This window comes from Hemitrygon akajei, chromosome 25 (assembly GCF_048418815.1).
Source record: "Hemitrygon akajei chromosome 25, sHemAka1.3, whole genome shotgun sequence".
In the NCBI taxonomy this organism is placed as follows: domain Eukaryota; kingdom Metazoa; phylum Chordata; class Chondrichthyes; order Myliobatiformes; family Dasyatidae; genus Hemitrygon; species Hemitrygon akajei.
The window spans coordinates 31,836,133-31,945,946 of NC_133148.1; the positions used below are offsets into that span (position 1 = coordinate 31,836,133).

Genomic DNA, 109,814 nt, shown 5'->3' on the forward strand with positions numbered 1-109,814 from the left:
AGCCTCTCATGATAGCACATACCCTCTCAAACAGGCAGCATCCTGGCAAATCTCTTCTGCACCCTCAGCACAGGTGCCCCTCAGGGCTGTGTCCTAAGCCCCCTCTGTACACCCATGACTCTGTTGCCAATCTGCTAATTAAATTTGCTGTTGACACTACACCGATTGGCCTAATCTCAAATAATAATGAGGCAGCCTACAGAGAGGAAGTCATCACCCTGACACAGTGGTGTCAAGAAAACAACCTCTCCCTCAATGTTGCAAAACCAAAGGAGCTGGTTGTGGATTACGAGAGGAATGGCGACAGGATCACCCCTATTGACGTCAGTGGATCTGGGGTTGAGAGGGTGAACAGCTTTAAGTTCCTCAGCATCCACATCACCGAGGATCTCACGTGGTCTGTACACACCGGCTGTGTGGTGAAAAAGGCACAACAGCACCTCTTTCACCTCAGATGGTTGAGGAAGTTTGGCATGAGGTCCAAAATCCTAAGAACTTTCTACAGGGACACAATTGAGAGCATCCTGACTGGCTGCATCACTGCCTGGTATGGGAACTGTAGCTCCCTCAATCACAGGACTCTGCAGAGGGTGGTGCGGTCAGCCCAGCGCATCTGTAGATGTGAACTTCCCACGATTCAGGAAATTTACAGTGACAAGTGTGTAAAAAGGGCCCGAAGGATCATTGGGGACCCGAGTCACCCCAACCACAAACTGTTCCAGCTGCCACCATCCGGGAAACGGTACCGCAGCATAAAAGCCAGGACCAACAGGCTCCGGGACAGCTTCTTCCACCAGGCCGTCAGACTGATTAATTCATGCTGATACGATTGAATTTCTACGTTATATTGATTGTCCTGTCGTACAGACTACTTATTATAAATTACTATAAATTGCACATTGCACATTTACATAGAGATGTAACGTGAAGATTTTTACTCTTCATGTACGTGAAGGATGTAAGAAATAAAGTCAATTCAATTCAATTGCAAAGTCTCAACATCCTTCCCGTAGTGGGACAATCAGAACTGTGTGCAATACCCCATCGTGGCCTAACCAGAGGATTATAAAGTTGCATCATAATTTCAAACGAGAAAATCTGCAGATGCTGGAACTCCAAGCAACACACATGAAATGCTGGAGGGACTCAGCAGGCCGGGCAGCATAATCTTGCAACGTAATCTCTTGGCTTTTGACTTAATGCTTCGACTAATTAAAGCAGTAAGACCCCACTCACCAATCAATCCCCTTTCCTACTACTGACTGCAACTTGCAGCCTGCATCTCCCCGTATTGGTGGTCCGCTTTCCGTCCTTCAACTGCACTCCCCATTTCTCTGAATCCACCTCCCCACCCTGATTTATAACAATATAACCATATAACAATTACAGCACGGAAACAGGCCATCGCAACCCTTCTAGTCCGTGCCAAACGCTTACTCTCACCTAGTCCCACCGACCTGCACTCAGCCCATAACCCTCCATTCCTTTCCTGTCCATATACCTATCCAATTTTACTTTAAATGACAATACCGAACCTGCCTCTACCACTTCTACTGGAAGCTCGTTCCACACAGCTACCATTCTCTCAGTAAAGAAGTTCCCCCTCATGTTACCCCTAAACTTTTTCCCCCTAACTCTCAACTCATGTCCTCTTGTTTGAATCTCCCCTCCTGATTTACCACTCACAAGCGTCTGACTTTGGCTTCCCTTCCAAAAGGATGTGCATTTGCCTCTTAATTGTAGATAGAGTTAATTGCAAAAGGCTTCAGGTTAGAGTTCGGCATCTAAAACTTTGTATAAATTTACAAACAAAAGATCCCTTTAACGTTCAAATGAGTCGACACTGAACATGTCAATTTAAAGCCTGGGCGCGCCTCCTAGTGTTCAAAGGGGGGTGCTGCAGGATCTGGACAACAGCATTTTATCTGAAGTTTTGCTTCCTCCTCAGAATTGTTTTTGTTTATGATTGACTACTTGAAGCTGGACACAAATATAACTTCAGACTACTTATATCACGTAGGAATTTGTAAAAACAAGAAATTAACTTGTATTGAATATAACGTGTTAATTGCATAATGGTGCTTCCGCTTTGCAATAATTCAACTAAGCTAAAAATGTTTTGTTGATGCTTTGCATTTGTAGTCTGTGTCTGAGCTCTCTTGTTTAAGTGTCCAACAACAATCAGCCGGCACTGATGGATTCCAGTTGCCCTGACACCTTTCCTCCGTGACCGCAGTGTCCTGGTGAAACCTTTCACCGTGCTCGTCACTGACAGCGCCAAGGTTTGCAGGGAAGAAGTTTAAACAGAAATGCAAGAAAATGAATCTTTAGAAAAACAGAGGGCTACGCGTTGGGGTAAATCTAGGCAGTTTGTAGAGCAGGTTACATGGTCAGCACAACATTGTGGGCCGAAGGGCCTGTATTGGGCCTGTATGCTCTATATTGGGCACAGGGCGGAGCAGATTTCTGTCTGTGTGCACTTACCCTTCTGTAAATAGACTTAGAGCCCATTTGCAATAGACCGGGGGATCTTAACCTGGGACCCACAGACCACCTCGAGGGCTGGTGAGTAGATCCCAAGGAGTCCTTGAACTTGGATGGGAAAAAAATCACATCTTCATTTTCACTAACCTTGAACTGAGATTTAGTGTTTCCTTCAATGATGAATGTAGGCGACAAACCACAGTAGTATTAGCAGTTTCATGTTCTTATTCCAGCTAAGCAACAACACTGATATGACTTTAAAAAAAATAAAATTTAATGTTAACTTTATATTTTAAACGTGAGACAATGACTATACTTCAGTAGGGGTTTGAAGAGATTTAGTATGTCGACAAAAACACTCAAAAACTTCTCTAGATGTACCGTGGAGAGCATTCTGACAGGCTGCATCACTGTCTGGTACGGAGGGGCTACTGCACAGGGCCAAAAAAAGTTGCAGAAGGTTGTAAATCTAGTCGGCTCCATCTTGGGCACAAGCCTACAAAGTACCCAGGACATCTTCAGGGAGTGGTGTCTCAGAAAGGCAGCGTCCATTATTAAGGACCTCCAGCGCCCAGGGCGTGCCCTTTTCTCACTGTTACCATCAGGTCGGAGATACAGAAACCTGAAGGCACACACTCAGCGATTCAGGAACAGCTTCTTCCCCTCTGCCATCTGATTCCCTAAATGGACATTGAACCCTTGGACACTACCTCACTTTTTAAATATATATTATTTGTTTTTGCATGATTTAAATTTATTCAATATACACACACTGGAATTGATAAATCATTTTTGTTTATTCTATATTATCTATTGCATCAGACTGCTGCTGCTGAGTTAACAAATTTCACAACACATGCTGGTGATAATAAACCTGATTCTGATTCTGGTTCTTGTTATTTAATGCGTTAATAAAGGAGCACACTATTACTATATCACAACTTTGGGACGGCACGGTAGCACAACGCTTTGCGGTACTGGAAAGCTTCGTTCAATACCCGTCGCTGTCTGTAAGGTATCTGTACTTTCTCCCCCCTGAGTTTCTTCCGAGTGCTCCGGTTTCCTCCCACAGCCCAAAGACGTACCGGTTGATTGGTTAAGTGGCCATTGTAAATTGTCCTGTGATTAGGCTAGGATTAGATAGATAGATAGATAGATAGATAGATAGATAGATAGATAGATAGATAGATAGATAGATAGATAGATAGATTCGATAGATAGATAGATAGATAGATAGATAGATAGATTCGATAGATAGGGAACTGGAGATGCAGCTCGATGACCTTTGTCTGATCAGGGAAAGCGAGGAGGTGATAGAAAGGTGTTAGAGGCAGGTGGTCACACCGGGGCCACAGGAGAAGACAAGTGGGTAACAGTCAGGAGAGGGAAAGGGGAAGAGTCAGGTACTAGAGAGTACCCCTGTGGCTGTACCCCTTGACAATAAGTACTCCTGTTTGAGTACTGTTGGGGAGGATGGCCTACCTGGGGGAAGCAGCAGTGGACATGCCTCTGGCACAGAGTCTGGCCCTGTGGCTCAGAAGGGTAGGGAAGGGAAGAGGAAGGCAGTCATGATAGGGGACTCGATAGTCAGGGGGTCAGACAGGCGATTCTGTGGATGCAGGAAAGAAACTCAGATGGAAGTTTGCCTCCCAGGTGCCAGGGTCCGAGATGTTTCAGATCACATCCAAGATATCCTGCAGTGGAGAGCCAGAAGGGGCCATGAGAAGGCCTTGGCGGGCAGGATTAAGGAAAGCCCCAGGGCATTCTACAAGTATGTAAAGAGCAAGAGGAAAAGATGTGGAAGAATAGGACCAATCAAGTGTGACAGTGGGAAAGTGTGTACGGAACGGGAGGAAATAGCAGAGGTACTTAATTAATGAATACGTACTTTACTTCAGTATTCACTATGGAAAAGGATCTTGGTGATTGTAGCGATGGCTTGCAGCAGACTGAAAAGCTTGAGCATGTAGATATTAAGGAAGAGGATGTGCTGGAGCTTTTGGAAAGCATCAAGTTGGATAAGTCACCAGGACCAGATGAGATGTACCCCAGGCTCCTGTGGGAGGTGAGGGAGGAGATTGCTGAGCCTCTGGCGATGATCTTTGCATCATCAATGGGGACGGGAGAGGTTCCGGAGGATTGGAGGGTTGTGGATGTTGTTCCTTTATTCAGGAAAGGGAGTAGAGATAGCCCAGGAAATTATAGACCAGTGAGTCTCACCTCCGTGATTAGTAAGTTCATGGAGAAAATCCTGAGAGGCAGGATTTATGAACATTTGGAGAGGTACAATATGATTAAGAATAGTCAGCGTGGCTTTGTCAAAGGCAGGTCGTGCCTTACAAGCCTGATTGAATTTTCTGAGGATGTGACTAAACACACTGATGAAGGAAGAGCAGTAGATGTAGTGTATATGGATTTCAGCAAGGCTGTCAAGGGGGGCCGGATGGACCCAAACGCAGGACGCAGACACTGAAGTACTAGGGGGGAGGACAGGATAGGGATGCCATGGCACTTAAGGGTAGCTGGGGTTCAAGCAGATAGAGTTCAGGCAGGCGGAGCGGAGCGGCTCCCGGGGTTCAGGTAGGTGGTGATAGGCTAGCAGAGAGCCCTCCCTAGGCAGGCCACATGTATCCCGGGTAGGGGCGCCTCCCAGGCAGAAACACCGGAGGCCTGGGCACGACGCGAACCCCTAGGCGGGTGTGGGCACTATCCCAGAGTTCGGGCGGAAGAGAAGGAGGGGGCAGAACCCCTGCCGGGCCACGGCCCATCGGCCGGAACCGCCCGACGGAGGCAAGGGATAGGAACGGGCAGAACCCCCGCCGGGCCACGGCCCATCGGCCGGAACCGCCCGACGGAGGCAAGGGATAGGAACGGGCAGAACCCCCACCGGGCCACGGCCCATCGGCTGGAGCCGCCCGACAGGGGCAAGGGGTAGGAACGGGCATAGGTCCAGGTCGACCAACACAACAACCATGACAACGGGAAATTCGGAAACGGCCGGCAGACAGCGCGACCACGCGAAAACAAAACCCAGCGGAATAGCGGGACCAGCGCATGGGAAGAAAGGTGGGGGAGCGGACCAACCTGGCAGTACTGGTACGGGGCAGAGAAGCATGATGAAGAATAGGTCTGAGCCCGGGCGGGATAACAGAATGCAGAGACGAGTTCGGAGCTGGCGGAGAAACAGGAAACAGAACAAAACGACCACCATCTGGGAAGCCCCTTATAAACACCTGCAGCTCAATGAGTTACAGGTGTGTCTCCTTGAACCAGGTGGGTCCTAACAAGATCACGGGTGACGGGAGGGACAACTGCAGGACCTGGAGTCCGGAGGCCCCGGACTGGCTCAAAACCCGGAACACGGTTCCAGATCGGACCCTGACAAAGGCATTTGATAAGGTACCCCATGCAAGGCTTATTGAGAAAGTAAGGATGCATGGGATCTAAGGGGACATTGCTTTGTGGATCCAGAACTGGATTGCCCACAGAAGGCAAAGAGTTGTTGTAGACAGGTCATATTCTGCATGGAGGTCGGTCACCAGTGGTGTGCCTCAGGGATCTGTTCTGGGGCCCTTACTCTTCGTGATTTTTATAAATGACTTAGATGAGGAAGAGGAGGGAGGGGTTAGTAAGTTTGCTGATGACACAAAGGTTGGAGGTGTTGTGGATAGTGTGGAGGGCTGTCAAAGGTTACAGCGAGACATTGATAGGATGCAAAACTGGGCTGAGAAGTGGCAGATGGAGTTCAACCAAGATAAGTGTGAGCTGGTTCATTTTGGTAGGTCAAATATGATGGCAGAATATAGTATTAATGGTAAGACTCTTGGCAGTGTGGAGGATCAGGAGGATCTTGGGGTCTGAGTCCATAGGACGCTCAAAGCAGCTGTGCATGTTGACTCTGTGGTTAAGAAGGCATATGGTTTATTGGCCTTCATTAATCGTGGAATTGAATTTAGGAGCCAAGAGATAATGTTGCAGCTGTATAGGACCCTGGTCAGACCCCACTTGGAGCACTGTGCTCAGTTCTGGTCACCTCACTACAGGAAGGATGTGGAAGCCATAGAAAGGGTGCAGAGGAGATTTACAAGGATGTTGCCTGGATTGAGGAGCATGTCTGATGAAAACAGGGTGAATGAACTCGGCCTTTTCTCCTTGGAGCGATGGAGGATGAGAGGTGACCTGATAGAGGTGTATAAGATGATGAGAGGCATTGATCGTGTGGATAGTCAGAGGCTTTTTCCCAGGGCTGAAATGGTTGCCACAAGAGGACACAGGTTTAAGGTGCTGGGGAGTAGGTACAGAGCAGATGTCAGGGGTAAGTTTTTTACGCAGAGAGTGGTCAGAGCGTGGAATGGGCTGCCGGCAACGATGGTGGAGGCAGATATGATAGGGTCTTTTAAGAGACTTTTGAATAGGTACATGGAGCTTAGAAAAATAGAGGGCTATAGGGAAGTCTAGTAATTTCTAAGGTAGGGACATGTTCAGCACAACTTTGTGGGCCAAAGGGTCTGTATTGTGCTGTAGGTTTTCTATGTTTCTGTGTTTCTATATATTTGATAAGATAGATAGATAGATAGATAGATAGATAGACAGATAGATAAATAGATAGATAGATAAATAGACAGATAGATAGATTAGTAGATAGAGAAATAGACAGATATATAGATAGATAGATATCTTTTTGGTAGTCTCCAACCTGATGGCATGAACATTGATTTATTAAACTTCTAGTGATGGACACCCCACCTCTACTTCACCATTCCTCGTTCTTATCTCCCTCTCACACCTTATCTCCTTACCCACCCATCACCTCCCTCTGATGCTCCTCCCCCCTTCCCTTTCTTCCGTGGTCTTGTCCTCTCCTATCAGATTCCCCCTTCTCCAGCCCTTTACCTCTTTCACCAATCAACTTCGCAGCTCTTGACCAACACAAGAAAATCTGCAGATGCTGGAAGTCCAAGCAACAGACACAATTTGCCTGATGAAGCCACCTGACGAAGGGTCTCGGCCCAAAGCATCGACAGTTTACTCTTTTCCGTAGATGCCACCTGGTCTGTTGGGTTCCTCCAGCATTTTGAAGCTGTCCCCGGCTCTTTACTCCACCCCTTCCTCCTGTCCCGGTTTCACCTGTCACCTGCCACCTTGGACTTCTTCCTCCCCTCCCCCCACCTTCTCACTCTGAATTCTCTTTCTCTCCAGTCCTGATGAAAGGGTCTCGGCCCAAAATGCTGACCGCACTTTTTTCCAGAGATGCTGCCCGGCCGGCTGAGCTCCTCCGGCATTTTGTGTGTGTTGCTCGGATTTCCAGCGTCTGCAGATCTTCTCTTGTTTATAGACCAAGGACTTCTTGTCTTTCCATCCAGACTTTGTGTGTAGAAACAGAGCCCCTTGTTTAAGAAAGGATGTTCTGATACTGGAGAGGGTTCGAAGGAGGTTCACTGATGCACCATCAATAACTCATGCTGAGACTTAGGAAGTGAGATATCGGCTTTTATTGACTGGAAGAATAAACAGCACTACATCCTGGGGAAAATGAGGGAGAGCAGCAGCCCACAGTCGCCTTTATACAGGGGTCTGTGGGAGGAGCCACAGGAGCAGTCAGACAGGTATATCTAGTTCACCACATTCACAAAAACAATTCCAGGATTGAAAGGCTTGCCATATGAGGAGTGCTTGACGGCTCTGGGGCAGAACTCTCCGGAATTTAGACGAATAAGGCGGGATCTCATTGTAGAAGTAGTAGAGGCCAGTTCAGTTGTGTCATTTAAGGTAAAACTGGATAGGTATATGGACAGGAAAGGAGTGGAGGGTTATGGGCTGAGTGCGGGTAGGTGGGACTAGGTGAGATTAAGAGTTCGGCACGGACTAGGAGGGCCGGAATGGCCTGTTTCCATGCTGTGATTGTTATATGGTTATATTGAAAGAACTGGATAGAGTGGATGTGGAGAGGATGTTTCCTACAGTGGGGGAGTTTAAGACCAGAGGACCCCGCCTCAGAATAGAGGAACATCCACTTAGAGATGAGGAGGGATTCCTTTAGCCAGATGGTGGTGAATCTGTGGAATTCATTGCCACAGACAGCTGTGGAGGCCAAGTCATTGGATATATATTTTGATGGTCAGGGTGTAAAAGGTTATGGAGGAGAAAGCAGGAGAACGGGGTTGAAAGGGATAATAAGTCAGCCATGATGGCATGGCAGAGCAGACTCAATGGGCCGAATGGCCTAATTCTGCTCCTATGTCTTATGTTCTTATGTCTAAAAAAAAAATCAATCTGATAGAGGGTCTCAGCAGCAACGGTGGAAGGAGATGGACAGCTGACATTTCAGATCGTGACCTTTCATCTGGACTTGCCGTCAGCCTGTGTGCTTCTTCTGAAAGCAAGACCAATCTTCTGCACCTCAGATACTTCATTACTGTTCGGATTCAGGTTTATTTATCGTACGTACATCGAAGCAAACCGCGAAACACATAACTTGGTGTCGACGACCAACACGCCCATCCTCAGCCCTATCCCTCCAGCTCGCATCCCCCCCCCCCACTCCACCCCACCCCACCAAATTAGTTTAAAACCACCTCAACAGTTTTAGCAAACCTGCCCACAATAATACTGGTCCCCCTCCGGTTCAGGTGCAACCCATCCTTTTTGTGCAGGTCATACCTTCCCCAGAGGAGGTCCCAATCAGCCAGAAATCTGAAACCCTGCCCCCTGCACCAATTCTTCAACCACACATCCATCTGCCAAACCATCCTATTCTTGCCCTCAGTGGCACTTGGCACAGGCAGCAAACCAGAGGTTTCTACCCTGGAGGTCCTATTTGTCAGCTTTCTCCCCATCTCCCTCTTTAGGGCCTCCTCCCTTTTCCTGCCTATATCATTGGTACCAATATGTACCACGACTTCTGACTGTTCGCACTCTCCCTTTAGAAATTCTGTAGACCTGATCCAAGACACCCCTGACCCTGGCACCTAGAAAGCAACCTACCATCTGGGTGTCTCTTTCCCGTCCACAGAATCTGCTTTCTGCTCCTCTAATTATGGAATCCCCTTCACCACTAACCCCCTCCCTTCCGAGCCACAGAGACAGCCTCAGTGCAAGAGATGAGGTCGCTGTGGTTTCAACCTGGTAGGTTGTCCCCCCCACAACGGTGTCCAACCCGGTACATTTGTTATTGAGGGGAATGGCCACAGGAGTACTCTGAACTGGCTGCCTATTCCCCTTCCCTCTCCTGCCGGGTACCTGCCTCCTGCAACTTAGAAGGAGCTCCCTGTAGCTCCCTTCTGTTGCCTCTCATTTCCCCATACGAGCTGGAAGTCATCGAGCTGCCGCTTCAGTTCCTTAAGCTGGTCTCTAAGGAGCTGCAGCTCGATTCACTCCATGCAGATATAGGTACCTGGGAGACTGAAGGTCTTCGGAAGTTCCTACAAGGAACTTGCCAATAATTCTGGACCCATTCTCAGTCCACTAGCTACGTAGTAACAAAAAAAAATTACTAAGAGCGTAGTTAGAACCTCCGCCTGTGCGTGCCCAGGCCAGTTCTCGCCTAAGACTGGCCACTCTGACACTGCCCACTCCTACAATAGCCGCGACGTATACACCTCACTTTTTTTTTCACTGGCCCCTGCTGAGACCCTAATAGATCGTAATGTTTGCAGCCCGCAGGAAAGTCCCAGGTGTACCTGAGCTTTTTATTTTAACCTCGTGCCACGTCACTGGAGTGCTCCAAGATTCCAATATCCGCAGTTCCTTGTGCTCCCGTCTCGGATATGATGCTTACAGAAGAGCCCAGTGTAGGTGAAGCAGAACTGCACTGGCAGAAGTGCCGCTTTTCAGGTAAGCTAAACCAAGACTGCATTTGTTTGTACATTTGCAAACGATTTCTCACAGCAGCAGTTTGGCAGCTCCTCAAACATAGTAGCCAAAACATCACCCATCAAACCTCTGCTTTCAACATTTTCTTCAAAAAATAGTGCACTGAACGACAGGTATATGACAGATGGATTGTGTGGAGATATTTTAAATAATCCACTGGCAGATAAAATAGGCAGTATTTTTTTTTTTAATAGCAAGAGATTGGCTTTCCAAGGGTAAGAACAAGGTATTGGACCAAAAGGTTAACTTTGTTTTGCTATCCTTAGACACTGCCACGCCTGTTGTTTCCCTTTTTTTGTGTTTTTATTGTGAATTTCACCCAGTGACTCCAGGTTATATTAGTGATGATGTCTCCCAGCACATTATAAGATGTATCTCAGCATCTAGTATCACCCTTTTTCTATGAAATTTTCATATTGATGTTCGGAAAGCTCTGAGTAACCTTTCTTCACAGATTACTGAAAGAAAAGATATGCAGATTCAGCAAGCAATTAGGAATGCCCATGGCAAGTTGCCCTTGACAGCAAAAAAGGTCTTGAGTGCAAAGTAATCTTGAACGTTTCTCTTGTGATTGCAAGACCCAGTTGGACATTGACTGCCGTGGGCCTGTTTCCCTTGTTTGGTGGTGAGATAGGAGGCGAGGCAGCAACGTAGCCTCGGTTGTAACAAGGACTAGGCCTCAAGCCGCGGGCTTGGCTGCTGCTGCAGTCCAGGTGAGGAGACGCCGGAGGCCGGTGTAGTGTGCCTTCTGTTGGGAGCGGCCTCTCCAGTCAGTGCTGCCCTCCAGTGTTCGATTAGTGGAATGACAGGCTGGATTGCTGGAAACCATCAATTTGCAGGACTTGCCATTGGGATTAAATATATATGTTTTCTTAAGTGACAATGCTTTTTTTTTTCTTTCTCTCTATTTTGAGTGAGTGAGTTCCTTGGAGTGCGCATCACAGATGATCTCTCTCACCTGGTCCCTCAACACCGCTTCTTTAAGTCAAGGAAGCACAGGAGCGCCTCCACCTCCTGAAGCGACTGAGGCAAGCGAGGCTCCCCAGCCCCCAACTCCCCAAGAATGTCCTGACCCAGCTGTATGGCAGTGCGGTCTGGCAATTCTGGGAATCGCACGGCATTGCTGGCTGCAAGGTGCTGAGGACTGTTGAGAGAATCATCAGGATCTCTCTCCTTACCCCACCACCATTCCGGACAGCGACCAGGGACACTGTGTTCACAGAACCTTCAGCAAGGAACCCTCCCATCTGCCCCACAATCTGTTTGACATCTTACTGTCGGAATATAAGAACGAGGGCTGTTGGGCTGGATAACAGCTTCATCCCCCCAGGCTGTGAGACTTCTGAATACCTGGCTACCAGCCAGTACACATCACCAGTGGCATAACACAGTTCTATATATAATTATATATTGTATATGCACTGTCAATTTGTACACCTACTGAATATTATTACGATATGTTAATACTATTGTATTAATATTTTATGCGTCGCGATGCGTACTGCTTTTGCACCCTGGTCCCAGAGGAAAGTTATTTCATTTAGCTCCGTGATTCGCAACAGGGGCGGTCACGCGTCCTAAAGTGGAATAGAAGCTATCGGGAGCTGAGGGGGGAATCGTGGCCGAGATTCTTGGGGGTGGGGGCAGTAAGAGGCGCTTGAGACACGGGACCTGACCGACGGTTAGGTACAGCAGGCACTTCCATAAAAAAAGAAGAACCAGGCGGTGAGCACGCATCGTCACATCCGACCTTACCAACCAAACATTATTGGGGATTATTGGGGATGCATAAATCAGCAACCAGGATGCCCCACAGAGCCCCTTGGCTCGCGACACGGGACAAATTAATGCAATTTAACAGTTGATAAGTCAAGTACACCTTCTCTACGGAAAACAGGTTGTGCAACGATACAGCGCTGGCCGGAACGGATTGGTGAAATGGAGCCAATCAGTGAACCTGCCAACCCCGCAGATTCCTCCTGAGCTGTTCAAAGCGACCTCGGCTTCCTGTGTGGTCAAGGGCCATCTTTGGGGATTATGAGACCTTACGTGACTGGTCAGTCTCGCTAACTGGAATAGTAGCTTGCCGAACACCAGACTAACATTCAGATTCCAGTATGAATCCTCGTCAACGGAATTTTCACTGTTGTGATCGTTTTCATCTTCGCCTCGCCGTTCCTTTGCGTCCATCTACCACCGTTCCATCTGTGTCAACTTCCAGCTGTCTTCAACATCCAACAGGCATTCCCAGTTTGTGTGGTAATTTATTTTAATCTCGCCCTTCTGAAGATCATAAATACATACGGCGCGATCCCTGAGTCTGAACGTGGTGAAGCCTTGAATTCTAATCCTGACTAAAATCTGAAACTACAGAAAGTACAAACCTGAAGTATGGTTTTATTCCGTTCCCATCAGGTCAGCAATGCCTCATGTGTCTTATCTGTAGTACTGTACTGTCTAATGAAGCCACGATCGCAGGAACACTTCCATAAAAAACACATTGAAAAGACCATAAGACAAAGGAGCAGAAGTCGGCCATTCAGCCCATCGAGTCTGCTCCGCCATTTCATCATGAGCTGATCCAATCTCCCCTTTAGTCCCATTCTCCCCGCCTTCTCACCATAACCTTTGATGACCTGACTACTCAGGTACTCATCAATCTCTGCCTGAAATACACCCAATGACTTGGCCTCCACTGCTGCCCGTGGCAACAAATTCCACAGATTCACCACCCTCTGGCTAAAAAAATGTTTTCACATCTCCGTTCTGAATGGGCGCCCTGCAATCCTCAAGTCATGCCCCCTCATACTAGACTCCCCCACCATGGGAAACAACTTTGCCACATCCACTCTGCCCATGCCTTTCAACATTCGAAATGTTTATATGAGGTCCCCCCTCATTCTTCTAAACTCCAAGGAGTACAATCCAAGAGCGGTTAAATGTTCCTCATATGTTAATCCTCTCATTCCCGGAATCATTCTAGTGAATCTTCTCTGAACCCTCTCCAATGTCAGCACATCCTTTCTTAAATAAGGAGCCCAAAACTGCATACAGTATTCCAAGTGAGGTCTTACCAGAGCCTTATAGAGCCTCAACATCACATCCCTGCTCCTATACTCTATTCCTCGAGAAATGAATGCCAACATTGCATTCGCCTTCTTCACCACTGACTCAACCTGGAGGTTAACCTTAAGGGTATCCTGCACGAGGACTCCCAAGTCCCGTTGCATCTCAGAACTTTGAATTCTCTCCCCATTTAAATAATAGTCTGCCCGTTTACTTCTTCTACCAAAGTGCATGACCGTACACTTTCCGACATTGTAATTCATTTGCCACTTCTTTGCCCATTCCCCCAATCTATCCAAGTCTCTCTGCAGATTCTCTGTTTCCTCAGCACTACTGGCCCCTCCACCTATCTTTGTATCATCAGCAAACTTAGCCATAAAGCCATCTATTCCATAATCCAAATCGTTGATATACAATGTAAAAAGAAGCGACCCCAACACAAACACCACTGGTAACCGGCAGCCAACCAGAATGGGATCCCTTTATTCCCACTCTCTGTTTCCTGCCAATCAACCAACGCTCTATCCAGTATGTAACTTTACAGTTACAGGAGTATGTAACTTTGCTGTAATTCCATGGGCTCTTACCTTGCTTAGCAGCCTCACGTGCGGCACCTTGTCAAAAGCCTTCTGAAAATCCAAATACACAACATCCACTACATCTCCCTTGTTTAGCCTACTTGTAATTTCCTCAAAAAATTGCACTAGGTTTGTCAGGCAGGATTTTCCTTTAAGGAAACCATGCTGAGTTCTGCCTATCTGGTCATATGCCTCCAGGTACTCCGTAACCTCTTGACAATCAACTCCAACAACTTCCCAAACACCGATGTCAAGCTAACAGGTCTATAATTTCCTTTTTGCTTCCTTGCCCCCTTCTTAAATAGCAGAGTGACATTTGCAATCTTCCAGTCTTCCAGAACCAGGCCAGAATCTATTGACTTTTGAAAGATCATTGCTAATGCCTCCGCAATCTCCACTGCTACTTCCTTCAGAACACGAGGGTGCATTCCATCTGGTCCAGGAGATTTATCTACCCTTAGACTATTCAGCTTCCTGAGTACTTTCTCTGTTGTAATTGTGACTGCTCACACTTCTCTTCCCTGACACCCTTGAATGTCCGGTATATTGCTGATGTCTTCCTCAGTGAAGACTGATGCAAAATACTCATTCAGTTCCTCCGCCCTCTCCTTATCTCTCATTACAATTTCTCCAGCATCATTTTCTATCGGTCCTATATCTACTCTCATCTGTCTTTTACTCTTTATATACTTGAAAAAGCTTTTAGTATCCTCTTTGATATTATTTGCTAGCTTCCTTTCATGGTTCATCTTTTCCCTCTTAATGACCTTCTTAGTTTCCTTTTGTAAGCTTTTAAAAACTTCCCAGTCCTCTGTCTTCCCACTAAGTTTTGCTTCCTTGTATGCCCTCTGCTTTGCTTTTACTTTGGCTTTGACTTCTCTTGTCAGCCACGGTTGCATCCTTTTTCCATTCGAAAATTTCTTCTTCTTTGGAATATATCTGTCTTGCACCTTCCTCACTTCTCGCATAAACTCCAGCCACTGCTGTTCTGCCATCCTTCCTGCTAGTGTCCCTTTCCAGTCAACCTTGGCCAGTTCCTCTCTCATACCACTGTAATTTCCTTTACTCCACTGAAATACCGACACATCGGATTTCGGCTTCTCTTTCTCAAATTTCAGTGAACTCAATCATGTGATCACTGCCTCCTAAGGGTTCCTTCACTTCCCTCTCTCTAATTACCTCTGGTTCATTACACAATACCCAATCCAGTACAGACAATCCCCTAGTGGGCTCAACAACAAGCTGTTCTAAAAAGCCATCTCGTAGACATTCTATAAATTCTCTCTTGAGATCCAGTGCCGACCTGATTTTCCCAATCCACTCGCATGTTAAAATCCCCTACAATTATCATAACACTGCCCTTCTGGCAAGCCTTTTCTATTTCCTGTTGTAATTTGTAGTCCACATCACTGCAGCTATTTGGAGGCCTGTAGATAACTGCCATCAGGGTCCTTTTACCCCTGCGATTGCTTAGCTCAACCCATAAAGATTCTGTACCTTCCGATCCTATGTCAGCTCTTTCTAATGATTTAATATCATTTCTTACCACTAAAGCCACGCCACCCCCTCTACCTAACTGCCTATCCTTCCGATACACCGTGTATCCTTGGACGTTCAGCTCCCAGAGACATGCATCCTTTAGCCACGTCTTGGTGATGGCCACAATATCATACCTGCCAATCTGTAACTGTACAACAAGATCATTCACCTTATTCCTTATGCTGTGTGCATTCAAGTATAACACCTCAAGTCCAGTATTTGGTACATTTTGCATTGATTGCACTGCAACTTTATTGCACTGCAACTCATCCCAATGGCTGCAAATTTGCTCCATCACCTGCCTGTACTTCCTGACATCCTTACTGCTATCTTAGATCTATTTCTGTTTTCCCTCTCTACCGCTCCATCATTCCTGCTACTTATGGTTTTCCAGAAAACTGAAAGAAGCATTTGAAAGGCGTTGCATTCTGGAGTTATTTGCAAAGAAGGCTAAAAATGACCTTGATAGTGGTCTCATTTCTTTTTATAACATTTCCAAAATGATAGCAAAGTGTGGAAAATCTCATACAATTGGTGAAAGATTAATAACGCCCGCTAAATCAGAAGTGCTCACCACTGTTACCAAAATGGATACTAGTATTTTAAGATCAATTTCGCTGAGCAATAACCCTGCAGCTCGTCTTATTGATGGAAAGACCGAAGACATGGAGTATCAACTATACACCGAGCAACAAAAAAAAACAATTTGGGATAAAATTGGATGAGTCAATTGTGCGAGACAACAAGACATTGCTAATGGCAAATGCACACTTATCAAACATTGAGAAGTTTATTAAGAGATTCTCTTTTGTAAAAAGTTAAAAACAAATATCAACAGAGAATCAATCTATGCCGAGCTCAGAATGTATATTGAGGATAAAAGTATTCCAATTAGGAACATGATTTCTTGTGCAACAGATGGAGCACCACATATGACTGGTTGCCATTCATGGGGGCATTTATGGGGAATTTATGGTGGCATTTATGGGGAAAAAAATCCAAGTCCGTTTGCACAATCCATTGTGTAATTCATTGTCAATATCTCACAGCCAAAAACTTCAGCCAGTGACTATTTTTCAAGCATGGCTCTTGTAATACCTACAATCAATAAAGCTCACCCATTAAATAGCAGAATATTTCATCAGCTATGTCAAGGCAACGATTAAGAGATTGAATGCTTATCTCTTCGCACTGAAGTGCTGTGGCTGTAAAAAGGATGCTGCTTAAAATGTGTGTTTGATCTTTCTGGCACTGGTTGAATTTTGGCTCAAAGTCGACAAGAGCTTGGGAAATAAGATTGAACTTTGATGTGGAGATGTGGCATACCAACCGATCTTTATGACAAAATTAACATTCTAAATATGCAACTGCAGGGTGAGAATCTCAACTTAGTCCAGGAAAAGGTGCAGTGTCCACTTTTATCAGAAAATCGGAAATATACAAGCAAAACATTGGGAAAAGAATATTCTCACAGTTTCCCTGCATGAAAAGTACAGCACTGTCTTTCACGGATGGTGATTTGCAAGAGTACTGCTTACACTTGCAGTCACTGAAGGAGGATTTTCAGAATCGATTCAAGGACTTGATTGATTAGAAACTCTGGACTGGGTAATTAATCCATTTCTTTGTAAGGTAGAAGAACAGGAAGAGAGCTTGCAAGAAGAAATAATTGAAATTCAGAATGAAGAACAAAAATGCTTTTCAAAAATGTCAGCTTTTGCGGTATGACGCTACACTGTCATATAAAGTTTCCTGGTCTTTGGAGAAGAGCCAAAATGCTCTTCATTGCATTTCCATTCTCCAACCTTGTTGAAAGAGGCTTCAGTGCAGTGAACCATATACTGACAAAAAAAACCCAGAAACTGTTTGGACATTGTTATACATGGGAATTTAAGGCTTTTGTTGCCACAACTTGAACCAGATATTTCAACACTTGCTAAAAACCATCAAGCTCAAGGGTTGCACTACCAAGTATGAAAGTGCTTTAGACCATAACACCATATGGTTATGGCTAATTGAGCAGAATTAGACCAATTGGCCCATCGAGTCTGCTTTGCCATTTCATCACTACTGATCTAATTTTCCTCTCAGCCCCAATCTCCTGCCTTCTTCCTTTATCCCTTCATGCCCTGACCAATCAAGAATCTATCAACCTCTGCCTTAAATATACATATACCACTCTCTGGATAAAGAAATTCCTCCTCACCTCCATAGTAAAAAAAGGACACCCATTCTGAGGCTATATCTCCTGATCTTATACTCTCCCACCACAGGAAACATCCTCTCCACAACCACTCTATTGAGGCCTTTCACCATTCAATAGATTTCACTGAGGTTACCTCTCATTCTTCTGAATTCTAGCGAACACAGGCCCAGAGCCATCAAATGCTCTTCGTATGACAAGCCGTTCAATCTTGGAATCATTTTCATGAACTTTCTTTGAACCCTCTCCAGTTTCAGCACATGGTTTCTAAAATAAGCGGCCCAAACCTGCTCACAATACTTCTGCCGAAAGGTCTCAGCCCAAAATGTCAACTGTACTTTTTTCAATAGATGTTGCCTGGCCTGCTGAGTTCCTCCAGCATTTTTGTGATTTTCTTTTGTTTACAAGACTCCAAGCAAGAGCTCATCAGTGCTTTATAAAGTCTTAACATTACATCCCCTTCTTTTATATTCTAGCCCTCAAAATGAGTGCTAACATTCCATTTGCCTTCCTCACCACAGACTCAACCTGCAAATTAACCTTTAGGGAATCCTGCACAAGGACTCTCAGATCCCTTTGCACCTTTTTTATATTTTCTCTCCATTTAGAAAATGGTCTACCCTTTCATTTCTTCCACCGAAGTGCATGACCAAACACTTCCCGACACATTTCATCTGCCATTTCTTTGCCCATTCAAGTCCTTCTGTAGCCTCTCGACTTCTTCAGAACTATCTTCCCCTATCTTCATATCATCTGCAAACTTTGCAACAAAGGCATCAACTGACTCAACATGTAACATAAAGAATCAGTCCCAACACAGTATCCTGTGGATCACCACAGGTCACTGGCAGCTAGCCAGAAAAGGTTCCCTTTATTCCTATGCTTTCCCTCCTGCCAATCAGCCACTACTTTTTATCTATGCTAGAATATTTTGTGTAATACCTTGGGCTTGTAGTTTGTTAAGCTGCCTCATGTGTGGTATCTTGTCAAAAGCCATCTGAAAATCCAAGTATGCATCAATCAATTCTTCTTTATTTATCCTGCTTGTTATTCCTGCAAAGAATTCCAACAGTTTTGTCAGGCAAGATTTTCCTTTGAGGAAAATATGCTCACTACAACCTCAAGCACCGAGACCTCATCCTTAGTCATCGGCTCCAACATCTTCCCAACCATTGAGGTCAGACTAACTGGCTTATAGTTTCCTTTCCTCTGACTCTCCCTTCTTGAAGATTGAAGTGATATTTACAATTCTCCAGTCTTCCAAAACTATTCCAGAATCTAGTGGTTCTTGGAAAATCATTACTCATGCTTCCACAATCTATTCAGCTCCTCTTTCAGAAATCTGGGGTGTACACCATCAGTCAAGGCAACTATCTCCTCCAGACCTTTCAGGTTCCCAAGAACCTTCTCTCTATTTATGCTAACTTCACACACTTCATGACCCCCGACACCTGCAACTTCCACCATACTGATAGTGTCTTCCACAGTGAAGACTGATGCAAAATACATATACAATTCATCCACCTTTTCCTTGTCCCTCATTACTACCTCTCCAGTATTGTTTTCCAGTGGTCCAATATTCACTCTCACCTCTTTTACACTTAACGTATCTGAAGAAACTTTTGGTATCCTCTTTAATGTTATTGGCTAGACTACTTTTGTATTCCATCTTTACCTTCTTAATGACTTTTTAATTGCCCTTTGTTGGTTTTTAAAAGCTTCCCAATCTTCTCACTTCCCACAAATTTTTGTTCTATTATATGCCTTCTCTTTGACTTTTATGTTGGCTTTGACTTCTCTTGTTAGCCAAGATTGTGTCATACTTCTTCCTCTAGGATTCCAAATTGCGTCAGAAATTCCAGCCATTGCTACTCATCCCTGCCAGTGTTCTTTTCCAATCAATTCTGGCCAACTCCTCTCTCATGCCTCTGCAATTATGGGGGCATTGGACTAATAAAGGATGGCACACACTGAATTAGCTGTATACACATGAATTGTTGAATGACAAAAAACTTGAACTTGAATTGCTTTGCCTGACTGTGGTGTCTGGAACCAGCAATGGGTTCCCTAGTGAAGATGCTGCCACCAATTGAAATACGTGAAACCTCTTCACTGAGAATTCAGTGAACTTTTGGAGTTCTATCCCAAACAGTTGCTGAGTATATTCAGGTAGTTTGATTCCTTTAATACACAAAAATCTAAGAATACACAGTCAGCACTAGCAAGTTGCATGACAGCAAAAAAAAGTTAATGACTTTAGCAAATAATGAAACAGGGATAGAGTCAAATGGCCCACTCCTGCTTCTATGCCCTTATATGCATTTTAACTATTTCCTTTGTGGGACCCTAAAAATGTAAGTAGTGCTGTGTGAATGCAAGTAAGGGCTGTGATATATTTCACACCTTAAAGGCAGGAACAGTCACACTGCTCTCATAAGTAACCAAAAATGGGACAAATCAGTGTCAAGGAACTAATTGGGAAATGTGCTGGCTTTGTGTCTCTGCATTATGAACATTCAGGTTTCCACTGTTTGCCCGTCAGATTATGAGACAAGTGCCCCAGCAGCACAAATATAGAGACATTTTCCGGGTTTAATATACTGTACATTTAAAAAACTTCACAGGAGTCCCCTCTTACCTTACCCCAGCTGCCCCACCCCCCTTTCTCCTACGGTCCACTCACTTCTATCAGATTCCTCCTTCTGCCCCTTTACCTTCTCCACCCATCACCTCCCAGCTTACTTTATTCCCCCCTCCCCACTTCTATCACCTTCTGGCTTGGGCTCCCAATGCCACCACCCCAACCTTCTTTACCCTTTCTTTCCAGTCCTCCTGATGAAGGGTCTTGGCCCAAAATGTCAACATTATGCATTACAAAGACGATTTTCACTTTTACGAAAATTTTTCTCATATAAATTAATGGTTCTTTGCTTTACACCATTTCCGCTTAAGAAAGATTTCATAGGAACGCTCTACTACCTTTGTAAAGGAGGGGGAGAAGACACCTGTATAATATACAACCTGAAATTCTTATTGTCTGCATATTTCCACGAAACTGGAAAACCCCAAAGAATAAATGATAGAGAAAACATTAAGAACCCCAACAACCCCCTCACACACAAGCAGCAGCATAAGCATCAACCTTCCCCTCCTCTTCCCCCACCTATTCCAGCAGGGCATCAGCCCCACCATCCACCATGCAAGCACAGCAAAGCTCTCTAAAGAGACCATGAGCTAGAGGTCAACAAAAACTAGTGCCCATCCCAACACTTCAAGATCTCAATAGGCCCTCCCTCTCACTAGGAGAGAGTGGGGCGGGAGGGGGAAGAGGGGATCACTTCTGCCACAGATGGCTCCTGACCTGCCAAAATCCTCCAGCACTTACTCTGAACACAGGAATATGATGCTTAAGCTCCAACAGCCAGCTAAGCAAACTAGTCTCCACTAAACACACAAAGCATTTTCAATGCTCCACATGAGGATATTTGATTTGGAGGGTGACAGGGGGTTGGGGTGGAAATCAGCTGTAAAACACTAATTGCAAACAATATATGCTGAGTTTAAAAAATGTACTTTTTAATGATTATTTCTGCTGAGACATTGTTTAGTTTTAGGCAGTGTAACAAAACACCAACATAATCACAGAGCAACAACTTCAGCATTTAATCAAACGTAAAGTTAAACGGCAGGCGTGAGCAAGAAAGCAAACATTCTGACTATCAAGCATTCCAGTCCATGTCAACAGCCTGACAGTACATAAGCATTTTCATGACTGTTATTCATTGATCATATAACATGCGCACTAAAAAACCACTGGGATAAAACTCTTGGCAATAACTAGTCTTTTCAGAGATTTATCATCCATTTTGATACACAGCGACTAATGGAAAACAAAATTCAGTTCCTTTGTTTACAATGTAGCACAATGAACAATGTTTATACTCATTTTAAAATCAAATTTAATGCCACCCAGAGCGGCAGACCACTTTGTGTACCGAGCATAAATCTCTCCCACTAGATCCCTTGCTTTAAGCTCCTCATGACTCATCTCCTTCCAACTACACGCATACACTCAATGGCCACTTTATTAGGTACACCTGTCCGTCACTGCAACATCTATTTGGCCAATCGTGTGGCAGCAGCTCAATGCATAAAAGTAAGCAGAGATTATGAAGAGTTGTTGTTCAGGCCAAACATCAGAATGGGTAAGAACTGTGTCTTTGACAGTGGAATGATTGCTGGTGGCAGACAGGGTGGCTTGAGTATCTCAGAAATTGCTGATTGGCTGAGATTTTCACAGACAACTATCTCTACAGTTTAGAGAGAATGGTGTGAGAAACAAAAATATCCTGCGAGTGGCTACGCTGTGGGGAAAAATGCCTTGTTAATGATGTCAGAGGAGGATGGCCAGACGAGTTCAAACTGACAGGAAGGCGAAAGTAACTCAGATAGCCACACATTGCAACAGTGGTGTGCAGAAGAGCATCTCTGACACAACACATCGAACCTTGAAGTGGATGGGCTACAGCAGCAGAAGGGCACACCGGGTTCCACTCCTGAAGTTAATAAAGTGGCCAGTGAGTGACAGATGACTAACATAGCATCAATAGGTACCAAAAATCCAGCCTTTTTCCACCTACGCTTTTTTTTTATAAACAACCTCCCAAAGCCATAGTGGTTCCTAGAACTCTCATTTACTTACCTTTGAGACCCCAACTTGACATTGAACCTTAAATTCAAACTGAGAAATCTAATTGCAGAGTGTCTACCTAACCAGGCACTGATCTGAATCAAAGTTGGAAATAACCCTGGGCTGTGCTGTTCAGCAGGTTATTCAGAGACTGCTTCTACACCATCTCGGGAAAGCCAAGCAGTTACTTGCTCTCTGGGATAACCCCGACACTCAAGGAGTGGCTGTAATTTGATGTAACCAAAGATTCCATCGACAAGGCATCTTAAGTGGAAACAGTACATCAACTTTCCATTTCAAAAACAATCCGACATAGAAGGAAGCCCTTTTGCCCATTCCATGTTTCATACAAGGAGAGAGAGTAACAGTTTGTGCACTAGGATTGGAATTCGGAGACAAACACAACAATCGTGCTGAGGAACACATTATACTTTCCAGAATTTAGGTTCTTTGTTTTGCATAACTACAATGAAATCGAGGCAAAAGGATGGAGTTACAGGCTCTGCCACATGCACAACTCCACAGAAGACAATGAGCCAAGTCAACCATCCATTTGCCTCTCTAGGACTGAGTGATACCTCTCAAACATCTATTCCAAAACAGAGGTTTACATAGAGCAAGTGAGGTTTAAAAAACACCCAAAACTGAGAGATAGGCAGATTTGTTTTATTAACAGAATGTTTTGTCAACTTTGAGAGATGGAAGACAATCGTTTCAGTTTATTGGTGAAACTGAAGGTGATAGAAAGCAAACTGCCTGAGAGATATTGTGAAGTGTTTTTGTTTGTACATAATATGGAGTGTTTGTTAAGTGATGTGACTTCCTGTCTTAGTATTGTACAAATTCTGGAGCTGCTGCAGTTTTAGAAATAGTTCTGAACATTCCTTGTCACTTCATGTCACTACAATACTAAAAACGATCCAAATAATTTGTTGGGCCCTTAATTACATACCACGCAAAACAAAATTTGGTAAGACATAATTGAGAGCAATAACACCAAAAGCTTTGTAAGGTTGTTAACTCTTAACTTTATCCCAGATACAAAAGCAGTTTCAAACAGACTGAACAGAAAAGCACAAGCAGACATGAACCTTATACATTATATAAAAAAGTTAACATGTTCAAAGTGTCACCCAATTGTTTTTGAAGTTTTGTCATTAGTTATCTTGACAAAATAGCTTACTGACAGTAAAAAGTTACATAAAAATCTAAAAAGACGTCATTACATTAAACATCTCAGAATCTTAAATTTTTGATTCTTTTGCATCTTTTCTTTAATTTTACAATTACTACTACTATATGACACAAAATGCCAGAAAATTGAGGTGTGTCACACACCCAAACAGAGCTTTTAAAACCTTTTTACAACTGACTGCTCATAGAATTATTCTGTGTTTAATCTTTTAAAAAATGGTTTGGATAATAGCTTCAGCATTGGTTCTACTGCGTGCCGGAGCTCTGCGATCCTCCTGAGTAATTCCCGTAGTTGTAGTTCCCATAGTATTGATTCCACTGATTCTGACTCTGGTAATACTGGCTCCACTGCTGAGCGTACTGCAGAACAAACAAAGTTACATTCATACTCCTGGGTTGCATTCGCAGACCTTGGGAGACATTTCAAAAGCATCTCTAAAACATTATTTAAAGCGAGCATTCGGTTGGCTGAGGACAATGCTTCTAGGACAGCACTCCCCGAACCTTTTTATGCCATGGTCCCCTACCATTAATCGTGGACACCGGTCGGGAACTCCTGTTCTAGGAGACTGGGCATGATAGACCATCAAACAGTACAGCACAGGAACAGACCCTTCAGCCCATGATACTGCACTAAACTAAGTAAAACAAGTAAATATCTAACATAGCTAATTTATTCTGCCTACACATTGTCCATATCCCTCCATTCTCTGCATATTGATGCACCTACCTAAGAGAGACTCTTAAAATTTACATCATTATTTGTCTCCACTACCATCTGTGGTGGCACATTCCAGGCACTGAGTTAAAACAAAACTTGCCCTGCACATCTGCTTTGTAAAAGCACAGTGGTTAACACAATGCTTTACAGTATCAGTGACCCAGGTTCAACTCCCACCGGCCTCTATAAGGAGTTTGTATGTTCTCCCCGTGACCACGTGGGTTTCCTCTGGGTGCTCCAGTTTCTTCTCAGTCCAAAGACGTACCGGTTGGTAGGCTAATCGGTCACTGTAAATTGTCCCATGATTAGGCTAGGGTTAAATCAGGGGTTACTGGGCGGCATGGCTCAAAGGGCTGGAAGAGCCTAAATTTATCCCCCTTACCTTAAATACATGCCCTCTAGTATTATATGTTTCAACCCAGTGTACTGTACCTATGCCTCTCATAACCTTATAAAGTTCTGGTCTCCTCTCAGCCTTTACCTCAGCAGAGAAAACCATCCCAATTCGTCTAACCCAGGAGTTCCCAACCTGGGATCCAGGAACCCCTTGATTAATGGTACTGGTCCATAGCATAAACCCCTGGTCTAACCTTTCCCTTCACACATGCTCTGTAATCTAGGAAGCATCCTGCAAACCTCTTCTGCACCTTCTCCAAAGCCTCCGTATCCTTACCACAAAGGGGCGATCAAGAATTGAATTCGGTCTAACCAGAGTTTTATAAAGGTGCAACACAGTTTCCTGACTCTTGAACTCAATGCCACAACTTATAAAAGGCAAAAATCACAAGAGATTTTAGAGATCTGGAAATCCAGGGCTGAAGGAACTCAGCAGGTCAGAAAGCATCTATTAAGAAAAATAAAGAGTTGACGTTTCAGGCAAAGATCCTTCATAAGTTCTGGTCGCCCAACTATAGGAAGGATGTTAAGGCTTCAGAAAGGGGGACAGAAGAGGTTTACCAGGATACTGCCTGGTTTAGAGGGCACGTGCTATCACGAGAAGCTGGATAAACTTTTTTTTTAAAAAGAGTAGCAGAGGCTGAGGGGAGGGCTTGAGGTTTATAAGATTGAGAGGAACAGATAAGAGTAAACAGGGAATCATCTTTTTCTCAGAACAGAAATGAGTAATACCAGAGGGCGTGCACTGAAGCAGAGAAAGGTAGGTTCAAAAGAGATGTGAGGGGTAAGTATTTTACTCGGAGAGTGGTGGATGCCTGGAATGAGCTGCCTGGTACGGTGACAGTGGCAAATGTTGTCATTGTTGAGAGCCATCGAGTCTCTGTTGACTCATGACGACCCTATGGATAGTATAGCTGTCCAGAGAGTTTTCATGGCGAGGTACAGAAGTAGATTGCCAGGCCATTCCTCCGCAAAGATTTAGCCGCTGCCCAGGTTAAGACCTGGTCAAATTCAAACTCAGGACCATCGCTTTGAAGTCCAATGCCAATGCCACTACCCCACTAGCAGGCAAATACATTACAGGCATTAGAGACGGTGAGGAACATGGAGAGATATGGACACTGTATAGGTAGAAGGGATTTGTTTTTTGAATTTTTAGCTGGTTCAGCACAACACTGTGGGCTGAAGGGCCTGTTCTTGTGCCGTACTCTTTTATGTTCTATGGCAAGAAGCCATGCCCTTCTTTACCACGCTTTCAACATAAACAGCCAATGCCCAACAGGCACCGAGATGCATTTGAACACGATCTATCCCAAGCACAGAGCACCTCCAAAACAGAGCCTACACAACGCCTCATCAAGAATCTTAGCAGGCCATTTCTGGCCTGTTTATACTCTGACTTTAATTTCATATTAAATGTGACAACAATCAGAAAATGCCTTCAGTATGTGGCTGGAGGAACTCACCTGCTGGTACTGGTTTGGATACTGCTGACTGTAAGTTGGTGTGGCAGTTTGGGGTTGAGTATAGCCTTGGGTGTAGCTCCCATAGCTGCCGTAGGTGCCATAGTTGTAACTAGGATTGTATGCTTGACTGTAGCCCTGGCCGTAGGTCTGCCCGTACGTTACCGGTGCTGGCGCTGGCGCTGGCGGTGCAGGAACCGGTGCTGGTGGTGGTGGAGGTGGCGCAGGAGCCGGTGTCGTTGTCGGCGCGACTGGCGTTGGCTGAAGTGGGTATGAAACATGGTTAAGTTCTGCTGCAGGGTTAGTTGTTTCAGTTTTATGCTATTTGGTACTATAGACACACTGATGTTCTAAACCTGGGCAAATACCCCTTTAGTACAGCTGGATGGAGGATCTTTCTTGGAGTCCTAATGGGCCAAATGGCTGCCAGAGGCCAATTCAAAAGTCAAATAACACTCTTCTAGTTCCATGAAGCTTACCTAGTTCAAGCCCCACGCTATATATGGCATGGTAGTAAATACTGTGAAGTTCTGAGCCCCATATGTGAGAAAGGATAGGGCCAGAGGAGGTTTACAAGAATGTACCTGGGAATGAAAGGGTTAACAAGTGCCGAGCATTTTATGACTGTAGGCCTGTCCTCACAAGACGAGTGAGGGGGGAGACTCCATTGAAAGGACTAGACCGAGTAGATGTAGAGGGAATATTTCCAATAGTAGAAGAGTCTAGGATCAGAGGGCACAGCCTCAGAATAGGACGTCCATTTAGAACAGAGATGAGGAGGAATTTCTTTAACCAGAGGGTGGTGAATCTGAGGAATTCACTGCCACGGGTGGCTGTGATATCACCGGGTATATTTAAAGCAGAGACTGATAGGCTCTTGATTAGAAGGCAGGAGAATGGGGTTGAGTGGAGAAAAATAAATCTTCTATGATGGTATATTATATGATGGTGTCTCAGAGCTGGACGTGTCTGTACCCATGCCACTCCCCGCCCCCAGCACTCCTTCTCTGCCACCTGTCTCACACCCCTCCCACGGCACTCTACCCTCACCAGTCCCAACATCCTTTCCTTCTGCCAGATATACAAATTCGCTCTCCTCTAACATGGTGACAAAAACAGTACTGTGCAAAAGTCTTAGGCACCCTAGTTATATATGTGCCTAAGTTTTGCACAGGGTGATACATAGCATGGTCTTATGGACAAAGCCTGTCACTTCTGTGAAATGATGATGAAAAGCTGCATTGGTGAACACGATGTTGATGGCTGCTGAGCATGCACCAGGTGATGTGCCTCCGTTAAACACTACAGGGAAAAAAATAATCTGCTTCAGTTGAGAAAAACTGGTTACTAGGTGGTCCTCCAAGAACAGTGAAAACACCAAAAGTCAACCAATGGAACTTAGCAGCTTGAAATTCCCTTGAAAAAAAGCTCTGCATAAATTCCCTTGAAAAAAAGCTCTGCATAAATATTCAGAAAAGTAAAACCTTTCTGCAAATTAAGAAGTGAAGATGTTGGGAATACTCAGCAGGTCAGGCAGCATGTGGGAAGAAAAACAAGCAGCAGCTGACCTGAAACACTATTTCTCTTACCACACTTTTCTATATTATGTATAAACATGAGCTCTCTTCACGTTCTCAGATACTAATGTCGATGACAGAACTCCTGCAGGCAGGCTGCTGACTCCACTTCAGTAAGAGTTGGGAAGAACCTCTATTCCAGCTCATTTACTTATTCAGAATCAGGTTTAATGTCACTGGCATATGTCGTGAAATGTGTTAACTTTGTGGCAGCAGTACAATACAATAATAGAAAAGCCATGAATTACAGAAATATATATTATTAAATAGTTAAATAAGTAGTGCAAAAATAGAAATATAAAGTAGTCAGGTTGTGTTAAATGTCCATTCAGAAATCTGATGGCAGAGGGGAAGTGGTGAATCTCTGAGTGTATGCCTTCAGGCTTCTGTAGCTTGTTCCTGATTGTAGCAATGAGAAGAGGGCATGACATGGGTGATGGGGGTCCCTAATGATGGAGCCCACCTTCTTGTGGAAAATGTCCTGGATATTACAGAGCTTGTGCCCGTGATGAGTTTACAATTCTCTGCAGCTTATTTCACTTTTCTGCAGTAGCCCCCTCCCTCAGTACCAGTAGCCCATTCTATCATTTGACAGTGATTACCATGCTCTGATTGTAGGTGGTCTTGCTGTAGGTTGGTGCTCGCACTAAGTTGTAGCTGTGGGTCCGACTGTAGGTGCCACGGTTGTTGTTACTGTTGCTGGGCCAGCGGTTCGGTGGGTTACTTCCACGGTTGTAACCTGCGTATTTAAAAAAAGACAGGCGGGTCATATTCATGGTGAGCAAGTACTCTTTACAAAAGGTAAGGACTACCTAGCAAAAGTTAAACAGGATTGTGTCATTCAGTTCCATGAGCCAATTCTGGCATCTAATGACACCTAGAACCTGCTTCCAGCCTACTGCTTTGTTCTCAGTAAACACACTTACACACGTGTATTCACTCAGACACAAACACTGCCTTGCCATTCTGCAGTCATTGCAGTGAGTGTAAGCACTTCAATGTCTTCCCTGGAATATTCTCATAATTAACGCACTGGGTTCCCCTGCACTGCTACGTATATTCAGAGTCAGACAGCCAGTTTAGTTTAATTTTATTCTTCATTTGTACTAACAGTAAGTGTGTGATTGTGCTGAACGTTCCAGTGTTTCACATTGTCGTTTCCCAGCAGTCACGTGGCATCTACTGGCTCCTGAATCAAGTTGGCTTTATGGTGTCTTTTCCGCCATACACGGTGGGTAATGGGGGATGTGTAAATGTGCATATATTGTTCGTATACTGTATTTAAGGTGGTTACTTCTGCTTATTTTATAATATGATTGCAACTACATTATGTGATGCATCATTTTCTAATTCATGTATAGTCTTAAGTTAACTTTGTTGGTAAATTAAGATGGTATGTCCTAGTGCCTAAAAGAACACTTTTTACCCTCAGTAAGAGAGGGATAGGAGCTGCCGGGAGTTCACACTGGACAAGAATAAGTATGGAGATACTATAAAAAACACAAAATGCTGGCAGAACTCAGCAGGCCAGACAGCATCTATGGGAGGAGGTAGTGACGACATTTCGGGCCGAAACCCTTCATCAGGAATTACTATTGTGTTTTCTTGAAGATATCATTTTGTGAATATTGGTATTCATCTTTTCGCTATTTTTACTAATTTCTGTAAGTTTGATTTTTGACACACCTAATAAAGCCAGCTGGTGGCGTAGTGGCATCAGCGCTGGACTTCGGGGTGAGCAGTGCTGAGTTCGGATCTGGCCGGCTCCCCTGCACGCTCACCATCTGTGCCTGGGTTGAATATCGAGCTAGCAACTCAACCTCATTTTTAAAAAAACCTGCAGAGGAATGGGCTTTTAGATGCCCAATCACACCGTATGATGAGCAATCACCAAAAAGGTTGGTGCAAAAAGCTTGTTATGACGGCACCCCGACGATTCCACCAGGAGCGCACACACATACACACACACCCCTACCTAATAAACACCCTAAGCGATTCCAACCATACTTTCTTTGTTCATAACCCACGTACCTAACACAGCGATCCCAGTTTTGGCTGTATTTTTGGAGGAAAATGAGTGAGGATTTTATGCCTGCATGTGAAAGTACTTTAAACCTGAAGAATCTGGTTCTAAGTTTGATAGGCATCAGTCATTGAGAGATGGAACACAGCAACAAGTTTATGCTGCCCAAGAAGCATCTACTTTCACACTGATGCTACCCTAACTCACTTCATTCTCTCCACATTTCATCAGCTCCCTGTTTGATTCCTCCTCTTGGGTACATATTAGAGGGGCAATTACCCTACCAATCTGCACTTTTTGGTGCAAGGGAGATCATGTAAACTGCACACAGTCAGCATCAGAATAGAGCTTGGAAACAAACTCCTCAGCTCCACTCGCCCACACTGACCACAGTCCCCAACAAGCTGATCCCACTTGCCAGAGGTCAGGATTAAATCAAGGTCACTGGAGTTGTGAAACACAAGTCACTGTAGTACCCAGATAGAACATTACAGCAGAGTGCAAGCCATTCTGCCCACAATGCTGTGCTGACCCCTTAACCCTACTCTAAGATGCATCTAGCACTTCACTCTCCCATAGCTCTTCATTTTTGTATCATCCATGTGCCTATCTAAGAATTTCTTAAATGCCCCAAATGCCTCTACCACCACCTTGAGAGGGTGTTCCAAGCACCCATCATTCTATGTGTAAAAAAACTGATCTCTGACAGAGTCATAGAGAAGTACAGCACAGAAAAAACCCTTCAGCCCATTTAGTCCATGCCAAAACCTTCAACTGCTTACTCCCATCGATCTGCACCAGGACCATAACCCTCCATACCTCTACATATCTAAACTTCTCTTAAAAGTTGAAATCAAGCTCACATACACCACTTGTACTGGCAGCTCGTCCCACACTCTCACTACCCTCTGAGCAAAGAAGTTTCCCCTCAAATTCCACTTTTCACCTTTCACCCTTAACCCATGACCTCTGGTTGTAGTCCCATGCAGCCTCAATGGAAAAAACCTGCTTGCATTTACCCTATTTATACCCCTCATAACTTTGTATACCTCTGTCAAGTCCCCTCTGAATCTTCTATGTTCTAAGGAATAAAATGCTACCCAACTTTATCTTTCCTTATATGTCATGTCCTCCAGATGGCACATCCATCTAAATCTTCTCTGTACTCATTTCAACTTCATTTACATCTACCCTTGTAGGTAGGTGACCAAAACTGCACACAACAGTCCAAATTAGGCTTTGCCAAGATCCTATACAACTTCAACATATACTTCCCTGCAATCACTTTAAAATTTTGCCCCCTTGTATAAGCCACTTCCACACCAGGAAAAGGTCTCTGGCTGTCCACATGACCTATGCCTCTTACAGGGTCAAAGTAAAATTAATTCTCCTTTCAAAATCATGAAGTGCTCAATAGAGTGGTGAACAAATTACCAGAGGGATTTCCAAAGGAGTTCGGCATAAATTGGAGTTGTCATGGGCTATAATTACTAACCTCCACGGAATCCACCACGGTTGAAGCCACGAGATCCCTGCCCTCCACGATTGTCAAATCGGTTGAAGTTTCCTCGGCCACGGAAGCCAGAAGACCGGTTGTCAAAGCGTTTCTCGGGGGGAGGGATGGCCCGTTTTCCTTCCTCGTTGTACTCGCTCACCAGCTTCTCGGACTCCTCCTTCTGAAGCTCGACGTAAGTCACGTCTTCTAGGAAATCATCTATGACTGGCAGGGTGAAGTTCGCTACGTGCCATAGAGAGAGGGAAGAGAGAGAAAACAAGACATAGCGAGGAGAGAAGTTAATGGCATCACCCAGAATTGGTAATATTAAAAAGTGAGCTGGCGCAGGAGGGCCCTTGGCGCCAGTGATCCAACACCACTTGTCACTGGGAGGAAGCGGTGTTCAAAGAAAACAAAAAGGTGATTCGGCCTCCAGGAAACTGCTCCTTAATTTCCAAGCAGATTTGTTTGGCATAAATGTGGAAACTGGTTATCATCAAAACGCAGTTATGGACATCCCATAATTTAGAAATTCTGGCGATGCCCATAACAATCTCAGTGTACTGACCTCAGGTCTACAGGGCATACGTCTGATAGACGGAAAAGATGGTGAAATGGGTTTGATGCGGAATAAGTAATAAAGAATGAGAGGGAAGAGAGCTCCCTGACTTAGCACTTTTTTTTCCTTCCAACTGTTTTTTTAATATATAAAAAAACAGGATTTGCATTTCTAGATTCCTACCTTTCATTTCTAAAACTGCATGATCAGGCACATCCTTTCCTTCCTCATCAGTGCGTTTTATTGTCCGTTCTTTTAAATCGGCATCCGTAGGACAAATTACAATAGCCTTGCGTTGAAACCCTTCAAAAGGACGCATTTTTCGTCTCTGTGCTGATCCATAAACATTTGTCTAGCAATGTGACAAAGAAGAGGCAAAATTGTTTATTATTTGTTGCTTGGCTTGCAGACAACGAGGCCTGTAAATTACGAAATAAACACTTTCACCCCTCATAGCTCAAAAGCTTTCAGGCAGGGTGGGTACCTCTGCCCCTTTCCTCTCAAAAAGAAAACTTACCGATCTGTTTGGAATCTCCGTACTGAACTTTTTTTAAAGTGATTACATAAATCCGATGTGGGCTTGTTTGCAAGACTGAATATCAGGTTTGAGAAGGTTCCTTGCTGCTCCATAATTTATGTCAACCAATACTTTAATGTTAAACTTCTTGCCTTTTATTGGCCAGCTTAACTGGGAACCAGTCCACAGTTGCTGTCTGATATGTCAATCATTTATAACAACCGCCACACCTCCATTTTATAACGCATCTGATCTTTCAAATAAAATCACATCACAATCAGATGTAGTATCACCAGCTTATGTTATGAAATTTGCCATCTCCGGCAGCAGTACCACGCAATATGTAAAAAACCTGAATTACGGTATCTATCATATACGCTGATTGACAATGTTAATCTCCTATCCCAGCACCTGTCAAAGGACTCTATTGATACTTCCAATCCAATAGCAGTAAGTAACAAACTGCTACAAAATAAGCCCAACTACTAATACGCAAAGTGCACAACGCTACAAGCTTCCCTTCCTCAAAGCTATCTAATTTTGACCAAACAAAATATAGCATACAGCTAAGCTCAGTTTAAATGCTAAATATAAATTACAATTAATTAAAAAAAGCACGTTCAATTAAACTTCAAGTTTGTTAAGATAGCTCACTCATTACCCACCCCAACCTTCCTCTATTCCCCACTCTGACATTTTACCTCTTCTCCCCTGCCCTGCCTATTACTTCACCCTGGGTTCCCTCCTTCCTCCCCTTCTCCTGTTGTCCACTCCCCTTCTTCTCCAGTCTTTGACCTTTATCACTGACCTGGCTTCACCTATCACCTTCTAGCTAACCTCCATCCCTTCCCGGCACCTTTCCCCTTCTTTCTCAGTCCTGGGGAGGGGTCTTGGCCCAAAACATTGACTGTTTATTCATGTCCATAGATGTTGCCTGACCTGCTGAGTTACTCCAGCATTTTGTGTGTGTTGCTCTGAATTTCCAGCATCTGCAGACTGTCTCTAGTTTTTGATTGTCACTCATTACGTGTTCCTCCTGCATCATTCCCTCAGAGCATCGACCGGCTAATAACATACACAAGTTTGACAAATGTATATGAAAATGGCCCGAGTATGTTTCAGAAATATCAGTTTGGGCACTTTTTTTGTTTTTGCTGGCGATCAGGTAGCTCGCCTGTCAATAGTGCCAGAACGTGATGGTTTGATTTCTTTTATGCACAGAATTTGTATTGTGTAACTACCCTCCACACTGCAATTTGCTGGAAAACTAATCCCAGTTTTATCAGGGCACTCTTTTGTACGGTCAGTCATGAGTAACATTTAAGTAGACAATGCCGGGTAGAGAAACAAGTGAACTCTTTGTTATTGCCTGCTCTGCTTACAGTTCAGGGGCTGATACAATGCAGTTAATGCTCTGGGTTTTTAAGACTGGCTTGTTCACAAAAATCTCCATAACTGTTTCAGATCTGCAACCCCACTGACAATGTGTAAATTCATCCATCAGCAACTGTTTCCAGGTGCCACTTGACTACAAATAACAGTAATTCCTAGTTGCACATTTCAGTCTTCTGTGCAACACCCTCTCCAACTCTCTCTACAGAACAGACCATCACTCACAATTCCTTCTTTCACACCATCACCCACACACTTTAAATAACAGATCTTAATGTTTCTGCTGATGTCCCATTTTATTCTATTCTGTGGAAAATCTCAGATTCATTACTATCTGCTTAACTTCTGAGGATTGTGTTTTGTTGGAACCACTTACAGTTTTGAAGTAACAAAAATAATCGTTCAGTCCACAGATGTACTTAACACTTTCTGAAGACTTTTATTGAACTTGTTTTTATCTAAGCGTTCATTAAAACCCTTTGAAACACAAATTTTAGAAAGCTGTACCCAAGTTTAAAACTAATCTGAAACGGAAGTAGTACTTTCACAATCCAAGGGCAAGGCGTTTCAGCCAAACCACTTGAATAGCTGACATTTTGGCATGAATAGACTTCATTGAGACCGTAATAAGATACAGGAGCAGAATCGGGCCATTTCATCATTCATCACCCTTCCCCTCTCAGCCCCAATCTCCTGCCTTCTCCCTGTATCCCTTCATGCCCTGGCTAATCAAGAATCTATCAACCTCTGCCTTAAATATACCAAATGACTTGGCCTCCACTGCTGCCTGTGGCAAAAAATTCCACAGATTAACCTCCAGCAGTTAACACCTTTTTACTTAAAATTTTAAGAATACTAAGCTAGAGATCATAAGTTCTTTCATATTTGCAAGTGTATGTTTATAGTGTAGAACAAACATGAGATCTTTTCAACAGGCACAGAGATGCCCAATTCCTTTTCCTTATACTATTGGCAACATACACTCAGCTGCCATTTTAATAAATACAGGAGTGCAACCTGGTGTGGTCTTCTGTGGCTGTAGGCCATCCACTTCAAGGTTCAACATGTTGTACATTCAGAGATACTCTTCTGCGCATCACTGTTGTAACACCTAGTTATCTGAGTTACTGTCACCTTCCTACCAGTCTGAACATTCTCCTCTGACCTCTCCCATTAACAAGGCATTTTCACCCAAAGAACTGCCACTCATTGGATGTTTTTTTTTTTGTTTCTCTCACCATTCTCTGTAAACTCTAGGCACAGTTGTGTGTGAAAATCCCATGAGATTTCTATTCTATTTCTGGTGTTCCCACAACCGATGATCTCACATTAAGGACTCTTTATCTTGTTATTTCATGCTTTCATTATTTATTGCTATCTGTTTACATTTGCATTTGCACAGTTATTCATTAATCCTGTTTACATTTACTGTTCTATAGATATGTTACATTTACTCGCAGAAAAACTAATCAAGGGTTGTACGTGGTAACGTGTATGCATTCTGATAATAATTTTTATTTTGAACTTTGAGATCAGTAGTTTCTGATGTACTCAAACCAACTTGCCTGGCACCATCAATCATTCCACATTCAAAGACACTTGGATCACATTTCTTTCCCACTCTAATGTTTGGTCTGAACAACAACTAAACCTTTTGACTGTGTCTGCATGTTTTTATACACTGAGTTGCTGCCAAATGATTGGCTGATTAGATATTTGTGTGTATATATAAGAAACTACACAATAATTAAGAGCTCATTGATCAGAAGTAAAACAAATAACCAACTTCCTTTACTCAAGCATTTTTACTAATATATGTAATCTTCACTGGAAGTTCTCACTATCAATTTGAGCCAGCATAAAATTGGCTTGATTTGCATTTAGAATTCAAGGTACTATCACATCTGGTTTGCAGAAATTAAGGAGCAGAAAGAATCAAAAACCTTTGCAGTAATCAACTGCAACAATCTCACCAAGCGTACACATGAAATTTACATGTTCTAAGTGCATTCTAAGATGAATTATTTGGAATTTCTTCAGGGTACAAGGAAGATCTCAGCTACCTAATTGATTTTTCATGTAAGAGTGCTGGAGAAATACAGCTAATTCCTTTAAATATATATATTTTTTTAAAACCAACCCAAACTGGATGAGCTAATAGAGGAATCGACAGCAATTTGTACGTTCTCCCCGTGACCACGTGGGTTTCCTCCAGGTGCACCAGTTTCTTCCCACAGTCGTCCCGTTATCAGGCGAGGGTTAAACCAGAGGTCGATAGGTGGCACACCTCCAAGGGCCTACTCTGCACTGTACCTCAAAAAATAAATGGCTGACTAAGTCTCCAAGCTTGATTTTCATTGAAAATATAACGTGGATCCCATTTGTTGCACTTAAGTGGTCACCTAGCTCCTGAAGGACTACCCAGATATAAGTTCTACTCTGTTGACCTTTACTACATCCCCACATACTCACCTATACTCACCAATTCTTCAATAGAGCATCTGTCCCAGACAAAACAACATTTAAGTACTTACCAGGGATACTTACACTTATCCTGTCCCAAAGACTACTCTTTAGACCAGTACTTACCTTGCCCATCTTGCAGGTTCTGGAAAGCCAATGTTCATTAGTATTAAAACTTACCTGCGCAGCAATTATTTAACAACCAACAAAGTTCCAATCACTATTTTTATATTTTTTTTAATCATTTTCTTTTAAAACTTATTAACAATGGAGATCACTTACTCACCATAGATCTTTTATTTTCTAAGCAGCACAACATTAAATCTTGTTTTTACTTTTGTTCTTTACTTGGTGTGAAGATTTTCATGTGATCCCCAAGCAATGAAATAAAATCGTTTTAAGTTTTACAACATTTTCATTAAATATTACAAGAGATTTAGTTTACTGATGAGGTATAATTATTTTAATTCCATATGCAGACTAATTTAGGTATCTCATCTAGTGTGTCAGTGATTCATGGAAGCACAACAGTACCTGGTCAAGAATATAGTTGCGTTTCTTGCGAGCGGCAATCTGGATAAGACGGTTCAAGCACTGGGTAGCTTGCTGAATTAGGACGTCCCAACGGCCGGCATAATTGCGTTGACGTCGAAGCCCCATCACCTGTGAAAATGGCAGAGACGCCTGCAGTTGAAAGGACTGGATTCTTTCACTCCCAGTGAGGACTCATTGACTTGGAACCAGCGCAAAAGACCTGTGATTAGGCTTCTCAATCTTTAAGAAACCAATTAGATGAGACAGTCTTCTGCAGTCACTGACCAAACTTATTTTTTTACAATCCCAGTTTCTGACACCATAGAAAGAAAACAATTCGCAATTCATGCAGAAGTGTCACTTTTTGCATTAAAGGAAACCACAGATCAAATAACATTTTAAGTTCAGCCTACCCGCATTGATTATTCAACATTTGAGATTATACCTGTATTATGATTTTCTGTAGCAGAATCAAAAATTAAAAACATCACTGCACTTATTGCAAACTGACCTTTGACTCTCTTGCAGCAACACTACTGGAAAAGGTTAATCATGGATTTGCATTTCTACGCAATTCCTCCATGCAGACATTATGAAAAATCCAACCAGCATCGCTAATGGATGCTACAAAAGAAAGTTTTCACTTAAGCATCATTTTTATTTAAGCTTTGCACACGGAACCCAGGTTTAAAACACTATTGTGGAAAGCTGAACTCATCAAGCTCAATGACGTATAATTCAGGGACACAGATTAAGAAAACAGGTACCTCTACACACCATGTACCTACCTTCATCTTCTCCATGATGGCATTTGTACCAAGGATGTTGTACTTCTTCCGTGGGTTGCTGGCTGCGTGCATTGCAGCCCATGTTGTTTTCCCTGCTGCAGGGAGTCCAACCATCATCAGGATCTTTAAAAAGAAAGACAACTTTGGAACTGAGATTCATTAAGGCGCAGCTCTTCCCATTCTCTCCAATTTCCAGTTATCCCCAGCTTTTCCCCTTCAATAAATGACGACCTACCCAACTTACATATGCATGGCACCTCTAATGTGGTGAAACCCATTCAGTAATAAGACAATGTTATCACACAAAATCTGACACAACAGACAAATCAATCTGGTAGGTAGCCGAAGAAACAGCTGCCCAGAGTGGAGTAACAAAATGATCAAGAATGGAAATCTACATTTTTTAAAAATCAGGTCTTTCATGATTCTACTGTGGGTAAATCAGTAGACTGCAAAGACAAGTGAGAAGTCAAAGTGGGGTTAAAAATGCTGCTTCAGTCATAAACCTATTTCTTGTACATCTGTCTATATAGTCTCAAACACAAATGGGAAAGATGCAACTATACTTCATTCTGCTTAATTTCATTCCACAGTCAGTACCTAATAATGTATATAAAATGTCTAACGTATATAAAAAAATTGGAAAAAAACAAACTTATATTATATATAAGTATGTATATAAGAAAAATGGAGGGTTATGGGGTAGTGTGGGTTTAGTACTTTTGTTTAAGGATTATATGGGTCGGCACAACATGGAGGGCTGAAGGGCCTGTACTGTGCTGTAGTGTTCTATGGTTCTATTAGGCACACATATATAACCAGGGCACCAAGACTTTTGCACAGTACTGTATTTGTCAACGTGGAGCAGACAGCAAGTCTGGTGGGAGCAAAGGATGCTGGGAATGACGAGGGTGAAGCATCGTGGGATGGGTGTGGAACAGCTGAAAAGGACTGCCAGGGCAGGGGTGCAGAAACACCCTGAGACACTAGGCAAGGTCATTCTATTCCTCTCCCTGGCCTCCCCCCCCACCCCCCCACCCCCACTCACAGCGCACAACAAAGATCCATAACAGAATTAGGTTTATCATCACTCACGTGTGTCATGAAATTTGTTTTATTTTGTTCTTTTACTACACTACAATGCAAAACTCCTGAGACTGTATTTGTACATTTAGATCCTTTCTTAGCTTTAGTTTGTATTCAAATGTACTTATCAGAAATCTTACATCTGAACTCAAACCTTTACATGAAAGCAATAAGAATAAACACATATGGGCCTAGATTAAGCAACAACAAAGCTATTGAATGGTCTGTGCCTTTGCGCAGCAGCTATCTTCAAAAACCACATATGAAATATCCTTATTCTCTAAAGGAAGGAGGAAGGAGCAAAACAGAACAGCAAAGTAGCTGACAATAACACGATTCAATATTTTAAAAAAACACTGAACACAATATTAAGGAATTTATTGCAGGACATTAAGAAAACTACCATACGGTTAAGCAGAGCAATAATGATTTTAGGGAGAACAAATTCAGGGTCAGGAAATTCAATAGATTTTTTTTAAGAATACACTGAGCAGAATTGATAAAGGAAATCAATAGATTTAGTGTTTAGATTATCAAACTACATGCTGCATAAAAAGGATACTGCATAGGACCAAACATTTTGTGGTAACATTAACAGACAGAAGACTGGTAGGAAGAAAAGGATAAATGGCTCATTTCCATGTTGGTACGCAGAGCTAGAATCACAAGGAATGATTGCTGGGCCATCATCTGTTTCCAATCTATATTAATGACCAAGTGTAATGTAACCAAATTTGCTAACAATACAAAAATCCATGAGACCCAAGCTATGAAAAGGGCACGGGAAGTCTACAGGGAGAAAAACAAGGTTGTGTACTGTGAAAAATACAGCACACCATATATAATACAAGGATTTTCACTGAAAAACAGAGTAACGTGCAAATAGGAAATGACAGGCTGTTGCCAAACAGAGATGCCCTTGTACATAAATATTAGAATGCAGAAACAGCAAGGAATTAGAGAAATAAATAGAGTGCTGGTTTGTATTACAAGGATATGAGAGAATAAACAGACGGAAATCTTGCTCTAACTATGAAGAAGTTTGATAAGACCCCACCTGAAATAGTGTACACAACCTACAGACTCATTATTAGAAGGATATACTTACACTGGAGGTACTTCAGAAGACATTCACTAGGCTGATTTCAGAGATGAGGTTGTCTAATGGGGAATGACTGACAATATTAGATCTATAAACTGGAGTTCAGAAGAGAGGTGACTTGTTAAAACATGATTCTGAAGGGGTTTGTCAAGGTATTGGTTGAGAGGATTGCTTTCCTGTGTGGAGGAATATAAAACTTAGGGAGGATGGCCTACCCTGGCTGTTATTTCTAAAGCAATCAACAATACTGTGGGAGTTCCTATTAGCAGTAGCCAAAGACAGCACATTGGGTCAAACAGGAAAGGATAATAAAGGACTCTGTCATGAAATGTTAACCATTTTCTCTTTCTGCAGATGCTGCCTGACCTGTTGAGGTTTCTAGCATCCCTATTTGTTTAAATTTTCAATAGGTAATAAATACAGAGATCCCCACCACCCAGGTCATGCGCTCTTCTTGCTGCTGTGATCAGGTAGAAGGTACAGGACTCGCACCACCAGATTCAAGAACAGTTACTACCCCTCAACCATCAGGCTCTTGAATAGAAGGGGATAACTACACTCACTTGCCCCGTCATTGAAATGTTCCTACAACTCATGATCTCACGTTAAAGGACTCTTTATCTCATGTTCTCGTTATTTATTGTTATTTATTTATATCTGCATTTGCACAGTTTGTTGTCTTCTTCACTCCTGTTGATCTTTCATTGATCCCGTTATAGTTACTATACTATAGATGGAGTAAGTGGGTGAGGAGGAGGGCGTGTTGATGTTTTGCAGCTGCTTGTGTGTGGAACGGGGGAGAGCTTTGGGGATCTAACATTGTCATTCTTTCTCTAGGGGTTTTTATTCTGTGTCATGGATGTTTGTGGAGAAGAAAGTTTCAGGTTGTAAACTATATACATTCTCTGATAATAAATGGAACCACTGATTTGCTGAGTATGAATCTTAGATAAATGAATCTAAGAAGTTGTATATGGGACTTCGATAATAAAATTTACTCTGAACTTTGGCAGCAACATCCACAACAACACAGTATTGAATAAAAAGCAAATTAGCAGAAAGTCTTAGCTTGGAAATTAGCTTGAACAAGGAAATGACTTTATTTTGTCCCCCCCCCAAAAAAAGACTACTAGATATTAGGTTCCAAGCAACCCTTTGAACCATATCAGTATACTTACTTCACACTCTGCCTTTGTTTTTGGTCCTGCTGTCCCTGGCATCCGTTGATCTAAGGGCACATGCTGAATGTATGTGAACCCGTCAGGAATTCTGCACCAGGGATCCTTCTGGCCAAAGTTGAACTCAACAGCGCAATTTTTTGACAACACGTGTGGGAACAATGAACGTCCAGCAAGAGCTGATTTCTTGACCCTGAACGCAACACCAAGCCACCTTCCGTTCTTGGTATAGGACATCTCCACGTCTTCACCAACTTCGAAGTTCTAAAGATGCAATGGAGAGTAAATGTCCAGCAATGAAAAATTTCAGAACTTGTTGAAGCAGCTAACAGTAAAGTTGCCTTCACACCAGTTTGCTAGATCCTGCTTAGGGAAGAATTATCAGCCAACGAACAGAGGCCCAAGAGTTTTTTCTGACCATCAAGCCAAGATCCGGAAGACTCAATTTAACAAAGTATTTGAGCTACAGAACTAGCACAGAAGCAGGCTCTTCAGTCCATCTAGTCCTGCCAAACCCTTTAAACTGCCTACCTCTCATCGACCTGGACCAGAGCCCTTCACCTCTGCCATCCATGTACCTATCCAAACTTCTCTTAAGTGTTGAAATCAAGCTTGCATGCACCACTTGCACTGGCAGATCATTCCACAACCCTTGGAGTGAAGAAGTTTCCCTTCCTGTTCCCTTGAAACTTTTCACCTATCACTCTTAACCTATGACCTCTAGCTATAGAGGTCCTGTTCACCCTGTACACATCAGACTTCCAATATAACTCAGAGTCCTGCCATGTGCAGAAGTTCGCTGATGACACGGCCATAGTGGGGTGTGTCAGGAATGGACAGGAGGAGGAGTATAGGAAACTGATACAGGACTTTGTGATATGGTGCAACTCAAACTACCTGCGTCTCAATATCACCAAGACCAAGGAGATGGTGGTGGACTTTAGGAGATCTAGGCCTCATATGGAGCCAGTGATCATTAATGGAGAATGTGTGGAGCAGGTTAAGACCTACAAGTATCTGGGAGTACAGTTAGACGAGAAGCTAGACTGGACTGCCAACACAGATGCCTTGTGCAGGAGGGCACAGAGGCGACTGTACTTCCTTAGAAGGTTGGCGTCATTCAATGTCTGTAGTGAGATGCTGAAGATGTTCTATAGGTCAGTTGTGGAGAGCGCCCTCTTCTTTGTGGTGGCGTGTTGGGGAGGAAGCATTAAGAAGAGGGACGCCTCACGTCTTAATAAGCTGGTAAGGAAGGCGGGCTCTGTCGTGGGCAAAGTACTGGAGAGTTTAACATCGGTAGCTGAGCGAAGGGCGCTGAGTAGGCTACGGTCAATTATGGATAACTCTGAACATCCTCTACATAGCACCATCCAGAGACAGAGAAGCAGTTTCAGCGACAGGTTACTATCGATGCAATGCTCCTCAGACAGGATGAAGAGGTCAATACTCCCCAATGCCATTAGGCTTTACAATTCTACTGCCAGGACTTAAGAACTTTTTAAAAGCTATTATTAATGCTTTTTGAGATAGTGATTTAGATGCATATCATATTTTTTTTTTTTTACTGAGTTAAGTATTGTATGTAATTAGTTTTGCTACAACAAGTGTATGGGACATTGGAAAAAAGTTGAATTTCCCCATGGGGATGAATAAAGTATCTATCTATCTATAGTCCCACCAACCTCAGTGGAAAAAGCCTGCTTGCTTTCACCCTATCTATACCCTTCATAATTTTTGTAAACCTCTATCAGATCTCCCCTCACTCTTTTACAGTCTAGGGAATAAAGTCCTAACCTATTCAATCTTTCCCTATAACTCAGGTCCTCAAGACTCAACAACATCCTTGTAAATTTTCTCTCTAGTCTTTCAATCTTATTTACATTGTTCCTGCAGGTAGGTGACCAAAGTTCTCCAAATTAGACCTCACCAACATCTTACACGACTTCAACATAACATCTCAAGAACAAGCCCTTTGGCCCACAATGTCTGTACTAACCCCAACTGATCCCAGCTGCCTGAACATGATCCACATCCCTCTGTTCTTTGTTTACCATCTTACTGAATGAGAGAGAAGTAGTGAAGGACCGAATCACCTACTCATGCTCCTGTTATCACGTTCTTAACGCAAGAGCAATTCAGGCAGACCACCAGACCAAGTGGCATATGTGGCTAACTGCCAACCATAATTATTAGACAGCAGCCACAGTCTCCACAGAAAAGCAGCTTCATTATTCCCACATGGAACAAGCATACAAACATCCTGCATTATTTTTTTTGTTCTACTGGTCTAAAGGAAACATCAAAATGACGTGAAAACAATTCAAATCCCAACCTTGAATCTTTAGTTTAAACACAATGCAACTCCAGGAGAACATTTTTTAATCAAGAACCGATTTGTTCAGATAATAACTTCAAGGACCCCTTAAAAACTACATAATGCATACAAAATGCATCCACCCAGCTTGTGGCATTGAGTGAAATGGTGCTGTCAAACATTTTAGTTCAAACACACGGGGCACCGGAATTCGGAGTTCAATTCTGACGTCATCAGTAAGGAGCTTGTGAGTGGAATACGTGTGTTTTTGCCGGCTGCTCCGCTTTCTTGCCACAGTCCAAAGATGTACCAGTTAATAGGTTGATTGGTCATTGTAAACTTGTAAACTGTCCTATGATTAGGCTAACATATACTGGGGGTTGATGGGTGGCACAGCCCAAAAGGCCAATTCGGCACTGCATCTCAATCATAAATGCTTTCCAATACTCACAATTAAGCAGCCCAGCACGTCATTTTCAGAAAATCGTTCTCCATAGTCCTGAAATTTGCAGCTTGTTGACTTCTTTGATGTCCCTCCATACCCAAATGAGAATTCCTCTTCGCCTAAAAGACAGTAAATTTGGGATTTGAGAGACTATTTCAATCAGTAATAATCTTCACCAATTTGCATGTGTGTATTTGCATTTCCCAATCTGTTATCTTGACTGCAGTGTTTCTATTTGTCCACTAACACTCGTAATGATCTCATTCTGCAATGCACTGGATGTCTTGGAGCAATTAGTAGATACTATGAATAATAGAAACAATTGCAAATATTTTGGACTAATTTCAATAGAACTCTTAGCAAATACAGTGCTTTATGTTCATTTCTGACAGACAAAGTCAGTCCTGTAACAGGAACCTAGTGTATAATTACATGCAGCACAAGCTCAGAAAAGGAGCATGACACAAGAAAATCTGCAGATGCTGGAAATCCAGAGTAATTCACACAAAATGCTGGAGGAGCTCAGCAGGTCAGGCAGCATCAATGGAAAACAGTAAACAGTCAATGTTTTGGGCCAAGATCCTTCTTCAGGACCCTTCATCCATAGATGCTGCCTGGCCTGTTGAGTTCCTCCAGCATTTTGTGTTTGTGACCATATTTACTTGGCAGCTCAAATTAAATAAGCAGGATTGTGTTGTTCTGGGATAAGAAAAATACTCAGGAAAAAAGTCTGTCCCAAAATCTCTGCTTTAGTGACGTTGATTTATGAAACTTGATAATTCTAACCGAGCAACATTGGCTAGCAGCGTGGCACTGAACTAAACTGAATACTACTGGACTCTTGGTTTGAAGTTTGTTATTCTAGATGCTGTTTGATCGCTTATTGCCATTTGCGCAATTTGTTCTTTTCTTGTTTGATGCTTTCATGGTGTTTCTCTGCTTCGTGGCTGCTTGCAGGAGAATGAATCTCAGAGCTGTATTCTGTACACGATTGGTTGATTGGTTACTCGTCATATCCAACGATGAATTAAATTTTGTGCAATTCCATTGTGTGTTTGCAGATGGCTACTGAGTCCAAATGGTGAGCAATAGAAATATCTAAAATAAGGACAATGAAACTGTGGTGGACCTGTATACACACTTTGAAGATTTTTTTTGGACAAGATGGTGCCCAGAAAATTATTTAGGCAATCATTTGCATGTAGACCACATGGCTAGGCAGAGCTGAAATGGCATCTATAAATTCACCCATGTCACCATTGTGGTTGGCAGAATTTCAGGTGATGATGAGGAGGCAATCAGCAGTGAGACAGGTCAGCTTGTTGAGTGGTGTCGCAACAACAACCTTGCACACAATGTCAGCAAGACCAACTAATTGGCAAGTTGTGAGAAGACACATTGAGAGGTCAGCAGCGGAAAGAGTGAGCAGCTGCAAGTTCCTGGGTGTCAACATCTCAGACGACCCAGTCTGGGCCCAACACTGATGCAATTACAAAGAAGGTATGCCAGACAGACTTCATTCGGAGTTTGAAGAGATGTGGTGTGAAACCAAAGACTATCAAATTTCTCCAGGTGCACGCAAAAAACATTCTGACTGGTTGCATCCCTGCTTTGTATGGAAGCTCCAATGAGTAGGATCCAAAGAGGCTGTAAACTCAGCCAACTCCATCATGGGCACAATCCTCTCAATCATCAAGGACATCTTCTTCAAAAGGTAGTACCTCAAGAAGACAGCATCCATCCTCACCATCTGGGACATGCCCTCTTCTCATTACTACCACTGAAGAGGTGGTATAGAAGGCCTGAAAGTCTTAGTAACAGCTTCTTTCCTTCACATCAGATTTCCGAAAGGCCCATGAACACTACCTCGCTATTCTTCTTTTGCACCATTTTATTGTAACTCAGAGTGTTTTATGTCTTTCAACAACACGTGATAATCTTACTCTGACTTCTCATCTTTCCTCCCCCAGTCCTGACAAAGGGTCTAGGTCCAAAACGTCAACTGTACTCTTTCCCGTAGATGCTGCCTGGCCTGCTTAGTTCCTCCAGCATTTTAGTGTGCGTTAAAGCAATAATAAACCTGATTCTGACTTGAAAAAATTTGGTCCACGTTACACAACTCAATCAAACCACCAGAAAAGATATGTTTTAAGTATCAGTATACATATGTACATAATGAGATAATCAGTATAGATATGCACAGAAATAATTTCACTTACTCTGCGTCATTAAGGGAGTACACCTTTCCAATAATCATAGCCAAGAAACACTTTTGAGGAAGTTCATGATATCCCTGATATTAGTAATGTCACAGCCAGATCTTTTCAGTCAAACTACAGAGAAAACTTGGCAACATAATAAAGATCCCATGCAAAGTGACTGTAAAGCTCAGACAGTGACGTAACCAGTCAGGAAAGATTTGGAATACAAATATTCCCTGGAATTGTGGTCTAGAAAGGAAAACAAAACTCAATACTCCGATATTCTAACAAGTGTGGAAAAATGGAATCTACAGAACCCCACAGGGAAGATTTATAGGAATTTAAGTAAATTGCGAACAATGGGTCGGACTGACCAACAAAGGCCTCTTTGCACAAAGCTCTATAAGCAATGAGACAATGAGTAGCACTTAGCACTCAGGAGGAATATCCCAGAAGAGACTTGCCCCAGACCACACAGATTTCCCTTTAAATTTCACTGCTGTCTAAGCATATGAATTGACCAGAGATCAAACAGAACAGTTCAAAGTTGTTTTAAATAAGTCAAATTTAAAAATTGAGAAAATTTATTGATTAAATTGGTGGAACGAAGTTGCATCTCTACCAAAGGAGGTGTAAGGCACTTCTTCCCTCCACTAGCCTGCAGGTCACCCTTGGGCAAGGTGTAGCACCTGCTCAGCCCAGAATCAGGGTCATGTGAAGCCATGGGAGCAGGTCATGGATGGCCATATGAGCAGCTGATGCATGGTTATGCAACCTCTGACAGCAGGCAGAAAATCTCTGAAGAGTATCAATAATGGCTGAGGTCACTGGTCTTGTAAAGACACTGCCCAGAAGGTCATGGATACACCATGAATATCCAAGTCATGCAACACAGCACATGACAACAATGATGACAAAAACAATGATGACTGATTAAACTTCCTAAAAGCAACTTCAAGCACTATAAATTTATAGCTGTAAGATCAAGTAAAATAAAACCAAATCACTTACTTACACTTAGCATTTCAAAGTTGGTAAGCCCATGATATAAATTGCACAGCATTTGTCAGCCATAAAAGTATGCTGACTCTCAACTCACTATACTTGTGCTCATTCCAGAGATGGAGTGGGAGTTAGATTTTCTTGAGTGATCTCCAGCTTGTGTCTGACTTGTGTGCTGCGGGGCACAGGCACAGGAGTCAAATCAGGAAGCTTGCAAAGAGGAGCTTGCTGCACTAGGCCATCAAGAAGGTTGCACATAGCATCACTGCATGCTGATAAAGAAACCACCAGCAAATGCTCGCGAAATCTAGCACTGAAATTACAATCAGCATCTAGTAGTATGCATAAACACAAAGGAGAAACTATTAAGTAATTCCTTGAAAATGGTGCCACAGGTAAATGGTGTCACAAATAGCACTCTTGGTAAAGTGGCCTTCATAAATCAATGTATTGAGTACAGGAGTTGGGAAGTTACGTTGAAGATATACAAAAACGGTGGTGAGGCTAATTTGGAGCATTGTGTGCAGTTCTGGTCACCAAGCTACAAGACAGACATCAATACAACTGAAAGAATACAGAGACAATTAACAAGGATGCTGCCAGAATTTGAAGACCCGAGTTACAAGAAAAGGGCAAATAGTCCCTGCAGCATAGGAGATAGAGAGATTTGAAAGAGGTATATAAAATCATGAGGGGTATAGATAGTACAAATGCAAGCAGGCTTTTTTCCATTGAGGTTGGGTGAGAATAGATCTAGACGTCATGAGTTAAGTGTGACAGGTGAAATGTTTAAGGAGAACATGAGGGGGGACTTCTACACTTAGAGGGCAGTGAGTGTGGAATGCACTACCAACAGAATTGGTGGATGGAGGGGTCGATTTCAACATGGATGGGAAAGGTATGGAGAGTGCATGTCAAGAGGATAAGCAGAGTAATTGTTTTGCAGTGACTAGATGGGCCAAAGGGCCTATTTCGTTTATGTACTGCTTACGACTCTAAGTAGATGCAGAAAAACTGAAGGCAAATAGATCAAACTTGAAAATGTTTGGTCCTCTACATGACAAGATGTTGTCTCATCATCTAATCAGGGGTTCCTAACCTTTTTATTCCATGGACCAACACAATTAAGTAAGAGCCCAGGTTCGGAACCCCTGATTCGAAAGGATACAAGTAAAGCAACACGCATGTAGCATGGCTGAGTAGAAGTGTATGCAGTGTTGAAGCTTTTCAACTACACATGAGAAAATCTCCCCAAAGGGGACCAAAGTGGTAAACTGGAGAATAGGCTAGTGAGAAACAGAAAACTGTGACACGGAAACAGAAAGATATTAGCTGCAGTTAATGAAGCAGGAGAAACTACACAGGGGAATTAAAACAAAATAGCAGCAAAATTAAAGTATTTTGCTTGACTAACAGTCAACCAAATGGAAACAATGGAGTTGTACAGGTCTAGAGTGAATGAGCAACACAAAAAACACTATTATAAAACTAGTCATAGATTCACAATGAGATAATGCACAGAAAGAGACCAGTGGCCAAGTGAGTCTACACTTCATCAATCAACCACTTACAGTAATACTACATTAATTTAATTTCCAAATACTTCAATCAGCTCACATAGATTCCACCATCCACTCAGGACTATTTAAAGTGACACATTAACCTAAACATCCCACACAATTTTTGGAATGTGGTAGGGAAGTAGAGCCCTTGAAGGAAACCCAAACGGTCACAGGAGAATGTGCAAATTCTAAACAGACAGCACTGAAAGTCAGGTTTGAACTCAGGCTTTTGATCTATTAGCTGCACAATGTGCTGCCCAAGTATCTGACAGACTAAAGCCACTAGAAGTCAATGAATTGACAACCTGCATTCCAATGTTTTAAAAGAGGTGACCACAAAGATGAAGGATGCACTCATGTCATCCTCCTTAATTTCAGATTTTGGAATGCCCAACACTACTTAATAAAAGAGGGAGATAGAGAAAAACACATCCAAAAGAAAATAACAATAGAACTGGGCAGATATATGCAAGGGAGATCTTATTCGTCAAAATCATTTTTCCCCCCTAGATTGTAACCAGGAGAAAGGATAAGGTATCCAGAAGGGCTTCAATAAAGTGCCTCTCAAAATATCATTAATCAAAAATGTGTATGGTATTGGGAGTAATACACTTGTATGGATGCAGATTTGTTACTAGACATAAAAGTTGAAAGTTCAAGTAACTTTTTTAATATGTCACTATATACAACCCTGAGATTCGTTTTCTTGCAAACATACTAAATAAATCCATAATAGAATCAATGAAAGACTTCACCAACATGGGCGTTCAACCAGTGTGCAAAAGAGAACAAACTGTGCAAATACAAAAAGAAAGAAAAATAATAAATAAATAATAGATATTGAAAACATGAGATGAAGAGTCCTTGAAAGTGAATCCCTAGGTTGTGGAATTATCTCAATGATGGGGCAAGTGAAGTTCTATCTTCTTTAGTTCAAGAGCTTGATGGTTGAAGGGTAATCACTGTTCCTGAACCTAGTGACACGAGTCCCAAAGTTCCTGTACCTTCTTTCTGATGGCAGCAACGGGAAGACAGCATGTCCTGGGTGGTGGGAGTCCCTGATGATAGGTGCTGCTTTCCTATGACAACACTTTGTATAGATGTGCTTGATAGTGGAAAGGGCTTTACCCATGAATGACTGGCCATATCCACCACTGTTCGTATGTTTTTTTATTCAAGGGCACTGGTGTTTCCATCCCAGGCTTTGACGCAGCCAATCATTATACAGTTGCAAGAAAAAGTTTGTGAACCCTTTACAATTTACCTGGTTTTCTGAATTGCTCATAAAATGTGGTCTGATCTTTATCTAAGTTACAATAATAGACAAACACAATCTGCCCAAACTAATAAAACACAAACAATTGTACTTTTCATGTCTTTATTGAATACATTGTTTAATCATACACAATCCAGGCTGGAAAAAGTACATGAACCTTTGTGTTTAGTAACTGGTAGAACCTCCTTTAGCAGCAATAACCTCCACCAAAAGTTTTGTGCAGCTGATGATCAAACTTGCACAATGGTGAGGAGGAATTTTAGATATTCTTCCATTCAAAACTCTTTCAGTTCATCAATATTTCTGGGATACCTTACCCTCTTCAGGTCATGCAAAGGTATCTCAACTGATTAACGTCTGGACTCTAACTTGGCCATTCCAAAACACAAATTTTCTTTTTAGTCCATTCTGTTGTTGATTTACTCTTGTCTTTTGGATCATTGTCTTGTTGCATCATCCAATTTCTATTAAGCTTCAGGTATCGGACGTCTACCCTGACATTCTGTAAACAATCTTGATACAATTTTGAATTAATTGTTCCCTCAACGATTGCAGACTGTCCAGGCCCTGAAGCAGCCCCAAATCATGATGCTCCTTTCACCATGCTTCACAGTTGGGATGAGGTTTTGGTGTTGGTGTGTAGTGCCCTTTTTCCTCCACACAAAGCAATGTGCATTTCTGCCAAAAAATTCAACTTTGTTTCATCTGTCCACAGAACAATGCGGAACATTCAGGCTGTCTTTTGCAAACTTGAGACAAGCAGCAATGTGTTTTTGGAAAGCAGTGGATTCATCCGTTGTGCCCTTCCATGAACACCTTTTTTGTTCAGTGTTTTTCTTCTAGCAGACACATGAACAGAGACTTTAGCAAGTTCCAGAGATTACTGCTGGTCTTTTGCTATTTCCCTTGGGTTCATTTGGACCTCCTTTAGCATTGCACATTGTGCTCTTGGTGTGATTTTTGCAGGATGCCCACTCCCAGGGAGAGTAGCAACAGTACCTAGTTTCCTCCATGTGTAAACAATTTCACTTGCTGTGGACTGATGAACACTCAGATCTTTAGAAATGCTTTTGTAGCCTTTTCCAGCTTCATGCATCTCTATAATTCTTCTTCATTAGTCCTCTGAAAGTTGTTTTGATCAAAGTATGGTGCACATAAACAGATCTTTCTTGAGAGGAGCAGGTTCTGTCAGCAACCTGACTTTGTGTGTCTTTTTTATAGGGCAGGGCACCTCTACAGACCACACCGTCAATCTCATCTCATTGATTGAAACACCTGACTCCAAATAGCTTTTGTAGAAAGCATTGCTCTAGAGATTCACATACTTTTTGAACCAAGACTGTAATTGCTTAAATGGTGCACTCAGTATTGACGAGAAGTAGTACAATTGAGTGTTATTAGTTTAGACAGATTGTGTTTGTCTATTGTTGTGACTTAGATGAAGATCAGACCATACTTTATGAGTAATTAATGCCAAAAACCAAGTAACTGTAGAGTTCTCAAACTTTTTCATGCAACTGCACACACACACACGCAAAGACCACAACCTTGTCACAGTTTGGAGGCCTGTGTGCCTCAATGACCTGGAGAGCTACTGTGATTGGAGTCAGGGCTTTATGCTTTGCCTCTTGGTAAGGTCACCTATGCCAAACAGTTCAAAGGGTAGAGGCCAGACTAAGAATGGTCCACTGGTCCTCCAGGTTTGGGGGTTCAGCTCAGGGCCAGCAACCCTGACTGGTCAATAAACAATTGTTACAGAAACAGCAATGAAGAATCCTTCTCCATCTGAGCGCAACGGTATTCCTGAGTCTCCACCCGGGCCTGGAATAACCGACAGTTGTGAAAACCAAGAAGCTACTGACATGAAGGCACCCCTGAACATCACCAAAGATAGAGGACACTGCTGTCTTAAATGGCAGTGGCGTAACAGAGAGCAAGTATATTATATAAAACTCCTGTAATGTAAAGTGTTAGCAATGTGGCAAATGCTATTTCTATCATAGCCCATAGGCAAAGCAAACAAAGCTGAACCAACTCTCTATCTCATTAGAGAGCTTGCAAAACAACAAAAATAACAAGGCTCAAAGTACATTACTATCAATACCAGTGTTTAAACAAGCCTGATTGATCTGAAAATCTACTTGCATTAAATCTTTAAAATACCAAGCAATCATGGCTTTGTTGTATTTGGTCAAAAATAGTTTAATGGTGATGACAGTACAAAATATAGGTATGTGTATCGCTGAAATCAACTGCAGTTCTGCCCACTGGAATTTCACAATAGGGAAAGAACAATGGAGAAAATAATTCTAGTCAATGGGATTTTAAACGACAAGCGTTAATTGTATACAGAAAACTCATACAAATATTGACCAAAATTATTGTGTGAAGCCAGAGTCAGGAAAAGTAAAAGGAATCAATTGACTTGTTGCATTACGCAATATGAACTTCAGTCTACTTGGGCTCAAAGCTGGTCTGCAGCTAGGGCACCAAAACCAATAGCATATCCAACAAATAGAAAAGGAATCTAAGGATTAAAGAAAATTATATTTGTAAATCACACTACATAACCAAGGGCATGATTTGAACAGCAAACAATCTAGTTTAGTAGTAAGATAGGTAACAAGATGGCAAATGTAGAAAGTAAAGGAGAATTTAACAGGGAAGGTTAGAGTTAAAAGCAGTCCTGGCAGTATATCAAGGACTAACATCATTATATAGTGCAAACCCAAAACAAATTATGGACAGAATATATAGAACTTGACCTACCAAGGCACTGCTGTGATCTTTCACCAGCTTCAGACAATAACAGTGTGGAAGGATTCAAGGTACAAATCCAACAATATTAGAAATTTTTACAAGTGCCAAGAATTCTGGTGGGAAGAGTGATGTGCAGAAAAGTAATACCCTTTTCCTCACCATATTAATAAAGAAATTCAGACTCTTTAAATGGATTTGAAATCAAAGTGACATTGCTGCCACAACTAAAGATTTCATTAATTTCAAAGCTAAATTCTTTGTTCTCACAACAGATTGGGATAAATGAGCATTAGAGAATCAACTACTTCTAAACTCCCACCAAAGAGGAGAATATAAACCTTGTAATCCAAGCCACTAATTCTAAAGGTATCTGCAAAAAATTGAAGCGTTAATATGACAAAATGAACCCCAATCCAAATTCAGTACAAAGAAGCATATATAAATTGTAAAATAAATTATAGAAATTAATATTTTCTTACCTAACTGCATACTACACGAGTCAAGCGACCAACCAACACGAACCACATGGGGATCAGGCTCAGTTGGAGGGAGATGTTTAACTGGAATTTCTTCATTAATCTAAAAACAAAATGAGAAAATACTAAAACATGGAAAATTTCAAACTGAAGTTAAAGTAGATGAAGAAAAATGCAAGATCAGAATGTGACCAGACAGTTCAGCAAAGAATGCAACAGCCGCCATCTGTGTTAAAACCATTTCTACACTGGCCAATGCCAAATACAGTTGATTAAGGGCATTTGCTAAACTGGAGTTCAGTTTAGTGGCTGTTTTTCTACATATTTCTAAAAGGAAGATTGAGTATTTCCTCCTATCACAAAACCACAAAATAAAAATCACCTTCAAATATCTTACATGCTGATTTATTACTTATGCAAGAGCATGAACAGAATTTTTAAACTGCAAGGACATCAGAGTCAATTATCCTCCATATCCATACACAAGCACTTCTATCCAAAGTCAATGGATAACTATTAGAAAAAGATTCCTAATCAAGACTTTGTTTTGAACACTGAAGGACCTAAGGTCACAGTATTTCAGAAAGACTCAGTATTACTGAAGCTTGGGACATCCTAGTCAGGACAACTCAAGCGTACATTTAAAGGTTAGGTCCAAATTACAGACAGAATTTAATTTTATTTAGATAAAACACTTTTTTAAAAAGTTTATATGCGATTAATCACTAAAGGCTCTTCAACCATCAAATATAACTTTATATAAATATAAATAGAATATAAATTTAATCATTTAAAACTGTTTCAGTGAATTTATGGCATACCTTTCCAACGTCCACATTTGTTTGGAATTTAGACGCAAACTGAACACACTACTCCACGTAATTTCTGATCAAAGCTCTGCACAATTAATAGCTCACAACCTTATTTTTACTTATTCCATTACTTAGAACTCTCATGATCTCTTGACGATTTCTTTTCTTTTATGTAGTGCCTAGATGCTTTCCTACTGCACTGTGCAAATATCTTAGGCACACATATACAGTTAGTATGCCTATGACTTCCGCACAGTACAGTATTTGTCACTGTGGAGAGGAAAGCGAGTCTGTAAATCTGGCAGGAGCAAAGGATTTTGGGAATGGCAAGGGTGAAGTGGCACGGCAGGGGTATGGGACAGGTGGCAGAGAAGGAGTGCCAGGACAAGGGTGTCCTGAGGCAAGATCACTTGATTCCAAACAATTGGTTTATTGATCATTGCAGAATGTCTCTATGGTGCTTCTCACTCCCTCCTCTCTCCTTTTCCCTCTTTCACAACCACGATTCCCCTCACCCTGCTCCCTTCCCACTCTTCGGTCCACAATAGAAACATATCTTAATCAGGTTTATCATCACTCCTATATGTCATGAAATTTGTTTTTTTGGGGCAGCAGTACAGTGCAATATACAAAATTGCTATAGTACTAGGCATCCCAGCTATATATATATATATATGCCTTTTGCACAGCACTGCATATTTTTAAAAAACCTTCCGTCTCAGAAACATTTACCAACAATAATCAAAGGTTAGCACCCTGCTTGAATCTTTAAATTTTCCTTGCTAACTTTATGCCCTTGCATCTTACAGTATCTTGAGTAATCCCAAAACTATTGTTTGTAATTCATTACGCATGGTAAAATGCCAAGGCCCTCAATACTCCTGTTTTCAGACTTTGAAAGAACACTTCCTCCTCATGTGGAATTTGTCAATTTTATCAACTTCACCACTGCCTCAAAAAATGCATTCAGATGAAGGTCTTGATCTAAAACACGACCACCAATTAACCTCCACAGATGCCACCCAACCTGCTGAGCTCCTCCAAGGTTGTTTCCTCTATTCTTCTTCGTACTGCCAACTCGCGTCTCTGATTTTTACACCTCTTCTAATAAGCAAATTATCCCATACAAAAATACGCTCATCTCCCAACACTGTCTACTTCCACCACACCAAGGAAAATAAAGAAAATAGGATTGCTTTTAGTCTTGTGCTTCAGTTACCTTGATTAAATATCCCTCTGCTCCTGCCATTGATACGGTTTGTTTTAAAGTGTATAGATTTTAAGAGAATGGAAGATTAACTACAACCTGTTCATTTACTTATACTGCTGCGTGCTTTATTATCCTCCGAGAGGACCACAATCTACACATGGCTTGGAGGCTTGCATGCCTCAATAACCCGGACAGCTATGTTGGCTGGAATCAGGACCTTATGGTCAAAGGGTAGAGGTCAGACCAAGAGTGGTCCACCGGTCTTCCCGGTTCAGGGTTCAGCTCAGGGCCAACAGCCCTGACTAGTAAAACAAAACTGTTACGGAAACAGCAATGAAGAATCCTTCTGCATCTGTTCGCGATGGTATTCCCGAGTCTCCACCCAGGTCTTCCACAATCAACAGTAGTGAAAACGGAGGGGAAACTACTGACACAATAAAGGAAACCCTGAACACACCAGTGTTGGAGGACCTTCATTGCTGCCCTAAAAGACGGCGGCATAGCAACGGTAAGTTATTTTATTATTAGTGTCAGTAACATTATACTATCTCAAATAAACATACACCTTGCACTTCATGTCAACCTATCAGTCTTCAGATCATGCCATTCAGGGACTTGTGATTATGTTATTTTGTGACTATATGTGCTGTGTTTTGCACCTTTGCCCCAAAGGAATGATGCTTCCTTTAGCTGTATATATGTATATGGTTGAACGACAATAAACTTGAAATTGAAAACAGTAGGTCGTCGGTAGTTCAAATAACCAGAGTGAATAGAACAACAATCCTAATGTACTTAGAATACGCTTGTCGCAGGTGTACAAAGCAACAAAAACAAAGTGCTTACCCCAGAGCTAACAAAGAGCATTCCAAAACAGTCATGGCATGCATTATTACTGTGTTTTGAAAACTAAGTGACCGGAATTCAGTTGAATAAAAATAACATGCACTTTCAAAGGACGCAGATGACATTGGGGTTAATGCCTGGATTTCTTCCAAACTATTTCTGTCTTCGTAATAGCTATTATTATTTCAGTCTTGGACATCCAATAGTCATCTGGTCTGCCTTCCTCCCATACCTAAACATCATTGCTATGTGTTAACTTGCAGAGAGTTACGTTCACTTCTCTCACAGCTAACTAACCAAAACCCTGCTGGTTAGCAGTCAAATTTAAAATTCCTTGGACCTAAACCACCCTTGGCCTTGCCCCTCCAATTCTGTAATCAGAGTCTTACAAGATCATAGAAATTCTGCCTTTGGTCACATGCCTGATTCTCTCTCATTGTTCACTATTACTTCAAGTCCAAATTCTTTCACTACAACTGCCTTTAAGCTCCGCAAAGTCTATGGTTTCGGCAAGCACATTTCCCTATTTTAAGGACATAAATGCTCTATGATGCCAAGGGCATCAAACAATGTACATGCAGTATGTGTCAAGTATGCAGACACCTCCAGAGATACAGGTGAGAGCTAAGGGTCTGCACAAGAATTTGAATATTTCATATAAACTGGCAACAGATATAGGTGACGCCTAAAACAATGTGCAATTTAAATCCAAATAAAATAGTGTGATACCTACTGACGCAAAAGGCTGGATGCATAGTAGAAATTACACTGTCAATATCTGTGCAAATAGAGTCCCAAGATAAAGTCTTGGTAATGCTTGAGATTTAGACAAAATGCCGAGGGTGGGGAGTGTTCAGAGGTAGTTGTAACTGATTAATCCAATTTAAAAGTAAAGACCACTCAGTAGACAGCTCAGTAGAAATATTTCCTTAACAAGGCAAGAGATGCCTGGAAATGTTAATGGGAATAATGTGTTCCACGTTGGAGCTCCAAGGTTTAAGAGGACAACTTATATGGAACTTCGCAGACTTGATCATTCCATTATGTGAGCTCAGTCAATCATCACAAATGTAGATTCAGCATGTGGGGGAAAAAAATCTCTAGCTATTCAGTGCTCCCTTAAATTAGAAGAACCAAAAGTATAAGAATTTAATAGAAACATAACAGTGAGGTGCATAAAATGTAGCTTGAATCCCATTTGACACCAACTAGTAAGTAGTTTATTTAGCTAGTCATAACAGGATTTTGTGAAAATTTCTGACAAGTGCAAAATATCTCACTCAAAGCACAAACATCCACACTACCACACTACTTGCGTCTCCACCAAAGGAGTTGTAAGGCGCTTCCTTCCTGTGCTAGCCTGCAGGCCACCCTTGGGCAAGGTGTAGCACCTGGTTAGCCCCACTCCCCAGATCAGGGTCACGTGAAGCCATAGGAACAGGTCGCATGAGCAGCCGATGCATATTACCCTGGTTATGCGACCACTGACGCCAGGCAGACAATCTCTGAAGAGTATTGATAGTGGCTGAGGTCACCCTTCTTGTAAAGACACTGCCCAGACGAAAACAATGGCAGTCTACCTCTGTAGAATTTGCCAAGAACAATCATGGTCATGGGCCATGATTACCTACGTCATACAACACAACACAACACAACACAAAACATAATGATGATAATGAAAGGAACAGACAGCCACTTTTTCTCATTATCAATAAAATCCAAATTTTAAAAATTCACTGCAACAGAAACAAAGAACTGCTCCTTAATAACCCACCTGCTGAAAACCTAATAAATCAGCTGAGTAATGAAGGGAACAAGATGGTCTAGGATGCAAGCTGTCCTATTAAGAGTTAATGGATTATTCCTTTTGAATCTAAGATCTTGGGAATGCCGCCTGGGAAACTGAAAGGTGGCATGAGAAAATATCCATGCCAGAAGTGGTGAAAAAGCAACACCAACCCAAGTGGCTCTTACAACAGGAACTTTGCTTTCACAGCCATGACCTTTCTTCCCGAGTAAAACTACACAGACAAGTCATCTTAAGCCATTCATGAGAATGGATCTTACTCTTCTTTAGAGTGTTTTATTTTAAAGCGCAACACTTAAGCCAGATAGATGTGTTCAGATCAACATCAGTGTTGCTTTGCATCTAAATGTGAAACCTTCAGTCCACAAATGCACCAGTTACTAACAACTAACATGAGAACTTTACAGAGAACACTTACTCTGTTACTGTGTAAATGAATTCACCAAGTTCACGTATGACCAACAACTATACATTACCCCAATCCATCTAATCAAACTGTCCTGCTAAATGAAGCTTCGGCAAACATATTATTTTCCAGTCCTGAAATACTGCCAAACCCCAAACCCCCTCATCAAAATCCTAGTCACTCTACCTCCAGATTAGCAACATCCACACCCTTACTCATGCTAAATCTCACTAATCTTTCATTTCTGTACACAATGAACTATGCTGAACCAGGGGCATACATTTTAAAGTCTTAACTCTTTCTAGTAATCTGTGCCATGCCCCAGTTCCATTCCATCATTTCAATCTCTCTGAACCCTCTGTTCTCCTATGGCACTGTTTCTCCAATTCTTTGCAGAGCACTACAGTTCTCAAAAACCAAATCCTTCACTCAACCTTTAAAACTGTGCAACATCTTTCCAGACTTTAACAAATCCCTAAACTGGAATTCCCAACCTTTAATATGCTACGGACTCCCATCAGTAACCAAAGGGTCAACAGACCCCAGATTGGGAACCCCTGTCTTAAACCATTATCCCTTCACCACCTCAAGCTCAAGTGGATTCAAAGCTACCATGACACCCAAAGTTGTCTCAGCTGAAATGGAGAAAGATCTTAAACTTTCTTTCACTACTTGTTAGTCATTATTTCTGCCTTCCTAAGAATAATAAAGTGACTATAATTCAGAAGATGCGTAACTCAGGTGGATGAAGGTTTGATTGAGCTGTTCTTCGATCTTGGCAATTTACTTGCAAACATTTTGTCACCAAGTGAGGAGACATCGTCAGTGTGCTATTGATTGACAATATCTCCTCACACGGTGACCAACGTTTGCAAGTAAATTGCCAAGACTGGAGAACAACTCAACCCAATCAACAGTGGCTGTGTTTAACAAGATGAAATTTCAGAAAATGCAGTAAGACTAGTTTCCTTCAACATCTGATTACTTATCGGGCAATTTTGAAATCAAAACAGCAATTATAAAGGTGAAATAATAGCTTTCATCTAAACCTATGCAGATTTGTGGCTCAGTTTGGGGAGTTCCAACGCAGAACAAGGGAACCCAGGGATTCAGGATTTCAACCCTCCCACCCTAAATTCTAAAATCTGAACACCACTGCTAGAAGCAGTGAACAAAGTCCAGACACACTGCTATTGGGGCCATGAGGAAAGAATAGGGGTTCTGTAGGGTCACTACCAAGTACATTTCAGCAAGCAGCTCATGAGCAACACTGGAAGAGGCCCAGGAGCTGATCACTTGCCTAACCAGAGGTACTTAGGTTCAGGAGACATGTACGGGGAGAAAAAGAAAATGGGCATCTCCATGCCCTCAAAAGAAAATTGTAAGTACCTTAACTTCAAAACAAACTCTCCCCTTGTTGACCCCATATGTTGCTCGTGCTCCTGACCACAGATATGCAAATCCTTCAATAGTCAAGGGGTAGCCACTCAAGCGGTCTCTAGCTACTTTAAAGTGCAGATCACAGTTATCTAGGATTGAAAACAGGGAAAATGTAAGACAGTGAAACAAGAAAATGTTAAGTCAAACCAGTTTAGACTAGCCTGAAAATATTTTGTTACTAAGGCACCGTTTAATACTTACAAGTATCAATAGTCACCGAAGATTCATCAATTTCTTCTTCATCATCCTCGGCAGGTGGCTGGGGAGATTTTGCTCTGCTAAAGGGTTGTGGAAAAAAAATGTTGCTGTCAGCTTCTTAGAGGGCAACAGTATACAGGCCGAATTCATCAGAGATAACTGCTCCTTCATCGGTTTTTATGGTGCATTAAGCTAGCTTGTTTTTTGGCAACAAGCCCCAAGCTTAAAAACCTCTGAGTTTGCTTCCCACTATCAGCAATAATTATTCAGACATTGACCATCATGCATTTTTAAAATATTTTTATTCTGACATCTACCCCCTTCCTTTCCAGTCCTGAAGAAAGGTCTCAGCTCGAAATACTGACTGTTCATTCATTTCCATAGATGCTGCCTGACCTGCTGAGTTCCTCTAGCATTTTGTCCGTGTGTGTTGCTCTGGATTTCCAGCATCTGTGGAATCTCGTGTTGTAACTATTGTGCATTCTGTGGAAAATACTATTTCTATTCTATTGAAAGCCATAATCATTGCTTTTTCCCTATCAATCTTGTTTAGCCTTGATCACTACCCAACTTGAACATTTTGGCATTAGGCAGTCAAAATACTATGGACCATACCTACCATGTGCTAGATTTGATTTATTCTCCCTCAGTACCTAATATACAAGGGCCACAGCAATAATGCAACAACCACATTGGATGTCAAAATCTGTTAATATTTGGACTGAAATGTTAAAGTATTAACCTTAGGAACTAGTCTGTGTCTCAATGGATCAAGAAACTAAATATTATGCTGATTACACAATACCTATTTAAGTTTCTTTTCTATTCTCCACCACTGGGAGAAATTGTCGCTCAGCCTATCCAACAAATTATCTTTTTTTTTTAAACTTCTCGGCAAACATAACTACATCCACCACACTTTAAATCATACCTCCTTCCAACCAAAAATTAGCAATTATGCATGGAAAAAAACTAATTTCTAACTTGAGAAAATCTGCAGGTTCTGGAAATTCTGCAGAATCTCCTGCTTTTATAACTATTGTGCATTCCGTAGAAACTAAAGATCCATTCAAGTCTTGATGAAGGGTCTTGACCCAAAACGTCAACTGTTTATTCTTTTCCCTAGATGCTACCTGCCTGCTGAGCTCCTCCACCAGTTTGTGTATGTTGCCAAGGATTATTTCTACTTGTTTTATCAAGACATTTGGAGAGGCAACTATAAGTAACAACTAATTTATGAGGTAATTTGGTTGGGTTGAGTTGTTCGCCAAACTTAGCAATTTACTTGCAAATGTTTCATCACCATACGAGGAGAGATTATTAACGCACTGTTGATTGTGGTGTGTCTTCCGAATGCTTGACCTTTATATAATTTTCCAATCAGCTGATTTTGGAAACTCACTTGTGATGTGGGGAAGAAATCTTGTCGCTGATCAAATCAAATCTCGTCGCTGAAATCTCAACCCAACCAATCACCCAAGCTAAATATCTTCCAAACTGTGAGATAATTTTGCTAAGAAGGATTAATCAAAAATATTGCACCAATTTCGCTGCTACATTACATTTCTGTGGCCTTTTCCGTTTAAAATACGGCAGAAAAAAATTAGCTTCTTCAGAGTTAAAAAGAATGATCTTCCGTCAAATTAAACAGTTACCTTCTTGCAATCCTTTAACAAGAAAATTAAGAGAGATTACTTCAACCCAGTGAGAAGCTTTCATCCCTAGGAATTTCCAAACCATGCCGCCAGCAAAATGGGTGGCCATGATACAGATGGGATCTTACATGTCATTAATCACTGAATAAGGGATGGGTAGTGTCCTGGATAATATTACTCACCGACCATAAATCCTGTCCTCTCGGTATTCGTAATATCCATGCCCTTGGTCTGCAAAGGGTCTTTTTCTAGTTGGTGGTATCACCTGTTTGACTGTCGTTTGATCCACAGGTTCCTCTTTTACTGTAACTGGTTGAAAATCTAAACAAACGATATAGTGTACAGAATGTTAATACAACCAGTCCTTCTACTGCAGGCTTAGTTCAGAGCCTGAAGTAATAACTCACAACCAGCCCTGCAACTGCAGGCTTAGTTTAAAGATGTAACTCACAAACTTCAAGTATAAATTTCCATTTTCACTCCACAGCAAAAAACAAATCAGGTGTTGGTGGCGTGGAAGAAATCAGTCATGCGTTACAACAGTGGGCGCATAATTTTCAAAGTTCAAAGTAAATGTTATTATCAGAGTACATAAACAGTATGTCACCACATACAACCCTGAGGTTCATTTCTCTGCAGGGATACCCAGCAAATCATAGTAACTATAACAGGATCAATGAACAATCAGCCAGGAGACAACAAACTGTGCAAATGTAAATATAAATAAAAAGCAATAATTTACCAGAACATAAATAGTAAGATAGAGTCCTTAAAGTGAAATCACTGCAGGCGGGACTATCTCAATAGATGAGCAAGTGACTATAGTTATCAAGACTGGCTCTAGGAATGTACTTAAATGCAGCAGTCTGAAAATTAGCATCGTTACAAAAGTAGCCTGCTGCATTTCCCACCTTCAAAGGTTTGATTAAAAAGTGACGCTAAGTTGTAATTTCTATGGAGAATTCACAAATGTGTTTGGCTTGTGCTGGCAAACAAATGGTGTGAAAGGGAGCTGCCTGCACATGGTGATTGAAGGAACACAGCACACCAGCAAGAAAAACTGAATCCTGACCAGGTTAATAAGCAGCAGGGTATTTATCCGAATTCCATCAGACTAGTTTTCAGTTTTAGAGAGTACAGTGGCAAATATGGACCACGCAAGGTTTAAGACTTGCACACTCTCCAAGTTCATAAGACAGATGCTCCAATTCTGGCTGAGCTTGCCGACAGGCAGTTTGAAACACCAGCCCAAATTTAGTGTTACTAGTAAAATGATACAGATTATTAGTTTTGCCCTCAGGCAGGTTTAATACTTCTACGATAGAGCAAAATCTCTGTAGTGTTCAGCTTCTCTACATAGAATGGTACAGCAAAATGTAGGCCCATTGGCCCACGAAGTTTGTACACCATCAATCTAACCCTTCCTCTCTACACAGCTCATAAATTCCATTTTTCCTATATCAATTTGCCTATGTTATGTTGTTACTCCTTACCATGCCTTGTGGCACAGGGGTGGCAACCTTGCCGTTTCTTTAGTGTTTGCCTGTTTTTTTTTCCGAGGCTGAGTTGCTAGCTAGACACTCAACCCAGCACGGATGGAAAGCATGCAAGGAGCCAGCCAGATTCAAACCCAGGATCACTTGCCTTGAAGTCTGTTGCTGAGCCACACCACCACCGGCTGGCTAATTCGTATGCCTATTTAAGAGTCTTTTCAAAATCCCTATTGTAACAACCTCTACTACTAACCCTGCCTACTGCTCAGATAACATAAAGCCTTAATGCCATACAAAGATTAGGATGATGTGAGGTTTTACATCTAGTCAGTGAGCCAATTATAATATCAGTGTGTTTTCGGTCTCTGGACAGAAGCCTGTGCATACAAAGCTACCCCTCAAACTAGAAATGAAGGCTCACTCCCTTACTCTTGGCACAGTGATACAAGAAATAACTGAAGCCTTAAGAACATGACTAGCTTGAAAATGTACGAGTGTTAATAGAGTAAGGATAGAATTGCGTTCAGTTGCAATGAGTCACAAATCAAGGCCAACACGCAATAGTAAATATGTGCTGGAATTTTCCCATGGAATGCTTTGCTATCAGGAAAAAGTTAATAATACTCCTCAGAAACATCTCTGAAAATTAGAAAGGAAAATATTAGGTAACTATAGAAACAAAATATAGTGGAAACAAATGAGGTGAAATAAGTTGTTCCTTCAAGAACAGCTATAAAATGTTTCTAGTTACAAGATTCTTAAGAACAAAATCAGGGTTGGGAAAATTCCAGTCTTCAATAACTGAGGTATAAACTAGAGTTAAAATTAATAGACAAATTTAAATTATCTAAGGCTTTTCACACAATTTTCTGTATTGGACAGAAGGACACAAAATGCTGGTTTTCCAACAGTATGGTTAATGATGTCATGGATAACTGTAAATTAAAAGAACCGGCAAAATTTGTAAGCAGTGAGATTGAAAAAGCTTTAGAGAGCCATGCATGACCAAAAACGGATTGGGAAAAACAGGCTAAATTCAAAGGATAAACAAGGATTTTAACAACTGATACAACAGTTTAAAAAAGGCAGAAAAAATAAAGCAAATAAAAACGAGGCAAAACCTTAGATCTATTGAAGCTGCCTTTGCTGAAAAAGAAAACTTGCAAAAGTAGAATCAATGTTAATAGCATTAAATAATTTACAACTAATTAAAAAAATAAAGAAGAAAAACACAGCCCCTAGTATTCAGTACTTCAGGGTTTTGAGAGAGTTGGCTACAGAGAATATATTAAGCTTGGTCTTCTCAAATTCTCTTGATGCTGAAATAATACCATATGTTTGTAAAATACCAAATGGTTTTCAAGAAATGAGGGTGAAAAATAAAACCAGTTGGCCCAATAGAGATTAATAGCAAAATATTGAAATCTATTAAGTTTTAGTTAACAGATCACTTGGGAAATCATTGGGTGACTGTGGAATCAACATGTCTTTATTAAAGGTTAGTCATTTAACAAATCCATCTTTTATTATGAGTATGTAATCGACAGGATGAATAAAGAGAACCCTGATTTATATTAAATATAAATATGGATTTCAAAACTAATTTGATAACATCCAAATAGATTTATACAAAACTATAAGCTATAGGAGGAGAATTAGGCTATTTGGCCCATCAAGTCTGCTCCGCCATTTCATCCTGGCTGCTCCATTTCCCCTCTCAAACCCAATCTCCTACTTTCTTTAACCTTTATGTCCTGACTAATAAAGAATATAGCAACATCCACCTTAAATATACCCAATGACTTGGCCTCCACAGCTGCTCGTCCACTACTCTCTGGCTAAAGAAATCCTTCAACTGCTATTAAGTTACATAAAGTGCACATAGCAATACAAACATTATCTCCTCATCAAATATCTTCCAAGAAGACCACAACCTTGTAGGGCTTAGAGGCTTGCATGTCTCAATGATCCAGGCAGCTATGCTGGCTGGAGTCAGGACTCTATGCTTTAGCTCTTGGTAGGGTCATCCATGACAAACAGGTCAAAGGGTAGAGGCCAGACTAAGAGTGTCCAGGGGATCAGCTCAGGGCTAACAACCCTGACTGGTCAAACAAAACTGTTACAGAAACAGCAATGAATATTGCCATGTACAGCAGTATTCCTGACTGTCCATTTGGACTAGTGAGAACCAAGATATTGACAAAAGAAGGAAGCCCTGAACACCACCAGAGATGGAGGACCTTCATTGCTGCTCAGCATGTTTGGGGCAGCAGCACTTGGACCACAAGACGAAGGAGCAGAATTCGGCCATTCAGCCCATCTACTCTGCTCTGCCATTTCATCATGGCCGACCCTGGATCCCACTCAACCCCTAAACTTGCCTTCTCGCCATATCCTTTCATGTCATGAGCAATCAAGAAACAATCAATTTTTGCCTTAAATATATGCACAGTCTTGGCCTCCACTGCAGTCTGTGGCAGAGCATTCCATAGATTTACTACTCTCTGACTAAAACAAAAAAAAATCCTCCTTACCTCTGTTCTAAGGGGTTACCCCTCAATTTTGAGGCTGTGCCCTCTAGTTCTTGTTAGTCAGAAACAAAGGATGTTTAAACTTCTGACAAATGGTTGCTGAAAGGTTTCTACATCCCTCAAGTGAAATGTAGAAAAGGAAATGTGTTTGTTTATGTCACAAACTGCTTTAAAGGCTTACCCTGCTTTACTGGTGCCTGCTCAGTGGCTGGTTTCTCTACACTTTCTTGCCTGGACCTTCCAAAGTCATTGCTTTGATTATTGCATTGATTAAAGGAGTTCACGGCTCCACCATAGCTTGGATCCTCAGCATCAGTACCATCACCTGAAAGCAAATGAAAATAAACCAACTGAAAAGTTGTCAATGGTATTTTAAGAAGCAGTAATTAATTTCATGGTGATCTGTTTCAATCATTAGCGAGAGACTGGTACATAATAAGTACCCTGCTAAATAATGATAAAACAAGTTTTTATCTGCAGTTACCACCTGAAAATTTCATGATGCTTTTATATTTATAATCCTGATTGTTGAGGGGTAGTAACTGTTCTTGAACAGTTATTTAGAGATAGTGCAGGAGAACAGGTCCTTCCAATCAAACAAGCCAAACCGCCCAGTACACCCACCTATTTAACACTAGCATAGTCACAGGACAATTTACAATGTACTAACCAGTACGTTTTTGAATTATGGGAGCACCCAGAGGAAATCCACACAGTCAAGGAAAAAGTACAAACTCCTTACAAACTGCACCGGACCTGAACTCCGAACTCTGATGCCCTGAGCTGTACAAGCATCACTCTAACCACCACATTACTGTGCAAGTGTGAGATACCCTGGATTGCCAACATCTGCAGAATCTCTTGTGAAAATGTCTATATCACTTTGTTCTCTGCAAATCAGCTGTAGTGCTGTTTTTGCATTACAATTTTCAACAGGTTCTCTCCAGCTTGTGAACACCCAACTTAAGTACAGCCTGTATGTATGAACAAGAATTCTGGAGACTGACAGATGCTGCAGGCTGCACATATCTCCTGTCATGTGGGACCTCGGTTCACAGATGGATCTTTGACTTGAGAACTGCCCAGGTTAAAAAGAACCCTGCCTTAATCTGGGACACTAACTTGCATTTGCAAAATGCTGTTTATGGTAAACATAAAATACGGAGCACTTTGGATGTGGCCTAGCTCATGACCCAGCTCTAAAGTGGTTCCCTCTGTCTAGCCTACAGTATTATGAAAGGCATAATACACTACTACTGTCAAAGGAGGACGGATGTCAGAGTCCATGCAGACAGCAGCACAAGAACTCTAAGAGCATGTCCACTTGAACATATTCTTAGCCACACTGGTTAAATGGAACTAACGCCACATCCTCTGTACATTAAACTCTTCTCTCCTGAAATCTGCACAATTTTTTTTATTTGCAGTAAATATTAAAACTTTAAAAAATGCTGGATACAGGAGACACTGTTTTGTGGTTAGATTACTGATCTTGAGAAAGAGTAATTTTGTGGCTTCCAATTGACACTGCAAATCAAAAATACTGTGAAGCTCATTAACTTCCGTTCTACTACCTCAAAAAGCTCAAGCCAAGCCGAATGGTGTATGACATTTAAGGACCAAAGTAAAATGCTACAAACCACAATGTTCAACAACAGATACATAAAAAACAGAGTTATACTAAGTCACATGATTGACTATAACATCATTAGAACCAATTACAGAAGTAACACATGAAGGAACTATTGGTAAAAATGTTGAAATGTTTCATTACCTTGCTCTCCAACACTAAAAACACCATTCAAACTCACTTATAGAATTTATCCTAAAATTAGATCACAATCAAACCCTTCCGAAATACATTTGAGAGGCCCAGTAGGAGATTCGACTAGCTCACGAACTCACCCTTCTAGGCAGCCCATTCTAGGCATTTATCAGGAGCGCTCCATAAACACCTGTCCATCTAGCATCTTCTTTTAACTTTCTACCATCAGGCAGGAGACTTGCATGAAGACAAGAACGGTCTTATAGTTTCTTCCCTCAGGCCATTAGACTTCTGAACTCCCTGCCACATCGCATTCAAAGTGTCACCAGTCAATCTGTTCTGTACCTCACAATATTTAATTTATGCATTTTAGTTTATGTGTAATTAATGTGTAGATTTTATCCTCACTTTCATAAGTTATTGTGTGTTATGTGTACTACTGTGCTTTACACCCTGGTCTGGAGAAACATTGTCTCATTTGGCAGTATATGTGTATATGGTTAAATAACAATAGACTTGACTTGATGGGCCAAATGGCCTAATTCTCCTCCCATGTCTTCTAATGAAGGCCCAATGAGATATCTGTCCTTTTTGCCTGGAATTATCATCTGGATGTTCATTGCCTAATTCTGTCAAAAAGGAAGTACGCAGCCACCTACTTCAGTATTTTCACAACTGACAAGTTTGTTAATTAATCCTCAGCTTGGAGAGCATTGTCTCAAAGACAGCATATCCAGTCCACTTGTAACGTGAACCAACAACTGTCACAGACTGAAGAATTGTGAAAGGTGTGACAAAGAAGGGTCAATGTTCCATTTGTTGGTTGGTTTGAGGATAAAAGATCCACAGTAAAATCAGACTCTTCATTCAACATTAAAAATTGTTATCAACCAATCCTGCTTATTCAGGGATTCCCTGTCTGGGGTCTACAGACACCTTGCTTAATAGCATTGGTTCATGGTATTAAATGGTTGAGAACCCCTGCTTAAGCTGCTTGTTCACAAGTGACCGCCAAAGACAATAAAGCAAGGTGTGGAACATTCTATTACTTTCAAAGCTCCCCCACCACTTTTCTTCGTAGTCATGCCCTCTTATCCCAGTTCACCTGGACAAGCAGACCCTTATGCCACAACTATTTCATATATTGTTCACAACACAGCCCACAATACCCATTTAGTCCACGCACAGCATTCCCATCACTTCCATTTTCTTACTGTCCACATAGATAGGCAACTTATTTTCTCTCATGTGCTCCACAACTGAATCACTGAAGGCTGAAGTATCAGGACATTGGTTTATAATTAAAACGTCCAGGTAATATCAAGGACTAGCTCTTCCAACACACAATGAGGGTGGATATCGCACCTCGCGGCCCATTGATGCGGATCAGTACAGTATGCCCTTCATTTCACGAGCAACAGCACTATACTCCAATGTTAAATACTAATTCAACAGACCCAGCATTTAAAGTAAATAGACAACTGAAACAAAATTCATTCTCATGTCAAACAGTAAATGAGAAAATTACCCATCTACTCATTGGATCTTAAATATAAGAAAGTCTGCACATGCTGGAAATCCAGAGGAACACACTCACACAAAATGTTGGAGGAACTCAGCAAGTCAGGTGGCATCTATGGAAATGAACAAACAGATGACATTTTGGGCTGAGACAATCCTTTAGGACTCAGGAGGAGGAGGAGGTGGTGACCCAGGGGGAGATGATAGGCAGATAAAAGGTGAAAGGTCAGAGTGAGGAATAGGAGAGGGGAGTGGATGGAATTTATACCAGAAGGAGAAATCAATGTTCTTGCCATCAGGTTGGAGGCTACCTAGACAGAAAATAAGGTGTTACTCCTGAACCTCATCTTGTCTACTCACTAGGTCTACTTGCTAATGACACTAATCTAAGTTGAAATAAAAAGAATGCAGTGATTTCCAGAGCACAAGCTGGCAGAGTGAGCAACAACATGCCTCAAAGAATACGGCACAGTGTGAATAATGCCATGGAGGGAGCACAAAAAAGATTTACCAGAATGGTTCATGGCATGGCAGATCTGTTATGAGGAGAGATCGAGTAGTCCTGGCTTCTACTCTTACAGTTTATAAGAACAAGAGACCACATTAAAGCATATGAGGTAAACCAAGGGAAGGACTTTTCCTCTAGCTGAGACTCCAGAACAAAGAAAATGAGAGAGCTTTAAATCGAAGAGGAAGCCATTCAAGTCTCCAATAAGGTACAGACTCATTCAAAAGGATGGTGAATCTTTGGAATTATCTACAATAATGGGGGGGGGGGGGGGGTGCTATGGATGTTCGATAATTTAACATTAAACAGACTGATAATAAGATTTTTGTGCATTAGTGAAATCAAGGTATATTCTGGAAAACAATGTCGTGCAGGTAATCAGCCATTACCTCTCAAGATGCTAAAGGTTCTACTGCTTTATGTACTGTTTCCCTTGAGGGAGTATGGGGTGTCCAGGGAGGGAGCAGCACCTCCGGTGAAGGGGCTTGTCGTGTCCATTCCAAGGCAGCTCACTCACCTTTGGTTCCCACTAGAAATTCAGCTCTCCCCTGTGGTCTTAAGTAGCTGTTTGCACGCCACAGCTGTCACACCCCAGTACACTGCTTTGACAGGCAGGCTAAACCAGGTGAGGGTAGCCAGCAGCCTCGTACCCCATGTGAGATGGGGACACGCCTGTCATAGCCTGCAAAGTCAAATCCGATAGACTAAGCAAATAAGAACTACAGTGAGATGCAATGGTCAGGAGGTCAGTTCTACAATGCTCCGTAGAGAGCAAAGGGCATGCATGACAAGGCACAGGAGTAATCGTGGTCATCCACTACAACCAAGGAAGAACCCAGTTCGTACCACTGGACCCAGACTTCTGAGGTCAAAGAGTGGAACTGCCCCAGTGCAATGGTTTTCCCATCTTAAAAACTCCTGCACAGGTTTCCTGTCATCTTTGGACATGACAGACAACCACCACTGCTTCCCTTTTTAGTACTGAACAATTCACCTAATTAGTTGCCACCGACTTCTCCAGTAAGTGGTTACTGAATTTATCCATCCAGTTCTTTTTATGGCTGAAACCAATTGTGATGCTTTTGGCAGTGTTAAGTAGCTTGTATCACAGGCACAAGTTCCAGTAGCTCAGAGAATTTAAAGGTTTTGAAAAAGATATAAAATCTAAACTTGCTTTGTCAGCAAACAATTCCTGTGTAGCAGCAGTTTCTTAAGGAGCTAAACTGAATTTACAGTGCAAATTCCTACAGCTTCAATGGGTCACAAGGTTATACCGCAGGTGCAGAAACGGGCGCGTTACCAGACTCAACTTGTAAATTAACCTTCTGGGAATCTTTCAAAAGGGCTCCAAAGTCTCTCTGCACCCTTGATGCTTAACCTTCTCCCCATTTAGCTAATAATCCGCACTACTGTTCCTTTTTCCAAAATGCATTATCGTACATTGTCCAACACCGTATTCCATCTGCTACTTTTCCCCCATTCTTCCAATTTGTCCAACCCCACCTTCCTACCCACCTATCTATCTTCGTATCATCCGCAAATCGATTAATACTGTTATCGGAATCACTGACAAACAATGTGAAAAGTAGAGGTTCGAATACTGACCCCTGAGGTACATCACTAATCACTGGAAGCCAACCAGAAAAGGCCCACTTTACTCCACTCGCTACCTCCTGCCTGTCAGCCATTCTTCTATCCATGCAGTATTTTTCTTGTAACGTCATAGGATTTTTATCTGTTAAGCAGCATCATGTGTGGCACCTTATCCTATGTCTTCTGAAAATCCAAGTAAATGCCTATCCTTTGTCCACCCTGCTTGTTACTTCCTCAAAGAACTCTAACAGATTTGTCAGACAAGATTTCCCTTTATAGAAACCATGCTGAATTTGACTTATTTTATTATTACTCTCCAAGTACTGGAAACCTCATCCTTATAACCCCAACCACTGGGTTAAGCTAACTGGCCTATAACTTGCTCTCTCAATGAAGGAATTTCTCATTGCAATTCCAAATGGCATCTCTTACTCTGAGACAATGACCCCTGGTCTAGGCTCCAGGTAAACACCATCTCAGCATCCACCCAACCAAACTGTCCAAGAATTCTGTAATAATAAAGTAACCATACATTCCTCTAAACAGAAGTGAATACAGACCTATTCTGTTCAATCTCTCAAACTCAATCTCCCAGGAACTACTCCGGTGCATCCTTGCTGCCCTGCCCTTGTGGTAAGTGTAGTCCCTTTTACAGAAGGCGATCAACACTCCACAGTTTTCCAGGTGTGGCCTGGAATATTTGTTCAATGAGATAAGCATGAGATTAATTGTTATAAAAGGTGAGTTGGAGGGGCAATGAGATTAGAGGAGAAGTTTTCTGATCCTAAACACCCAGGCCTGGAAAAAGTTACAGAGCTCCTCACCTGAACAGAAGCAATACACATTCTGTTGATTGATTACAACTCAGCATTCAACATTATACCTTCAGTTCTAATCAACAAGCTCCAAAACCCAAGACTGTACCTCCCTCTGCAGCTGGATCCTTGAGGTCCTCACTGGGACACCAAGTCAGTAGAGATCAGAAATAGCATTCTCCCTCACTGACACTCAACTAAGCACCTCAGGAATGCATGCTTAGCTCACTGCTCTACTCTACACAATCATGACTCGTGGCTAAACACATATATATTTGCCAATAACACACCTATTCTTGGCAGAATTTCAGATTGGGATGAGAAGGCATACACAAGTAAGATATATCAGCTAGTTGAGTGGTGCCACAACAACCACCTTGCACTCAATGCTGGTAAAACTAAGGAGTTGATTGTGGACTTGAGGAAGGGGAAGTCGAGGAAACACACAGTCCTCTTTGAGAGATCAGCAGTGGAAAAGCTGATCAAGTTTCTGGTGTCAACATCTCTGAAGATCTTTCCTGGGTCCAACACATTGATACAATTGATACATTGATACATTGATAGACATTGATACAACGGCGATATTTCATTAGGAGTTTGAAGAGATTTGGTATGTCACCGAAGGCTCCAGTAGATTTCTACAGATGTACTGTGGGGAGCATTCTGACTGGTCTCATCACCATCTGGTATGAAGGTCTACACAGAATCAAAAACGGATGCAAAAGTTGCAAACTCAGCCAGTTTGCCCCCTCCCCCCCACCGAGGACATATTCAAAAGGGGAAAAAGGCAGTATCCATCATTAAGGACCCCCATCACCCAAGACGTGCCATCTTCCCACAGTTACCATCAAGGTTGGTGGTACAGGAGTGAAGACACGCACAACTTTTCAAAAAAAGCTTCATCCCTTCTGCCATCAGACCTCTTAATTAACAATGAACCCCACTACTATTTTCCCTCTCTTTTTTGATGCACTGGATTGTACTGCTGCCACAAAACAACAAATTTCACAACTTATGACAGTGATATTAAATTTGTTTCTGATTCAAATTTGGGTGGCAACATCCCACGCACAGTAATGCGAAAATGACCTGGTATGATACGGTTGTCCTAAAAGGAGAGGCTAGACATTTCGGATCTATATTCCTTGTAGACGAAGGTGACCTGATTCTAACATTTAAGACCCAAGGGATCTTGACATGGTACATGTGGACACGTTTTCATGAGTGGGAAAGTCACTGAAGTGACAATAAACTTGACTTATCAATGGCACTGCTCCAAAATAAGGGAGAAGTCATTTATTTCTGGAATTCTCAGCCACTAAGAGAGGCAGAGGCTAGATCAATAGATTAATGTACTTACACCATAAATATATATGCAAATTGAGGTTGTGGATAAAATAGAAGCTGAGGTCAGCACTGATCATATTGAATCAAGGGCAGGTGACCTACTCCATTTTCCTATGAGTCTGTTTTACTAATATTGAAGAATAAACACTGGTCTGAAATCTTCTTCCAATATAGCCCAGTGTTTGTTACCTCCTTTGTAGAATGCAGATAAGCCCTCATGAAAAAGTACTTCCACGTTAGCACACTGTAGTCTCTAGAGCAGATTCCCAACCTGGAATCCATGAACCCCTTGGTTAATGGTAAGGCTCCATGGCATAATAAAATTTTCAGCCCCTGATCTAGTGTGCACTTGTCTCTATAATGTAATTTCAACCATTTTTTCCCCCTTTGGAGGCAAGAATGCTAGGAACAATGCTAAGCCCCAGGTGACATTAGATTTGTACTGTCAGTCATTTACAGAAATGGATCTTTCAGCCCATAAATATACATGCTGACCTTCCACTCATGTAGAGTACATTAATCCTATTTACCCGCACAAAGACTATATTCTCCTAATGCCTTGTCTATTTAAAGATTCAAAGTACATTTATTATAAAAGTATGTATGTAATATACAATACCAAGATTCACCTTCCTACAGACAGCCATGAAACAAAGAAAACCATGGAGCCCTTTCAAAGAAAAACACCAAACCCCTCCAACACTCAAAAAATATCACATAAACAGCAAAAAAAAGAAAAACAGAATATAAAACACAAAATTGAGAGTCCAGGCATATTCAGTTCAGTTCAATCTAGCTTTCAGTTTAAAGGCCTTTCTAGTCATCTCTTAAACACATAGCTTGAATCTAATTTCATTACATTGTTTGACAATGCATTTCAGGTACAGAGTGTAAAAAACCCCTTTCAAGCACTCATCTAGGAGACATATGCAACTGTAGGCTCCCAACCTGCAATCCACAGACCCCTTGCTTAATGGCATTGGTCTATGGCATAAAAAAAGTTGGAGGAAATCAACAGGTCAAGCAATAATGGTAGGGAAAAAGGAAATGATAACGATTTGGGTTGAAACCCTACATCGGACTATACAGTCCTGCATACTGTATGGTCATTTTATCCTGACCAGTGCACAATTCTGACACAAATCAGGCCACTCATTCTGGGGGGGAGGGGAACTAGCTCAGCCTATACTACCTCTCCCAATGACTAAAGCCTTTCAAATCCAAACATATTGAACAAAACTGATCTCAAACAAAAATCAAAACAATGGAGGCACAGGAGACCACAAAGCCATAAGGTGCTGCAGAGACTCAGTGGGTCAGGATGCCTCCACAGAGGGAATTCCAGCTCAAAACACACAAAATGCTGGAGGAACTCAGCAGGCCAGGCAGAATCTGTCAAGAGGAATAAACAGTCAACATTGTGGGCCAAGACCCTTCAATGGCATCTGCAAAATCTCCTGTGTTAATGACAGTCAAGATGACAAGTATTGACCCAAAATGTTGACTGTCCATTTCACTCCATAGATGCATTCTTGAACATCCAGTGTGCTACTCCAAATCAAAAACAATACTTTCAATCCAGGTTACTTTTACTCAACAACTTACAAAAAAAGGCAAGGACATACCTAACATTCTATGGATTCAGACATACAAGAGACTGCAGATACGGCCATCTGGAGCAAAGCACAAAAAGCTGGAGGAGCTCAGTGGGTCAAGCAGAGAAATGAAAAGTCAGTTTCAGGTTGAGACAGAGCAAAGGTCTCTACTCAAAAACTCGACTCTCCATTTCCCTTCACAGACACTGCCTAGCAGCTGAGTTGCACAACACAGCACGGTCCTTCAGCCCATGATGTGTGCTGGACTTTTAAACCTATTCTAAGATCAATCTAAACCATCCCTACTATCATCTATATTCCTATCTAAGGGATTCTTAAATGCACCTAATGCATCTGGCTCTACCACCACCACTGGCAGCGTGTTCCAAGCTCCAACTCTCAATATAAAGTACCTGCCTCTGACTCCTCCTCAATACTTTCCGTTTCTGTCCAGAGAAAAAGTCTCAGGCTATCCACTCAAACTATGCTCATCTTTTACACCTCTAAAATTACCTTTCATCCTCATCGAGAAAAGCCCTACCTTGCTCATCCTATCTTCATAAGACATGCCCTCTAGTCCAAGCAGCACCCTGGTAAATATCCTCTGCACCCTTTCTGACACTTCAACATCCTTCCTAAGCTGAGGCAACAAGAACTGGACATAATATTTCCAGGTTTTATAGAACTGCAGCATTACTTTCCACATTCTATGGATGTGGATCTGAAGTCCCTATGTTCTTCCACATCACCAGGAATCCTGTCATCAACCTTCAAATTCGACCATGCAAAATGAATCACATCACCCTTTTCCCCAGTTGAACTCCACCTGCCACTTCTCAACCCAAGCTCTGAATCCTGTTAATGCCCCAGGTCATGCCTTGCTACCATCGGGACGGAGGTACAGTAGCCTGAAGTCACACACTCAAAACGATTCTGGAAATGCTTCTTCCCCTCTCCCATCAGATTTCTGAATGAACACTGAACCATTGAAAACTACCTCACTAACAAAACACACAAAATGCGGGAGGAACTCAGCAAACCAAGGAGTCAACATGAGTAAACAGTCAACATTTCGGGCCGAGACCCTTCTTCTGGACTCTCTGCTTTTTTACTTCTATTCTTGCACTACTTATTTAACTACTTAAGACATATATGCTTACTATAAATCACGGTTTCTTTCCTATTATTATGTATTGCTGCCGCAAAGACAATAAATTTCACGACATATGCCAGTGATATTAAAACAGATCCCAATGTCTCGTTGCAACCTACAACCACCTCTCCACTATCTACAATTCCACCAACCTTCGTGTCACCGGCAAATTTACTAACCCACCAGTTCTGCCAGCATATTGTGTGCAGTTCCAAGAATCTATCCCAGTGGATATCCTACAATCAGGGGACAAACAAAACGGGGATGGGAGCCGAGGTTCCCGGGCTCGCGCATGCGCCTTCGCCAGCCGGGCCTAGCGCCACTTACCCTCACAGGCCCTCGTCGCCGGCTCTTCCGTCTTCTCCTCCTGCGAGTGTCCGTCGCTGGCGGCATCCGCGATCACTTCCTGCTCCTCCGCCGCCTCGGCAGCATCGCGGTTGAGGGCAGCCTGCAGCCGCTCCTGCAGGTCAGCCTTGAGGCCCTTTGTGTCGAGGCCCCGCTTGTGCAGCGCCTCCTTCAGCTCATTCACTTTCAGCTTCCGGATGTCCACCGAACTCATCTCGGGGAGTTAAGATCACAAACCCGCCGCGCCCCGGACTCCACGCGGTGCTCAAATAAATAATTACCAAAATAAAATCAGTGCTTATACGCCCGAAGGAAAGGACTGATCGGATTAGGAATAAAACTCCTCCTTACTCGCTGCAGCTCCTGGCCGACAAAATGGCCGTCTACTCCCTTCACCCGCTGTCACGGCGCCAGCCGGGCCCGGCCAACCCATTTTTCTCTCCGGACTTCCCATTGGTCATCTCCTGCTTCCTACAAGCCCGCTCTTCGCCAATCCACCAATCCCAAATGAGCTTGTAAAATCCCACCGCCATCCCCCTCCGCTTTCTTGCGTCGTTGCTTCCCATTGGTCCACCACTCCGCCAAGCGAGCTGGGTGGGGGGGGGGGGGGGGAAAAGAGAAAAAATATTTTCAGCCTGCTGCCGGCTTGATCCAATCGGACGCAGCGTTTCACAAGGCGATAGTGGGCGGGTCATCTGGTGTAATCCCCAAATCAGTTGCAACGCTGACTGATATCCCGCCTCTCCCACGCCGCGATTGGGTGTCTGAATTCCTGACGTTGATTAAACCCTTTCGTGGTTAGCGCCACGCAGATGTCAATCAAAGAGGATGCCTGACAGGTTCTTCACAGAACTAGGTGACACAGAAAACAAATGGACACGTGCACCGGTGGGCCGGATTTAGCAACAAATAAAATTAATCACTACTTTTTAAGAGTACACTGCTGACACTTTAATACTAATCACAAAGAAGAGAAAATCTGCAGATGCTGGAAATCCAAGCAACACACACACACAAATGCTGAAGGAGCTCAGCAGGCCGGGCAGCGTCGATGGAGAAGAGTAAACAGTCGACGTTTCGGACCGAGGCCCTTCAGCAGGACTGGAGAAGCAAACATGAGTCAGAGTAAGAAGAGGCGAGGAAGAAATATAAGGTGATAGGTGAAACAGGGGGGTAAAGAGAATAGCTGGGAAGTTGTTTGGTGAAAGGTAAAGGGCTGGAGAAGGGGGGGGATCGGATAGGAGAGGAGAGTAGGCCATGGGAGAAAGGGAAGAGGAAGGAGCACTAGATGGGCAGGTAAGGAGATGAGGTGGGAGAGGGAAACCGGAATAGGGAATGGTGATGGAGAGGGTGCAGTTACCGGAAGTTCAAGAAATCATTGTTCTTGCCACCACTCCCCCCACCCCCACACAGAAGCAGCGGCAAAAACGTCGACCCCCCCCCCCCCCCCCACCCCTTGCATCATCAAAAGACAGACATCCCACCTCTCCCGGAAGTTCCGGGAGTCTCCCGCATATTGATAGCGGCTCCCTGACGCCCGCAAATTATATACAACATCCCAGAAATCGATTTTTTTTGAGAGAGAGAGAAAGCGAGCGAGAGACAGAGAGCGCGAAAGAGAGAGAGGGTGATTGAACGAGCCAGAGAGAGCGCCGTGGCAGGGTGTTCCAAAAAAAGAAAATATAAAACGTACTTCACCCCAAACTACACTAAAGTGTACCCCTGCCTAATAGGGGTCAAAATTAATGACAGTGTTGCTCGCTACATTGTTTGCAACAGTGACTTTTCTATTGCCCACGGTGGGTTAAATCACTGTTGTGGTGAGTTTAACAGGAGTCATTCATTCATTCATTTGCATAGCTAACGTTATTTAAACTGGCTGGCTCGCTGCTAAGGAGCTACTCTATTGCAGACATCCCGCCTCTCCCAGAAGTTCCGGGAGTCTCCCGTAAATTGATGGTGCTACCTCCCTGAAACGAGTTTTTGCAAGGGTGGGATGTCTGCCACGGACTCAGCTTCGGAGAAATGTACATAATTCACAACCCCCAACATTGAGTTGGGGTTTCGCTTTAAGAGTCTGGTTGGAAGTGATGACATAGTTACATAAGGATTTTTAGCGCGCTTTTGTATTTAGGTTTTGGAGTTCGATAAAACGTGTTACAAGTTTCATTAAACATGAAACGCCTCACTTCATTGTATTTATGAAAACCTACATTGGGGACCCTATGCTCTAGGAGGATTCCAGAGTTATTGAACGTGTTGGCAAACACAGTCACTTTGAAGTTGCTGGAGCTTTGGGAGCTAAATGCCATCACTTGGTTTGCATAAGCAGAGGCCTAGTTCACTCTACAAGAAACCTCTGCTGACGTATTTCATTATTTGAATTCTACTACACGGTAGTGGCTCTCAGCAGCTCCACGGCTATGAGAGTGGTGAATCTACTTGAACACCCGCCTGAACACGATAAACACCAATCAATGAAGACTCTTACAGACTTTTTGGGCTATCAGAGTCTGAGAGCACCAGACAGTTGCTGTCTTTGCAACTGTTGGTAATAGTAAGCCTTCGGTGCTAATGGACGAATTGAATTGGATTTTGGTTTATTGTCATTTAGAAACCACAACTGCAGTGCAGTTAAAAAATGAAACAACGTTCCTCCAGAATGATATCACAAAAGCACACGACAAAACAGACTACACCAGAAAATCCACATAACGTTTGGCAATCCCCAAATCCAGAGTCCGGAGAGGCTACTGCCTATTAATATCGCGCTACCATCTTAGCGCGTTCCCCGGAAAGGAGCTCCAAACCCACCAGACAAGACAAGACTACCCAGACACACCAAGTCAGGAGACCAACTCTACCACCCAACAAACCAAAAACTAAAGCTACAAGACTTACACAAAACCACATAGTTACATATAGTTATAGTTAACATATAGTTACAACAGTGCAAACAATACCATAATTGATAAAAACAGACCATGGGCACAGTAAAATTAGTCCAAAGATGTTAAAAGACTATAAGTTCAAAAGAAACCACCACACAGTTTCCACAAGTCCTCAGGGTCCCTCAGAAACTGCTGTTTCTCCTGGGAAATAACCATCCTTGTTTTATTTTTAAAGAACTTTTCATGCAGCAAATGCTTGATCTTGTCCGCATTAACCTCACTAATGCACCCGAGAAGGATATTAGGGAGCTTGCTAAGATGGCTGATAGTCCTCACTCAGCTAGGTAGTGCTGTATCATTCCTCCTCCTTTCTCAATAAGCCCAGTCAGCAAGGCCCCCCAACATAAGGACGTCTATGGCCGCGAAACAGACAAAGACAGGCTCGACGGGCCAGATGGCCTGATCCTGCTCTTGTTTCTTGTGTTCTTAAGCATTAGATCCTTTTTTACTCTTATTTCTGTTTCCCAAGCACCTTCCTATTTTAATCAATGTACAGTACTGTGCAAAAAGTCCTAGCTACCTATACGTGCCTCAGATTTTTGCACAGTATCGTACACCCACAACAATGACCGTCTCAAACTTTTGGAAGTGACTTTGCACTGTTTAGTGTCCTGCAGTCCTTGGGGTCAGTTAATGTCCTGTTATTCATTGCGGACGGCTCAGGAAATTTCCAACCCATTTCAGTTTACCTATTGCAAAACCATACCTCGCTGGTCATAAGTCAGTAGTGGAGAGAGCCACGCAGATGCTAGAGAATGCCACCTGTAATAGTTACCTAGAAGGAAAATTGCAGAAACAAGAATGTTATCGCTTCTTGCAAAACTATGGAGCAATGCCGATTTCAGTAAACAATTGCTGTCAGATACACTAATTATTACACAATTGTACATATTCCAGAGATATCACATGACACAGGTAACCTACACCACGACAGTGCTCATCACTCACACACTCACCCCATTACACCGTTTCTCACTTCCTTTATTTTAGAATCGGGTTTAATATCACTGGCATACATAGTGAAATTTGTTAACTTTCATGGCAGCACAAAATATAGAAGAAAACTGAATTACAGTTAGTATATATATGTGTGTGTGTGTATTAAGTAGTTAAAATGAGTATGATGATGACATCAACTCAGGCCTGAGAGGCCAGTATCGGGCATTTTCGTGCCTTACAAGGCACGGAACAAAAGACTGTGTGCCGCGCCACTCCTCACGCAGACATGTCGCAGTATTTTTCTTTATTTTACGAGGTCGAGTTGCGAGCTCAACGCTCAACCCGGCACGGATGGAAAGCGTACTCGGGAACGGCCCGACTGGATTCGAACCAGGGAACCTCCGTTCCGGAGTCCGTTGCTGATGTCACTGCGCCACCGGCAGAGAAATAAATAAGTAGTGCAAAGACAGAAATAAAAAGTAGTGAGATAGTGGCCACGAGTTCAACGTCAATTCAGAAATCGGATGGAAGCTGTTTCTGAATCACTGAGTGTGTGCCTTCAGGCTTCTTACCTCCTCCCTGATAGTAACAATGAGAAAAGGGCATGCCCTGTGTAACGGGGGTCCTTAATGATGGGTGCTGCTTTCCTGAGGTACCACTCCTTGAAGATGTCCTGGACACCGCAGAGGCTAGTGCCCATGATGGAGCTGACTAACTTTAGAACTTCCTGCAACTTGCTTCGATCTTGTGCCTACCCCCACCCCCCATACCAGACAGTGATGCCGCCAGTCAGAATGCCTTCCATGGTACACCCACAGAAGTTTTCAAGTGTTTTAGTTGACAAACCAAATCTCTTCAAACTTTGAATGTTTTGTCTTCTTTATAGCTGCATCGGTATATTGTGTCCAGGTTAGATCCTCAGAGATATTGACGCCCAAGAACTCGAAACTGCTCCCTCTCTCCACTTCAGATCCCTCTATGAGGATTGGCTTGTGTTCCCAGGTCTTACCCTTCTAGAAGTCCCACAAAAAGTGAAATGTTGATAATACAAAGCTTGTATGTGCCTGTCAGAATAAAAGGTACAACTAACAGGTTCAGGAAGCCTTGCTTTTCAAGAGATATTCAGGCCATGATTAAAGGGGAAAAAAAGATGTCTAGCAGGTAGAGGCAGGTAGGAGCAAATGAGGTGCTTATGGAATTCAAGATAAAGGAGAGAACACTTAATAAAGAAATCAGGAAGGCTAAAAAGAAGGTATGAAGTTGCTCCAGCAGACAAAGTGAAGGAGAATCCTAAGGGATTCTACAGATATGTTAAGAGCACAATGCTTGCAAGGGACAAAATTGGTTTTCCGGAAGATCGGGATGGTAATCTACGCATGGAACCAAAAGAGGCGGGGAAGATCTTAAATGGATTTTTTTTTGCGTCTGTACTTGTCCAGAAGACAGATATAGAGTCTATGGAAGTGAGGCAAAGCAGCATCAACCTCATGGATCCTATACAGATTACAGAGGAGGAGGTGTTTGCTATCTCGAGGCAAATTAGGGTGGATAAATCCCCTTGGACCCTGCCAGAGGCTCATGCAGAAATTGCAGGGGCCTGAGCAGAGATATTTAAATCATTCTAAGCAACAGGTGATGTTCCTAGATGATTGTAAGCTAAAGCTATTCTGCTGTTTAAGAAAAACTCTAAAAATGAACCATGAAATTATAGGCCGGTGAGCCAGCCATCAGTAGTGGGAAAGTTATTGGAAGGTATTCTAAGGGACCAGATATGAGTATTTGGAAAGACATAGACTGATTTAGGGATAGTCCGCATGGCTACGTGCCTGATAGGTCGTGTCTAGCCAATCTTAATAGTGTTTTTTGAAGAAGTTACCAGGAACGTTGATGAAGGCAAGGCAGTGGATTTTGTCTACGTGGACTTCAGCAAGGCATTTGACAAGGTCCCGCATGGGAGGTTGATCAAGAATGCTCAGTCACTCAACATTCAAGATGGGTTAGGAAATTAGATTAGACATTGGCTTTGTGTGAGAAGCCAGAGAGTGGTAGTAGATGGTTGCCTCTCTGACCATGACTAGCGGAGTTCCATAGGGATCAGTGCTGGGTCCATTGTTGCTTCTCATCTATATCAATGTGGTAAACTGTATCAGCCACTTTGCGGATGACACCGAGATTGGGGTTGAAGTGGACAGCTAGGAAGGACATCCTGGCTTGCAAAGGGATCTGCATCAGTTGGAAAAAAATTGGCTGAAAATTGGCAGATGGAATTTAATGCAGACAAGTGCAAAGTGTTCTACTTTGGTAGAACCAACCAAGGTGTGTCTTAAAGAGAAAAAGCAGAAGGGCACTGAGGAGTGCTGTTGAACAAAGGGGTCTGAGAAAGGTAGATAGGGTCATCAAAATTTTTTTAGCAAATTGGCCTTTGTAAATCAAAATATTATGTACAGGAGATGGGATGTTATATTGAAATTTTGTATAAGACATTGCTGAGGCCTAATTTGGAGAATTGTGTGCAGTTTTTTGCACCCTCCCTACAAGAAAAATGTAAATAATGTTGAAAGCCTACGGAGAAATTTTATAAGAATGTTGCTGGGATTGGAGGACATGAGTTATAAGGAAAGATTAAATACAACATTGTTTCTTCTAATTAAAAACCTTTGGAGATAGTAGTGTTGCTTTTTTTTGTTTACTGCTCATTACACCGCTGGCAGTTAGGGCAGCAGTGGAGGTCCTTCGTGTCCGGTGATGTTCAAGGCCTCCCCATTCATGCCAGCTGCTTCTCCAGGTTCTTACTACTGTTGGTCATGCAAGTCCCGGGTGGAGATTCAGGAACACCATCGCACTCAGGTATAGAAGGATTCTTCACTGCTGTTCCGTAACATTCTGTTTTTTGACCAGTCATGGCTGTTAGCCCCGAGCTGAAGTCCTGAACCCGGAGGACCAGTGGACCACTCTTAATCTGACCTCTACTGTTTACTTGTTTGGCATGGATGAGCCAACCAAGAGCCAAAGCATTATGCCTTGACTCCAGCCAACATAAGCTCTCTGGGTCATTGAGGCACACAAGCCTCCAAACCCAAAAACGAGGTTGTGGTCCTCTTGGAGGATTGTTACTTTCACGTGTTAGCTTATTTCCTGCCTAATTTCCTCTCTGAAGCTGTGTGCAGTTCTGAATATGTCCAATAACCCCATCAGAGAAAAAAGCAGCCATTTGTTTCTGCTGTGATCAGCGGTGAGCATGACTAATCACAAGAGGCAGGGGTTTAAGCAACTGCGGTTCCATATTGGTTCTGCTTTGACAACATCAAAGGAGAGTGACACCCAGCTCATGTTAATGTGATTTCAACAGCTTGTTTTTTTCTAATGTTATTAAAGGTGACTCATTTTAATAAGTTTCACTCTGAGAATTAAATACATGCACAGCTTCCCATGAATCACATCTCTGTCAGCAGAATCTATTGCACCTCAAGCATCAACTTTATCCGACATATATAGTACTGTACACGTGTGGGGTGGAGATACGTCTCTACCAAAGGAGGTATAAGGTGTAAGGCCCTTTTTTCCTCTGTTAGCATGCAAGTCGCTCTTGGGTAAAGTATAGCACCTGCTTAGCCCCACCCTGATCAGGGTCACATATGGCTATGGGAGCAGGTGGTGGATGGTTGTATGAGCAGCCGGTGCAGATCACAAGTCCTGGTTATGTGACCACTGACACCAGGCAGACAATCTCCGAAGAGTATTGATAATGGCTGGAGTCACCCGTCTTGTAAAGACACTGCACAGAAGACAACAATGGCAAACCACTTCTATAAGAAAATTTGCCAAGAGCAATCATGGTCATGGAAAGCCCACAATTGCCCACGTCATACAACACGGTGCATAATGATGATGTCATACGACATGGCGCATAATGATGATGATGATGACAGTACTGTGCAAAAATCTTAGGCACCCTGACTATGTACACGGTATGTGCCAAAGACTTTTGCACAGTATTGTACATGTATTAGGAAATTGTTGTGTGTTGGTCACGGCACCACAGTAGCGTAGGGGTTAGCGTGACGCAGTTACAGCTCAGGGCATCGGGAGTTCAGAGTTCAATCCTGACATCATCTGTAAAGAATCTATACATTCTCGTGGAATGTGGGTGGATTTTCCCCAGATGGTCCAGTTTCCTGTCACAGTCCATCGACGTACTGGTTGGTAAATTAATTGATCATCATAAATTGTCCCACGATTAGGCTAGGGTTAAATCGGGCAGCAGGGCTCAAAGTGCCCAATACGCGGATTCCATACGTAACTCAATACAACAACATTCAACAGTCATGAAGTATATAAAGAGTAATAATTATATATTAAAAATCTAATACTGTCTGAGGTTAAAGGATAGATATGGAATAAAATTTGTATAAAATAATTCAATAAATAAATACCAGCATGTATTTACAGTGTAATCAGCTTTACAAAAAAGTGCTTGAAAGGTTTCACAGTGCAGTGACTGAGGTAAAAGATAGTGAGGGGTTGGGGGTAGACTCGATTAACTGCCCGGGGGAAGAAAGTTTCAACATAGTGTTAAGTTTTTGTTTTGATAGCCCTACAGTTCTTTCCAGAAGGGAGTTTTTGGAAAAGGCAGTTTGCAGGGTTGGAAGTGTCCTTTTCAGGGAAAAGAGATGCAATAATATTGAACCATTCATGACATCAGCCATTCCAGTCCTGTTTAACTCTACCTAAGAGAGTACAGTCATCACAAGCTCTACAGGGAACCACCACTGCTTCTGAAGGACCCACCAGTGCACCCAGATCCCGAGGGATTTATTGCCAAGTAACATTGATTGCCAATGGAGAGAGTTCAAAGTTCAAAGTGCATGTCACCACATGCTTCCCTGAGGTTCATTTTCTTGCAGGCATTCACAGTAGAACAAATACAATAGACTCAATAAAAAACTACGCACAGACTGCCAAAGAGCCAATGTGCAAAATAAGACAAAAGATACACACAAACATATATATTTACTGTAATTCATGTGTTTTTTCTCTATTATTGTGTATTGCATTATCTGCCACAAATTTCACAGCATTTGCCAGTGATATTAAACCTGATTCTGATTCATTGATTTCACACCTTCAATTCGAGCAGATTGAGAGAAACTATCTAGTTCCTTCTCGGAAGTTAATGCTCTTTTCAATCAGTGTGTCAGTAATCTGTTCCAAACCCTCGCCACTTTTTTGTCAAAAGTGTTCATTCCATTTCTCTTTTCACCCCTTCCAAATTCAACTCTGATGCGATGTTGATACATTTTTCTGAGTGAGTGATTTTGACTGATAGATTAACAGCAGCCAGGACACCAGTGATAAATTTTCTACCGTCTTTGAAATGGTCCTATGGCATCTTTAATTTCTACTGGAGGCAATATCAGGGTATAACACCTATTCTTGAAAATGGCACATGGAACAGTGGTGAAAGAGCTATCCACCAAACTTTATGTATCAGTCGGGTTCCCAACCTGGGGTCCACAGGCTTCTCACTTAATGGTATTGGTCCATGGCATATAAAGAGTTGGGAACCCCCTGTATAACTGAATGTGGCATCAAATTGTGCTAACACACTCCTTCCATATCAATTACTTACTTACTGTCTGGTATGCCGCTGGCGTTTCAGGCAGAGATGAAGGTCCTCCATCTCTGGCGGTGTTCGGGGCTTCCTTCATTGTGTCAGTAGCTTCCTCTCCATTTTCACTACTGTCAGTCATGCAAATCCCGGGTGGAGACTCAGGAATACTGTCACACTCAGGTGTAGAAGAAGTCTTCACTGCTGTTTCTGTAACAATTTTGTTTGACCGGTCAGGGTTGTTGGCCCTGAGCTGAACCCCCTCAAACCTGGAGAACCAGTGGGCCACTCTTACTCTGGCCTCTACCCTTTGACCTGTTTGGCATGGATGACCCCACCAAGACCCAAAGCATAAAGCCCTGACTCCAGCCAAAATAGCTCCCCAGGTCATTGAGGCCCGCAAGCCTCCAAACCCAACCACAAGGTCCTCTTGGAGATTCCATATCAATGCTTTTGCCAAAGTGAGCTTCTGTAAGATTTAAAGCTGTAGTTAAAAATTTCAATCTCACAGAGAGACTTGCACAATATAATTTTCCCCAAATGTTTGTCAAAGCAAAAGCAATTCCCTTTCCCACTCTCTCCAATATCCTATTATAATTTTAAATGTATCCCATTTTCTCCCCAGAAGTCTGTATTCATCCAGTATTAACTCCAATATCCAGACCTCTTTGTATGTCAGATGAACATTAAGTCACCATAGATCTTCATTGGGACTCATCAGGGTCTCAGCCCAAAACGTCAAATATTTACTCATTTCCATAGATGCTGCCTGACCTGCTGAGTTGCTCCAGTGTGCAGTGCTCTGGACTCCCAGCATCTCTTGTTTTGGAGGGTGATAAACCACGAGGTGCCAAAGAGAGGTGTGTATTTACAACATACGGTTCATCCGCTTCCTTCTTGGTTCCTATAATGTCTCCATGTCCTGACCCGACAGCTGCAATTCCAAAACACTTTATTAAAAAACAATTAAAAGTTCTCTGATGTCTGTAACTGCTCTGGGCATGAAGCAACTAATTTCAGTGTGAATCATGAACGATGGTTGTGTAAAGGGAGGAGTTAAAGATGGTTCCAGGGGATTTTTGCAAGCCCAGGTGACTTCTTCCAGTTCATCCATGGAACGGCTTATTCTTCTCCTTTTTTCCGTCTCTTCTTTTCAAGGAGGCTGGGGTCCTGTCGGAGTCCGTGATCTACAGCTGCAGCTCAAACTATGGTTCTCGGCAGGCGGTGGGTTCTCGTTCACGGACTTGCTGTGGAAGACGTGTGCCTTCAGCGTGTGTCCCCTTGGACGACCCAGTTCCTCACCGAGGTCGCCGACTGAAACGTCGCGGGAGATTGAGACAGTGGGCAGTGTGTGCTGCCGTCAGAAGATGCCTGCACTTAAGCGATCTCCCTGTCGCTCTCTTGACGGTAAGTGAGAGTCTGTTGGTCCTCGAGTCGGGGGGGGGGGGGGTGCGTGGAGAGGCGATGCAGAAGATTGTAACATCGAAGCAGCAAGCTGTTGGTCTCCCCTGTCATTGTTGCAGGAGTTATATCTCTCTCTCCCTTGCTGGTGAGAGGGAGCCTGTCTGAGATGTCAAAGTGTTAACCATATAACAATTACAGCACGGAAACAGGCCATCTCGGCCCTTCTAGTCCATGCCGAACGCTTACTCTCACCTAGTCCCACCGACCTGCACTCAGCCCATAACCCTCCATTCCTTTCCTGTCCATATACCTATCCAATTTTACTTTAAATGACAATACTGAACCTGCCTCTACCACTTCTACTGGAAGCTCGTTCCACACAGCTACCACTCTCTGAGTAAAGAAGTTCCCCCTCGTGTTTCCCCTAAACTTTAGCCCCCTAACTCTCAATTCATGTCCTCTTGTTTGAATCTCCCCTACTCTCAATAGAAAAAGCCTATCCACGTCAACTCTATCTATCCCCCTCATAATTCTAAATACTTCTATTAAGTGTCCCCTCAACCTTCTATGCTCCAAAGAATAAAGACCTAACTTGTTCAACCTTTCTCTGTTACTTAGGTGCTGAAACCCAGGTAACATTCTCATAAATCTCCTCTGTACTCTCTCTATTTTGTTGACATCTTTCCTATAATCCCAGAACTGTACACAATACTCCAAATTTGGCCTCACCAATGCCTTGTACAATTTTAACATTACATCCCAACCCCTATACTCAATGCTCTGATTTATAAAGGCCGGCATACCAAAAGCTTTCTTCACCACCCTATCCACATGAGATTCCACCTTCAGGGAACTATGCACCATTATTCCTAGATCACACTGTTCTACTGCATTCTTCAATGCCCTACCATTTTACCATGTATGTCCTATTTTGATTAGTCCTACCAAAATGTAGCACCTCACACTCATCAGCCTTAAACTCCATGTTGGGATGGGACAGTAGTTTCTGATGGATTCTAGATCACAATCTCTTTGGGGAGCTTTGCTATTGTTTGCATTTTGGGTGGTGGAGCTGATGCATCCAGCTGGAACAAGTTGGGGGAGGGATGATGCATTTTTTTTGTTGTGTCTGTGCACAGCTACATATCAATTAAATAAAAGCACGCACACAGGAAATGGCTGTAACTGGTGTATTCACATTGCAACGAGAGAGAGCCTGGGAGGAAGAGGGGAGCTTTGGGGTTCTAACGTCTTCTGGCATTCATTCTTTGGGTTTTTTTTTTATCCGTTTCTTCAATGTTTGTGAAGTGTAAGAATTTCAGGTCAGATGCTGTAACATTCTCTGATATCAGAGAAATACCATTCAATAAACATCTTTAAAGCAAAAATATGGAGACATTATAGGAACCAGGAAGGAAGCGGATGAACGGTATGTTTTACAGAGTTTGAAACAGGATAGCAACAACGAGTTAGCAACAAAAGTTCCAAGGAATAGCAGTTAACTGGAACACATCCAAAGGATCTCCTCTTACACACAGACTCAGTACTTCATTAAGCACAGGCGTATCGTGTCTCTAATGAGCAGAATACGTTGGCTCTTTGAGAATATGGGCTATTTCCCAAGTGGCTCGTTAATGTTTCCATGTCACCGTATCCCTGTTTGTGCACATTTGGCAGAGCTCGCCTTTCTCTGCCAAACGCTCCGAGATAAAATAGCAGAAACTGTAATCAACAGCAGGTCACGTGCTTGCCTCATCCAGTGGGGATCCCTGCATTCCCGCCAGGTGTTCCTGGACAGAGTTTCTAATATCTTCCTGCCAGATGTTTCTGACTACAGGAGCCATGAGGTTCTTCCTGCCAGCTGTTTCGGCTTTGGTGACTCATTTATCCCGCACCCACACGTCTCCGTGTGGCAAGGATCTCTTGTTCCTCTGTTAAGGACCCCTGTGCCTTTCCTCAGCCGCTGGCCTTCTGTAATGACCCTCCTCTGCCAAGCCGATTTGGTGAGAGCGAGCACGGCTTTGTGCTGGGCTGCCCAAGCATGTCGCTGCACCGGGACCCGAGGCACTTCCCGGTGCTTGGGCAATTTAAACGGCTGCGCAGATAGTCTGGAAGCCCAAGTTAATTGGGTTATTCAGGTTTCTTGCTTTGTGGCTGCCTGTGAGCGGGCAAACTTCAAGGTGTACAATTTATACCTGTGCTTTGATTTCTTTGAGCCTGTGGGATCTCTCATTCCTTCTGCTCGATGTTTGAGCTGCAGGAGTTTGACGGTCGGCATGAACTCAGTGGGCAGAAGGGCCTGTCTCCCTGATGTACAACTCCGTGACACCCCTGCTCTCTCTCCAGATGTTTCCCAGCCGCTGAAACCCTCGTGGCAAAGCGCCCCAAAACTGAACGCTCACTGGCTCTCTTTCCACAAATGCTGCCTGACCTGCTTGAGTGTTCCCAGGACGTTCTGGTTGCAGGAACCCCCACGGTACAGTCACCAGTGTTGGGCGGAACGCAACCAGGAGCCAACTAGCTCCAAAAATCAAAAGTTTTCACCTCACCCCAACTGACACACACACACACACTCACTCACACACACACACACACACACACACACACACACACACACACACACACACACACACACACACACACACACACACACACACACACACACACACACACACACACACACACACACACACACACACACACACACACACACACACAACCTACACCTGATTTGGAGTAGAATCCTAACTTTAACACTTGTTAGTGGTGTGAATGGGATTCAGGTCTAAAATCTCTGGCATATGTCGTGAAATTTGTTGGTTTGCAGCAGCAGTATAACGCAATACATAAGGAATCATAAATCACAATAATACATCTATATCTATCTATATACACAGTACTGTGCAAAAGTCTAAGATATAGGTATATAGAGAAAGGGTGCCTAAGACTTTTGCACAGTACTGTAGTAATTTTATGTATTGCGCTGTACTGCTGCTGCCAAGAAAAAAAAAACCAGATTTCTTGATATACAAGAGAAAATCTGCAGATGCTGGGAATCCAAACAACACACACAAAATGCTGGAGGAACTTGGCAGGCCGGGCAGCATCTCTGGAAGAGAGTACTGTACAGTCGACGTTTTGGGCCGAGACCCTTCATCAGGACTGGAGAGAAAAAGATGAGGAGACAGAGTGGGAAGGTGGGGGGAGGGGAGGGAGAAGCACAAGGTGATGGGTGAAACCGGGAGGCTTCATAAAATTTCATGACATACGTGAGGGACAATAAACCCGACCCTGATATGGGTCTCTATCATGGATTGAGAGTGGGAAGGGGGCAGGGAGAGGGGGATCATAGTTGGGAAAAGGGGAAGAGAGAGGAGAGGGAGTGGGAAGCACCAGAGAAACATTCTGTAATGATCAATGAATCAATTGTGGAATCAAATGATCTTGCCTAGTGTCTCAGTGTTGGGTGTGTCTGCACAACCCCCCACCCCCACCCCAGGCACTCCTTCCTTGCCACCTGTCTTACTCCCCTCCCTCAGTGCTGCACCCTCGCCATTCCCAACATCCTTCGCTCCCGCCGGATTTACAAGCTCACTCTCTTCTCCACGCCAACAAATACAGTACTGTGCAAAGTCCTAGGCTATTTGGCCTATTAGATAGATAGATACTTTATTCATCCCCATGGGGAAATTCAACTTTTTTTCCAATGTCCCATACACTTGTTGTAGCAAAACTAATTACATACAATACTTAACTCAGTAAAAAAAAATATGATATGCATCTAAATCACTATCTCAAAAAGCATTAATAATAGCTTTTAAAAAGTTCTTAAGTCCTGGCGGTAGAATTGTAAAGCCTAATGGCATTGGGGAGTATTGACCTCTTCATCCTGTCTGAGGAGCATTGCATCGATAGTAACCTGTCATTGAAACTGCTTCTCTGTCTCTGGATGGTGCTATGTAGAGGATGTTCAGAGTTATCCATAATTGACCGTAGCCTACTCAGCGCCCTTCGCTCAGCTACTGATGTTAAACTCTCCAGTACTTTGCCCACGACAGAGCCCGCCTTCCTTACCAGCTTATTAAGACGTGAGGCGTCCCTCTTCTTAATGCTTCCTCCCCAACACGCCACCACAAAGAAGAGGGCGCTCTCCACAACTGACCTATAGAACATCTTCAGCATCTCACTACAGACATTGAATGACGCCAACCTTCTAAGGAAGTACAGTCGCCTCTGTGCCTTCCTGCACAAGGCATCTGTGTTGGCAGTCCAGTCTAGCTTCTTGTCTAACTGTACTCCCAGATACTTGTAGGTCTTAACCTGCTCCACACATTCTCCATTAATGATCACTGGCTCCATATGAGGCCTAGATCTCCTAAAGTCCACCACCATCTCCTTGGTCTTGGTGATATTGAGACGCAGGTAGTTTGAGTTGCACCATATCACAAAGTCCTGTATCAGTTTCCTATACTCTTCCTCCTGCTCCGCCATTTCATCATAAGACCATAAGGGATAGGAGCAGGATTAGGCCATTCAGCCCATTGAGTCTGCTCCACCATTTCATCACGGCTGCTCCATTTTCCCTGTCCACCCCGTTCCCCTGCCTTCTACCCGTAACCTTTCACCTCCCAATTAATCAAGAACCTATCAACCTCCATCATAAATGCATCCAATGACCAGGCTTCCACCTGTGGCAATAAATTTCAGAGATTCATCACCCTCCATTTTAAATGGATGTCTCTCTATTCTGAGTGTGTGCCCTCTGGTCTTGTTCTCTCCCACTACATGAAAATCCTTTCCTCATGCACTCTATCAAGGCCTTTCAACATCCAATAGATTTCAGTGAGATTGCTCACCCCCATTCTTCTAAATTCCAGTGAGTACAGGCCCAAAGCCGTCAAACGCTCCTCATATAAGCCTTTCAATCCCAGAATTGTTTTCGTGAACAATTCTGCACTCTCTCTAATGTCTGCACATCCTTCCTTAGATAAGCAGCCCAAGGTTGCTCACCATACTCCAAGCGAGGCCTCACCAGTGCCTTATAAAGCCTCAGCATCACATCTTTGTTTTTATCTTCTAGACTTCTTGAAATGAATACCAACATTGCATTTGCCTTCCTCACCACTGACTCAACCTTCCAGTTAACCTTTAGGAAATCCTGCACGAAGACTCCCAAGTCTCTTTGCAACTTGGATTTTTGAATTTTCTACCTGCTTAGAAAATAGTCAATGCTTTTGATCCTTCTACCAACGTGCATGACCATACACTTCCCGACACCGTATTCCGTCTGTCACTTCTTTGCCCGTTCCCCTAATCCAAGCCTTTCTGCAGCCTCCGATTCCTCAATACTGCCTGCCCCTCCACCTACCTTTATATCGTCCGCAAACTTGGTCACAAAGCCATCAATTCCATCATCCAAATTATTGACATATTACGTGAAAAGATACGGTCACAACATGGACCGCTGTGGAACACTACTGGTCACTGGCAGCCAACCAGAAAAGGCTCCCTTTATTCCTGATGCACCATCAATAACTCACGCTGAGACGTAGGAAGCGAGGTATCGGCTTTTATTGACTGGAAGAATGAACAACACTACATCCTGGGGAATGAGGCAGAGCAACAGGCCACAGTCGCCTTTATACAGGGGTCTGTGGGAGGAGCCACAGGAGCAGTCCAGACAGGTATATCTAGTTCACCACAATTCCCATTCTGCCTCCTGTCAATCAGCCAATCCTCTATCCATGCTAGTACCTTTCCTGTAATACCATGGGCTCTTATCTTGTTAAGCAGTATCTTGTCAAAGGCCTTCTGAAAATCTAAATGCACCACATCAACCAATTCTCCTTTGTCTATCCTGCTTATTACTTCCTCAAAGATTTCCAACGGATTTGTCAGGCATGATTTTCCCTTGAGGAAACCATGCTGACTACGGCCTATTTTATCATGTGCCTCCAAGGCCTCACTGAGACCGCATCCTTAACAACCAACTCTAACATCTTCCCAACCAATGAAGTAAGGCAAAGTGGCCTTATAATTTCCTTTCTTCAGCCTCCCTCCTTTCTTAAAGAGTGGAGTGACATTTGTAATTTTCCAGTCCTCCGGAACAATGCCACAATCTAGCGATTCCTGAAAGCTCAATACTAATGCCTGCACAATCTCTGCAGTTACCTTGTTTAGAACCCTGGATGTAGTCCTTCTGGTCCTGGGGACTTTTCAGCTTCCTAAGCACCTTCTCCTTAGTGCTAGCAATTGCACACGCTCAGCCCCAACACTCCTGAAATTCTGGCATACTGCTGGTGTCTTCTGCAGTGAAGATGATGCAAAATGCTTATTTAGTGCGTCCGCTATTTCCTTGTCCATTACTGCCCCTCCAGCGTCATTTTCAGCGGTCCGATACCTACCCTCACCTCTCTTTTACTCTTTGCACAGTACTGTGCGAAAGTCATGGGTGCTTATTCAACCCCCATTCTCCTGACTTCTTCCCAAATCCTTTGACACCCTTACTATTCAAGAACTTATCAACCTCTGCCTTAAATATACCCAATGACTTTGCCTCCACAGCCGTCTGTGGCAACAAATTCCACAGATTCACCACCATCTGGCTAAAGAAATTTCTGCTCATCTGTATTCCAAATGGACATCCCTCTGTTCTGGAGGCTGCGCCCTCTCTTCGCAGACTCTCCCACTATAGGAAACATCCTATCCACATCCACTCTTATCGAAGCCTTTCAATATTCGATGCATTTCAATGAGATCCTCCCCCTCCTTCTAAACTCCAGTGAGTACAAGCCCAGAGCCACCAAACGCTCCTCATACATTAAACACAAAGTACACTGCAGATGTTGCGGTCAAATCAACACATACAGACAAGCTGGATGAACTCAGCAGGTCGGGCAGCATCCGTTTCTGGCTGAGACCCTTTGACCTGCTGAGTTCATCCAGCTTGTCTGTATGTGCTCCTCATACGTTAGCCCCTTTGTTCCTGAGATAATTCTTGTGAACCTCCTCTGGACCCTCTCCATTTGCAGCATATCACCTCTCAGATAAAGGGCCCAAAACTGCCCACAGATACCCCAAGTGTGGTCTGACCAACGCCCTTATAAAGCCTCAGCAATCAATATCAGCCAGGACAAAGAGTGACAAGGCCGGATATACTGCATGTCATTGAGAGGATTCAAACTCATCTTTACATGATCCCTGCGGTACATCAGCAAATCAGAAAAAAGGCAGCTGATTGACAAAGCAAGAGTGAGGCAAAATAATATTTAATTACAATAATTTTTTGTAAACAATTCATTCTTTTTCGAAAATAAAATTAATTAAAGTAGTAAGATTATAGTTCAGGATTCAGAGGGGAGAGGGGACGCAACTGGATATATTCAGAGACTTGGTTCCATCAGAGTTTGGAGTAAGTTATATCTCTGGGAGACTTTTTCTCCATTGCAGCTTGAGCAGACTTCACAAGATCCTCAGTCTGAAGCATCGACATGTTCCACGTGGCCTGAGGAAAATCAAGGAAAGGTTTCGGTTAGTGCTGTTTGGACGTGTGTAAGGTGGGTGGTGGCCACAGGACTTCTGAAACACATTGATATGACTGGCTTATTTCTATAGCTCCGGGACTGATAACACACACGCACGTAAATATATTAGTGTAAAATGTGCACATAAGTATACATCTTTTCTTTGCCTTAAATCTCAAAATGCCAAAAAAGCCGTATATCACAGGAAGAATTTTTTCCCCCTCAACTCAAGCTGGTAAAATCTGAGGTACGGTCACTTCTCAATTGCTAGGAACTTTCAGACTATTCTCGCGGTGTTCAGTATCGTGACTTTCTGAAGATATTATAGTGTGGCGCTAACTGTTTAATGCTATTGTGTAGTGACTTTGGGATGACACCGGTTGTAGATGGTACTTTTGGGACAACGTATACTCTGTTTATGTTCCAAAGTTTTTCAATTTCCCCTTTTAATTCAGCATATTTCTGGTGTTTTTCCACTGATTGATTTCCGTACGTTGTGTGTGTTTGGCATGGCTATATCTATTAAATAAGTTGTACTTGCTTGTTTATTCTGTATTATTATATCTGGACAGTTATTATGGATTTTCCTATCTGCAATAATTGATCGTTCATAATTTGTGGCATTCTGACTCTAAAACTGGATCAGGCTTGTATTTATAGTAAGGTATGATTTCATTTATGAGTTTGTATTTTAGGGCAAGATTTTTATGAACGATGTTTGCCACATGATTGTTAATAATAATAATAATATTATTATTTCTTTTCGTATTTGCAGTTTGTTGTCTTTTGCACGCCTAAGATGGTGCAGTCTTTCATCCATCCTATTATGGTTATTATTCTATTATGGATTAATTTATGTTGTTTGTTATGTCTCCCCTCTCCCTGTGAAACGGGGACACCTCTTTTTCCCTTGTTAGGGAGAGAGAGAGCCTGTAGTATGTCGAATTACCGGGTGAACGAGTAATCTTTGCGGTACTGCAAGTCTGTGTCTTTATTGATGCTTTGCTGCACGCTTGAGTGCTCGGGGGGGGGGGGGAATCGTTGCTTTGCTGCTGCTTGTGCATGGGTGGGGGGGGGCTTTGGGGTTCTAGCATTGAACTGTCATTCATTATTTGGGGTATTCCACTTTTTTCGTGGATATTTTCAAAAAGATTTTCAGGATGTATATTGTATACATTTCTCTGACATTAAGTGTACCTATTGAAACCTACTGAACATGCCCACAAGAAAATGAATCTCAGGGTTGTATATGGTGATGTCTATGTACTTTGACAATACATTTATTTTGATTTGGAAAAAACGTCCTATGTCTTATGGTCTTATAGGAGAAAGGGGTTGAGAAGGAAATAGATCGGCCATGATGAAATGCGGGAGCAGACTCAATGGGCTGAATGGCCTAATTCTGCTCCTTTTCTCGTAGTCATGAGATTGGAGGCTAAGTAAAAAGTAGCAGATTCGCTAATATTTTAAAATTGCTTTTCTTTAAATATCTATTAATGTTCAAGATTTTTCCCAGAATTCAGATTTATGGATCTATTTATTTAGAGATACAGCAGGGAACAGGCCCTTCTCCGTCCAACAACCCACCAATTTAACCTCAGCCTATTCACAGGACAATTTACGATAATCAATTAATCTACTGACCGGTACATCTTTGGACTGTGGGAGGAAACCGTAGCAGCCGGAGAAAACCCAAGAGCACACGGGAAGAGTGTACAAACTTTCTTACAGAGGACACCAGAAATGATCTCAGAACACTGAACTAGCTGTAATAGCATCAGATGTCATATTGCTCCATCAAAGACCCCCAAAAGGGAGCACTTCTTTTAAAACTGAGTCGTAGCTGAAAAATTGTGAGCACTTGAAAACCCTATGTTTAACTCAGGCAGTGATTGAGCTCTGAGTGATTTCACAATCTACTTACACCACTTCACAATGGGAGCGTCTGAGCAATGGCCTTTAATAGAGCAGCAACAAAGCTGGCAAACTATGGTCAGAACTCAAACTAGTCATAAGCCAAGTCGCAGAAACATATAAAATTATGAACGGGGTAGATAAGATAGAGACAGGAAAGTTGTTTCCACTGGTAGGTGAGAATAGAAATAGTCTCTATTTACAGAGGTTGCCTCCACTGCTTCATTGGGCAGTAGCCTCAAGATTCGGAGGAGTAGATTTAGAACGGAAATGAGAAGGAACTGCTTTTCCCAAAGAGTAGTGAATCTGTGGAATTCTCTGCCCAATGAAGCAGTGGAAGCAACCTCAGTAAATATACTTAAGACCAAGTTTGGATAGATTTTTGCATAGTAGGGGAATTAAGGGTTATGGGGAAAAGGCAGGTCGGAGGAGATGAGTCCATGGCCAGATCAGCCATGATCTTGTTGAATGGCGGAGGAGGCTCGACCAGCCAGATGGCCAACTCCTGCTCCTATCTCTTACGTTGTTATGAGCTAATGATGCTGAGTAACTTTAGCCTGTTGAAAATTGTCTCCGTGAGTGCCAGCTCAAGGGAGCACAGAATTTCCCGGTCCCATTAAAACCCGACAAACTTGTGAAGAGTTTTGCTTTTCATTGTTAAGAAGTTTTTTTTAAAAATAGACCTTCAAAGCAAAGCAGAAGCACAGCAGGATCCGGGTCTTGCAAACAACAAAGTGACGATGACTATGTATGTGTGCTGTCTGGTTGGGGGATAAGCACCTCCACTAAACAGGGACCGTCGACGACCAACAAAGAGTCACTTCAAAAGAAATGAGTGAAGATGGGGAAAGCGGTCCTTAAACAATAAAGGGGATTCTCCCAGCATTCTAACACACAAAATCCATTGTGGTTTCTAAACACAACGTGCGTTTGTCCATGTAACTCAAAATAGACAGCCATGGAACTTTCTCTTACTGTAGAGGAGTTAGTCACAGTCATTGCCTATGTAACACCCTGGTATAAGATCATGCTTTATTTTATTAATACAGTTATGCTGTTGGGCTTTTGATTTCTTTTTTGCTGATCTCCTCAAAATGTAAAACTCTATAAAAAGTGTTCCTTTAATTACATTATATAATTGACTATTTCATTTTTGCTGTTTAGAATAAAAGTTCAGTCGATTATTAAGTTAGGTTTGTTACAATTAGCCAATAGTATTTGTCTTGTTAACATTTTGGCCAATCACAGAGCGGGGGAAGGAAGAGGTTTTCAGGAAAGAAGGGGAAAGACGGTTCTTTTCGTCCTGATTGTGTGTCGGAAACTGTCAGCGCCTGTGACGCGCAATTTGGAGCTCGATCAAATGATCTAGTACTCGGCTGTCCTTGAAGAGGACCAAGAGCACGAGCGTGAGCTGTCTCACAGAGAAGACCAGAGCTCACGCAGGTTCACGAGTGACTCCATTTCGAAGTGTCAAGGCGAACGTGGAGCAGGTCAGCGGTCGCTCTCCACAGAGACTACGGGATCGACAACGGCCAGTAGGTGGGTCGGCAATGTGGCGGTCACTCTTCATGAAAGGTCAGAGTTCATGCAGCTGCTCTCCTCGATGCTGACCCCGGGGTGGATGTTTTTGAAATTCTGAGATTTACATGATTTTTGGACTGGAGCTTATATTGGTCTCCTTCAGTTTTCCGTGCTTTCTTTCTTGTTGCCAATTGACAGATGGGTGATACGTTTCTTTGTGTGAGAGGGAGGGGTGGGGATTTGGGGGTCTGATTTCTTGTTGGTGTATTTCTGTGTGGACGATCTGTTAGTTTTGGTGTTTGAAAGAGGGGGGGATGGGGGGATTGATGCATTTGTTGCTGTTTTTGTTTGCAAGGGGGGAGTCGGGGGTTTGATGTTGTTGTCGCTGATTTTTTTTGCTAGGGATGGGTTTAGGGTTTGATCTTCAGGCTGCCGTTTTTACAAGTGAGCGATCTGTTAGTTTTTTGACTGAGTGAGGGGGTGGGGGGGTTGTGGGTTTTGTTTCTTTTTCGAATGTGGGGGGGGGGGATGCGGTTGAGGTCTGTATTTTGTGACTACCTGGAGAAGATGAAGCTGGAGCTGTAGTCCCACATTGAGTTCAACACTGACTGTTCAGATGCTGCTCATAGACTTCAGTTCAGCATTCAACACAATCATCCCTCAGAAGCTGATTGAAAAGCTGAGCCTACTGGGCCTGAACACCTCCCTCTGCAACTGGATCCTAGACGTCCTGACTGGGAGATCTCAGTCATTCCGGATCGGGAGCAGAATCTCCAACACCATCACACTGAGCATGGGGGCTCCCCAGGGCTGCGTGCTCAGTCCACTGCTGTTCACTCTGCTGACCCACGACTGTGCTGCAACACACAGCTCGAACCACATCATCAAGTTTGCCGATGACACGACCGTGGTGGGTCTCATCAGCAAGAACGACGAGTCAGCTTACAAGAGGAGGTGCAGCGGCTAACGGACTGGTGCAGAGCCAACAACCTGTCTCTGAATGTGAACAAAACAAAATAGATGGTTGTTGACTTCAGGAGGGCACGGAGTGACAGGTCCCCACTGAACTTTGACGGCTCCTCGGTAGAGATCGTTAAGAGCACCAAATTTCTTGGTGTTCACCTGGTCCCCCAACACCAGCTCCATAGCAAAGAAAGCCCAGCAGCATCTCTACTTTCTGCGAAGGCTGAGGAAGGTCCTTCTCCCACCCCCCATCCTCATCACATTCTACAGAGGTTGTATTGAGAGCATCCTGAGCTGCTGCATCATTGCCTGGTTCGGAAATTGCACCATCTCGGATCGCAAGACCCTTAGTGAGGTCAGCTGAGAAGATCATCGGGGTCTCTCTTCCCACCATCATGGACTTACACTATACGCTGCATCCGCAAAGCAAACAGCATTATGAAGGACCCCACGCACCCCTCATACAAACTCTTCTCCCTCCTGACGTCTGGGAAAAGGCTCCGAAGCATTCGGGCTCTCACGACCAGACTATGTAACAGTTTCTTCCCCCCAAGCTATCAGACTCCTCAATACCCAGAGCCTGGACTGACACCTTACTGCCCTACTGTCCTGTTTATTATTTATTGTAATGCCTGCACTGTTTTGTGCACTTTATGCAGTCCTGGGTAGGTCTGTAGTCTAGTTTAGTTGTTGTGTGTTTTTTTTTAACGTAGTTCAGTCTAGTTTTTGTACTGTGTCATGGTCCTGAAAAACATTGTCTCACTTTTACTGTGTACTGTACCAGCAGTTATGGTCAAAATGACAATAAAGGTGACTTGACTTGACTGGCAACTCCTGCGACGCTGCTGGTGCTAAACTGTATCCGTCTGCCAATCCTTTGGGCTCATCATGATGCGTAGGGAGGGGGAGCTTGCTACACGGGCAGCAGCTTGCTCTCCGTGTCGTACTGACCTGGCTTGCGTATCGAGACAGCGAGGACGCAACATCCGCGGTCGACCCTGACCGACGGCGGCCTCGTATGATCTAATTCATGGCACGTCTTCACCGGCGAAGTGTCATCCTAATCTTCAGTGACACAGACACTCGCGAAGTGTCATCCTAATCTTCAGTGACACAGACACTCTTTTGGCAAAGCGGAAGTTTGTGGTCGGGGGGCGGGGAACAGGTGGTGATGAGATGTCAAGGTCTTTGCTCTGCAGTGCGCCACTTTATCGTTAACCATGTACTGGTACTCACAATGTAATCCAGGCCTTCCTTGACCGAGTGATCCCGGGAGTAGATCATGTTCAGCTTAGTTCCCTGCACTGCCAACGGGCTCTTGCTGGCGATCTCAGAAGCCAAGTCAAAGGCACCGTCCAACATGGTTTCCTTGTCCTCGAAGACCCGGCTTTGGACAAGAAGAGAAAAGTTAAGTTAGTGACGTTTGGCCTGGCTGTGCAGGGCAGATCCAACAGCCTAGGCCCAATCCTCCACTGTCTATTCTTACACTAGGTGATGGGGGGAGTTGGAACCAGAGTTGTCAGCTTCGATATCCAGCCTATTGTCTCCCCTGGGTCCCCTCCTCCTATTTCTCCAATGGCCCTCTCCTATCTGATTCCTTATTCTCCAGCCCTGTGTTGGCGCGTGGCCAAGTGGTTAAGGCGTTCGTCTAGTGATCTGAAGGTCGCTGGTTCGAGCCTTGGCTGAGGCAGCGTGTGTGTCCTTGAGCAAGGCACTTAACCACACATTGCTCTGCGACGGCACCAGTGCCAAGCTGTATGGGACCTAATGCCCTTCCTTTGGACAATATCGGTGGTGTGGAGAGGGGACTGCTGGTCTTCCATTAAGCCCAGGCTTGCGCACTGGAAACTTTCCAAGGTGTAAATCCGTGGTGTATCGAGCCTAACGGAGGCCTACACTACTACACCTTTCCCTCCCACCTGGTTAACCTATCACCTTCCTTCTCCTTCCCCCACCTTTTTTTATTCCCGCTTTCTTTCCTGAGAAGGGGCCCGAAACATCGACTGCTTATTCATTTCCATGGATGCTGCCTGACCTGCTGAGCTCCTTCAGCGTTCTGTGTGTGTGTGTGTGCGCTACTCTGGATTTCCGGCATTCTATAGGGAGCAGCAGGTCAATAGAAATAGGTGAGGGTCTGACCGAAGTAGGACTGAGATAGGGACTGTTCTGCATACTCCACAAAGAGCCAGGTGTGGCTTGAGCAATGTAGGACTACCGGACTTGGAGGCACTTTCCCGTCAATCACGTGCTTGTGTGGCTATCGTTGATAGCAGGAGGTTCAACGCCCGGCTGATACTCAGCAGGATCCCAAAAAAAAAACGTGACAATGAGCAAATAATCAGGGGAAGTCTCTGGCCATCAGAACTCAGGTAGAACCCTACTCACTTTGCCAAAACAACGGAGGGGGATCTGCTGCGTCGCTGAGGAGGGAATCAGGAGCCTCGGTCCAGTCACTCACCCAAAGGATGGCGGCACGCTGACAGATCTCATGGGGTCAGGCGTGAACATTAATACAGGGCGCTTACCTCACCAGTCCACAGCGCATCGCTTCGTCGGCCATCATCTTCCTCGCCGTGTAAACGAGTTCACTCACCAGGCTACAAGACACAAGCAGGAGAAGACAATGAAGCCGAACTGAGTTGTTCCCAAGTTTCCCAACTCTCCCACATAACATAAATAGAGTTAAAAGTATCAGAACACTGAACAGGGAGGCATAGTAGAGTCCCTTCAGCCCACAATATTGTACTGAGCTGTTAACCTGCTCTACAATCCAACTAACACTTTTCTCCCCACTATTCTTTCACCCAAGTGCCTATCTAATAATCTCCAAGTGTCCTTAATGTTGGGGTTCCCACCATGGACCCCTTGGTTAATGGTAAGGCCCCAGGGCATAAAAAAGGTTGGGAAACCTGCCCTAATGTTTCATTGTACCTATGTACGATGACAATAAAGATCATTTAATTCAATTCAATGTAACCGTCTCGGCCACTACTCTGGCAGTGTGCTCCATGCACCTACTCTCCGGGTTGCCGGATCTCGGTTATTTCCGATCCCCAGGTTCGCTTAGGAGCTCAGGAATGAGCGAGAAACTTTAATTTTCACGACTGTTCATTTTAAAGTTTAAACCAAGGATAGCTGCTAAGCAGGCCGAGGAACGGTGATACAAAGCAGATGAAAGACAAGAAACTAAATAGATTCAACACGGCGCGCTTGACCCCTTTACTCTCATAAGTTCCTCAGATAAGAGAAACCAATCAATGGCTACACAATTATAACATGTGGGTAAAGCGCTGACACTTAGCCAGTGATGTTCCTACACTCAAACCGCCTGTTGATGGGTCTGAACTAGATAAAGATTCACCTAACCTCATTGACCAAAAATTGATTAATGAAAAGTTGGAAAAACGAAAAGGGTGATAAACTGTGACGTAACTGCTATACTGCCTTTTGGCAGTAAGTGAAAAAAAAGCACCACATACTGTGAAAAATATATGAGTTTGTTAAAAATACAAATTGTTAGATACAAAGTATGTCAGTAAAAAAAAACTATGATTAAAACTATGATTTTAGTCTTTTATTAATTCAACTAACATCTTAAAAAATTATGAAAGAACAACCGATGTCAAGATCCTACTTTTGGCATTCCCCCCCAACTTTCCTCCAAACACCTTAAAGTTATGCCCCCTCATATTAGCCATTTTCACCCGGGGGGGGGGGGGGAGAGTCTCCACTCTTAAAACCTCTGTCAAGTCACCTCTCATCCTCCATCAGTTAACTAGGAAGTACAATGCCAGTCTGAATCTCTGTTATGCGCTGATTAATGAGATTAGGTGAATCTTAGCTGATTCAGACTCATCAACAGGAGCAGCATGGGGCCTTTCTCTGGGGAGGGGGGAAGAGAGAGAGAGAGGGGGGGAGAGGGGGGAAGAGAGGGCGGGGGGACAGAGAGAGGGAGGGGAAGAGAGAGAGAGGGGAAAGAGAGGGAGGGGGAAGAGAGAGGGAGGGGAAGAGAGAGAAAGGGAGGGGGAGGGGAGAGAGAGAGGGAGGGAGGGGGAAGAGAGAGAGGGAGGGGAGAGAGAGAGAGGGAGGGGAGAGAGAGAGAGAAAGAGGGAGAGGGGGTAAGAGAGAGAGAGAGAATTACTGAAGAGCAGAACTCCAACCCAACAGGAACCCTGCCACACCCTACTTCCTCTTTGACTTCAGTGGCAGAGAATGTTGAAAGTTCAAAGTAAGTATATTATTAAAGTGCATTATGTCACCCATATACAATTCTGAGATTTGTTTTCTTGTGGGCACTTACAGTAAGTACAAGAAACACAATAGAACCGATGGAAGACCGTACCCAACAGAACGGACAACCAATGTGGAAAAGGCAACGTATTGTCCAAATACAAGGAGGGGAAAAAAAGGGAAAAATATGGAGAACATGAGATGAAGAGTCCTTGAAAGTGAGTCCAAAAACAGTTCAGTGATGGGGTGAGTGAAGTTATCCCCTCTGGTTTAACAGCCTGATGGTTGAGGGTTAATGACTGTTCCTGAACCCGGTGGTGTGAGTCCTGAAGCTCCTGTACCTCCCTCCTGATGACTGCAAGAATCTCATGCCTGGCGTGCCCTTTGCCCTGGCTCTTACGTTCAGTCCCAGTTGAGAAGATGAAGACATGTGTCGCGGTTACTTTAAAACAAACCAAAACCGCTGAGAGACTAAGGCAGGAGATTGACACCATACGACGCGCTTCCAAATAGCGAAGTCCTGAAGTCGAAAAAGGTATGTTCGATCCTTTATTATGAAGCCAGCAAAGACGAACAATCTTATAGCGATTAAAAAATAACGGAACTCAATTAGCAATATAGGATCTTAGCATTCAAATCAGCGTAATTAAGCGGTCTAATAATATTCCAATTGGCGTTCTAGATGTATTCAAGTGTTCAGCATCCCAATTAGCGTAGTAAGTGGGCGAACTAAATTAGTTTCAAGTAACGTCCCAATTAGCGCCCTATATATATACAAGCTTTCCATTCAGCATCCCAGTTAGCGTGGTATGTAGTCAAACTAAGGCTACGTCCACACTACGCCGGATAAATCCGTAACCGAAGCTTTTTCTCTTCGTTTTTACCTTCCATCCACACTAAAACGGCGTTTTCGTCCCTCGAAACCGGAGCTTTTCAGAAACGCTTTCCAAAGTGTGTATTTTTGAAAACACGGATTGGCCAGATCAGTGTGGACAGGGTAACCGGAGACTTCTGAAAAAGCTATCAGAAGGCAGAGCGCTACTTCATTGATTTCTTGAACGCAACCTAACAATTTCAGAACAAATGGCAACGAGACTGAAGCCAGAAGAGTTAGAAATGTACTCACCAAATACTTTGACCCATAACTTACTGAACAAATAAGCATACTCACTTTGCCCTGTTTTCTGTCCTTGCTCATATGAAGGTGGTTTATTTATTTATGCAAGTACTTCTCTGACAATAGATGTGTAACAGCCGAATGTAACATTGTATGGAAATACAAGATAACACTGATGCGGACATGTTTTACACATTTAACAAGGTGCTTTATTAATGCAACAGAGTTAGTCAGTTTTTCAATGTTCGTCGTCAGCCGGGTCAATCTGTCCGTGAACTCCCTGTCGGTTGCCGCCGTACACTCCAGTATTTGTTTTTTTTTACTTTTAAGTTCTCCTGTGTGAAGGCCAACAGCTGTCCGTCATTTTAAGTTTTTCTAGTCTGTAACTACACAGACACACACTTTTACGGTGAGATTCGACACCAAACATGTCGCTTGTTTTCAGTAGATGTGTCCTGCGCATGCGCAGTAGCAGGAGATTCACCGAAATCTCCGTTTCAATGTGGATAGAGATATTTTCAAAAATGCGTAGTGTGGACACCTATCGTTTTTACGCAAAATCGGCGTTTTCAAAATTATCCAGTCTAGTGTGGGTGTAGCCTAAGTTAGTGTTCCAGCAACATCCTAATTAGCGTTCTGTACATATTCAAGTGTTCTAGTTACCATACCAGTAACTTCCCAATTAGTGGTCATTGTACCAGTAATGTTCCAATTAGCGGTCACCAAAAAAAAATCATTCCTAGTTGCTTCTATCAAAACTAAACAATTAACAAAACATGAACACATAACTACACTCATTTGCTTCTACAAGATTAGCATAATAAACTCAGGTAGATGGAGCTCGTCAGCCTGGGAAGGCAGTCCATCTAAGAGAGGGAAAACTCTGACCTCAAACCGCCGCTGCCTTGCGGCCATACCCACTCATGGGAAAGGCTTCGGGAGTAAACCCTGAGGACAAATCCGGAGCTGGAGCCCCTAAGGCAGTCCGACGTTGCCTTCAACCTCGTTCCGGCAACTCCTGCGACGTCACCGGTGCCAAGCTGTATCGGCCCTTGCCCTTCCCTTGGACAACATCGGTGTCGTGGAGAGGGGAGACTCGCTGCATGGGCAACTGCCGGTCTCCCATACAACCCTGCCCAGGCCTGCGCCCTAGAAACCATTCCAGGCGCAGATCCATGGTCTCACGAGACTAACGGATGCCAACTACAACACAGACTGAAAGTGATACATGGCTCCTGTCAAATGCTCAGAGGTGCTTTCAACTCAGTCAGCATTCCTTCCACCCTGTCCAGCCTTGCTGAACCAACTAAGAGCTACCTGCCAGTGCTCACAGCTCCACCCAGAAAACCTTGTTTCGTACGATCATCATGCACAGAAACAAGTCCTTTGGCTCAGTGAGTCAGAACAATTTACACTAATCCTGCACTCATCCCATTTACTTTCCCCACGTTCCCATCAATTCCAGCACTCACAAAGGGGGGATTAGTTTGGGAGTGATACAGACTTTTAGATAGGGAACAGAGTAGTATGAATAATCTGTGGTTACTTGAGCAAAGTAACAGCCTGGACTTTCACGGCTAGACAGCATCTATGGAGGAGGCATTCACTGCTCACATCTGGTGAGCTTTAAGGGTAACAAAATTTGAAGTTAATTAGATCAATCCACACAAGGGAAGGAACTCTGAAAATGGGAGCTAGCAAACCTTATCTAACTAATTGCTTTAAAAAGTCACTTTCCAAACTTTAACATGCACCGTGGAAACAAAGCTTTCTCAAACAAGCAGGCTTGGAGTGGCTGATCTTATAATTTGCCCTCTGTTCAGTTTCTAATACAATTACAGTGTGAAACCTGCTTCAAGTTTGTGGGAATTGGAGGAATGTGGATGGGTAATGAAAACCTGGATTTTTATAAGTGCTCTTTGTCATCTTCATTATGTGCCGTGTCGTATCTTGGTCTTGGCAAAACTCTTCCACAGAAATGGTTTGCCATTGCCTTCTTCTGGGCAGGTTTCTTTACAAGACGGGTGACCCCAGCCATTATCAATACTCTTCAGAGATTGTCTGCCTGGCGTCAGTGGTCGCATAACCAGGACGTGTGATCTGCACCGGCTGCTCATATGACCATCCACCACCTGCTCCTGTGGCATGACCCTGATTGGGGGTCTAAGCAGGTGCCAAACCTTGTCCAAGGGTGACCTGCAGGCTAGCGGAGGGAAGGAGCACCTTACACCTCCTTGGGTAGAGACGCATCTCCACTCCACTACCCTTTAGATATGTTAGTCACAAATAAATCGACAACAGATTTGAGAATCAGAAGGTGTTGAGAATGTGGGACTGGCGGTCATGGGGAGTGCTTTGAGAGGTTGGTCATGATTAGACTTAACTCCGCTCAATCAAGGAACTGGACCCGATGCAATTTGCCTACCAATACGATTTTTGACTTCCTCATCTGCAGAACACAGTCAGTACGGATCAGTAACAGTATCTCTTCTTTTACTGACAACCAACAGGATGTGCGTTTAGCCTAATGCTCGGCTTCCTCTACACACACATTACTGGGTGGCTAAAAGCACCTCAGACGCCATCTAGAAATTTGCAAATGAAACCTACTGTTGTTGACAGAATCTCAGGCGGTGACGAGAAGGCGCACAGGAGCAAAATAGATCGTTAAGTAGTGTCACAATGACAACCCTGCACTCAACGTCAGCCTTCAAGAGGATCACACCCTTGTTGTAGGGTTTGGAGGCCTGTGTTCCTCAATGACCCGGAGAGCTATGCTGGCTGGAGTCAGGGCTTTATGCTTTGGCTCGTGGTAGGGTCACCCAGGTCAAAGGGCAGAGGCCAGACTCAGAGCGGTCCACTTGTTATCCAGATTCGGGGGTTCAGCTCACAGGTAACAACTCTGACTGGTCAAACAAAACTGTTATGGAAACAGCAATGAAGAATCCTTCTACACCTGAGTGTGACGGTATTCCTGAGTCTCCACCCGGGACTTGCCTGACTGACAGTCGTGAAAACCAAGAGGAAGCTACTGACATGATGAAGGGAGCCCTGAACACCGCCAGAGCTGGAGGACCTTCATTGCGTAACAGGCAGTCAATACTCAATATCAGTGAGGTTGTATTGTAGACTTCAGGAAGGCAGAGTTGGGGGAGCATCACCAATCCTCACTGAGAGAACGAGCAGTTTCAAAGTTCCTGGGTGTCAACATCTCTGAGGATGTGTCCTGGGTCCGATATTTTGACCTAATCACAATGAAGGCACGCCAGCGGCTATGCATTAGGAGTTTAAGATTTGGTATGTCACCAATATGCTGGAAAATTTCCACAGATGTACGGTGGAGAATATTCTGGATGCTGCCTGCATCACTGTCTGGTATAGAGGCTCAATTGTGTCAGGTCTGAAAGAGGCAGCAGAGTTGTGAACTCAGCTAGCTTCATCACAAACACAACCCTGACCATCATCGAGGACATCCTCAAAAGCCGGTGCCTCAAGATGGAGCCATCCATCACGAAGGACCCTCACCACCCAGGACAAGCCCTCTTCTCATTACTACCATCAAGCAGGAGATGCAGGAGCCTGAAGATTTTAGGATTAGTTTCTTCGTCTCTGCCATCAGATTTCCGAACAGGCCACGAATTCATGAATCTGGCTTGGTACAGTTCGAATGCCTAAACGCCTCCTCTGTTGCATCACTTGTTTTTCTCCAGTGTAACTCAAAGCAATTTGTTACATCTGCATTGTACTGCAAAAGAACAAATCTCACGACATGACCACCTTTGAGCACCTTTACACAGAGCGCAGGGATGCAGCATCCATCATCAAGAGCCCCCACCATCCTGGCCATGCTCTTTTCTGGCTGAAGGAGGTACAGGAGCCTCAGGTCCCACACCACCAGGTTCAGGAACAGTTATTACCCCTCAACCATCAGGGCTCTTGAACCAGAGGGAGTAACTTCACTCTTTTGCACACTGATTGTTGGTCGATATTTGTTGTGTGTGCGTTTTCAGTGATTCCGTTCTGTTTCTTTGTAGTTACTGTAAATTCCTGCAGGGTAGTATATAGTATGGTGAAGTATAGGTGTGCTTTAATAATAAATTTACTTTGACCTTTGAACTGTCAGTGATAATCGCAAACCAGAGGGGATAACTTCACTCAACTCTTCACTGAACTGTTTCCACAACCTATAGACTCACTTTCAAGGACACTTCATCTCATGTTCTCAATAATTATTACTTATTTACTTATAATGATTATTATTTTCTTTGCATTTGCAGTGTTTGTTGTCTTTTGCACATTGTTTGTTTGTCCATCCTGTTGGGGTGCGGTCTTTCATTGATTCTACTGTGTTTCCCAGAAAATGAATCCCAGAGTTTTATATATGTAATCTTAAAATTTAATTTGAACAATAAATCTGCTTCTGGATGGAGTTTGTCGTATTTAAGAGAGGAAGTCTGATGGATAACGAAGGAGAGAGGTTAGACCAATCAAAGTTAGATAACACGAGTTTGGGAGGAGAGTTGTGTGGCACAGAAACACGAGCACGGATGTCGCGTTGAATGCAAAACTCAGTGTCACTTCTGGGATGTTCTCACACTAGCAAAATGCGCAGCTTAAAACAAAACAGAGCAAATTAGTTGCATCATTTTCTTACCGAGGAAAGCTGGTCAGCCGGGTGCAGAGAATGAGAGTGCCAGCAAAGAACTGGAGAGAGTCAACAAGGGAGAGCAGACACAAGGGTGCAAGGCGGAGGGTGAGCGTGCAGTGCAAGGCAGGGCAAGTCCGGACTGAGATCAAGGCTTACTGACGGCAAAAGAGTACCTGGCACTTCCTATAACTTTGGGCAGTCGCTGCAATGTTCCCACATCAGCTGCCATTCCGATGTCCACCACCTGGGCAGAAACAGAAGTATTATTTATTCAGAGATACTTTCCAGCCCACCGAGCCACACCACCCAGCAACTAACCCTAGTCTAACCACAGGACAGTTTACAATGACCAATCCACCTACTAACTGGCACGTCTTTGGACTGTGGGAGGAAACTGGAGCACTTGAACTCTTGACGCCCTGAGCTATAATACCATCGCGCTAATCGCTATGCCACCACTAGAGACTGGAGCTGAATTAGGCCATTCAGCCCATCGAGTCTGCTACACCATTTCATGATGACTGATCCATTTCCCTCTCAACCCCATTCTCCTGCCTTCTCCCTGGAACCTTTCGCGCTCTGACTTATCAAGAATCTAAAAACCTCTGCCTTAAATACACTCAATGACCTGGCCATCACAGCCACCTGTGGCAATGAATTCCACACATTCACCACTGTGGGCCCCCTAAACTGGATGAAGCTCTAACTGGAAAGGATAGGATATGAACCAATACCGTAATTTTCTGTTAGACCATAAGACATAGGAGCAGAATGAGGCCATTTGGCCCATCAAGTCTGCTCCACCATTCAATCATGGCTGATCCTTTTTTTCTATCTCCTCCTCAACCCCCAGTTCCTGGCCTTCTCCCCGTAACCTTTGATGCCTTGTCCGATCAGGAATCTATCAATCTCTGCCTTAAATACACCCAACGACCCGCCCCCACAGCTGCCTGTGGCAACAAATTCCACAAATTCACCACCCTCTGACTAAAGAAATTTC

General features: G+C 43.1%; 2 protein-coding genes across 2 annotated transcripts in view; both read right to left on the reverse strand.

Annotated features, from left to right (window-relative positions):
* Positions 1–23,082: 23,082 nt before the first annotated feature.
* hnrnpul1l (heterogeneous nuclear ribonucleoprotein U-like 1 like) lies at positions 23,083–76,397 on the reverse strand. The gene is made up of 15 exons (XM_073029277.1): positions 75,979–76,397; positions 65,536–65,679; positions 61,513–61,651; positions 59,679–59,755; positions 59,427–59,566; positions 52,960–53,059; positions 43,686–43,798; positions 40,921–41,184; positions 37,555–37,677; positions 36,767–36,895; positions 32,044–32,212; positions 31,302–31,544; positions 28,386–28,522; positions 26,210–26,467; positions 23,083–23,986 (listed from the first exon to the last, which is right to left on the reverse strand). The coding sequence occupies exons 1-15, from the start codon at positions 76,208–76,210 to the stop codon at positions 23,873–23,875; spliced, it is 2,382 nt and encodes a 793-aa protein (XP_072885378.1). The 5' UTR covers positions 76,211–76,397; the 3' UTR covers positions 23,083–23,872.
* Positions 76,398–94,150: 17,753 nt separating this feature from the next.
* The window catches only part of ech1 (enoyl CoA hydratase 1, peroxisomal), a 44,298-nt gene continuing 28,634 nt past the window's right edge, over positions 94,151–109,814 (reverse strand). Inside the window, exons 6-9 of the mRNA XM_073028875.1 lie at positions 108,988–109,058; positions 101,345–101,416; positions 100,056–100,206; positions 94,151–94,402 (exon numbers count right to left, since the gene is read on the reverse strand). Coding sequence (XP_072884976.1) covers positions 94,298–94,402; positions 100,056–100,206; positions 101,345–101,416; positions 108,988–109,058 — 399 coding nt within the window. The 3' untranslated portion in view covers positions 94,151–94,297. The remainder of the gene's footprint in view (positions 94,403–100,055; positions 100,207–101,344; positions 101,417–108,987; positions 109,059–109,814) is intronic.

Coding starts and splice junctions, on each gene's coding strand:
- hnrnpul1l (XM_073029277.1), bottom strand. CDS start 76,210: ATGAGTTCGGTGGACATCCGGAAGCTGAAAGTGAATGAGCTGAAGGAG. Junction 59,567..59,678: donor TTCGGTGACTATTGATACTT/GTAAGTATTAAA, acceptor TTTCAATCCTAG/ATAACTGTGATCTGCACTTT. Junction 43,799..52,959: donor CTCGTGTAGTATGCAGTTAG/GTAAGAAAATAT, acceptor ACTGTCTTTTAG/GCGAAGAGGAATTCTCATTT.